The 103160-nt window shown below is 52.4% G+C and overlaps 5 protein-coding genes and 1 long non-coding RNA gene across 19 annotated transcripts in view; 2 read left to right on the top strand and 4 right to left on the bottom strand.

The window, feature by feature from the left end:
* Window positions 1-10847: 10847 nt before the first annotated feature.
* Window positions 10848-39320, bottom strand: Sugp2 (SURP and G-patch domain containing 2). Of its 5 annotated transcripts, none has more exons than XR_002381427.2 (12): window positions 39172-39320; window positions 36888-37010; window positions 31685-33247; window positions 26415-26535; window positions 21433-21914; window positions 19024-19135; window positions 16260-16750; window positions 15009-15070; window positions 14186-14322; window positions 13261-13381; window positions 12509-12595; window positions 10848-11076 (listed from the first exon to the last, which is right to left on the bottom strand). XR_002381427.2 is itself a non-coding variant. In XM_040742049.1 (11 exons), the coding sequence occupies exons 1-10, from the start codon at window positions 38744-38746 to the stop codon at window positions 13261-13263; spliced, it is 3288 nt and encodes a 1095-aa protein (XP_040597983.1). In that variant the 5' UTR covers window positions 38747-39015; the 3' UTR covers window positions 10848-11076. The 5 variants fall into 5 exon arrangements, 1 of the variants encoding a protein (XP_040597983.1); XR_001197485.3 differs by having other exon boundaries at window positions 39131-39232; XR_005875965.1 differs by lacking the exon at window positions 39172-39320 and adding an exon at window positions 38671-39017 and having other exon boundaries at window positions 19024-19132.
* A 249-nt stretch (window positions 39321-39569) lies between these two features.
* On the top strand, window positions 39570-50808 carry Armc6 (armadillo repeat containing 6). 3 transcript variants are annotated; one of them, XR_001197487.3, is made up of 10 exons: window positions 39570-39762; window positions 40606-40898; window positions 42206-42335; window positions 44374-44456; window positions 46214-46787; window positions 47688-47833; window positions 48658-48789; window positions 49085-49222; window positions 50104-50410; window positions 50525-50808. XR_001197487.3 is itself a non-coding variant. In XM_013125313.2 (9 exons), the coding sequence occupies exons 2-9, from the start codon at window positions 40827-40829 to the stop codon at window positions 50314-50316; spliced, it is 1488 nt and encodes a 495-aa protein (XP_012980767.1). In that variant the 5' UTR covers window positions 39570-39762; window positions 40606-40826; the 3' UTR covers window positions 50317-50808. The 3 variants fall into 3 exon arrangements, 2 of the variants coding, with proteins under 2 accessions (XP_012980767.1, XP_005086197.1); XM_013125313.2 differs by having other exon boundaries at window positions 50104-50808; XM_005086140.4 differs by lacking the exon at window positions 40606-40898 and having other exon boundaries at window positions 50104-50808.
* Window positions 50809-57121: 6313 nt separating this feature from the next.
* On the bottom strand, window positions 57122-57824 carry LOC121139117. The gene is made up of 2 exons (XR_005875963.1): window positions 57616-57824; window positions 57122-57303 (listed from the first exon to the last, which is right to left on the bottom strand). It is a non-coding gene; the product is annotated as an uncharacterized LOC121139117 (long non-coding RNA).
* Window positions 57825-57871: 47 nt separating this feature from the next.
* Slc25a42 (solute carrier family 25 member 42) lies at window positions 57872-85339 on the top strand. Of its 2 annotated transcripts, none has more exons than XM_013125307.3 (8): window positions 57872-58002; window positions 76503-76615; window positions 78716-78821; window positions 79776-79801; window positions 80228-80394; window positions 80804-80920; window positions 81318-81469; window positions 83181-85339. In XM_013125307.3, the coding sequence occupies exons 2-8, from the start codon at window positions 76535-76537 to the stop codon at window positions 83486-83488; spliced, it is 957 nt and encodes a 318-aa protein (XP_012980761.1). In that variant the 5' UTR covers window positions 57872-58002; window positions 76503-76534; the 3' UTR covers window positions 83489-85339. The 2 variants fall into 2 exon arrangements, with proteins under 2 accessions (XP_012980761.1, XP_005086198.2); XM_005086141.4 differs by lacking the exon at window positions 57872-58002 and adding an exon at window positions 70354-73625.
* A 568-nt stretch (window positions 85340-85907) lies between these two features.
* Tmem161a (transmembrane protein 161A) lies at window positions 85908-93726 on the bottom strand. 5 transcript variants are annotated; one of them, XM_005086185.4, is made up of 12 exons: window positions 93587-93726; window positions 92268-92371; window positions 91543-91623; window positions 91157-91254; window positions 90904-91060; window positions 90322-90473; window positions 88881-88941; window positions 88633-88776; window positions 88438-88551; window positions 88147-88321; window positions 87942-88038; window positions 85908-87628 (listed from the first exon to the last, which is right to left on the bottom strand). In XM_005086185.4, exons 1-12 carry the CDS (start codon window positions 93587-93589, stop codon window positions 87372-87374), a joined length of 1443 nt encoding a protein of 480 aa, XP_005086242.2. In that variant the 5' UTR covers window positions 93590-93726; the 3' UTR covers window positions 85908-87371. The 5 variants fall into 5 exon arrangements, with proteins under 5 accessions (XP_005086242.2, XP_040597982.1, XP_012980760.1 ...); XM_040742048.1 differs by having other exon boundaries at window positions 88009-88038; XM_013125306.3 differs by lacking the exon at window positions 87942-88038.
* Window positions 93727-103098: 9372 nt separating this feature from the next.
* Window positions 103099-103160, bottom strand: part of LOC101835728 (myocyte-specific enhancer factor 2B) — a 16048-nt gene continuing 15986 nt past the window's right edge. For all 3 annotated transcript variants that reach the window (XM_021223046.2, XM_005086142.4, XM_021223047.2), the window contains one exon: window positions 103099-103160. This exon is cut by the window's right edge. The gene's annotated coding sequence lies outside the window, so the exon portion shown is untranslated.

The following is a 103160-nucleotide window of genomic DNA, read 5'->3' as shown; positions in this document are numbered from 1 at the left end:
AAAAAAAAAAAAAAAGCCCGCCTCTAGTAACACACTTCCTTCAACAAGGCCACAGCTCCTAACAGTGCCATTCTCTTGGGGGACCATTTACTTTCAAACCACCACAGCAAGTCTACAAGTCCACTCACAACCAACCTCCAACAATCTGGTGCTGGGGACCCCCGGTTAGCTTCCATCCACACTGTGAAAGTGAATGGCACCATCTGGACTCTGGCCTGGGAAGCACGGGGTGAAGATGAATGTTGGGCTCCTCCCCTGAAGCAAGAGCCTCCAGCAGAACCTTCCTGAAGCACCAGCTCTGGCACTGGATGGGGCTGAGTGGGTCTGGGCCTGAGGAAGGGCCTCTGTGGTACCCACCTGGCTCTGCTCTCTGAATCCAAATGACTCCTATTCACCCTTCAACAGCTGGTGCAATTGTTCCCTCATGAGAGCCTCTGCACCCATAGCCTGGGATGTCTGTGTTTGGCTCTGATTCCAGTCAGGTAGGGCTCAGGACTGTGGGGTTCTCAAAGCACCTGGAGTTTTCTAGAATGGGAAGTCTCCACATCTGTCAACAGATGAGGACATGGATAGCCTGTAGCTCCCTTCTGCCAGCCCACAGCTCACTCACTCAGTCATGGATCACTCCCCTGCTCCTTGATGTTCTAGGTCAGTGGTTCTCAACCTGTGGTCGCCACCCCCAAACCGTTGGAAAACACAGATATTTACATTAAGATTCCTACCAGTAGCAAAATTACAGTTATGAAGTAGCAATAAAAATAATTTTACAGTTGGGGGTCACCACAACATGGGGAGCTGTATTAAAGGGTCACAGCATTAGGAGGGTTGAAAAATGCTGCTCTAGGCTGTCTAAAGAGGGTTTCAAGTCCTGGGAGGACTCTGCAGGGTCTATGCAGGTGCCTCACCATGTTCTAAGTTGTAAAAGGGACCTAAGCATGGTGGATTTTTGATCCCATCACTTGGGAGGTGGAAACAGGAGGGTCAAGAATTCAAAGTCAACCTCAGCTACCCATTGAGTCTGAGGCCAGTTGGGGCTACATGAGACTCTGTCTTAGAAAACAAACCCACACTAAAATTAAGAGCACTTTGAAGGAGTGTTAACATTGAAGTTCACTCCTAAGTCTCCATCTGCTCACTCATGGGACCCTCATGCCCCAAGGGTGCCATCATAAGGGTGTGCAGGCTCCCGCACAGGTAAGGGGACAGGTGTCACAGGATGCCTATGTGACTGGGTGACTATTGGCTAGGTATAAAAGAGATATAAAGTCTACAATCATACAATCACATGTGTGACCAAGTTCACAGCAGCACAGTGTCAAGAGGATTGTTCAAATGTCGGTCAATGCATACAAACTGTTGTCCATTCATAAGGTAGAAAATTACTCACCCAAGAGCAGGAATGCAGTTCCAACAAAGTGGATACAAACTGTTGTCCATTCATAAGGTAGAAAATTACTCACCCAAGAGCAGGAATGCAGTTCCAACAAAGTGGATACAAACTGCCACTGTCGTCCATTCATAAAGTAGAAAATTACTCACCCAAGAGCAGGAATGCAGTTCCAATAAAGTGGATACAAACTGTTGTCCATTCATAAGGTAGAAAATTACTCACCCAAGAGCAGGAATGCAGTTCCAACAAATGCTACAATGTAGACGAATGGAAAAGCATGACAGTGTCACGGCAGCCAGACACAAAGGCTCTGTGGTGTGTGACCCCAGGGCATCCATGCCCAGAATAGGGAGGTCCAGGGGTAGGGAGTGGCACTTCAGTGTCTGCCAGGGGTTGGGAAGGCATGGGAGAGCCTGCTGCTGGGACGGGGCTGTTCCCAGGGACGGAGATGCACTGACATTGTGGTACACAGCAGTCCTGGGCCTGGGGCCTCCGATGTTCTCCATGGACCTGTATTTGCGTGTGTGGAAGCCAGAGAACAACCTCAGAAGCTGTCCACCTTCTTTTTGAGACAGGATCTCTTGCTAGATCTGGGGCTCAAGAATTAAGATACACTGGCTGGGCAGCAATGGGGGGCGGGTGTCTGCCTGTATGCTTCTCCCAAGCACGGGGATTACAAGTGCGCACAGTCGGCTCTGACTTTGAACTCAGACTCTGACACCCACACAACACTTCACTAGGCTCTCTCCAGCCCATAAACTTGTTTTGGGGCAGGGTCTTATTCATTATGCAGCCCTGGGATTCTATATGTAGACCAGACTGGCCTTGAACTCACAGAGATCCGCCTGCCTCTGCCTCCCAAGTGCTGGGATTAAAGCCGTGGACACAGATGGCTGGCTGTTTTACTGATGTCCCTGAATACCAGGACAGACATGAGCACAGAGTTGGAATCAGAGCTGTCCAGAGATGGTCAGATGCTGTGGAATAACCTGCACACCGGGTAAACTATGCTGAGATTGCTTTGGTAAGGAAGCTGACTGGCCATAGCTGGACAGGATGAGGTTAGGCAGGAAAACACTACAAAGGACACTGGGAAGAAGGGCAGAGTCGGGAATCGCCAATGAGACATGGAGAGGAAACAGGAGGTGCAAGGTGACAGAGAGATGCTATGTGGCAGAGTGTCGATTAATATAAATGGGTTAACTTAAGTTGTAAGAGCTAGTTAGCAATAAGCCTGAGCTATCAGCTGAGCATTCATGATTAATACTGAGAGTCTGTATCAGTTATTTGGGACTGGCAGGCGTGAAAGAAAAGTCCACCTACACCCCAGGCTGCTGAGAGGGCTCAGCATGTCAAGGTGCTTGCTGCCAAGCCTGGAGACTTGGGTTTGATCCCAGGGGGTCACATGGTAGGAGGAGAGTAATCCTGCAAGTTGTCCTCTGACCCCACGACATATGACATCACACACACACACACACACGCACACACGCACGCACGCACGCACGCACATGGAGATCCCTCTTCTCTGCCATAGACAGGCAGAGCATTTGTGTGGACACCTGAAGGGAGAGGACTGTGTGGGTGAAGGTTTGAGGGATGAATAGTTTACCAAGTCAGAAAGTACCCAACCCTGACCTTAGTAAATCCATAGAATTAAGTAAGCCTGTCAAAAAGGACAGGCTGGTTTTTTGGGTACTTGGAGCCAGTCCAAAGGACATGTGGCTCACGAACTTAATTTTTGCCTGAAGCTGTTAATCCTCACGGATAAGACTATGAGAACAGTTCCCCTCTGGCATAGGAAAAAGGCGGACGCAGGCAGCAGGACTCCTTGGGGCTGTTTGTCCAGGCGCACCATCCCTGAGGCTGGTCTTGAACTCCTGATCCTCTTGCCCACACCTTCAGAGTGCTGGGATGACAGGTGTGCAAGCTTAAAAATAGCAAATTTCATATCTTCTGAATCTTTGTTGTTGTTGTTGATTTGTTTTTTGAGACAGGGTTTCTCTGTGCAGACCAGGCTGTCCTGGAACTCACTCTGTAGACCAGGCTGACCTCAGACTTCCAAGTGCTAGGATCAAAGGTGTGCACCACCACTGCCTGGCATCTTCCGAGTCTTACACAACCACACAATGTGCGAAGGGGCTGGGGAGTCCGGAGGTTCAGAGTGTCTGCTGCTCTTGCAGAGGACTAGAGCTTGGTCCCCAGCACCCACAGTCCCTTGTAACTCAACTCTAGGGGGTGTGACACTCCTGTGGCCTCTAAGGGCACCCCTCCACCCCCACCACAGTCACTTGGAAAGTCTGACTTTCCAAGGTTGGGTTTCTGGTGGATTGCCAAGCAACCCCCCAAAACAAAAACAACAAACAAAGCTCTTATTCCACTCTGTCCCAGAAGCCCAGTGTGGCCCCATTTGGAAGCTGCCCCCATTCTTGGTTCCTGACCCTTCCGCTCCTCTGGGGCAGGAAACTCAGTGGTTAGAGAGTTGGCTGATCTCGCAGAGGGCCACATCAGCGGTCACAGCCACCTGTTACTCCAGCTCCAGGGGATCCGCCTCCCTCTTCTCTGCCCTCCTTGGGCACTTGCACTCACCCCCACACAGACACAAATATATTTTTTAAAGATTTATTTATTTATTACATATTCGGTGTTCTGCCTACATGCCAGAAGAGAGCACCAGATTGAATTACAGATGGTTGTGAGCCACCATGTGGTTGCTGGGAACTGAACTCAGGACCCCTGGAAGAGCAGTCAGTGCTCTTAACCTCTGAGCCATCTCTCCAGCCCCACAAATATATTTTAAAAATATCTTTAAAAAGTTCTCTCAGGTGTTGTCACAGTAGTAGGAAGGAATTCATCCTCATTATTCCTGACAGCCACGATTATTTTCACCACAGGACTGTCCCTTCACCAGCCATGCTGAGGGTCCTCCTTCCAGGCTGGGCTCCGGGTCTTATTTTCCACCCTCATCTTATACAGAGGAGAGACATCCTTTAAAGAAAGGCTTCTAAGCCGGGTGTTGGTGGCGTGCCCCTTTAATCCCAGCAGAGGCAGAGGCAGGTGGATCTCTGTGAGTTCGAGACTAGCCTGGTCTACAGAGTGAGTTCCAGGACAGCCTTCAAAGCCACAGAGAAACCGAAAACAAAACGCTTCTAATTTCACTATGGTCCCGGATGTGGCGTGGGAACCAGTGTGCTCCTTGAGTGTCTGCACGGCCGGCACAAGCGGGCCTTTCATTCTTCAGCACAGGAAGACAGCCTTTTTTTTTTTTTTTTTTTTTTTTTTTTGGTTTTTCGAGACAGGGTTTCTCTGTATTGTTTTGGAGGCTGTCCTGGATCTCTCTCTGTAGACCAGGCTGGCCTCGAACTCACAGAGATCCGCCTGCCTCTGCCTCCCGAGTGCTGGGATTAAAGGCGTGCGCCACCAACTCCCGGCTGAAGACAGCCTTTTGGTTCAAATCAGGCTTTTCTCAGTGGACCACAGCAGATTCCCAAAGAAGTATGCTAGCCTGCCATCTAACTTCCTGCTTGCCTTCTTCCCCGGCTCCTTTGGGAGCTGCTTGGGCGGACACTCCCCTTCTGACACGGTCTAGCCTGAGGAGTGACTGGCACCCCACATGCCACACGAGAACCCTGCTCCTCGGTGTGCGTCTTCGGGAAGCTGGGTGTGGTGGTGCAGGCCTGCCATCCCAGCAGAGGCAGGGTTGGGGTTCGAGGGCTGCGCACACAGGAGCCAGTCAAGCCAGGAGGCCTCCGTGGTGGATAGCGCTTCCCTCGTTAGAGATTCGGGCTCTAACCCCAGCCCCCAGCCCGTCCAATCAGAGATCTAGTCCCAGGATATGGGTGTGTTAACGGACCCGGGACTCTGTCAAAACCATCCTAAGACCAAGTATCTCAGCCTTGTTTCCTAGACCCCCTACTTAGTGTCGTCATACTAGCCAAGGGGCAAAGCAGCAAATCCTAGGGAACCACAGGGGGAGGGCTCAAGCACCGGAAAGGAACTTGTGTGGGATTTTCCTCCTCTTCTACTTCCCTCCACTTCTGGGGGGAGGGGCAGGATATCAGTGTGTAGCCCAGGCTGGACTCAGACACTAAGACTGAATGTGTCCAAACCCCAACTCAGCTTTCCAGAGTTGGAGTGTCACCAGAGCTAGCTGAGCTTCTGGCCTTCTGTGGACATGTTGCCTCGGCCTGCTCTTGTTTCTATAGCTGCAATCCTGTCAGATCCAAAAGAAACTCAGGACAAGCAGCTGTCTTGTGGTGGCCATTAGCATACCAAAGTGTCTGCGGGCCTCCAGGCCCACTCAGCTCTTCACCCCAACCCCAACCCTAAACTTCTCCAGCTAACGGGCTTCCCGTTCCCTGCCTTCTCATTCTTAACCCTGCTCCATTTCAGCCACTCCATCTCTTGGCCCCTCTCTGGGTCTCCTTTGTCTTCCCTCTGTCGTGCTCTCAAGGCCCCGTTCAGTCTGTGGGCATGTTTACAGACTGCTTTCTCCCTGTTCTGGACAAATACAATGCTAACATGGGGGCAGGGCCGTCTGCCAGACTGAGGCGGGAGCATCTAGCCAGCCTAGGTCTGAGAGAGTTCTATTTTCACACCAGTCAAAGGCAGGAGCTGGGTATGTGGGAGATCTGGTGGAGTGTGAGCCCTGACAAGGTGGCTGGGGTGCAGGGACCTGCACTGTCCATACTTCAGGTTCACACCCAGAAGGTTCTGACCCCTGGGCCAGGATGTAAACCCACAGACTCAGAAGCATGGCTGCCTGCTGTCACGACCAGAGAGAAAAACATGCTTTGAAGGATTGAGAAACCCAGCTCTTCCTCCTAGGTCAGTTTCCCCACCTGTGAATGTGGACGACAGCTAGCAGGGAGGTGGCCCCCAAGTGAGAAAAGGGGCAGTGACCAGGAGCCCAGTCCTGGTACTCCACAACCTTGGTCAGTCTCTCCACTGGCCAGCTCCCTAGTCCTGGTACTCCACAACCTTGGTCAGTCTCTCCACTGGCCAGCTCCCCAGTCCTGGTACTCCACAACCTTGGTCAGTCTCTCCACTGGCCAGCTCCCTAGTCCTGGTACTCCATAACCTTGGTCAGTCTCTCCACTGGCCAGCTCCCCAGTCCTGGTACTCCACAACCTTGGTCAGTCTCTCCTCTGGCCAGCTCCCCAGTCCTGGTACTCCACAACCTTGGTCAGTCTCTCCACTGGCCAGCTCCCCAGTCCTGGTACTCCACAACCTTGATCAGTCTCTCCACTGGCCAGCTCCCCAGTCCTGGTACTCCACAACCTTGGTCAGTCTCTCCACTGGCCAGCTCCCCAGTCCTGGTACTCCACAACCTTGGTCAGTCTCTCCACTGGCCAGCTCCCTAGTCCTGGTACTCCATAACCTTGGTCAGTCTCTCCACTGGCCAGCTCCCCAGTCCTGGTACTCCACAACCTTGGTCAGTCTCTCCACTGGCCAGCTCCCTAGTCCTGGTACTCCACAACCTTGGTCAGTCTCTCCACTGGCCAGCTCCCCAGTCCTGGTACTCCACAACCTTGGTCAGTCTCTCCACTGGCCAGCTCCCCAGTCCTGGTACTCCACAACCTTGGTCAGTCTCTCCACTGGCCAGCTCCCCAGTCCTGGTACTCCACAACCTTGGTCAGTCTCTCCACTGGCCAGCTCCCTAGTCCTGGTACTCCACAACCTTGGTCAGTCTCTCCACTGGCCAGCTCCCCAGTCCTGGTACTCCACAACCTTGGTCAGTCTCTCCACTGGCCAGCTCCCTAGTCCTGGTACTCCACAACCTTGGTCAGTCTCTCCACTGGCCAGCTCCCCAGTCCTGGTACTCCACAACCTTGGTCAGTCTCTCCACTGGCCAGCTCCCTAGCCACCAACTCTGTGGTCCCTGGTAACTCCACCAGGTCTAAAGATCCGACAGGGACAGGCACTGGTTCCTGGACCACAGTGGTCTCAGCACAGGACTGCATGGACTATAGGAGGGAGCAGGTAGCTTCTGCTCCCCGCCCCAATGCCCCACTCCAGAGTAGTGGGACAGGGAGCTGGACACCAGAGGGGAAGTCCCTGAAGTCAGGGACTTTATTCTAGAGGTCTGTCAAGTGGGGCCAGGCGGATGCAAGAGGTAAGGTTCAAGACATGGCGCGTGCGCATATACTTTCAAGTCACTGTGATGTCTGTGGAGGTTTCAGCAGAGCTGTGCAGTGAAAGCCTGAGTCTAACACCAAGCTAAACAGAGTCTGGATGATCAAGAGCACTGGCTTCTCCTCAGAAGACCAGGGTTTGGTTCCCAGCATTCAATGGTTACGCAACCATTTATAACCCCAGTTCCAGGAGATGACACCCTCTTCTAGCCTCCAAAGGAACCAGGCATGCATGTGGTACACATACTCCCACATATAAAATTAAATATTTAAAAAGCACAGTGTTTTAAGTGGAAACAATGATAGGCCAGTAGGGTAAAGGTGCTAAGCCTGACCACCTTTCAACTCACATGCTAGGAGAGAACCGACTCCCCATCCTCCACAAGGGTGTGGTGGCATATGCAGCCATACGTACCCACGCATACGTACCGACACCAATTATGGATATTTTTGCCTGCTCAAGTCTGTCTGCAGCGAGTGTGCAGTGCCTACTGCATCCAGAAGAGGGGATCAGATCCCCTGGAATTGGAGTTACAGATGGTGTGAGCTGCCATGTAGGTGCTAGGAACTGAACCCTGGTCTCTGCAAGAACAGCCAGTGCTCTTAGCCACTGAGCCATCTCTTCAACCCCATTAAATGTAATTTAAAAAAATATTTTCAAGTGACAACAAAATGGATGTGACACTGTTATCACACTTTCAGATCCAACTGGCTTACACAGAGCAACCCTGGAAGGGGCAGGTCTCTCTTCTGCTCACAGTGGCCACTATTCCTAAGAAACACTCACGAGCTGTTGGCTGTTTCATGTTGCTGGGGTTCCCATGTGCCTGTCATTTGACTGTGCAGATATGGAAGGAGGGGACCCCTCTGCTCTATTCTGATTGTATCTGGTTTGTGTTGAGTAGTCACAGCCAGTACACACAGCTTGCTATCTGGGCTTTCCAAGTTTCTGTTTATTGCTTAGATGCAGCCTCAAGCCTCCCTGGACCATGGAAGCTGAGTGAGGGGAGCAATCTCCTGTATGAACACATTTCTCCGTCACATGATTTCACCATCAAATGGCCCTATATTCCAAGTCACAGGGTGTGCTGGATGGTTATGTCAGCTTATCACAAGCTGGGGTCACCTGAGAGGAGGGAGCCACAATTAAATGCCTCCGTAAGTGGCTTGTGAGGACGATAAGGCATCGTCTTAATTAGTGATCAATGAGGGAGGGCCCAGCCCACTGTGGGAAGAGCCTTCCCAGGCCTGGTGGTCCTGTGTTCTGTAAAACAGCAGCTGAACAAACCATAAGGAACAAGCCAGTAAGCTGCACCCTCCGTGGCCTCTGCATCAGCTCCTGCCTCCAGGTTCCTGCCCTGTATGAGCTCCTCTCTCTTTTTTTTTTTTTTTTGAGACAAGGTTTCTCTGTGTTGTTTTGGAGGCTGTCGGTCCAGCCCAGCCTCAAACACACAGAGATCCGTCTGCCTCTGCCTCCCGAGTGCTGGGATTAAAGGTGTGCGCCACCACCGCCCGGCGAGCTCCTGTCTTGAACAGTGCTGTGGAAGGGTAAGCCAAGTAATCCCCTTTCTCTCCAGCTTGCTTTTTGGTGATGGTGTTTCATCGCAGCAGCAGAAACCCTTAGACAAGTTGGTATCAGAAGTGAGGTGTTGCTGTGACAGACCTGACTATGTTTTTGGGAGGACTGTGAAAAGATTTTGGAACTTTAAGCTAGAAGGGTCATTGAGTTGGGCATGGTGATGCAAACCTTTAACCCCAGTACTCAGGAGGCAGAGACGGCAGGTGGATCTCATCACTGAGTTCAAGGCCAACCTGGTCTACAGAGTGAGTTTCAGAAAACAAACAAACCCAAAGGCCACTGAGTGTTGATAGCTCTGTGGGCTGTTTTGCAGGAGCTTGTAAGAACACTGAGGGCAGCCAGGGTGGTGGTGGCACATTCTATTAACCCCAGCACTCTGGAGGCAGAGGCAGGTGGATCTCTGTGAGTTCAAGGCCAGCCTGGTTTAGAGTGAGCTTCAGGACAGCCAGGGCTTCACATCTGTGTCTCAAAACAAAAATGTAGGAAAAAAGAAGAGAGCAACCGTGTTGAGGTGACAGCTTCTGGGAGTGTTTTCTGACAGCATACTCGGGCGGCTGATGGACCCTTGCACTTGTAGCTGAACTTGGTAGTGTAAGAGGGACCCAGGTTGCTCTAGTTTTGAAGACATGACAGGGTCACTGGAAGAGCTGAGACCTGGCACTGTGACAGCCTGGGAGAGGTTACTGGTGAAGTGCAGTCCAGTAGCAGCAGACCCCAGCATTGTGGAGGTGCCAGCAGCTATGGAGTCAGCTGGAGTCTAAAGGCAAGTTGTATGCACTGCAGATGGTGGAGTAAAAGAAGAGGCCCAAGCCCTTTGAAGGAGCCCAGAAGATCACGAACGGATCCCAGACACAGGACAGCGTGTTAATGCAGCTGGGGTTCAGTTTTTCTTTGATTTGATTTTGACTGTATTCTGGTTCTTCCCTCTTGAATAAAATATTTATTTTACCATTGAGACTAATTTTTTTGATGATTCCCTTTTATTGTTTTGTTTATTGGTTTTTGGCTTGCATGTATGTCTGTCTTGAGGCTGTCGGATCCCCTGGAACTGGGAGTTGTGAGCTGCCATGTGGGTGCTGGGAAATGACCCAGGGTCCTCCAGAGAACCAGCCAGTGCTCTCAATCTCTGAGCCATCTCTCAGGCCCCTGGAGACTTTCAGATTTTAAGAGAGGCCTGTAAAGCACAGTGGGCCTGCGGAGCAGCCATTCCTGGCCTGGGGACTACATCAGCATGCATAAGAAACAGCCTATCCTCAACCTAGGGGCAGATGTTAGAAAGTTCAGGGGATGGGATCACTGAGCTGGAAGACACCTATTTTGGGGACTGCTAACACTGTCATCAGGCCTGGCTGCTTGCTATCTGGGATGGAGACACTCATTAAGTATCTAGGGACACTTGTTACTGGGTCTGGGTTGACAGACTGCTGTCAGGGCCTGGAGATGTGTGTTGTCAGGCCTCTGAATGTCTATAGTGAGGGCTGGACCCAGGGCCACCTGTCATCAGGGTTACAGAGGTCCATTAGTGTCAGGCCTAGGGATGGACTGTCTCCTTTCCTGCCCTCTTGAAAGGACTGACTTTTAGAGACAGTTTCATTTTGTGGCTGAGTATACCCTCCTGTCTCAGTTTCCCCATGCTGAGATTATACAAGAGCCACTATATCCAACTCATTTCCTGTTCCTCCAGTGTGTGCCCTCAGACACCCAATGCCTCCCCCAGGGCCTCAGTGACTGCAGTGCGGGCCGGATGGCGGGTCTGCTCCTCATTTATTCTCAGCACTTGACACGACAACACCATGACATCTCAGATCCTCACAAACACAACGTCCAGGTGTGACATCACCAGTGTTCTGCGTTTTACCAGGGACCAGAACCAACCTTCACCAAGTACTTCCAGGAACAGGAGCACGCCAGAGCCACAGCAGGCCAGGCCAGCATAGCATTTGGAATCCATGGCCCTTGTGGAAATGACCCTGGAACTAGAATGACAGGAGAAACACTGTGACAGGGACAAGGCCACATGAATGTGCATCAGATGTCCTCCACGGCCCTGCCCACAGAGCAGCTTGGCTGGAGAGCAAGGTGCCCTCAGGAGGGCAAGGACGGCAGTGTGTGTGAGGAAGGTCACACAGCTTGCATGCACCAGCGTGAGGTATATGCTCCCTCTCCCCACCAGCTGCCCTGTCCCCAGAAGAGCACCCAAGGTCATTCTCAGCTTGGGGAGTAGCTCCTGATGGGCTCAGCTCCAAGAGTGACAGGAGTCTTGGCACCAGGGCCATGTACCCAGATTTCCTTAAAGCATCTTGAAGACCCAAGGGACCAGAACAAAATGAGACGCCTGGAAAGAAGCTGGAGAGAGTGTGCTTCATTTGCGGAGTCCACCATAGACCAGGGTCCTGTTCCAACCCACAGCCAACATGGAAGTTGCTAGGCAAGTGAAAGAAAAGACCAGAGGATGAAGCTTGACCTGTCGTCTCAACCTGTAGACTGGCTTAAGGGTAAGACTGTGACCCAGCTGCAGTGCAGCATCCCCATAGCCACAAAGACAACAGCAGAGTCAGGTGGGCCTAGGGATGCACCAGCTATGAAGGCGGGCAGTGGGGTAGCAGAAGCTGAACATCACTACACAACATCCTCCAGCTATGCTCATGGCGGACTCCTGGCTACCACGTTCCTGGCCCTGGCATCAAGACTTTCCAGAAGTTTGTAGGCATTGCAAATGCCCACCTGTGGTGGGGAGGCTGGGACCCCAGCGAGAGTCTGTGACAGATCAGGGGCAGCAGGCACAGGCAATGCTGGGCACAAGGCAGGCTCTGAGACAGTCTGTCATCCTTGCAGAGGCCCCAAAAAGACCGTCTACGGGAACAGCGCAGCAGTGTTACGGCAGTACTCTGTGGGAGCCACACTGAGGTCAGAGGTACAAGGGTTGGGGTTTCCCTAAGGACACATTCCCCAGGGACACAGACAGGTATGTGCTGGGCATGTAAGCTCAGCTGTATTAAACTGGGGCTAAGATTTGGAGAAGTCTCCCAAGACAGGGTCCTGCTACACAGCCAGGCTAGACTTTAACTTGCCCTTAGTCCCCTGCCTCAGCCTGCAGAGCTCTCAGAAGTCTGTAGGAGCTGAGATGCCATTGCTCAAAAGCAAGAATCTACACCACTCCCTCCTCAGCAGAGCCTCTGTGTCCCCAGATAAGGTCTGGGGACAGAAGATGGAGCTCAGGAAAGCAGGGCTGTGAGGAGAACTTGCAGGGGAGCCTGGCCCTGGGCAGTAAGGCTGAGGAGCCGCCCTACGAAAGAGGAACAAGATGAAGCAGAGTAGAGGCGGGAAGGCAAGGGTGCCTGAGAGTGGCTGCTGCAAGGCCTCGTGCTGGAACCTGACCCGGGGATGTGGAGCTGGCTGAGTACACACCGAGGCTTAGGCTGCAGGCGTCCGGGGCAGGGTGACGGGAAGGGCAAGGCTGCTTCAAGGCTTATCTCTGTCGCCAGTGGCTCTGATCTAGTCAGGAAGAGAATGGCTGTTCAGAACTGAGCAAGGAGCATTGTGGGAGAGAAGGACAAGAACCAAGAATGAGGGCCATCGATAGGGCTCAGTGGATAAGGGTACTTGCCACCAAATATGAGGACCTGAGTTCAATCCCAGGGTCCCACATGGTTGGAGGAAAACTGACTACTCAAACAAGTTGTCCTCTGCCCTCCACATGGGCACCTCCACACCTCAACACATTACATTACACACACACACACACACACACACACACACACACACACACACACACACACACACACACACACACACACGGTAAATGTAAAAAACATAACCAAGAGTGGGAAGCAAGGCCTCCACAAGAACCAGCACTGGAGGCCCACAGGAAGGAATGTGCAGGCTGGGCAAGGCCACTCATCATCAAGCCTGTCCTGGCTGCCTGGCCCTGCAGGGACTGTCATCTATGAGAGAAACCCTGAGCAAGAGCAGCAGGGCCAAGGGGGGCCTGCTCCCGTGACAGTGCTCAAAGCCTGGCAGGAGGGGGAAGCCTGGGGCCAACGGCGGCCTCCTTTGGGGGGAAGCTTCCTCCTCTGCACGCCTGGACAGGAAGAGGGAGCACATGGCAGGAAAGTCCTCCCTTCGCTGGCTCAGGTGCTGGTCAGGGCCCCGGCACGCACCTATTTGCTGGCCCGCTTGTGTCTGTACATCTGCATCATGCGCTGGCGGAAGACGTCAAACGTGTCTTCTCTCTGCTCTGGCCCGTCAGCCCCCAGGCCCTCTCCTTCTGAGAGTGTCCCCCTGCAGAGCAGACACAACAGTCAAGAGCCAGGGAACACAAGGACACAGGACACAGACATCTGGAGAGGACACAGTCTCAGGGCTGGGGTACAGCTCAACGACAGAGTGCTTCCCATGTGGGAAGGCCCTGTGCTCTCTCCCTAGCACAGCAGAAACCAAGCTCGGAGAAGACAGACACAAGCCACAGTGAAGACAACACAAGGCTGCTAGCTCCTGGGAGCATGGCTTTTGTGGTTGAGACACAGTTCCCCTCTGTGGAAAAGTCCAGGCTGTCCTAGAACTCGCTTTGTACACTATGCTGGCTTCAAACTCACTGAGATCGGCCTGTCTCTGCCTCCCAAGTTCTGGGAGGCACCACTTGGCAAGACATAATCTTTTATGTAGCCCAATTTGGCCTAGAACTCACAATTCTCCTGTCTCAGCCTTCCAAGGTTGGGATCACAGATAAGCACCAGGCCTGACTGGGGCCTTCTGTGAGTCTGCAGCCTGACCACAACAAGATGCCTCACATAGAGATGTGTTGGCACAGCGGGACATGTCCTTTGGATACATGAACACAAGCTGAGGATCTGTGTCCCCACCCTGGCAGCTTCTAATATCACCTGTACTGTAACTACCTACAAATGCTGCTTAGATTCCAGGGCCATGAGCATCAGGACCAAGAAACTATCCAGAGGTCTACACAGGAAGGAGTTGGCCACATCTGTGCACCCAAATGAGTAGCTAATAAAATAATGACCCAGCTATACGCTGTGGTCTAGCCCCAACACAAGGTACCCAAGAGTCCCCCCAGCCATGCCATACACGCTGACAGGCTCGCGGATGCCCTTTCCGAGGGAGCCCAGGCCGTGGCCTTCCTTCCAGCCCATCTTCTGCAACATCTGGAAGCCTAGGTTCTTGTCTGTCAGCTTCTGCTGGGCAAACTCCAGGTCCTTGGGTTTCTGAGGAGAGAGAGGCAGGGGTGGGTGGACCAGGCTGTGCCAGTGTGCATTGGATCCCCAAGTGCTGCCCTAACCCCAGACGCCTGGGGTGGTGAGCCCCACTCACCTCCAGCCTCCCTGTGACATCCCTGGGGTGAGCCCCACTCACCTCCAGCCTCCCTGTGACATCCCTGGGGGTGCGACTTCTTGAGGCCAGGTCCCTTACCCCAGGGTCAGAATGGGGACCTGGCAGTTGGGTGGCATGCTGCTGCCATGTGCTGAGCCTATGATGGAAACCCCGTGTGGACAGTGGGGCCTAGGCCAAAGGATCAGCAGGAATGCTTGAGCAAGAGACCTGTAAGGGGACCAGTGGCCTCTCCTGTGAGTGGACCAATCACTGCTCTCCTGTGCACGGCAGTTTATATTGTAGGGGCTGAATGCAGTCCCCATCATCCTGAAGGCAGGGGCTCAGGTATGCCCATGCCTGGCTACTATCTTGGGGACAGGGCTTGCTGTGATGTCTGGGCCAGCCCGGGATTCCTGTGTGTAAGTAACCATCCTGCCTCAGCTTTCCTGAGCACCTGGGACACAGGTGTGTGCTCTACACCCAACTCTGCAAAGTGCCTGAAGCCTCGTCACAGCAGCAAGTGTACCACTCTGATCTTGCACCCACAGGGGCTAGGGGGTCACTATGCAGTCGCACACACCTTCTTTTTGGCTATGGGACGCCCCCGAGGCCTGTCGTAAGCGATTCGAACTGGTTCATGGACTGCAAGACAAAAGGGAGAGACTGTGCACACTGTACGTTTGCCCCACATCCTCAGAGACAGACAGAACGCTGCCTGGTGAGGACAGCTCACACCTGAAAGCTGCTGGCTCCTTTCCAATATTCTACATCTGCTGAGCTGGGCTGTGAGTGGCTATGATGGAGCCAGCAGCACTGTCTGTGCTAAGGGCACTACTCAGCCTAAGAGCGCTGGCCCGCACAGGAACCTGCTGCTTGGGCTGCTCCCTCTGGCCACAGGAACACTCCCTTGCTGCAGGCAAGCCACAGCAGTCCTGTCCCCTCCTAGTTCCACCAAGAGGACTCCAGAGGGATAGTTCTGGGAACCCTAACTATCAGTCACCAACTCAGAACTCAGCAGAGCACCAAGCACTCATGGAACATGTCACTGAAGACAGTGGCAGGGCTGTCCCACTGATGCCCAAGGCACCAACGTAAGACAGACCTGTGCCTCCCAGCGAGAAGCATGGCTCAGCTTCCCTGTGCCCCAAGATACCGGACACACGGGTCACTGTTGGGCCAACGGCCATCCACTACAGTGCTAAGGCCACATGCCCAAGGACTGGGAGGTGACAGTGTCACAGAGTCTGCAAGGCCCAATGGCTGCTGTCCTCCCACCTTCACTACAGGTATAGAAACCTCTGGGGAATCACAAGCTGGGTGTGCCTCAAAGTCAAGGGTGGGACGTGGTGGGATGAGCTTCTAGCATAGCCCAGTGGTGACAGAGCCCAGCAGAAGAGAAGACGCCCCTTGGAAGGAGGGCAGCTCCCCTTACTGGACATGTGAGTCTTGAGCTAACACTGGGAGTACAGTGGTCAACGGTGAAAAATACATTCAGGTCAAAGCATAGGCCCAGGGCCATCAGGGCTGGCCTGGCTGGGCAGGAGAACCTGGTTGTGGTGGCACACCTGTGGCCTCACCCTGCGGGAGCTGGGCAGGGTTCCTATAGAAGGCCAGCACAGGCACACAGGTGTGTACTGTCTCAGAGAAAACTACCACAGAACGGCACAAGACTCCAGCAGGGAACCCTGTGCACTGTGCCAGGCACGTGGGCCATCTGCACACACAAGGCCAGCAGGTACTGACAGGAGGCAGGGTGACTGGCTGTGGCTAGCACATCTGGAATGGCCACTGAGTGCCACCCCCGCCACCCTCAGGACTCTGGGGTACTCACCCTTTGACTCCTGGATGAGACACACCCTCTTGGGAGCAGGGATCATGCCAACTTTCAGCGACTTGCTGCTGACTCTCTTCCTGGGGAAGCAGCTGCCGGAGGAGGCCTGTGACAGGCCAGGGGTGCCGGCCTGGTCCTCCCTGGACCCCTCTCCAGGGATGCTGTCAGTGGGGGAACTGCCCTCGGAGCCTGGACATTTGGCAGCTCCTGCCTGTGGTCTGAGGGTACAGGTCTCCTCTCTGCCCTCCTCCTCCTCGTCCTCCTCGTCCTCCTCCTCGTCCTCCTCCTCAGGCAGCACCTCAGGGCCCTCCAGTGTAGCCTCCTGCTGGGGATGCCCCTCCTCTGGTTCACTGTCACCCTCCTTTCGGGCTGTGGGGCTCTGCACTGAGTCCCCTGCCTCACCAGAGGACTGGAAGGAGATGGATGGGCACAGTTCCAGCACCTTCTCTCGGTAGAACTTGAAAGCTGAGCTGCTCTGGTCATGCAGGAACCTGAGGGTGAAATGCACGGCTGAGCTGCAGGAACCTGAGGGTGAAATGCACGGCTGAGCTGCAGCACACGACCTCTGCATGGCCCTGCTATGGCTTCACAGCCCAGCTAGAGACACAACGTTCAGAACCAGGACTGGCTCAATCTAATAATCTTCCCTAGATGGGACAAGATGACCCTGAAGTTCATCAAGATAGGATGCTCATGCAACATGCATGAGCCCCGCTCCCATTACATCCCTAGCAACTTAAAAGGAGCCCACGAGGCAGCTCAGCAGTAAAAGCACTTGCTGCACATACCTTGCTGAGAGTTGATTTTGGTCCCCAGAGTCAAATCTGCTCAGACTATTTACACACACATGCACATACTTTAAAAAGATAAATCTTAAAAATCAAACAAAAACTAGGGTAGAAAGGCAATCAGGGAAGGACATCCCACAGTGTTGACCTCCAGCTTCCTTTGTGTCCATAGAGTCAAGTACACCAACATTCATGGACATATACATGTAATACTACACATGCACGTACACACACACATACACACAAGTCCTAGCAAGACAAAGGGATTGATAGTGACAGTGACAAACAGCTGCCTGGGGATGTGAGAGCTGGCAGGCAGCAGTGGGAAGCACACAGGTGATGGACAGCTTGTCTGGTACAAGGGAGCTAGGTGGCTGTGGGGAAGCAGGCAGGGAAAGAGCTGCAGAGTGCATGCACCACCACCCAATGGGGACTCAGATGGAGCAGGGGAAAGGAAGCCACTGGCAGCACACAGGCTGCTCTGCCCCCTAGCCTCCAGACACCTCTGGCCTTGTCTCTAACTGGGAGAAGGGAAGCCAGATTGATCACAAGTGGAGACCTCAGGAGCCAAGAGCTCAAATCAACCATCCCTTCTGCAAGGCTGTTTGTGCAGGTCTCTGATGCGGGGAAGGGGCAGGACCTCAGCGGTCAGTGAACAACACTGATAGAGGAGTATCAGGAGTGTACTGTACCCCGGCAGGAGGACAGATGCACGGGCGGGGAAAGGAGAGGCCTGGGAACACTCTGCAGTGCGGGCTGGGCAAAGCAGACAAGGAGAGGGCAGCTTCCTGCTGCTAAGAGCGTAGGTGGGAAACCCAGACTCCTCTAGGTGGTTTTTACTTTAGAGCAAAATGCATTAAAAATTCCAGCTGGCACGTGGTAGGCAGAGACAGGTGGACTGCTCTAAGTTCAAGGCCAGCCTGGTCTACAGAGTGAGTTCCAAGACAGCCAGGGCTGCACAATAAGACCCTGTCTCAAAAGCGAAACTTAAAACTCCTCCTCCCTACCACTCCCCCCAAATTCAAATATGGGGCCAGCAAGATGGTTCTGTGAGTAGAGGCCCTGCCGCCTCAGCCTCACACTCCGACTGTGATCTCCAGACCTACACGGGGGAAGGAGAGCTGCTGCCAGTCGTCCTCTGACCTTTACGCTTACGCTGTGGCATGACAAACTAAACAAACATGTGCAAATAAAATAAACAAACCCCACTGGGGTCTGGCTCAGCGGGCAGGAGTGTTTGCTGTGCAGGAGCCCAAGTGCCAGAGCAGCAAAGCTTTCTTTTCAAACCATGATCTTTACTCAATACAAAGAGGGCCACGCACAGTCCTCACACAAACCATCTGCCAGTGTAGGCCCAGGAGGCGCATGACAGCAGTCCTGACAGTGCGTGTGGGCAGACGCACCACACAGACACACACACTCGCACATACGCACACACACACAAGCTAGTAGTTCATACACTGTTGGGGACAGACACCAGGGTTATCGGTATACTGGGCAAGAAGTCTACCAACTGGCCCAAACTTGTATATTTCCAACTGTAGCACCAAGGACAGACCCAGGCCTCCTGCACTCAGCAAACAGTCAACTGCATTTTCAGTCAGACCATGATACAGCTCTCCAGCAAGTAGAAGGAAACCCAGGAGTGCCAGACTTGGTCCTGGGAACACCAGTACAGTGGAGATTGGGAGATCTCACATGGCCTCTGCAAGAGTCCAGGAGTACCTCCACCACAGGCTAGAGTTCCCTCAGCAGCTGGTTTCTGGATTTTTCTCAGACAGCTTGTGAGGCACATGCACAAATGCTGCTGTGTACCCAGTCTTTGTATGAGGGCTGAAGGAAAAGAGGGCGAGACCTTTCCAGATGGTCTAGGTGAGGCTGACCCAACAGACACCAGCTCTGGGCAGGCTCAGCTGAAGTGGCACCCATCTCGCCTGCTCAGTGTGTGGCTGTAGGGTGGAGCCCAGGGCACGTACCACAGGTCAGGGTCGTCGGTGCTGCTCTCTATGCTGAACTGCTCGATCTCGGGGCCCACCTGAGCCACCAGTCTGGCCAGCTTCTCAGCCGTCTCCATGGTCTTTGGATCTACTATGGAACAGAAAACAGCACTGTGGCCCTGTTCACTGACTCAAGCCACCTACCCTGCACTGTGTGACTCTGGAGCCCTCTCCTTGTTCCAATTGGTCAATAGGCATCCTATGGCAGAAGCCCCAGCAGCCCCATGGACACCTGGGCTGGCTGCCAGGGGAGCAGGCACAGGGCTGCCACCCTGCTGCTGCTCACTCTCTGAGCTCAGGGCACTGCTGCAGCCAGCCAGGAGCAGAGAAGCATGGCTTGGGCATTGTGCAGGCTGTGCACATCCCACTGCAAGCTAGGTAGGAAGGAGTACTGGCACAGGAAAGGTAAGCTGGTGGTGATCAGACACGTTACATCGTCAGCCTCAAACCTTGGCAGGGGCAGAGTGATACAGAAGGCATCCCAGGAAACACCATGTGGGGCTTGGGCTGCATGGGTGCTGCATCTGTAGATTTGACCAGGCTAGGTTGAAAATACTGACAATGGTTTTGGGTACAGCTGGGGAGTCAGAGTTTGCCTAGCAGGCCTAAGGCCTGCATTCACTGGCCAGTACTGCTGAACCCAGACCAATGAAGACACTTAGAAAGCAACTGCCTCTGTCCTTACTTCGTTCTCAACCCCCCCTTAAATAATATAGGGTAAATATTTCTGCAGACTTATTATTATTATTATTGACAAGGTCTCACTTAGGTAAGGCAGCCTGGGTCCTCCTCCTGCCTCTATCTTCCAAGTGCTGAGATGACAGGTGTACCCCAGGCAGCTTCAGGTAGGAGAGGCCAGGCACAGGGACAAGGACGTAGCAGATCAGTGGTTGTATGTTCCAGCCCAGTCCCAGCTACCTACTATGTGCCAGGGCAACCAGGACTAAAGAGTGAGACCCTATCTCAAACAAAATAAGCTCTTGCAGGCCATGGTGGTACACGCCTCTAATCTCAGCACTTGAAAGCGGAGGCAGACAGACCTCTGTGAGTTCGAAGCCAGTATGGTCTACACAGTGAGGTCCAGACCTATATGGAGAAATCCTGCCTCAACTCTATTACAAACACATTCAAAAAAACAAGCAAAGCTGTGCAGATTCCCTGAAAACTGTGTCCTTTTTCAGAAGAGTTTCACCTCAGTGGACTCTGGCACATGTGAAAGACCTTACCTCAACTGCTGTCAGTGGACACACTGTCCTAACTGGACAAGCAGGACATAAGCGAAGAGACGGTTAAACCTTGCCAAGACAGGGTAGGACAATCTTTTGCATTTTCCTGCTTCTGGTAATGGTCAGATACTCTAGGCCTTAGCCAAAGTTGGTTGCCCTGACACCACTGAGAGATCCTGAGTGACTGTCCAGGCAGCCAGCTGTTTCTGTCATTTCTCGACCCTTTAGGAATCGCCTGCTTACACTTCTTACTCACCCCAGTAATGTTATTTCCTTCTTAGGTCTTTGATGAGGTTGAAGACTAGATAGGCACAGCTAATGCCCTCTCTTATCTTAGCTAGAGCGTGTTAGGTACAAGATTCAGGCTTTCCATATCTCTGTAACATGTCATTTACCCTTGGCCTGGACATTTAGTGTGTGTTTCTTGCTTAATGTTGCTCTTGCTGGTTATAGGTCTAAATTTGTGTAAGTTTTTACCTTTCTTTCTCCTGAACTATACTTGATGTCTGCTACCACTATATATAGTTTTTACATCAGGTTCAAAACCCTCTTTTTTTTTTTTTTTTTGGTTTTTCGAGACAGGGTTTCTCTGTGGCTTTGGAGGCTGTCCTGGAACTAGCTCTTGTAGACCAGGCTGGCCTCGAACTCACAGAGATCCGCCTGCCTCTGCCTCCCAAGTGCTGGGATTAAAGGCGTACGCCACCAACGCCCGGCCAAAACCCTTTTATTTAGAGAAAAATGGAAAGTGTAGTGGTATGTTGTTTTGAGGTACCGGCCTTACTTAGCATGTAGCTTCAATGTGCAGATGTGATCCCTTAGAGGGAAGAGGGGGGCCTCATTCGGTCTCTCTGGGGTGATGGTCTCAGCATCCTGCACCTCCAGGGACAGAAGGTCATGGCTGTTTACCTTCACTGTGTTGAGTGCTACCCAGGTAAGTATCTGTTACTCTTTGTCCAGGCATTCGTGGATTTCCTAAACCCGCCTTCAACAGTGGTGTGATGTAGACCCAGCAAGGCTCAGGACCATGAAGGACAGTGTGATCATGTGCCCATCTTGTCCAACTTTTTTTGTCTATTCCAGCCTGCCACCTGGCTCCCCCACTCCCACCATCCCAAGGGATGCAGATGAGCATGAGGACAGGTGGGGTGGGGTGGGCACCTACCATCAGCAGAGGGGCAGGGAGAAGAGGCCTGCAGGGCTTCCAAGTCATCCCCTATTGGCCGAGACGGGCCCAAGGCTCCAGGGCTGGGGGGCTGAGGGCGGGGTTTGGCAGGCTCTGGTAGGCAGTCCTGGGCAGCATCACTTGAGTCCCGTGGTGGGGGCTTCACCTGCAAGGAGCCTACTGCCTGGCGGCCATGGTGCCTCTGCCGAGCGCCTGAGGACAGGGATGTGTGCTGGGCAGTGGCAGCTTTCTTGGGCTTCAAGCCTCGAGGACCCTGGGAGCGAAGCAGTCGCCTGCGCTGCCATGGGAGGAGTCTGCGCTTGAGGCTGCGCACAGCTTGTGCATACAGCATGGCACGCACAGCGCACTGTGCAGGCGTTGGCCTCCGTTCCACGATGGGCCAGCTGTGGGTCAGCCGCTGTGACTCTGCCAACTTCAGCTTGTAGTACTTATACTCCAGGCTGCTCTCATCAGACAGAAACCTGTCAAGTAGACACAAGGCAGGGCACTGGGTGAGCAGCACCGTGCTCAGAAGGTGTAGCTGCGCTACCAAGTGAGGCGCTTCCTACCCTCTGCTCTCCAGGTGCCTAAGAAAATCGGGAGCTTTGATCCAGCTGGGTACTGAGGCTTATTCTTTTTTTTTTCCCCCTTGGGGGAGAGGGGGAAGGTTTATTCTTAATTCTAACACTGTGGAGGCTGAAGTAGGAGGACCGTAGAGGATTTGAGGCCATTCTCTTTTTGTTTATAGGCCTGGCTGTCCTGGAAACTCACAATGCAGACAATGCTGGCCTCAAACTCACAGAGATCTACCATCCTCTGCCTCCAGAGTGCTGGGATTAAAGGCATGCAAGAAAGAATTGGCTGGATTTCTTGACTTTGGTCAGCTCAGAGCAGGTGCTGCAGGTTCACAGTACCCTGCAGCAAGCATCCTGGCAGACAGAGGGGTGCCCTTCACATGGCTAGGTGTCAAGGGCTTCATGAGCTCTCTCTGTGCCACTGAAGCAGGTGTGGCAAGACAGAGGGGAGTCTGAGACACTTCCAGATGCACTAGGGACAGCTGAACATACCAGGCTGAGGTGGTCACCTCACTGCCTCCCTCAGGTACAGGGGTGTCAAATCTCTGCTGGATGTGAAACAACAGAAGAAATGGGAGCCTGTATCCTCCAGTTTGACCCTGGCATTTGTAGTAAAATTCTAGTAGAATCATTGTGTATCTAGGGTAAACATTAGAATGAAAGAGTTATTTTCTACAAGTACTTACACCTGGAAGAAATCATTGTAGAAAATGGTGACCCTTTTCTGTGCTCTACAGAGCAGTTTTTCTGAAGGAGTTTAACAGCCTTTGCATGACTTTGGTCACAAGACTACCCTGGCACACCTGGAGCATCTTGCATTATTGGGTACTGCAAACAGTGTACAATAAGGACTAAAATTTCAGGGGTGATGTTTTCTTTCAGAAAACATATCAGGGCTTTGATATGAGGAACTGCCATAAAATAACCTTTGTGTAATAATCAGTAAGTATACTTCTGCACAGCTGTTCGAGATTCAGTTCATCGAAATTGTTCCTCCTGTTGCCACAGAGCCTGAATTACATTCTGGAATGACTCTTTTTCTTTGATTGTCCCACACAACAAAGAACACTTGACAGGCATTTACCAGCTCATAAAACAAAAACAAAACAGCAAAAACAAACAACTGTCACAGCTGGCCTTGCCTCCACTCCCAGGTTTGCTGCTTGGGAGTCACCTGAGCCTGGGTGTAACAGAAGGAGAGGGGCCCTGCTGCTTTTGCCCTTATTAATGCAGCCCACCAGTTATGGACACAGTCCCCTTGTCTGCAGTGTTTTGAGGAAGCTGGAAACTATGTGAATTTTCCAAGGCCGAGGGAACGGCTGGCAGTGCCTTACGAGTTAAAAGTGGCGAGAGCAGCAGGAAAGAGAAGCATGATGTAGACACCATGTGCGCTTCTCAGCTGCCACCCCTGCACTAGGGAGCTAAAGCAGGACAGCCAGGGTTCAAGGCCAGCACTGGCTATACTGTAAGTCTGAGCCAGCCTTGGCGAGAGTGGGAGTCCAAAAACAAAACAAAACCCAGCTTGGGGTAGATCATGTGCCCAGCATGTGAGGCCACCATGGGTCCTATCCCAGTGTTACACCACAGAAAGACGATTTGGGCACTGTCATAAGCACTGTGTGGGGCTTGAGCAAGAATAGCTCCAAGCTGGGCAGTGGTGGCGCACCCTTTAATCCCAGCACTCAGGAGGCAGAGGCAGGCGGATCTCTGAGAGTCCGAGGCCAGCCTGGTCTACAGAGTGAGTGCCAGGATAGGCTCCAAAGCTACACAGAGAAACCCTGTCTCAAAACCTCCCCCTCTCCCCCAAAAAAAGAATGGCTCCCAAAGGCTCATAAATTTGAATGCTTAGTCAGCAGGAAGTGACACTGCCTGAGAAGAATCAGGGGGTGTGGCCTTGTTGGAGGAAGTGTGTCACTAGGGGTGAGCTTTGAGATTTCAACATCCCAAGCCAGGTCCAGTGGCTGTCCCCTCCTGCTGCCTGCTGCCATAATGACAATGAACTAAACCCCTGAAACTGTAAACCAGCTCCAATGAAATGTTTCCTTTTATAAGAGGTGACATAGTCATGGTATATCTTCACAATAACACCAAGACAGAAGTTGGTACCAGGTCAAGGGAATGGCTGTGACAGCCTGACCATGCTGCTTGTTGGTGGAACAGGGACTTGGGACTTTGGATTAGAAAAGCAACTGAATGCTTTAAGTGAGACTTAATGAGCCATGCTAATAGAAGTGTAGAAGACAGTGGTGCTGACAACAATGTCGGTTATGATGGTCAGCCCAAGAGGTTTCAGAGAAGAATATTATCGGTAAGGGGCCTATATTTTGGTGAAGAATGTGGCTGCTTTCTGCCCGTGTCAAAAAATCTGCCCGAAGCTGGGCGGTGGTGGCGCACGCCTTTAATCCCAGCACTCGGGAGGCAGAGGCAGGCGGATCTCTGTGAGTTCGAGGCTGGGCTGGACCGATAGCCTCCAAAACAATACAGAGAAACCCTGTCTTGTAAAAACCAAAATCTGCCTGAGGCTAAAATCTGAAGACTGAATTAATGACATTGGCAGAGATTTCAAGACAGCCTATTATTGACTGTGTTGTGTGGTTATTAGTGGTCACTCTTATGCAGACTTGTAATGAAAACAAGCAATCCAAGGAAGGAAAAATGCAAATTGTACAGTTTGAGGAGAAAAGGAACACCAGGAAGTTTAATGGAGCTAAGTCTTGTGCTCAAGAAGATAAAAAGTTTAAAAGAAGTGGTGACCTCAGGATAAGACCCCACCTAGCTATGTTTCCAACTTGTGAAACAGAAACAGTTCAGGGTCAATTGTAATATTGCTCACCTTTAATACCAGCACTTGGGAGGCAGAGGAGAATCCTGAGTTTGAGGCCAGCTCAGTCTACAGATTGAGTTCCAGGACAGCGACATTTAGTCAGTTAAGGAAACCAACTTATGAAAAGAAAAATTTAAACAGCAGAGGATACCTCTGAAAACAGAAAGCTAAGACCTTGGCAGCAGGCTGGAGAGATGGCTCAGAGGTTAAGAGCACTGGTTGCTCTTCCAGAGGACCTGAGTTCAGTTCCCAGCAACCACACGGTGACTCACAACCATCTATAATGAGATATGGTGCCCTCTTCTGCTGTGCAGGGATACACGTAGGCAGAACACTGTATACGTAATAAATAAATAAATCTTAAAAAAAAAAAAACCTTGGCAGTTTCAGTTACATGGTACAAGAAAGGGGTTATGGAATCTCCTCCAAGGCTAGGGAAAGCCACTGAGGCCAGACGTGTCAGGGGTGTCCCTGCATGGAGACCTAGAGAGGTCACTGAGTGACCTGTACTCAACTAGGTTAGGGGCATTAACAGCAGTTTCTATCTTAGGTTCTGGCGCTTTCTCCTCTCTTCTGTTCTGTTTGTTGAGATGGGCACCTCTCCTTCACAGTGGTTCCCCTCAAATCTTAGCTTTCTCAATCAATGCCTATTATTGATCATCCATCTAACCCTGACCTCCACCACACACACCACCACCAACAGCTTCTATCTTACCTCTAGTGGTGACCATCAGCATGCTAGGCTATGCCCAGTGTCCACATGGCAGAAGCAGTCTTCTTAGGACCGTGTCCATCCAGTGAAGTCACGCCCAGGTCTCTACACCTGGGTGACTTCTTACCAAGTGGTCTGACTTCCCTCACCAATCTAAGGCCATTGGCTTCCTCCCTGCTTAGCACTGCCTGAAGCTGGAACACCTCACCCCTATGTGATCTCTGCTCCAGCTCATTTCAGCTGTGCACCCTGCAAGCACAATGCTTCTATGTGTAAACCGAGGTGGCCACAGGCCAGCTCATAGGCAGCCAGTGTGGAGTCAACAGTATGCTCCAAACACCACTGAGCACACAGATAACAGCCAGGCTGGGACAGGAGCAACAAACAACACCAGGGAGGGCTAGACAGAGGGTCAGGAGCACTTGTTGTTATAGCAGATCCAGGATAGACTGGCTCACAACCATCCACGACTCCAATTCTCAGGACTCCACTGTGGCTTTCTGACCTTTCTGACCTTCCCAGGCTGCAGTTCTGACCTCCCAGAGCTGTGACACTGCTTTCAATTACATATGCCCTGGAGCACCTGTCTCTTTGCACCCGAGAATAGTCCAGCAGGGAAGGTGAGTAATGATCAACAGCTCTTGCAAAAAGATAGAGGCTGGAGAGATAGCTCCCAAATGGCCGTTGGAAAAAAAAAAAACTGTCTCAAACTCCACTTCCCAGGTACCTGACACCCTCTCTGGCTTTTCAGACACTTCGTGAACATGGTATACAGATATACATGTAGGCAAAACACTCATACACATAACAATTATTTCTAAGATAAGAACATGCCATTAAAAAAAGAAAAAGACAAAATAAGCATGCCTACCAGTAAGCAGGGTCCTGCAGGAGTAGTGTTCTCTCTCTGGGAGACAGCCTGCCTTGGATGACACGCATGACAAGCTGGTCAATGGTGTCCACCACCCTGTGATCTGCCCGCTGGGGGACTGCTGCAATACACAGAATGATGTTGTGAAAACAATGGACCAAAAAGGCCTGGAGACCAGGACAGTGAACTGGAGGGTAGCATAACCCCACAGCCATCAGCAACTGGAAACATCCATCACAGAACACTGGTGTTGAAGAGGGAAACCTGGCTGGAAGAGAAAATGTCTGTCTGAAAGATGTCCCGCCTCAGCTGTGAGCAATGAGTCACTCAGCTGCACAGAGCAGGGTGTGGGCTCTGGAAAGAAGCTGGTAAGCATCACCCACTACCACTGCAAACACTGCTTTAGGCCTGAGTGCTAATCCAGAAACAGATGCATGTGAAACGCAGTTAGAGGCACAGGCGCAGTTAGAAGCTGGCACCACAGCTTCTCAGGAGGTCAAGCAAGAGGACTGTCTGACCCCAAGAGTTCCAAACAGCCTAGGCAACAAACAAACAAACAAAAACCCTGGGGTCAGAGAGATGGCTCAATGACTGTGTATGCATGAGGACTCAAGTTCAAATCCCCAACACACAATTAAAAAAGCTGGGTATGACAGCGAGTGCCTGTAAGCCCAGTGCTGTGGAAAGTGGTGATTGGAGGATGTTTGGAGCTTGCTGGCCACCAACCTAATTCCAGGTTCAGTGAAAGATGCTGTCTCAAGGTAGTAAGGCGGAGAGGATAGACAGGGTACCTGATTTCTTCCTCTGGCCTGCACATACCGCACACTCATGCATATATAAACACACACACAAAACACCAAACCCTGCAAAAAATGCATCAAAATACCCCGAACGTAAAATATAAAAGCATTATTGATGGGGCTGAAGAGATGGCTTAGTTGGAGAGCGCTTCCTGCACAGCCATGAGGGTTCCCGCACCCACAGATAAGCTGAGTGTGCTCTTGGGTGAATCTAGGCTAGGCAAGGTCCCCAGAGCCTCGGCCCCGGATGCTTTTTGCTACTACTCTGTCTCTGCATGTTTGCCACTGCCATTCTTATCTGGCATCTGGCATGTGTGAAGAGTATGGGAAGATGCCCACTGCCCTTAATGCAGTATGATCATCTCTTGGAAATATCCCCATCTACTGGGCATTTTTACCTGTAAATTATTATGAAGATTCCTCTTAAGCTATACTGTTTAACTGACACACTGATTTTATACAATCACAGTGTTAAAAGGATTTTGATGATTGGGGGTTTTAAATAAATATAGGACAACAGAGGCTGCAGAGGATAAAACATAAAGAAGCATCACACAGTTAGAACACATGAGTTTCTATTGAGGAGCCGTATAGACTACAGCTTAGGTTAATGATAAGAAAAACAACTGAATGATATTCCTCAGGCTCTCTGGAGGAAGCTTTAACCAAGGCTGCTGTAAGATGGATGGATCCGGAATATACGGTATGTAATTTCTGAGAAATTGTAATTTCTTCTAATCATCTGAACAGGCTAGAAATTTTTGTGTTTTTTTTTTCTTGTTATAATTTACCCAATAAAACGAAAATGCTCAAAAAAAAAAAAAAAAGAAAAGAAAGAAAGAAAAACAATTGAGGGCCTGGAGAGACGGTTAAGAGCTCTGGCTGCTCTTCCAGAGGACCCAGGTTCAGTTCCCAGCACCCACATGGCAGTTCACAATTGCCTATAACTCCAGTCCAGGGTATCTGATGCTCTCACACAGACATACATGCAGGTAAAACACCAATGCAAATGAAATAAAAATAAGTATTAAAAAGAAAAAAAGAGCTTTCGGGCAGTGATGACCTCCCTACGAGAACATGCCTCTCGCAAAGGATCTCCTTCATCCCTCTCCAGAAGAGGAAAAGAAACACAAGAAAAAGTGCCCGGTGCAGAGCCCAATTCCTAGTTATGGATATGAAGTGCCCTAAACCTAACCCTATAAAACTTCACGGTCTTCAGCCATGCACAAACCGTGGGCTTGTGTGCTGCTGCTCCACTGTCCTCTGTCAGCCCACAGGCGGAAAAGCAAGGCTGACAGAAGGACGCCCCTTCAGGAGGAAGCAGCACTGAGAAGCACCTGAGTCAAGACCAGTGGGAGCCACCACAATAAACACATTTTGGATTGAAAGAAAGAAAGAAAGAAAGACAGACAGACAGACAGACAGACAGACAGACAGACTGACTTTAAGTCCTAGTAGCTCAGCTAGTTTAAACTCTTTCAATCTTAACACTGGGAGATGTGTTCACAGGTTTCAGAGTGCATCAAAACTGAAACAAAGCCTTAGAATGACTTCAGGTTGGATTAACATGTTTGGGTAAAAGCTTTGAGATGAAAAACCCTAGAAAACAATCCAAAGTTCACAAGGACACACAGCTGAGGGACACCCTCTTCTGGCTTCTGATCTCATATACTCATATACATGGAGACACACAGATAAAAAATTAAATCTTTCTGGGTGGGGTTGTGCACATTACTGAACCCAGCACAGAGGCTCAGGCAGGTGGTTCTCTGTAATTTTGAGATTAGCCCGCTTACACAGAAAGTTTCAGGTCAGTTGGGGCCACATAAAAGGATTTAAAAACAAAAACAAAAACAAAAAACTGCCTTTAATCGGAGGGAGGCAGAGGCAAGTGCATGTCTGAGTTCCAGGCCAGCCTGGTTTACAAAGAGAATTCTAGGACAGCCAAGGCTACACAGAGAAACAAATAACAAAAACAACAGAACAAAAAAACCAACCTAAAATGAGAGCCAAGCAGGCACTGTACCCTCAGGTCAGTGTGTCTGCTCCTGCAAGGTCTAGATCCCACCTGGGGAGGGGAGTCCAAGGCCTTAGGCCCTTCCTCCTCTACCCACAGCCCCTGGTACTTGCTACCCTTATTTCCCCTCCAGCACTAGGGAATGGGGAGGGAAATGCATTCAATCTGCTTCTGGAAGAACCTCTTCTCAGAAGGAGTCATAGCAACTCATCTGTGTTGGGACATCTGCTGCCTGGTGCAATAAGGGCTCCAGGAAGGAGAGGGCAGGGAAATGACATCCACAGGCCTAGAGGTAATGTCACAGGAGAGGAAAGATGAGTACTATGTCCTCTGGTGCCTGGGAAGGCTGAGTGTGACAGCATGCATGCTGGGATCACAGGAGGAAGGGAGAGGGAGACCAAGCAGCTCCCCATCCCTACTCTGGCCAGTGCCAGAGCTGCTGCTGACTGTGAGCCAGGTGAAAGGCACCAGCACCTCCTGGAATGACTCCGCTGGTCCTTGACACCCCTCAGTTCTCTAACCATCCCCCACCCACTGGGCACGGGATTGACCAGGGTAAGTGTCCAGTTTTCTCAGCCTTTGGTGATACGTAATAACAAGATACTTCAGAACATGGCATCCTAACCTTGATCCTATGGTGAAAGGGATCATGTATTATTACAGTGAGAGCCAGCCAGTTTTCCATCTGATTCCCAAGTGGGTCCCTTCCCAAAGAACCTTAAGGCTGCAGAGCTGGGGCTCAGTGGGCACAGCACTCATCTAGCATGCACAAACCCCTAGGTTCCATCCCCAGGACCACAGAAAGCAGGAGAAGCAGTACACTCCAACCATCTCGGCACTCAAAAGCGGAGGCAGAAAGAGAAGCTCAAGGCCAGCCTGGGCTACATGAGACTGCTTCAAAATCAAGAGTTAAAAAGAATTGGGTCCTTGAGTTCTACTCTGAGAGTTTTTTGTTTTTTGTTTGTTTTTGAGACAGGGTTTCTCTGTGGCTTTGGAGGCTGGCCTGGAACTTGCTCTTGTAGATCAGGTTGATCTCAAACTCAACCTGCCTCTGCCTCCCGAGTGCTGGGATTAAAGGCGTACGCCGCCGCCGCCACCACCTGGCTACTCTGAGCGTTTTTTAAAAAAGTGTATAAAAACCTCAAAGAGAGGGGCTAAATCGATGGCTCAGCAGTTAAGAACACATGGCACCTTCTTCTGCCTTCTACAAGTTCCTGCACACATGTATACAGTGGACACGCTCAGGCACACATGCATAGTGGACATGCTCAGGCACACATGTGTACAGTGGACACATTCAGGCATACATGTGTACAGTGGACACGCTCAGGCACACATGTATACAGTGTACACGCTCAGACACATATATAGACAAATATTAAAATATGTATGTATATATAATTACACTTTTTACATCTCAAAGAGGGTCTAGGGCAACCTCTGCTACCTTACAACAGTGAGAACTTGTGTTTGATCTCAGGTCTGATATTAAGTGTCCTGAGCAGTGATGCATGCATGCACCAGAACCAGGAAGGTAGCCAGCCTATCTAAGCCTGCCAATGAGCTTCAGATTCAGTGAGAGAGAGGCCCTGTCTCAAAGGTGGTGGATAGTCTTTTTGAACAACAACACTTGAGAGATGCTGTCTTCTAGTTTCATACATACACACATGTATCGGCACACACATATTTTTTTTTTTTTGGTTTTTCGAGACAGGGTTTCTCTGTGGCTTTGGAGGCTGTCCTGGAACTCACTTGGTAGTCCAGGCTGGTCTCGAACTCACAGAGATCCGCCTGCCTCTGCCTCCCGAGTGCTGGGATTAAAGGCGTGCGCCACCAAAGCCCGGCTACACACATATTTTTAAAAACCTCAGGACAGGCCGGGCGTTGGTGGCACACGCCTTTAATCCCAGCACTCGGGAGGCAGAGGCAGGAGGATCTCTGTGAGTTCGAGGCCAGCCTGGTCTACAAGAGCTAGTTCCAGGACAGCCTCCAAAGCCACAGAGAAACCCTGTCTCGAAAAACCAAAAAAAAAAAAAAAAAAAAAAAAAAACCTCAGGACAGGAAGATGGTTCAGTGGGCCAGGCCTGGTGACTGAAGTTCTATCCCTGGGACCCATGTGGAAGAAGAAAAGAACTGATTCCCACAAGCTGTCCTCTGATGACCTCTTAACATGTGCCCTGGCCCTTGTGTATCCCCACCCCCCCCAATAAAATACTATAACACTGGACCAGTGGTGGCACATGCCTTTAATCCCAGCACTCGGGAGGCAGAGGCAGGCGGATCTCTGTGAGTTCGAGGCCAGGCTGGACTGACAGCCTCCAAAACAATACAGAGAAACCCTGTCTCGTAAAACCAAAAAAAAAAAAAAAAAGAAAAAAGAAAACCAACCAACAAAACAAAAATCCTGTAACATTGGTAGTGATGACATTGTCTAAGAAAAAAGAACTTTTTACCTTGGTTCGCAGTGCTTGCAGCCCAGGGCTGAGATGTGGCTCTCTGCTCTCGGGGCTCTGCAGGCACAGCCCTCCTGACCTGGAGGGGATAGCCGCTGGCCGTGAGCCAGGCCTTCAGGTGGTCTATGTATTCTCTTCCAAACAAAGTGGAGTCCTCAAAGTTTGGGAAGGAAGCAGGAGATGGAGCGATGTCCTGGAGGCCCACAGCCTCTAGGATCTTCTCCTGCCTGAAGGAGGAGGCCAAGGAGAAGGTCTGGCCTAAGAGTGCCAGGGACTTCCTACACAAGGAGTTAGTGGTCTCCAGGGCCACGGCCAGGTCCAGAGGGCTAGTGAGGGTCTTCATCTTGACACTCAGCTCATAGGCATTACAGGCCATGAGCAGGGGTGTGACACCCTTCAGCAGCCTGTCTTGGAGCCGCATGATGTACTTGTCAAAGGGCTTGATGATCTCAAAGAAACAGTTTTTGGTCTTCACAGCACCTTTGTCTAAAAGCATGTTTAAAAACTCATTATCAACTCGGGGTGTTTTCAGAGCAGAGTGCTTTAAAAACTTGATAGTAAAAAAGCAGAAATCTCTGTGCTCCGGTTTTAAGGAGCATTTGAAGGAGGCCAACATCTTGGCACAGGTCTCAGTTTCCAGTTCAAAAAGAGTCTGGAAAAGTTGGGAGAACTTGAGGTCATCCTTGACGGTGTGGAACCCAGCCCACTTGATGATCTCTATGCCAAACCTTGAAAACACATCTGCTTTGTCCATGGCATCCAAGCCCAGCTTCCTTCTGGGGAAGCCAAGGGTCCTCAGGTCCAGCCCCAAGGGTGTCTTCAGAGCAGCGAACTGGATCTCATCCAGCCCTGGGTTTGTCCCGAGGGTCACATCAGGACTTGGAGTGGCTTTTTGGATTTGGTTAGTGCCCTGAGTTTTGGAAGTAATACGACCAACAACAGGCATTTTCTTTGTGGTCATACTTTTCAGTGTGATAAGCTTCCCGACACCCTTTGCTGTGAGCAGGCCCTGAGTGTCCTTTCCTAGGAGAGTGCCTTCCTGGTCACCCATGTTTAGAGACCAGCCTCTGGCCAGGACTTGCGCACTGCCTCTAGACACAGAGTCCACATCCCCATGATGGTCCAGGTCATAATCTCGACTCTCCTTCTCCAATCGCCTAGAGGAGGCCAAGTCCCCCAACACTGAAGACCCAAAACCATACTCTTGTGACCAGGAGGATTCTTGAGAAACTGAGTGGCCCAAGTCTTGCTCCCAAGAGCCACGGAGCATAAGCTTCCAGTCCCGAGAAGGAAAATGTCCCAGTTTCCGGTGGCCAAAACTCTGGTCCCGGGAGTCAGTGTGGGTTGCTTCCAGATCCCGGCCACATTCTTTGCGAAGATAGCTGTCCTCACTGATGGACTGATTGCTGGATCTGAAGGAGGGTCCCGCAAACATGTCAGCTCTCAGGCCCTCTCTCCCCAAGTTTAGTGAGTACACTCCAGGTCCACTGTCAGAGTACCTGCTGTCACCACGAACATCCTCACAGACATCTGCTCTGGCTCTTGAGCCTGTCCTTAAGAGATCTGAAATAGGTGGCCACAGACAGACAGAAGACACTTTAGAGCGTGGGCTGCAAGGGAGTGGCCTGCACACTAGCCAACACAAGTTCTTTATACCCCAAGTGTGAGGAGTATATGAGACTAGATCCCCAGAACCCACAGTAAAACCAAGCAGGTGTGGTTACCCGTAATCCCCATGCTCACGAGGTGGAAACATGGTTCTCAGCAAAAGACCCAGTTTCAATAAAGGAAGTGGACAGTGAGTGCCTGGGGAAGGCGCGCGAGCGTGCGCGCGCACACACACACACACACACACACACACACACACACACACACACACACACGCACGCACACACACACGCACACACGCATGCACTAAAGAAAATGTGTGGTGTCATCTCCAGCTAGCTCTCTACTGACCAGTGTGCACAGACCCACTGAGAACTGCAGTCAGAGTAAAAGTACCTGGAAACAGCACCTGCACCCCCCGCTGACTTTTCAGCATTCTCCCTCTGTGGCCACAAGGAGCAGTGCTGCCACAGTGCTCACAGTGCCTAGCTGCATTGGGGGAATTCGAAATGCAAGGAAGAGGTGCACATCTCCATGCTGTGCAGACACCACCACACTGTCACATTCATGGTGGGAAGCATCTTTCGAGCTTGCACCATATAGGGCTGGGGACCCCATGTCCTATAGGCACTGAGGGGCAATGACACTCACCAAGTCAGGTCTGTAAGCACCAGGCTTGTGCTTGCCCTTGTGGCCATCACCCACAGGCACACACAGCGTCAGACAGAGGCTCTCAAAGTCACCACCACCTCCACGTCACCCCACCTGCCTTCAGAGAAGGGGCTTGCTTCCATGCAGTCGGCATCTTTTGCCACACCAAGCCCACTTCAGGGTTCCACTTCCATCCCAGAAGCTTTATAGAGGCGGCCACTCTCACTGCCTCCGGGAGGACATCATGTCCCACACTGCCACTGGAGGCAGCAGCCTTGGCCCATGCCACACCCATGACAGCTGAGCAGGTGACAACTTGGCATCTGACCCCAGTGTGTAGAAAGGTCATTAACCCTGCTCTGGGGATGAGCCAGAGGCAGAGCAGGTAGGAGCAGAAGGAGCCATGCTAAGGGAGGCCATGACCGTGAGAGGAGCACCAAGCAGGACAGGAGGGGTGCACAGGTACTGTTGCAGTTGCCCACAGAAGCCATCTATGGCAGTAGCAGGCCTCAGACAGCTTGAATTTTTACACAGAATCCACAATAAAGGCCAAAAAAAAAAAAAAATCTGACAAAATGGGACCCAGGTCTGGTAGCAAATACCTGAAGACCAGCACTCAGGAGACAAGGGAGGAGGACTGAGAGAGTTCAGGGCTAGCTGGGCTACACAGTGAGCTTGAGGCAGTCTGAGACTTCGGTGGAGAGGAGCTAAGGACAAACAATAACTGAATCACAGTCCAGGACCGAGGAAGCAGAGACAGGCGGATCTCTGTGAGTTTGAGGCCAGCCTGTCTACAGAGTGAGGTCCTGGACAGCCAGGGCTACACAGAGAGACCCTGTCTCAAACAAACAAACAAACAAACAAACAAACAACCCCTCCACCCCAAAGAAAGAAAGCTGAAGCCCTCTTCTGGCACTCAGAGCACCAGCTGCCCCTCAGGTGCACACACCACACACAGACACACAAGCAGGTAATCTGAAAATAAGTATTTTAAAAGCAAAACAAAATGGAAAGTGATTAAGGAAAACACCGGTGTCAACTTTTGGTCACCACACGAAGGCCTGTGCACCCCCCACACAAACACACACAAACATAAACACATGTATCCAACCCCCCACCAAAAAAACAAGAAAAGTGTACCAAGAAGCAGGAAAATGGAAGAAAACACAAAAATCCACGCTCCTGGGGAAATGCAAGTTTCCCTCTTTAGCAAGCACTTACTGAGCACCTACTATGCACACACTAGGCTCTGCCATTACTGAAGGGAAGGAGATGGATCAGTGGAAGAGCCCTTGTTTCTGGCCCTGGGTTTCAGCCTAAGTGAAAAACACTACACACATACCCACCCGCCACCACCTCACTGCCACACACACACACTCTCTCTCTCTCTGGGGGAAGGTGGGAGCTAAGAGAGCACCCCATGGGGAGGGACACTGGCAGCGCCTGTGTTAAGGGCTGCTGGGGAGGAAGGAGTGCTTGGCACACACATGAAGGTTCACCAGCAAGAAATAAACTGAAAAAGCCCTCAGGCCCTGACTGTGGTCTTGGTGCAGTCAAGGTAGCAGAGCTAAGAGGCAGGAACAGTGGCTGCATCATACATTTCCCATACCCTGGCTTACAGAAAGAAAAATGTTCAGTATAGAGCAGAAGCCTAAAGAAAGGAAGGATGAGAGACCACACAGCTTTGTTCCAGAACCATCCAGCTCACTCTAAGGTTACTGTTTCTCCGCCAATCAATTTTTCTTTCTCTCTGTTTCTTTTGAAGCAGGGTCTCACTTAGCCTGAGCTGGCCTCCAACTCACAGGAATCCTTCTGCCTCAGGCTCCTCAGTGTGTAGCACAACACAATGCTCCAATAGGTCTTCCTGAGGAAATTAAGAAGCGATGTATGGAGGCTGGGGAGATGGTTCAATGGGTAAGAGTGCTTGCTGTGCAAGCAAGAGGCCCCAAGTTCAAGATCTTTCATCAATAAAAAGCCAGGTGTGGCCGGGCGGTGGTGGCACACGCCTTTAATCCTAGCACTCGGGAGTCAGAGGCAGGCGGATCTCTGTGAGTTCGAGGCCAGCATGGTCTACAGAGTGAGTTCCAGGACAGCCTCCAAAACAATACAGAGAAACCCTGTCTCGAAAAACCAAAAAAAAAAAAAAAAAAAAAAAAAAAAAGCCAGGCGTGGCTGTACATGACTGCAACTCCAGCACTGACAGGCAGTTATAATATGAAGACAGTCTTAAAATCTACAAAGTTTACACTACAGAACTAATCAAGCTAAAAAAAAAAAAAAACCCTTTTTGTAACAATAACAACAAATCTTAAAACGTTTTCAGTAAGTTTATTACTTTGTGTTGGGTATATCTATAGCAATCCACAAGCAGTGGTTCAGACATGACTGCAAGAACTGATTTCAGTCCCAGCCAGTCTTTTTTTTTTTTGGTTTTACGAGACAGGGTTTCTCTGTTTTGGAGGCTGTCGGTCCAGCCTGGCCTCGAACTCACAGAGATCCGCCTGCCTCTGCCTCCCGAGTGCTGGGATTAAAGGCATGCGCCACCAACGCCCGGCAGTCCCAGCCAGTCTTAAAGGGCTGCTCTTCAGTGACTCAGTGAGTAAAGGCACTTGCCACAAGCCTGGCTGAAGCTGAGTTCAAGCCCTGGAGCCCACATAGTGGCAGGAGAGTCAATTTCTGCAAGCTGTCCTCTGACCTCTGTGTGCGACTGCATACATGCACACACACAGGAGCCTTCTGTAGAGGCTGAGTGTTTGCTTTAGCATGAGTAAGGACACCCTCAAATTCTTCTTTTGTGGGAGGGTGTCCGACTGACACTCTCTGAATACTGACAACAGCACTTTCTGCACACTGATTTAGCTGGCAAGTAGGCCACAAGAAAATGTGATCTGCTCCTGACAAATCCATCAGAGGGGCTCGGCTGGCGTCCTCCTGCGAATCTTACCTTGAGCTTTGAGCTGGAGAGCTTCACCGACAGCCTCAGAATCCCCATACCGTTTACATTTCTCCTGTAATACTGTGTCCAAAGAGTCCTGTACCATCCGCCTTGCTGCCATGTTTCCCTCTCCTACAGTGAGAGAAGCCACACTAATCAAGACAGATTGCCCCAGGGTAAAAACCACTACCAAAACCAAGGTAATGGAAATGGAAGAATAACCTAGAAAAAGGTATTTGACTTCAGTTTGGAGAAGGGCTTCCCAGAATTCGCTTCACAGAGAGAACACTCTGGACAAGTGAATGCTATTCTCACAAGCTAGCTAGCAATTGTACAGTCTGAGCTGGTCTCAGTGGAAGAGCTCTTTTGCTTCTTTCAACAACACACCAAAAAGCTGCATCCTTCCAGCACAGACCTGAGACATTACAGGGGCTGGGTGTGGTGCTGCAGGCAGTGATGCCAGCACTCAGGAAGCTGAGACAACGGGATTTCCAGTTCCGGCTCAACCAAGACTACAGGATGAGAACCCAGAGATGGCTCAGTAGTTAAGTGTTTGCTGCTCTTGAAAAGAACCTGGGGGGCTGAAGAGATGGCTCGAAGGTTAAGCTGACTGCTCTTCTAGAGGTCCTGAGTTCAATTCCCAGCAACCACAGGGTGGCTCACAACCATCTATCATGAGATCTGGTGCCCTCTTCTGGTATGTAGGCACACATGCAGACAGAACACTGTATATGTAATAAAATTAAAAAAAAAAAAAAAAAAGAACCTGAAAGCCAGGTGTTAGTGGTGCACACCTTTAATCCCAGTACTCGGGAGGCAGGGCAGGTGGATCTCTGTGAGTTCGAGGCCTGCCTGGTCTACAGATCGAGTTCCAGGACAGCCTCCAAAACAATACAGAGAAACCCTGTCTCAAAAAACAAAACAAAACAAAAACAACAACAAAAGATCCCGACTTCAGTTCCCAGCACCTACATCGGGCAGCTAACAACGACATACAACTCCAGTTCCAGGGGATCCGACCACCTCTTTTGGCTTCCAATGGTACCTGCACCTACCCACCTGTCCCTACCCAGCCCTATAAATAAAATCCTTAAAGGGGTGTGGCTCCAATGACCTGAGTGCAATCTGGCACCTGACAAATTGTCTCCCAATTTCTACCCATGTGCTCTGGCAAACATGTACCCAGAAATACGCAAAATTAAGACAAAAGCGGGGTACGAGGACACATGTGCCTTAGTCTCAGTGCTGAGGAAGAGGATCCCTGGAGTCGGAGGCCAGCCAAACTAGCCAATCCATAACCAGACATCAATTTCTGCCACTCTCCAAGATAGGGCCTGGTGGTATGCACATATAGCCACTGCTATTTAGGGGGCTGAGCAGCACTTAAAGCCTGTTCCAGGCCAGCCTACACTATACAGCAAAACCCATGTTTGTGTGTGCATGGTTTTGGTTTTTCTGCTACTACATGAGAGTAGTCCGTGCCGGCACAGCACTGAACTGTGATCCTCCTGCCTCTGCCTCAAAGTGCTAGGATTCCTGGTGTGCACTGCTATGGAGACCCTGTCCTTTTGCTTTTACTTATTTATTTTTTACTGTTTTTTTGGTGGCCTCAAACTTAGCATGTAGACTAGGCTGGCATCGAAAATGCAGCGCTCCCCTTGTCTCTGCCTCCCGAGCACTGGAAGCACAGGTGTGAACCGTCACACTCAGTTTGCCTGTTTTAGAAACGGAAGAAAGAAAAGGACATTGGGAGAAAAAGCAGACTTGAAGCGAAGCAACAAAGGTCAGGCACCTTGGTCTTGAACCTGGCCAACTGGGCACTCACTGGGCACGAGGGCACACTCTGCAGGGAAAAAGGCAGGCGGCATGTCTATCGGCGACAGCCTGCCTCCTGACACGTCCCACCTTGAGAGACAGACCTGCCTTCTGTCATTTCTATAACCATCACCCAGTTTCCCACGCCTCAGGAAGCCGAGAGGGCGGCCCTTCTCTCGGTCGCTGAAGAAGGGCAGGGTGTCCGGGTCGGGCGGCCCTGAGCTCTAGCCAGGGTCCTAACCTGCCTGCACCTCCGCTCTCGGGGCTGCAGGGCCCCCAGCGCAGCGGGCCTGACGCGCAGCCCGCCCGGCCGGCCGTGAGCTCGAGCGGAATGAGCGGACGCGAGCCCGGGCCGAGGAACGCGCTCGCCCCGGGCCACCCGCGGTCCTCCCCGCCCCGGGGCCCGCCCTCCCTGGTCGCCGGGGCCCAGGCCTCACCCCGAGCGGTGCCGCCCCCGCCGCCGCCTCAGGCTCCTTACCCGCCACCTCGCGAGGCGGGGAGATGCAAATGAGCCAACGGTTTCCGCAGCGCTGAGCTGCGCAGGCGCAGGCCGCCGCCTCGCCTTGGTGCGCAAGCGCCGGCTGCCACCGCCTAGACCCTCATACGCAGGCGTCGCCGGCAGCCATCTTGGCTCTCTCGCGCAGGCGCGCTGCTCGCTTCTCGGGGCGTGTTCGGCCGAGGTGGAAACTCTGTCTTTTGAGGGGAAGCGACAACTGGAAGAAGCGCGGAAAAGACCGCGAGGGCTCCAGAGACACGCGGGCTCTGTGGCTCCCTTGGCTTTACCTGTGCTCGCGGCCTCGCCTGTTGCCCCGGCACGGAGCTGCTCGGCTGAGGGAGGGACGCCGAGGCCAAGCGGCGTCTCTGCGCCTGCGCGCAGACGGTGACCGGAAGGAGCCAAAGGCGGGGCCTCGGGCGGCGACTGCGAACCCCGCCCTTTCCCCCGCGTGGACCGGCGGGCGCGGGCTGGTGTGTCTGCGCGGCCCCCTGGAGAGTCGTGCCGCCTCGGGGTGCGGTCTCGCCGGCGCGCGGTTGCCTCTAGGCAGTGGGGCGAGGACGCCCGTGCGGGACGGTGAGCCTGGCCCTGGGTTCTGGGGACGCCCGTCCTGCTGTGCATGGAGAGGGAACGGAGCAGGCGTGGTTGCTGCGTCTGTCATGTTCCCTCTCGGGAGGCAGAGGCGGAAGGATTGCTGTGGGTTCGAGACCGTAGCCAGCCCGTGTTTCAGAATAAAAACCACCGAACAAAACAGCAAGAATAGGCGTTGTGAGCCCGAGAATCGGAGGCAGGAAGATTGTTGCGCGTTCCATACCAGTTTGGGCTACCTAGCCAAACCCTGGCTCAAAAACAAGTAACCAGGGGTTTGTTGGAAGAGTCTGGAGGGTCAGGTCTACAAGAGGTCCTAGCTTTCAGAAAATAAAAACGGAGGAAATAATTGAATGGGAGAGCAGGGCTGCTTGAACGAGGCTGTTTTTAATTAGATTTTTTTTTTGATACGGGGTCTGGAACTCACAGCAGCCCACCACTGTGTCTCTAGTGTGTCTGGGTTTGTTTTTTGTTGTTGCTTTTCAAGACAGGGTTTCTCTGTAGCTCTGTCTGTCCTGGAACTTGCTTTGTAGACCAGGCTGGTCTTGAACTCAAAAAGTAGCCTGCTTCTGGTTTACTCGTGCTTTTTTTGGTTTTTCGAGACAGGGTTTCTCTGTGGCTTTGGAGGCTGTCCTGGAACTCACTTGGTAGTCCAGGCTGGTCTAGAACTCACAGAGATCCGCCTGCCTCTGCCTCCCGAGTGCTGGGATTAAAGGCGTGTGCCACCAACGCCCGGCTTACTCGTGCTTTTTAATTGTAATAATAGTAACAGTAATTAGTTACTAATTAGTAACAATTTTTAAAATTGCTTTTAATATTATAATTTCCCAGGAAAGCTAGAAGAGGGTGTCAGATGCCTGTTCTGGAGTTGCAGGTGTCTGAACTGCCAGATGTGTGTGCTGGAAGCTGAGCCCTAGCCCTCATGATGCCTTCTCAGCCCTCATGATGGAGCAGCATGCCTTCTCAGCCCTGAGGCTTCTCCAGCACAGTTTCCACACTCTTTCTTCTAGACAGAGTCTCACTGTGTTACCCAAACTGGCCTGGAGCTTGTGATGCCCCTGCCTCAGCCTCCTCTGCTTGGTCGCAGCTTGTACCATGAGGCCCAGCTAAGCACACATACCAGAGTGAGTGTGTGGAACTTAGATCTTATTTTCAGATTTTTATTTACTGTGTGTCATACACCTCGTGACCCACACGTAGAGCTCAGAGCACTTGTGGAATCAGCTCTCTCTTTTCACTGTGGGGTGTGGGATGGGCTGTTGTTTGATACAGCCTGAACCTTTGCAGTGCTGAGATGGCAGGGGAAGGGGCAGGTATCAGTCGTTACCAAGAACTACATCCAGAGAGCTTGATAACATAAGTTATGGAAAGAGCGGCATTCGGGCCAGTGAGGTGGCTATCCGGTTAAAGCGCTTAACTGCCAAACCTAATGACCCGAGTTCAATTCCCAGGACCCTCATGTTGGAGAGAACTGACAATTACAAGTTGTTCTCTGGCCCCTGTGTGTGCACACAGCAAATGTAAGTCAACACTTACACATGGATAAAGTGCAGTTTTAAAATGTAAGTGGACGAGTATTAGAGAAAAGTCAGGCTTGGTGGGGGACATGTTACCATGCATGAGACCCTGGTCACTCTCCCTGCCCTGCCAATGGCATTGTCGTCTGTAGTACTTTGTTTATGCACTGGTATATGAGAGAATGCCTTTCCCCCATCCCCATCTTGGGTGGATTGTTTATTGACACCAGGTTTTGTGTAACCTAGGTTAGCCGGGAACTTCCTGTATAGCCCAGGCTGTTTCTTGAACTCCAGATCCTCCTGCCTCAGCAACTTATTCATGTAAAGCCTCCTTAATGTAAGCTACTGTACTATGCTGTCTTTGTATAGTTACATAGAAAACTGTATCTAACTATGAGATAAGGTGAGATTCGGGGCCGGTGCGATGGCTCAGTCTGATGACCTGAGTTCAATCCCCAAAGCCCACTTGGTGGAGGGAGAGAACTGACAGCTGAATGCTGTTCTGCATTCCCCACACCTGTGCCAGGGGTTGTGCGTGCACATCCTCCCCACACACATAATAAGGAAATATGTCAGAAGAGAGAAACATAATAGTTGTCTTCTGGGGGTGTTTAATTTAGCTGAAAGCCAAGCTTGTTTTAAGGTAGGGTCTCACTGTAAAGCCCTGGCAGGCCTGCACCTCTGTATGTGGACAGAGCCGTCTCGCCAGCAGCCCTCTTTTTCCGTCTGGCTTTTGAGATAGGGTCTCGCTGTGTAGCCAGCTTGGCCTCCCACTGGCAGGGAGGGACCCTTGAGTGTCTGCATCCCTAGTGCAGTGCTGCCATCACAAGTGTGCTCAAGTGGCATTGTCACCACTGGGGTAGCAGACCCTCAGTTGCCTGCTGTCTCCTGACCAAATACTGGTTTCCATTCAGCATGCAGAGATGGCTTCCAAGCGCATCACGCAGGAAACCTTTGATGCTGCAGTGAAGGAGAATATTGAGGAGTTTGAGATGGGTGCTGAGGAGGCTGTTCGAGAGGCTGTGGAGCAGTTTGAATCACAAGGTAGGCGGGGGCTCAGTACTGGCTCTTAGAGGCCATCGCCCTCAGTCTGACATAACTGACCCCATCCCTGCCTGTCTCCATGTCCTGGAGTCAGTGTGAGGCGCGGGAGAGAGAGGGTGGCAGTCGTGCTGCTGGTAGGGTTGGGAGACCGTGTGCCACATGGCAAGGAGCGGTGTGGCCAAGTGTGCTCCAGGCCAGTGCTAAGCAGGAGTACACTTACCGTCTCGGTCTAGCACTCTATTGGACCCGGAAAGTCAGCTGGACGGTAAGAGAGGTAGGTCTGCCTCTAGGGCACAGAAATGGGGTGCCCTAGTGGGCAATCAGGTAAGCATTGGGAGCATGACTGGAGCGGTAACTCACCGCTAAAATACTGGCTCAGTTTGCCTTGAGTTTGTCCCCAGAACCCACATTAAAAGCCAGCCATGCTGGCGTGTGTTTGTTTTTGTTTCTTGGGGGGTAGGTTTTTTTGTTTGTTTGGGTTTTTGTTGGTTTGGTTTGGGGTTGGGGGGCAAGTGTTTAAGACAGGGTTTCTCTGTGTATCCCTGACTGTTCTTGAACTCTCTCTGTAGACCAGGCTGGCCTCGAACTCACAGAGATCCGCCTGCCTCTGCCTCCCAAATGCTGGGATTTAGTCATGCACACCACACCCACACCCCCACCATGGGGTATGTTTGTGATCCCAGCACTGAGAGGTGGAGACAGGTAGATTGCTAGGCCTTGCTAGCCAGCAAGTTAGCCTGATTAGTGAGCTCCAAGTTCCAATGAGACCCTGTCTCCAAAAGGATTACAGCTCCTAAGACATGATACCTGACTTTGAGTATACACACACATGAACACTCTCACATGACCATACACACACATCAACACCCCACATGAACATACACGCACATCAACACCTGCGTGTACCAGCAAATGCACACACACAAGCATCCTTGTGTATACTGTGTCTAACAAAACACACATGGTGATACATGCCTGTGATCCCAGCTCTGCTTCTTTAGTATTGTTTTGCTTTGTTTTTTAAGACGAGTTCATATAGTCTAGGCTAGCTTCGTTCTGTAGCTGAGGCTAGCTTGAACATGATCCTCCCACCTCCACTTCTCAATGTTGGGATAACAATGCAGCTGACCTTACTCCTTGGGAAGCTGAGACAGGAAGATTACTTTCAATTTGAGGTTAGCCTGGGCTACATAACAAGACACTACCTCAAAAAAACTTAACCCCTAGTTGATGTATGTGGTGACACATTCTCTTAATTCCAGCATTTGGGAGATATAAGAATGGAGACCTCTAGCCAGGCGTTGGTGGCGCATGCCTTTAATCCCATCACTCGGGAGGCAGAGGCAGGTGGATCTCTGTGAGTTCGAGGCCAGCCTGGTCTACAGAGTGAGTTCCAGGACAGCCTCCAAAGCCACAGAGAAACCCTGTCTTGAAAAACCAAAAAAAAAAAGGAGACCTGCCAGGCGATGGTGGTGCACACCTTTACTCTGTGAGTTCGAGGCCAGCCTGGTCTACAGAGTTCTAGGACACCCAAAGCTACACAGAGAAACCCAATCTCAAAAAAAAGAATGTAGACCTCTATGAGTTTGAGGCTAGCCTAGTCTACATAGTGGTTCAAATCCAGCCTGGTCTGCATAGTGAGACTATGAAAAACAAGCAAATAATAAACCTTCTAAACAGCACACACGCAAGAAGTGGTTACCACAGCAGGGATACCTTTGGGGTTTCAGAAGGCGGAGATGTAGATAGGACCAGTAGGGGTTCAAGTTCAAAGGGAGAGGCTCTGTGGGTTCCCCTCCTCATCTGTCTGCCAAGCAGAGTCTGCCATCTCACTACCCAGAGATAGCATGTGTGGCACGGCCTGACTTAGCAGTGGTGGCACACTCATGCTGTGTGTGCAGCCTGTGGCTGGCCTGGGCACCTGGAGGGACCGTTGGGAAAAGCCCTGGAAGCGGGCCTTTGTCAGGGACCTCCTAACCTGAGGGATTTGAGGGACAGGTGTCACTTGTCTCCAGCAGCCCCATCTTCCCCTCTGCAGGGGTTGATCTGAGTAACATCGTGAAGACAGCACCCAAAGTGTCCTTGGATAGCCTCCAGGAGCCCACACATGATGTCCTGCAGGTAGGAGCAGCTATCTTCTCATCACTGGAACAAACCGTCTGAAGGGTCTCTTCCCCATGTCCCATGTGGCCAAAATCAGGATCTGAGTATCAGTGGTCTGCACATCTTGTGAGCAGTAGAGGTCTACAGTCATGTGTCCCAAGTCCAGTGTGAGAGCAAGCGAGCACCAGCCTCTGGGGACAGCTGAGCTACTTGGAGGACATGTTGGAGACACGCAGACATGCGGGCTCTCACTTCCCAAATTCTGGGGGTCAAGCGCACACAATGTAGCAAGGGTCTCTGGGCAGCTTTATGTGGGCTCTGGAGATCTGAAGTCATGCCCTTGTGCATACACGGCGAGTGTCATTTCCTTCCCCCACCCCAGTCCTTGAGTTTTACTTAGAAAAAACAACAACTGGTCCAGGTGTGGCAGTACACACCGTAATGCCCCTGCTGGGGAGGCATAGTCAATCCAAGCTAGTCAATAACAGCAGAAAAATTCTTTTTTGTTTTTTCAAGACAGGGTTTCTCTGTTGTCCTAGAACTTGCTCTGTAGACCAGGCTGGCCTCGAACTCACAGAGCTCCGCCTGCCTCTGCCTTCCGAGGGCTACACCACCACACATAGACTGAGATGTTCATGAGAGCTCCAGAGAACAGCTTTGAGCAGTTTGTTCTTTCCTTCCCCTTGTGTCCTTGCATAGGAAGCACCTTTGCCCACTGAGCTACTGGCTCCTTGCCTTACTGCTTTAATCTCTGTTCCTTGTAACTTGCTCTGCCAAGGTTCCTAAGGCGGGCTTGGGCAAGGCTGCCAACAGACTTGGTAGCTGAGTTGAGACCAAATCGCCTAGGCTGCTTGTTTCTGCTGAGCCTCCCTTTCATGGGTGTGCTGCCAGCAACCTCAGGGGCACTGGGCACATTGACTTAGCCTTGGCTCACATTGTGGTACATCCTGAGGTCATGCCAATTGCCACCCAAACTGGCTAGCTCGGTTTATTTTTTCATAATTCTCCAGATAGCTTAGAGCTGCCTCTGGGAAATACGTGTGTGATGCGGCTTCGCTGGGCTGGGTAAATTATCTGGAGAACAATCGAGAGGGAGCTGTCCAGATGGGGTCAGTTACCCTCTACTTCAGCCCTTGCAGCAGCCACTGCAGTGATTCTAATGACTTTCATCTGCTGCTCTTGTCGGGCACTACTTGGTGCCATTAGCGTTAGACTCGGTGTTTTTACTCACATGCAGCTGCTGAGCAGGGTAGCTGAGGTGGCTGACACTTCTCTGTGTGCCCCTGGTGCACAGGGTTCTGGAGAAATGATAGAGCACAAGTCTGGCATGCAGGCCCTGGCTTCTATCCTCAGTTCTGTTGCAAAAGGAAGAAAGGTGCTGTCGAGAGGGCTCAGCAGGAAAAGTGTGTCGTCAAGTCTGATGACCTGAGTTTGATCCCTGGGACTCACATGGTGGAGGAGAGCCCTGATTCCCATGAGTCCTCTGCTCTCTGTATGCATGTTGTAGGGTGTGGCTGTATATGAGATATACATCTTTAATCCCAGCACTCGGGAGGCAGAGGCAGGCGGAGCTCTGTGAGTTCAAGGCCAGCCTGGTCTATAGAGGGAGTTCCAGGACAGGCTCCAAAGCAATACAGAGAAACCCTGTCTTGAAAAACAAACAATAGAAATTTCCAGATGGATCTAGCCATCCTGGGCCCAAATTCTGGGGTGAGGCTTCTGGTGCACAGTTGAGAGCCTAGCAGCCCTGGCTAACACACTGATATTCTTCACAGGCTCTTAATGATCTGCAGGAGTCCCTGACTGGGTCTCGGCCCCAGGAGGTGTCGGTCCACCTTGCCCGCTTCTGTGACCAGTGCAGGCAGCAGAAGGCCAGCCGGTACCTGGCAGCCCAGAAGGGGGCCTACCCCATCCTCCTGGCTGCCTGGCAACTCGCTGCCACAAGCGACCAGGGCCTTTTGCTCCAGGCTCTCAATGCCTTGGCTGTGCTGACAGACGGCCAGCCTGACCTCCTGGATGCCCAGGGCCTGCAGCTGCTCGTGGCCACACTGGCACAGAATGCTGCCAACACTGACCTCACCTGCTGTGGGATCCGCTGTGTGCGCCATGCCTGCCTGAAGCATGAAGAGAACCGGCAGGGCCTGGTGAAAGCCGGGGTGCTGCCCCTGCTAACTGCTGCTATCACACAGCATGGCCAGCACGCCGATGTGGTTAGGGAGGCCTGCTGGGCCTTGCGTGTCATGACCTTTGATGATGACATCCGAGTGCCCTTTGGCCATGCCCATGAGCATGCCAAGATGATTGTTCAGGAGAACAGAGGTCTGAAGGTGCTCATTGAGGCCGCCAGAGGTAGGAGCAGCATTGGTAAGAGTGTGGTGGGTGGGCTGGCAGGGTGACCCAACAATACAGCCCCTGCCTAGAACTCCCCCAAGAGGGACTTGGGCGTGGCCCAGAGCACCTGCCTAGAATCTCCCAGTAAGGGACCGGGGTATGGCTCAGAGACCTGCCTGGATACAGGATGTCCTGGGTTCATTCTAGAACTAAATCTAACAAAGCAGCCAGCCCTACACTTTTGTCATGTAAAAGTACTTTGGCACCTGCGTGTGTCTAGCTTCAGGTGGCTGCTGTGAGTCAGCTGTGGGCAGTCATTCATACTTAAATCTTCTATCTTCCAACCTGTTCCTTTCATCCATTTGAAATGTCTGAAAGAGCTGCCTGGAGTGGCATCGTGGTGACGCACACCTTTAGTCCCAGCACTCGAGAGGCAGAGGCAAGTGGATTTCTGTGTTGAGGCCAGCCTGGTCTACAGAGTGAGTGTCATTCCTAGCTAGGAACCTCAAGGTCACGTTGGAAAACTTGTTCTAGTGGTTTGATTTCCTTCCTTCCTTCCTTCAAGACCATTTCACTATGAAGCCCTGGTACTTGCCATGTAGACCAGGCTATCCTGGAACTCACAGAGATCCCTCTGCTTCTGCCTCAAGTGCTGGGGTTCTTGTGTGTGCCAAGCCCAGCCTAGACTTCTTTGCTTAGGGGATGCCGGCAGCAGCTGTGCAGTTACTTGCCTCACTGTGATGGAGCAGTTTCTGTAGCTGTCACCAGGGGGCATGGCCGTCCCAGCCATGGGCTAACTCTCCCTTGGGCCTGTTGGATGGCCTCAGCCAGCTTGTGAATTGGGGAGTTTGCCCAAGATTAACATTCATTTGTCCCTGGGCCCTCCAGACTCCAACTCTCGTTTCTGCCTCTGCACAGCGTTCCCTGACAACCCGGGAGTCCTGAGTGAACTCTGCAGCACCCTGTCCCGCCTGACTGTGCGAAATGAGTTCTGCCAGGAGGTCATTGATCTTGGAGGCCTTGGCATCCTTGTGACCCTGCTGGCTGACTGCAGTGACCACCAGGTGGAGCCCAAAGTCTTCCTCCTGCCCCTAAGGCCACAGCTGGCCAGACCCCACTGAGGAGAAAGCAAGGGTGACATTTTGGGTTCGGAAGGCCCACTCATACTCTCAGGTTCTGGTTCCACTCTGCCTTTTTTTTTTTTTTTTTTCCTGTTTCTCTAAACTGGTGACAACTTAGTCCCCTGCACGCTAGCCCTCTGCCACCAAGTCACACTGCAGTCCTTTTTTACTGTCTTTTGAGACTGGTCTTGGTCTGCAAAGCCCAGGATGGTTTGATATTGTAATCCTCCTACTTCCAAGAACTGGGATGACACGCAGTGTGTGCGCGCGCATGAGCACGTTTGCATGTGAGAGACTGAGGCAGAGTCACAAGGTCTCCTGTACTCCCAGCTGGCCTTGAAGTGGTCTGTGTGTGCTGCCTTGCCCAGGCTCAATGTGGTTGGTGTGGGTGCTAGAACCCAGCCGTGGGAGGGGCAACCACACAGGCAGCTGAGCCACTTGCCCATTCTCGTCAGTGAGCAGGAATGAGGAAATGGAGGCACCGTCCTCAGCTCAGGCGCTCCCTCTCACTGGGCCGCATCCCATGCCCTCCCCATGTCAGGTGCATTAGGCAGATCACCCACAGGACCCAGCCTGTTGTCCTCCAGTCTGCCCTTTCTCCGTATGGTGGATAACGATCCTGTTGTCACAGCCTGTGACCCTGGTCACATGTGTTCAAACACAAACAGCCAAAGAGATCTTTTCAAAACCTCCTCCCACTGTGTAGCAAGCAGGAGGCTTGCAGCTGGCGCCCAAGCCAGGGTGCTCTCGCCTTACCCTCCACACAGGACCTCGTGAAACAAGTGCTCAGCGCCCTGAGAGCCATTGCAGGCAACGACGACGTGAAGGACGCCATTGTCCGGGCAGGCGGTACGGAATCCATTGTGGCTGCCATGACCCGACACTTGGCCAGCCCCCAGGTACCTACCTCAGACACAAGGGCAGGACCGTGGCAGGGTCTACAGGGATTGCCACCTCACTGTCAGCAAGACTAGGTGAAGGCCTGCGGTGCTCCTGGTCGGCTGCACCCCATCGGGTCCTCGAGGGACCAGTGCCTTCACCACCCTCACACACCCAGCCACCACTGCTGTGACACACCAGCCAGCAGAGGCCCACGGAGGGGAGTTGCAGGATGTCCTGGGTGGGGTGGGCAGTCATGCTGGCACACAGGGAGGTGGGAGTCTGTCCGTCAGTCTCAGGTGTCTATCCATACAGGTTTGTGAGCAGAGCTGCGCGGCACTCTGTGTTCTCGCCTTACGCAAGCCTGAGAACAGCCGGGTCATCGTGGAGGCCGGTGGCGCGCTGGCCGCACTGCAGGCCATGAAAGCCCACCCGCAGGAGGCCGGTGTCCAGGTGAGTGAGGGGTCCTGCTCGCCACAGCCTGACCTTCTCATCGTCTAAGTGTTGAGCCAAGTCCTCAAGAGGCGGGGTTGCCACAATTCCAGACCTGCCTGCCTTCCAGCGTGAGTTCCAGGACAGCCCGGGCACGTTGGCACACACCACCTCTGCCTGAAGTTTATATTTGTTTTGTTTTGTTTTGTTTTGTTTTGTTTTTGAGACAAGGTCTAATGTAGCCCAGGCTGGCCTCCAACTTTTTTGGCTGCAAGAACGACCTTCAACTCCTGATCTTCCTGCTTTCCCCTGCTGAGTGCTGTAGTGACGGGCCTCTGCCACCACACTCATGATGGGGACAGACCCCAGGGCCTATTCTATGCTAGGCAAGCACTCTACCAACTGACCACACCCTGCTTTTCCTTTGAAATAGGCTCTGTAGCTACTTTGGGCCTGGCTGTCAGGATTCTATGTCCTCAGCCTCCCAGGCACTGGATCAGTCTGTGCCATCATGTCTGGCTGTCACTCCTAAACTGTCACCATGCACGTGGCATCCCCCCAGATGGTACCTGTACATCAGGGATTTTAAGATCCATGAAGGTGTCTGAAACCAACCCTGATGTGACTCATTGAGAAATGAACTTTGACACTCAGTGGCCTCACTGTAGAGTATCCAGGGCCTGCCTCGGAGGACTATGGGTAGCTTTCTGGCCTGAAGTCATAGACTCCGTCCAGACACTTTCCTGAGTGCTCACCTAGATGTGGTAGATGGGCCTGAGAAGGTCAGGTGAGAACGTGGGGCTGGCCTGGACCAGCATAGCTATGTACTGAGTGTCTGTCTCATGTTGTAAGGAGGACCTGAGGCAAGCCCGGCACCCTGCATTCACTCCCGTCTCTTCCAGAAACAGGCTTGCATGCTGATCCGGAACTTGGTGTCCCGCAGCCAGGCCTTCTCCAAGCCCATCCTAGACCTGGGGGCAGAGGAGCTCATTTCACAAGCCCGAGCTGCCCACCCGGACTGCGAGGATGTGGCCAAGGCCGCACTGCGAGACCTGGGCTGCCGCGTGGAGCTTCGAGAACTGTGGACGGGAAAGCGGGGTGACCTGGCACCGTGACCCTAGCTCAGCGAGCCCTGACTCCAGAGCATGGGAGCTCTGTGCCCTGCACTCTGTCCCCACCCATGCGACCCAGAGCAGAAGTGTTGAGCAGGTCAGTGGTGGGAAGGGCAGGCGCAGCCCTTGGGGCCTGAGTCCCACAGGCAGCAGTGGTGACCCAGTGGCCCACCCCTTCCAATGCCCTTTCCCGCCCACTTTTTCTTGGCAGTTCTAGGGCAAAGGGCGTGTGGAGCTGCAGCACTATGTTGGAGTTTGGGGCTCCTGTAAGCCAATGTCCCGACAGGGCCGGCCACTGGGCTGCAGTCCAGGCACCACTAAGCTGTCGGTAACCCTGCTCCTTAGGCAGGCACCATGGGAGAGATTCTTCCACCAAAGTTGGTTCCCCAAGATCCACATGAATCCATATGGGGGCAGGGGAGAGACTCCTGCAAATTGTCTTCTGAACTCCATGCGTACACACACAAGTATAATAAATAAATGTAATTTTAAAAACCTGCTCCTCATTTTTCTTACCTGTAAAATGGGCCCAGAACTCTTGGCACAGTGAGGGATTTCAGACTCGCCCATCGGAGTCTGCCCAGGTTCCTGATACTGCAGAAGCAGGCTTGGAGGGGCTCCATAACTCTGGGACAGTGACTACGACTTAAGAGAACGGCACTGGGCCCCTCAGGTTGCTGCAGGCACTAGAGCTGTTTGGGGCATAGCCTGGACTACATAGGCTATTGAGGCTGGGATCAGGGTAACTCTGTCTGTGCTGGGGGAGCAGAGACAGCACAGCCCCCGCTGAGCTCTGTGGCTGTGAGCAGATAGTCTGGCTTGTGAGAGTTACTGTGTTTCTACACTTTGGGGAGTGAGGAGGGGGACAGGTATCATTGGCTCCAGTACCTGTCACCCCAAGAAGGGTGACACACCAGCCTCACCCTGTCATCCCTCACTGAGTGTCTTAGGCAGCCCACTTCTCTCTGAGCCTCAGTTTCCCCATAATGAAGTGCACAGTTATCACCATCTCAAATGTCCACACCACCTCCCCAACATCCTGCAGGTCATAGGCTTCCCCTTCCCCCCTCATAGCTCTGGACCTAGTGTGCTTTTCCCAGAAGGTTCTTGGTTTCCATGGGAACCAGTCATTGCTCCTGGCTGTTTTGACGTGTTGGGGAGGGGGTTGTTCTAACTCAGCCACTCAGATGCCCAAGCCTACCCCACTGGACAGGGAGAGGCCCTGCCAGCATAGACATGAACCTTGGACCAGGTCACCCCGCCCCCCACACTCGGGACCTGCCAGGATGTAGGTGAAGGGCCTTCTTAGTCCCATGCTGCCTAGATTGGATGACTTCTGTCTGGGTCAGTGATGTGTGTGACCATGGGCAGCCTTCAAACCCAGGGACACTTAAGGGCTGGCCCTGTGATTCTCACCCCATCACACTCCCAGTCTCCCTTCGCTGTCCATTCACAGACCACGCCCCAACCTCCTACCATTTCCCTACAGCTTTTTGCTTATTTTCCAGTCGCCACAACCTCCTTTTGTTGTATGTGTTTGTTTTAATATCTATGTCTATGTGTGTCAGGAGGCATGGAGGCCAGAAAAAGACATGGAATCCCTGGAGCTGGAGTTAGCAGATCAGCTACACGGTGCAGAGGTCGCCTTGCCTGTGGCCTCACATCTGTCTCTGCCACCATTTGTGCACGCCTTGTGGGTGGCTCCTATCCCCAAGAGCCCCAGCCTCACACATTCAGCACACTGGAAGTCAGGAATCCACCCTCAGCTGTCCCACCCCTGGGCCGCCAGCTGCGTGGAACACTTACCCTGGAGTGGAGCTGGGAACTGTAACTCTAGGCCTAGTGGGGCCCCATAAGGGCTGAAGACACCCCCTCCCCATCTCAGGGGGCCACCTCAGGACTGTCACCTCCCCTAAGAGGATGCCCCCTCCTTTGAGGAGGGTCCCCTCTGCTCCTTAGCTCTTGATGTCCTTTGTAATAGCATTGGAGAAGTGTGCTGAGGGAGAATCTGCTGCAGGAGCCTGTGTGTGTGTGTCTGGCCCATCTGCTGCTGTGTGTTCCTGGGTTAGTGGACTGACTTCTCTGGGACTCATAGAATGAGTGAAATCACCTCTGGATCAGACAGTGTTCAGGATGCCTGCAACCAGGGATCCACCTAGGGTCCAGGGAATAGAATAGCATTGCCAAATTTGTATGGTTTTATTTTATTTCTTTGTTTGTATATTGAGACAGTCACACCATGTAGCCCTGAGATTGCTATGTTGTCCAGGATAACCCAAAATCACAGTGTCCACCTGCCACTGCCCCCCTAGCGCTGGATTAAATGTGTGTGCCATCATGCCCAGTTATTTTTGTTTTGATTTTAAAGCATTTATTATTTTTAATAATGTCATTTGTGTAGGTATGTACTTGTGTGTGCAGATGCCTGTGGAGGTCAAGGCATCAGAGCCTCTGTAGCTGGAGATAGTTGGGTGTGAGTCACCTGATTGGGTCCTTTGGAAGAATTGAATGTGCCTTTGTTTTTGTTTTTTAATTATTTGTATTTTATTTACATTGATGTTTCGCCTACATGCATGTCTGGGTGAGGGTGTCAGGTTCCCTAGAATAGGAGTTGTAGCTGCCATGTGGGTGCTGGAGTTGAACCAGGGACCTCTCGAGAAGCCAGTGCTCTTAACCACTGAGCCATCTCTCCAGAACCCCTGCTTTTGTTTTTTAAGACAAAGTTTCCCACATAGCAGAGAATGGCCATGAACTACTGATCCTTCTGCCTCTGCCTCCCCAGTGCTGGAATCCCAGGCCTTCCCCTCTATGTTCTGCCATTAATGCCTTCTCATTGTTTACAAATCTCTGAGATGCCAAAACACTGAACCCCATCGATACATAGACTTGCACCCATTCCAGAAGGCACATTGCATTAAGGCCCTGGGTCCCCCTCCTGCCCTACTCCTCTCCTTTTATTAATTTCTTTTCGAGACAGGGTTTTTCTGTATTGTTTTGGAGCCTGTCTTGGAACTCGGCTCTTGTAAGCCAGGCTGGCCGTGAACTCACAGCCTCCTGAGTGCTGGGACTAAAGGCGTGTGCCACCAATGTCCAGCTTCTTTTATTAATTTTAAATTCCACCACAGTTTCCCCTTCCTCCTCTCCTCCTCTTCCCTCCCCCACCTCCTTTCTACCCCATCCACTCCTCAGGAAGGGTAAGGGCTCCCATAGGGAGTCAACAAAGCCTGGAATATCAAGTTGAGGCAGGACCAAGCTGTCAGTCTGGAGTTCCTCCAGGAGCTCCCACCAGCTCGGGTCAACTGACTCCTCTTCTTTAGCAACCTTGCCTTCCCTAATCTTGGGCAGGTGACTTTTTGGTGTTAGTTGACCCTGGACCCTGGCCAATAGTGAACTGAAGACATGTCCCTGGGATTCCCAGAGGGAGAGGAAACAGGGAGAAGTAGAGACAGTGTCTTGCCTGAGGACAAGCATTCAGAGAGGCTGCAGTCCCTGCCAAGTGCTCTCCACTGTGGGGCTACAATGGAGTGTCAGCTGCTGCCGCTGCCAAACCCGGCCCAGCCAGTATCTCTGGCACCATTGGCAGAGGCAGCTCAGTGCTGGACCACTGCCTGACCCTTGCCTCAGTTGGCATTGCCGGTAGGGAGCCATGAGGCCTTCCAGGAGCCTGCCTGCCTGCCTGCGTCCCTCCCTCCGTCTCTCCCTCCTCCCTCCCTCCCTCCATCCCTCTTAAAGCCCTGGTAGGACCACAGGGAGGCTCTCTATTGTCTGGATGGGGACACCATTCTTTTGCTTGGCCATCTATTGTTGCTGAAGCTGTTAAGGTTGAAGCCTGGGCTCTGGTGGACCTACCAATTCAAGCTGAGTCATTCATCCTCAAAGGTCCAATTAAATACCTAAGTAGGTCTTAGGCCAGGGCTCTGTTGGACAGTGCTCAGCTAGTAAGCCTGAGGTCCTGGGTTCCATCCCCAGCACCACATAAACTAGGCATGGTGACACACACTTGTCATTCCAGCACTCAGGATGTTGAGGTAGAAGAATCAGAAGTTCAAGGTCATCCTTGGCTACAGAACAAGTCTGAGTACAGTGTATGCTACAGAAGACCCTGTGTCAAACAAACACTCGAGGCATGGCATTGTGGTGCAGCCTTTACATCTGAGCACTCGGGAGGCAGAGGCAGGTGGGTCTCTGAATTTCTGACAACCTGATTTACATGGTGAGCTCTCGGCCAGCCAGGGCTACATAGTGACACACTGTTACATCAAAGGGTATGGCACTGAGACAGATGGTTTGGTGGCTAAGAGACAGCTTGCTCTGCTATGCAAACACAAGGTTTGCATTAAAAAAATTGGGCATGGCCACACGCTTGTCAGCCCAAGGCAGAGCTAAGTGGGCAGAAGCAGGAGGATGTACAGGGCTGGCTATCGGCCCAGTCTGGAGAGCCAGGTTAAGAGAGAGTGGAGAGCGAGCGTCCAGCCAGGGTACAAGACGCTGGCTTCCTGCACAGGGCTGCACACACTCACAAACAGGCAGCAGTGCACGACCACACTGCAGAGGGGCACGCCAAGACCCCAAGTCCAGTTTTAGCTTCAGGGTTAATTTTCATTACATTGACTTAGTTGATGTCTTGTGAGTGCTGCTATCTCACATGACCCCTCGCGTGTGGAGGTCAGAGAACAGCTTTCAGGGGTCACTTCTCTCCCTCCACTGAGTGAGGGAACTGAACTCACGTGAGCCGTCAGTCCTTGAGGAAAGGGTTGTGTTTAGGTAGAAGGCAAGAGGTCTGCATAGCTAAATGGTCCTGTTCAGGCAACAGTCCTTTGCCTGTGATTGACCCATGGTTGTCTCAGCTCCAGTGGTCCCCGCAAGGTGGTCTGACAGGAAGTTGGAACTGTGGGATCTTTGCCAGAGGTAAAGTGAAGTTCCAGTTTGGCTGCTCCAGGGATTCAGCCTTCTCCTTGCAGCATGAGAACCCGGGGAAGTTCTGATGTGTTGGGGTCCCTTGATTAAATATTCTGATAGACAAGGGAGAGGGACAAGTGCCTCCCTCGTGTGTGTGTGTGTGTGTGTGTGTGTGTGTGTGAGTGTGTGAGTGAGTGTGTGTGTGTGTGTGTGCCCACATGAATTTGTGTGCTTTGTGTGTGCACACATCTTGGAGTCCAGAAGAGGGCATCAGGTCCCCTGGAACTGGAGATACAGACAGTTGTGCAGTGCCATATGGGGGCGGGAACTGAACCAGGGTCCTCTGCAGGAGCAGATAGTGCTCTTGACCTCTGAGCCATCTCGCGGGCACCACAAGTGTCTCTTTAGAATGTCTTCATTCCTAACAGGAAGGATGCAGTGAATGAATCTGTGGGGCCTCCCACGGTGGCAGGCAGACAGTTACTTCCACAAATGTGAGTCTGCCTATTTGAACTTTGGGGATGAAGATTTGGGGGATTTACATAGTTCTGAAACCTGAGCCCTTAGTGTTAAACTTAGCCCTGCCTTCTCCCAAGATCCTCTGGTGCTGAGCTTGATCCCCACTGGCCCTGCCCAAATCTATGAGAAATAAGAGTTCATTTCTGGAGCTGGGCAGTGGTGGCACACACCTTTAATCCCAGCACTTGGGGGGGGGCAGAGACAGACAGATCTCTATGAGTTCAAAACCAGGCTGGTCTATAGAGTGAATTCCAGGGCAGCCAGGGCCACACAGAGAAACCCTGTCTCGAGGAGAAAAAGGAAGGAAAAGAAATGCTCCCAGGAAGTCAGAGAACAGAGTGGGTTTGCAGACGGTCCTGGCCACAAGGAGCATAGCTTAGTGCACGTCCCTCAGTCGTGAGCACCACCAAAGCCTGCCTATGACCCTCCGCTTCACAGGGAGGCAGGCAGGGTCTTGCGCATGTTACATGCCATGGCACAGGTGTGTGGAGTTCAAAAATCAACTTTTGAGGGTCTGTTCTCTACACCATGCCGGTCAGCATGTTAAATTCAGGTCATTAGGCCTGGTGGCCAGGCCAGTGCCTTTATTAGGAACCAGTCTGCCTCCATCTTAGGCTTAAAAGTCATCTGACAGTAAAGACAAACTAGGCTCATTCTTGTTTATGAATAAATTGTTCTCAAGGATTGCCCTATGCCCCACCTGTAACCTTAACTACAAATGGTTCTTCACTGCCTGCTCCAGGAAATGGCAATCACGTCTTCGTTTCAAAAGTTGTTATGTCCACCTTGGTATGACCACCTCAGAACCACGTCTTTGTGGTTCTTATAACTAGCCTGTTATGCTTATATTCTGCTTCGGTAGCCCGCCTATTTGCCTGCCAAATCCCCTATTTGGAAACCCCCTACTGAGCTATAAAACCTTACCTTACCCATGCCCAATGTTGATCTCTTGAACCCCACCTTAAGGAGAGACTGTACACACACACACACACACACACACACACACACACACACACACACACACACTTCTCTAGTTAATTGTTTGCTTTAATTCGGCCATGATTTGGGTTGGTGTTCTTTCTCCTCAAATCTGTGGAATTGACATTTACCCACTGAGCCATCTTGATGGCTTCCTTATGCTGTTTTCATACCGGGAGGTCAGGAACAGGACTGAGCCTCAGGATTGCTCTGCCTAAAGCTTGAACAGAGTCGCTCAGATCACTCTGTTCCCTACTGCCTTACTCCCTTTCCAATAAGCTCGGTTTCAGTTATAAATTGAACAACTAAAGTGCTGTATAACCTCGGGCAAAGAGCTTGAGCTCTCTGTTTAGTTTCTGTGTTCCCTTTGACCTGTGATTTGTGTTTATTGTTCGGCTAATTCACTTAAGGCTTAGCAGGGATAGGTCCCACAGGGATGTCATAAGAGCTTGGACTCTGAGATGTCACTTTCAGAAAGTCAGGCAGATTGCGTCAGCAGGATTCCACTTTTGATTTTCACGTTTGCACACGAGCTCGAGTTCAGAGGGAGACTGAGTGATCTGGAGTTTCTGCCCTTTGTGTCATGCAGTGGAGCTGTAGGGGAAGGAGTGGCTGAGAATTAGCAAAACGTCCTTCAACTGTCAAATTCAGGGAGGAGTAAGGCTTCTGCGCTGTGCGGGAACCTGAGGAGTCTGCGCCCAACTCAGGCAGAGACAATCGCTACGGTCACGGTCTGCACCTGGCGCGCCCCGTCCCCCGGAGGATGCACCGCCCACGACGGCTGCGATTGGTCAAGGGACGTGTACGTCTTTGGAATAGCATCCAGTCATTGTCGCCCTCCGGGCTACACCCTTCATTCGTCGAGCCTCGCCCTCGCCCCGCGCCCCCGCTTACTCAAGTCCCGACCTTGCTCTTCAGCGACTGGCCGAAAGCGCTGCCCGTTTGATGCTAGGCTTCCATCCTCGCGCGCCTCTAGGCCCCGCCTCTTCCCTTCAGTTATTGGTCAAAAGCACAGTCCGTTTTCTGTAGGCTCCAATCCTTGCTTCTGTCGAACTCTCAGCGAACAAGGGCCGCCTCTCCACGTAGCCTCGCCCCTTCCGCCAGCGATTGGTTAAAAAGCTTGTCCATTCGCGTCATGCCTCCCGAGTCTCGCCGTCTGCGGAGCTGATTGGTCAGGGCCTGGCCAATGACGGCACGGCCTGGGCCCCTCCCGGGCCGCGAGCTTCGGGCAGCGCGAGGTGGGGCTGCGGCGACTGAGGCGGCGGTGGCGGTGGCGGCGACGCGTCCGGGCAGGTGAGCGCGACCCGAGGAGCGCAGGCGCCACGGGGCGACGCGGGGTGGCGGGGTCCGCGCTGCCCTGGCCGGGAGGAAGCGCGGCACGGGGCGTTTCGTTGTGACAGCCGCGTCGTGAGCGCGGAGGGTGACAGATCCCTTCACACACTCTGTGCCGCGCGTCCTCGGGGTCCCCACGGCCAGGCCGAACCGTGATCTCACACCGAGCTGCGCTGCGGGTGACAACCCCGCAGAGGCCGAGGTGGCAGCTCACGCACCCCACACCCGAGCCTCCGTGACCCACCCCCTCACCGATCTTCCCCAGCCCCGCTGTCCCTCTCCGGAACCCGGGTGCCACCGGGCTGCGGCTGCCCTCTGCTGCACACACACGTGCACCTGCGAGCCTTTCCCGGGCCCCGTTGCTCAACCATCGCTTCGCTTCCAAAGCAAAGCCCACCTAACCTTTCCCTTGCAATTAAAAAAAAAGATATTTCTTTCCTGTGCAGTTGTGTGTGGGGTGCTTTGTTTTTGGAGGCAGGATTGCACTGTGTACAGCCTGCTGGTCCCGAACTCAAAGCTCTTCCTGCCTCTGCCTCCCAAGTGCTAGGATTAAAGGTGTGCGCCACTACACCTGGCATGTTATTCACAGTGCTTTTTTATTTATTTCTACTTTTTCATTTTATTGTATTTATTGATTGATTACTTTGAGGGTCAAGGTCTTGCTCTGTAGGCCAGGAAGTCCTTGAACTCTTAGGAAGAGTGCTTGAGGGCATGTGAGATGGCTCAGCTATTCAACCGATGAAAAGGGAGAGCCAACTTCTTAAAGTTGTCCTCTGTTGTCTACATGGCACACACACACTCACACACTCACATACACTCTCACACACACTCACACACTCACACACACTCACACACCACTTAATGTATTTTTTAAAAGACAGCTTAACACAGCGTGATGGCACTTATCTGTCATCCCAGAACTAGACAGGTAGACATAGTGAATTTGAGCTAGCCTGGGACCTTTGAGACCTTGTCTCAAAAAAGAAAGGAGAGAGAGGGACAGAGACAGACAGACAGACAGACAGACAGACAGACAGAGACAGACAGACAGACAGAGATCTGGGCTGAGTCTGTAGAGTGCTAGCTCTATAAGCCAGCAATGGTGGTACATCTGTCATCTCAGCACTTGGCAGCGGAAGCAGAGGTTTTGAGAGTTCATGTGTAGCCTGTGCTCCATAGAGACCCTGTCTCAAAAACAGAAGACCCAGGGCTTGACAGCTTTCAAGTCACTTCTGGCCTTAGAGTAATGCCATTACCCAGAGTAGTCCCCATTTTATCAGGTTCTGACTGTCCCCCTTGAGCCCTGAACCTACTCTTCGAGCCCACTCCCTGGCAGTAGCTTGTTGCTTGTGTTTATCTCTCTGGAGCTGGTGGAGGGGAGGAACCCCTACCATACACTACTCCATTCCCAGGCATTTCCCCCAGGTTGTGACTGATTGGATCCAGAAATGCTTCGCTGGAAGGCATAGCCCCTAGGGGGCTGCCTGAGCTTGTGTTTCCAGGCCTTGGCGGGGGTGGGGGGGTTGAAATCTGGGGTGATGTTGGTTGTGGTCTGTAACTTACCCAAGCTTCTTGACTGTCCCACAGTGAGGAAACACTTCTCAGAGTTGAGAGGGTTGGGTTTCAAATACAACTTCTAGTGAAAAGGGTGGGGGCTTGAATCAGGGAAGAAAGGTTTTTCTGGAAGTTTTGTAGTTCTGCGTCCAATACATGTGTCCAGCATAGAAGGAGGATGGTGGAAAATCAGTAGAGGTCCCATTTCCTGTAAAGGCTTCCCGGTGCTGGTCACTCTCAGTGGCCTTTCCCTTCACTGAGGATAGTGCCAGCAGGCTCCTCCTGGTCATGTCACCTTCAGGTTCTCCTGTGGAAACTCTAGCCTTTGGGACTTCTATTCGATTTCAAGCAAGGTCATGAGGTGCAGCTCAGTAGTAGATACTGCCTCAGTATTTTCAGGGTCTTCAGGCTTCATCCGAAGCCTCACAGAAAGTTACAGTAAGAACATGTGTGTGGTGTGTGTACTTCTACATAAGGTTGCTTATATCGTTATGTCTGTATGTTTATGTGTGTATACAGATGTTCTTTTGAGTATGGCATTTGTGAGATGTGTGCAGGAGTGCTCAAACACACAGACACCAGGAGGGATATGTGGTCTTGCTTCAGCAGCCATGCCTGGCTCTTCACGTAGGTGCTGGGCATTTGGACTTGGGTCTTTATGTTTGCCTGTTACCGCAGCTCAGCCTCTGTGTGCATTCTCTTTGTTGTTGGTGGTGGTTTTGGTGTTTGTTTGAGACAGGGTTTCTCTGTGTACCCTTGGCTGTCCTGGAACTTGCTCTGTCAACCAGGCTGGCCCTCAAACTCACAGAGATCTGCCTGCCTCTGCCTCCCAAGTGCTGGGATCAAAGGTGTGCGCCACCAATGCTCGGCTCATTCTTTTATACATACACATGTAGAGTGTGTATATAAAATTAAATTTTGATGGTGTAAGTGATATATGTAGCTAAAAAATAAGTACATGCTATTAATGGTGTACTTAATCCTAGCCCTTGGAAGGCAGAGGCAGGTGGATCTTTGCGAGTTTGAGGCCAGCCTGGTCTACAGAGTTTCAGAGTGCCAGGACTACATAGTGAGACTCTGTTTCCAATAAATCAGCATCATCAGGTATACACAGCATGCTTGTGATCCTGGTTCCAGGGAGGTTGAAGCCAGAGGGTAGAGAGTTCAAGGTCAGCATGAGACAATATGGAGGCCAGCTTGGACTACATAGTAAGACTTTGTTTCAAAAGAACCAAACAACTAAAAACCGCAGAAGTGCCGTTTGGTGCCCATAACCGCCACTTAAGCATTTAGGAGGTGCAGACAGGAGTAGTAGGGGTTCAAGATCCCTTGGGATACTTGAGACACTGTGTCCAGTAAAGCAAAACCAAATGTCAAACAGCAAGATTATAGCTGGCTCCCCAGGGCCAGTGGGGAATGAGCATGCGTGGTCAGCAGCCCACTCCCCAGAGTACCCCTCAGAGTGCCCGACACTGTGTTTAGGTGCAGCTGTGGCTGCCAGCCCTTCCACCTTCTCCTGGTAAGAAGGGCTGAGTCCTCTGGAGCCAGCTCAGACAGAGTCGCTTTAAGGGCTCAGGCCTGCCCCTGTGGCAGGTTAGCAGCAGTGCAGGAGAGCTTTCTCCCTGTACGGTCCTGGCCCAGGAAGCAGGTCTCACACTGAACTTTGGATCATCCTCCATGGTGAGGTGAAAGGTCAGGTTACATCCCAGTCTCCTCTCTGCAGAGCAGAGGAGACAAGATGGGACCTGCCGTCCTGGGGTCGGTGTGGAGACTAACATGGAGGATGGAACCTCTGACCCTGAACAGCACCCCAACTTGGGTCTTGATAGTTTAGGATAAGGCACCCCAAGAAAAAGAGTTGTGAGGCAGGGGAGATGGCTGAGTGTTGCTTGTTGTGCATCCATGAGGACCTGAGTCCCAGAGCCTATCTGACAGAAGCATGGGTCACAGAGCAGGAAGATGGGGACCAGTGAAACCCTGGCGCCTGCAGGTGTAGCTTCACATGTCAAGCCCTCGGCCAACAATAGGGGCGAGGCTCCAGAAACAAGCCCAGAGCAGTGGTCCTCAACCTTCTGGGGCCTTTAATACAGAAACAAGCCTAGAGCAGTGGTCCTCAACCTTCCGGGGCCTTTAATACGGTTCTCATGTTGTGGGGACCCCAGCCATAAAGTCATTTCACTGCTATTCACGACTGTAATTTTGCTAATGTTATGAATCATTATGTAAATATCTGATATGGAACTCCCCGAGGTGTCAAGACCCCACAGGTTAAGAACCACTGGGCTTGACTGTTAAGAGGAACCTGATAGGGGCTGGAGAGATGGCTCAGAGGTTAAGAGCATAGACTGCTCTTCCAGAGGTCTTGAGTTCAATTCCCAGCAACCACATGGTGGCTGACAACCATCTACAATTCAATCTGGTGTATATGTAATAAATAAATAAATATTTAAAAAAGAAGAGGAACCTGATAAGGACATACATATCTAAGTGCATACATGTATACACACAGACACACACATACACACACACACACACACACACACACACACACACACACACACAGGAAGAACTAGTCACCTGTTGTTTTGGTATTGAAATGAAGGTCAAGGGTTCATGGCTGCTAGGCAAGTATTTTACCAGTGAGCTTTGCTAACAGGCCCATTTCTTCTCTGTCTCTCTGTCTCTCTGTCTCTGTCTCTGTCTCTCTCTGTCTCTGTCTCTCTCTGTCTCTGTCTCTCTCTCTGTCTCTCTGTCTCTGTCTCTCTCTGTCTCTCTCTGTCTCTCTCTGTCTCTCTCTGTCTCTCTCTCTCTCTCTTTCTCGTTTGTGAAACAGGGTTTCTCTGTGGGGCCCTGCCTGTCCTGGAACTCATTCTATAGAGACTTGACTGCCTCTGCCTCCTAAGTGCTGGATTAAGGGCCTGCACTACCGTACCCAGCTATAAAATATTTATTTCTTTGAAATCTGGTGAAGTGAATCAGCAAATGAAGGCGCCTGCAGAAAACCTGGAGACCTGGTGTCATCTCAGGACTCATGTGGTACCACAAGTTGTCCTCTGACTCCCTCCCTAAATAAATGCCTTTTGGTTTTGTTTTTTTAAGACAGTATTTGTTTGTGTAGCCCTAGTTGACCTGGAATTAGCTCTGTTGACCAGGCTGGCCTTGAACTCACAGAGATCTGCCTGACTCTTCCTCCCGAGTGCTGGGGTTAAAGTTATGTGCCACCACGCCTGGCTATAAATGGCTTTTTAAAAAATGCATTTGTCCAGCACTCGGGAGGCAGAGGCAGGCGGATCTCTGTGAGTTCGAGGCCAGCCTGGTCTACAAAGTGAGTTCCAGGACAGCCTCCAAAGCCACAGAGAAACCCTGTCTCAAAAAAACAAAAAAACAAAAAAAAAAGCATTTGTAAAGGACCAGAGAGCTGGCTAGGTAGTTAAACATGTGGTAGCTCTTGCAGAGGATCCAGCTTAGTTCCCAGCACCTGAGTAGAAGCTCGTAGCCATCTGTGACTCTAGTTCCAGATGATCCGATGTCTTCTTCTGGCCTCCTCATGTACCTGTGTATGCATGTATATACATTTTTTAAAAGCTGAAAATAAATATTAAATATTTAAAGAGATATGTAATATTTAAACATTAAAAAGAGAAGTTATTTTAAAAACTGTGTCTCTGGCCAGATGTGGCAGATAGTGCATGCCTGTTATACCAGAGCTGGGCAGGTGGAGGCAGGAGAAGGGAGGGGGCAGGAGGAGAAGGGAGGGGGCAGGAGGAGAAGGGAGGGGGCAGGAGGAGGCAGGAGGGAGCAGGAGGGGGCAGGAGTAGAAGGGAGGAGGCAGGAGGAGAAGGGAGGAGGAAGGAGGGGTCAGGAGGGGAAGGGAGGGGCACGAGGAGAAGGGAGGGGGCAGGAGGGGAAGGGAGGGGGAAGGCTTTAGAGCCAGTTTCAGCCACACAGGTGTTTTGAGACCAGCCTGAGCTACATAAAACCCTGTCTCAGGCATCTCAAAAGTAAGTCAATCAGCCAGGTGGTGGCGCACAACTTTAATCCCAGCACTTGGGAGGCAGAGGCAGGCGGATCTCTGTGAGTTTTGAGGCCAGTCAGGGCAACACAGTGAGGCTCTGTCTCCAAAGTAATAGATAATGTCTAGAGAGTATGCTCAGCAGTTAAAAGCACTGGCTGCATTTTCAGAAGGCCAGCTTTAGAATGCCAGAACTAACTCATGTGGTCGCTCACTCCAGCTCCAGGTGAACCCATTACCCTCTCCTGCCCACTGTAGGCGCTGCACATACGTGGGTACTCAGATGTACCTGCAGGCAAACACCCGTATTCATAAAGTAAAAATCAATAAACCTTGTAAAAATGAGTAAACGAACGCATTACTTTTTAAAATTCATTTTGTACTCAGGCATGGTGGTCCAGGCCTGCAATCCCAGCTCTCTGGGGCTGAAGCAGGATAACTGGGCTCAACAACACTCTGAGCCACAAATTGAAACTGGTGTGTTTTTGATTTGGGGGTATTTTTATTTTAGTCTTTTGGTGGGGAGGGGCCAAGCGTTGGAGGGTGGACCTGGGAGGAATGGGAATTGAGAGTGATTGGGGTATATAACTAATACAAGTATTATGTTGGGAAAAAAAAACAAGGGAAGCCGGGCGGTGGTGGCGCACGCCTTTAATCTCAGCACTCGGGAGGCAGAGGCAGGAGGATCTCTGTGAGTTCGAGGCCGGGCTGGACCGACAGCCTCCAAAACAATACAGAGAAACCCTGTCTCGTAAAAACCAAAAAAAAAAAAAAAAAAAAAAAAAAGAACAAGGGAAAGATAACCATTTTGCTTTTGGCTAGGTGCATGGCACGGGTGTAGGGCAGTGACCTAGGAAGCCATGGTTTCATTCTCAGCGTTTTATTTACTTATTTTTTCTTTATCTTTTCTTTGTGTGAGTGCATGGATACAGGTCATGGTGTATGTCTGGAGATCAGAGGACAATCTTGAATGTTCGTCCACAGACGGGGTCCCTTGTTCTCAGCTGTGTGGGCCAAGCTAACTGTCTGTGCCTCCCCTGTCACCACTGGGACTACAAATGCACTCACCACTACACATGGCTCCAAGGGTCCTCAGTGCTGTGTGCCAGATTCTCAGGTTGTCAGGCTTGTGTGGAAGCTTTTTCTCTGCTGAGCCGTCTCCCCAGCGCCAGAACTGCATTTGTGTTTGTGTGGTGATGGTGGTCCATGTGTGTCCGCACATACCTGTGCATGTGTGTGGTGCACATGTTTGGTGTCTTCTTCCATCACGTCTCACCCTGCTCCCTTGAGACAAGGTCTCTTACTAACCCTGAAGTGGTCATTTTGACTAGGCCAGTTAGGTGGCCAGCAAACTGTCTTTACAACCCAGTATTGGAGTTACGTACATACATGCCTGGATTTTCTGTGGATGCTTGGGATTTGAACTCAGGTCCTCTTTGAAACGTTTTAAAGTACAAAATTTTACATTTGTTTGTGGGAGGATTGGGGAAGAAGTGAGTGGGATGCATGGGAAGCGGAGCAGGTGTTGGTGGAGGTCAGAGGACTTGTGGAAGTTGGTTCCTTCTTTGTACCATGTGAGCCCAGAGGTGGAGCTTGGGATCAAGATTGGCAGCACACCCCCGATCCTATGAGACCCCCTCACACCCGGAACTCCAGTCCTGTTGATTTTACAGAAGTACCCACCAAAGCATCTCCCAGGGTCAGAAATGCAGCTGAAAGGTTTTTAAAAACATATTTTTATCTTATGTGTATGAGTTCTTTGCCTGCATGTATGTCTGTGTGCCCACATCAAGCCCAGTGCCTGTGGAGTCAGAAGAGGGGGTCAGATCTCCTGGAACTGGAGTTACAGATGTTTGTGAGCATCGTGTGGGTTCTGGGAACTGAACCTGGGCCCTCTAAAAGAGCAGCTAGTGCTCTTAAACACTGGGACAGCTCCCCAGCCCCAGAAATGCATTTTTAATTTTAAGTATTAAATGCCTACAAAGTAAGATTCTCTGGCAGTGGTGTTGCATGTCTGTAATTCCATAATGCTGTGGGGCAGGAAAATAGGGCAGTCCCGGCTTCCTGGGCTAATAGTAAGATCCTGCCAAAAAAAAAAAAAACCAAACAAACCCCCAAAAAAATAGTTAGGTGGGTAGGTAGATAGATAGATAGATAGATAGATAGATAGATAGATAGATAGATTGATTGATTGATTAAAAAAGAAAAGAATTGTGTGGTATGAAAAGAAAGTATGTGTAAAATAAGTGACACGTAGCAGGGCTGGAGAAGTAGAATGTTGTCCCCTGTGGATCCTCCTGGGTCACTGTGCTATTTTTAAATGTGCCTGTTGGACATCTGTTCTGTACTGAGGAACCGGTTGCTGTGACCATCTTGTAGCATGCTCACATCCAAGGGACTTTCGTTCTGAGAAGGGAGCGCAGGAAAACACAACTTTTACTGCAGTCCACTGTTTTGTTGTTTCATTATCGGCTACTAAGCTGTCACTGCAAGTCCAGGAAGGTGCCACAAGCTAGCACTTGGGAGGCTGAGACTAGAGGATCCCTGAGTTCAAGGCCAGCCTGGGCTACTATATATTGGGATCTTGTCTCAAAAGTAATTCCTGTGGGCAGTGGTGGGCACACCTTTGATCCCAGCACTCGGGCAGCAGAGGCAGGCAGATCTCTGTGAGTCCAAGGCCAGCCTGGTCTACAGAACTAGTGCCAGAACAGGTTTCAAAGCTACATAGAGAAACCCTGGCTCAACACCCCCCCCAAAAAAAAAGTATTTCCAGGGATGTCCAGAAGCTGACATCTGGAATCCTCATGAGCAGGAGAGATGACACAAAGAAACCTGTCAGGGGGAGGGCCAGCAGGGTGTGTGAAAGGAGCTCCTGGAGTGATGGGACCACAAGCCAAAACCCTTCAGGGCTGTTGGCAGCCAGCAGACCTGGGATAGATTATCCCCGGAGCCTCCAGAGGAACTGGTCCGGTCAACACCGCCACCAGGCCTTCCAGCCAACAGAGTGCTCTTCTCTGCAGTCCCAGGCACCTGTGACAGCAGCTACAGGGGATGAGTACTGTGTGTGTGTGTGTGTGTGTGTGTGTGCGTGTGTGTGGTTACTGTCCTGCTGACAGAAAGATGGCTCAGCCAGGCAAGGGGAACAAACACGGGTGACTCCAGCACTGGGGAAGGTAGGCAGGAGAAGGCAGAGATTCAAGGTCAGCTTGGCCCACTCTGGCTCAAACATTATGGAAAACAGCTGGGCATGGTGCTGCCTGCCTGTGGCCCCCCCACCTAGCACCCCAGCACTGGGAGGGAAGCAGGAGGGTCAGAACTCAAGGTCAGCCTCTACTATGTGCCTGGCTGGAAGCCAGCCTGGCTACTTGATGCCCTGTCTCAGACACACACACACACTCAGAGGTGAATCCAGTCAGATAATGAGCTAGTCATGTCATGCTGGTTCCTATATCCTTGTGTTTAAGTCCCTCACCTCTCTGTCTTCCTTTCTCCTTCCCCACACTTTCTTCTTTCCTTTCTGACAAGGTTCCCACCACGTAGGCCAGGCTAGCCTTGAGCTTGTTCTCCTATTTCAGCTTTCCCAATGCTAGAATCACAGATGTGTGCTGCCATGACGGGCTTCTCCCATAAACATCTTTCATTTGGGTTTGTGTTCTGGGGGTAGGACCTGGGACATTGTACATATTAGGCAAGTTCTCTCCTGTTGAGCTATGAGCTATATTCCCTGGCCATTTTTATCTTTAATTTTGATACAGGGTCTCACACTGTAGCCCAGGCTGGCCTGGAACTCTTTTGTGTTTTTTGTGTTGGATGTTTTGCTTACATGTGTGCTTGTACACCACCCTCTTGCCTGGTGACAGCAGAGATCGTGGCATCATCTCTCCTGGAACTGCAGTTACAGATTGTTGTGAGGCACCATGTGGGTGCTGGGAGCCAAGCCCCTCACTACAAGGACAGCCAGTGCTCTTACCTCAGAGCTGTCCCTCCAGCCCTTGGCCTTGATCCTCCTCCCTTAGCCTTCTGAGTAGCTGCAGTGTCAGGCCAGAGCTCACTAGGTCCTGAGACTACTGGTCATCTTAGGTCATTTAGAAGCCGCAACAGTGTAAATGCTGTGCATACAGTTGTAACAAGGTATTGTTTAGGGACCTAGAACAGGAAAAACGGCACAGATGACAGAGCTCACGGTTTGCTCAGATGTGGCTTTCTTCTCCATAGAATGGGTGGGTGCAGCACTCTGTGGCAGCTCTCGGTAGGAGTCTAGGACCCCTATGACCACTGCATCCACCTCTGCCATGTGTGGCCAGCCCCTCATCCTGTCCTAGGGGAAAAGTCCTGGTGCCAGCTCCCAGCATGGCAGGAGGATGGTTTGCTGCCTCTCAGGCCTTTCCCTAGAGCAAATGGCACTTAAACATGGCAGAAAACCACTAAAAGTGTCTTCCTAGCACTCAGGACTTGGCGGCAGAAGGATCAGGAGTTCAAGGTCATTCTTGGTTATATAGTTGAGTTCAAGGTCATGCATAAGACCCTTTCTCAAATAAGAGTTCAGGTGTGATGGCACACTCCTTTAGTCCCAGCACTGGAGAGACAGAGGCAGGAGGATTTCTGAGTTCAAGGCCAGTCTGGACTACACAGTATGACCCGTCCCACAAACTAACAGAAAGATGGGAGGGGAATGCTGGGCTGGGGGAGTGATGGCCCATCTGGTCCGTTGATTGTAAAGGGGTCTGTCTTAGCCTAGCCTGCTTCCTAGTTAGGAAGCATACAGGCCAGCACACACCACTTGCCCAGGAATATAGTGACGGACGGAGGGACAGGTATACAGAGGTCACACATGACCTCTGTTTTGTCCCAGCAGCAATATGATGTGTCTCCATTCGGGGAAGCGTCAGCATGATAAAGAGCTGCACTGGGTAGCAATGGGAATGTGCACAGGGGCAGGAACATCTTCGAAGGTAAAGCACCAATCAGGTGTTGCACATCTGGCCCTTGCTAGGCCCTGGCTTTCCATGACCCCCAGCCTAAGTGGAACTCAGGTGGAAAGGGTTAGGGGAGCCATTTCTTGAACACTCAGGGCACAGGTAATGCTGGGAACAGTGAGGATGGGATTTTTAGGATGGGTTTCAAAGAATGCAGAAATATTTTCTAGCAGAGCAAAGCATAAACGTGTGGAGTTCCGTATGTGCAGGTAATTTACCTACCTGTCCATCAGTCAACTGTGAGTGACCAGGTTCATAGCACTGTGTGTGAGAACCAGGGCTTTTGCAGGCGAGAAGCAGTGGCTGGAGGGGCTAGAGTGCCCTTCCGGGGCACTGGTGGCAGTGCCGCTGGCAAGAAGGGAGGACAGGGACTTCCTGTACCTCACGCATTGCTGTGGGAGAAGCTGTGCGTGTGCTGCAGCATGGGTGCTGAGGCCAGAGGCCACCGGCAGGACTGTTCTCTCGGCTCATCAAGCAGTTCCAGACATGGAGTCTGCCTGCTGAGGCGGCTCACTGGCCCCTCCCTCCCTCTCCTTTCTCCTTTCTTCCTTTCAGCACCGGGATGGAACCCAGAGACAAGCGATCTCCCACTGAGCAATACTTACCGCCTCTCATCTGTGTACCTTCCGCCTTTGAGACAGAGTCCCGTTAGGTTGCCTAAGCTGGCCTGGGACTTCCCGTGTATCCCACCCAGATCCCATGTGCTGGGTTAGCAGGTGTGGCCTGGGGCCAGAGTTGTCTGGGTCTTTTGAGATCTGAATGACTGTGAGACATGCAGAGAGCTCCCTGCCAGGGTGACAGTCACAGTCCCCAGAACACAGAGTGAGGAGCTTCTGTCTCTCTTTGAGGCCGGCAGGCAGTCAGGGTTAGCAGTCAACAACCACTATGCCAGACACACCAAGCTCTATGAACTAGAGAAGAAAACAGCCTTTATCTTTGGCAGACAGATGGTATTGGCTTCTGATGGCTGTCATTATGTGATCCACTGTAGGCTTGGAAGCCCTCTCCAGGCACAGGGTGGGACTGGCTGCAGCCCTGAGGCAGTGGTGCAGGTGGTGGGCCTCCCTGTTAGCCAGGGGTCTGATCAAGGATGCTGCGGATGGACCCCAAGTCACCACAAGCTAAGTGTGCTCTCCCCTGGCCTGCCCCCCCATGCTGTGTGCTCTCCCCTGACCTGTCCCCCCATGCTAAGTGCTCTCCCCTGACCTGCCCCCCTTGTGTCCTTGGGAGTTGTGGCTGCATCCTCCCCCACTCACCCAACTTGGGCAGTGGAGTGCTGGCCAGAATAAAACAGTGGTAGAGTGCTTGCTGACACCCGTGAGGTCTGGGTTCCATCCCCAGTGCTGAGAGGAGTTCATTTGACCAGGTATGGTGCTATCATCAGGAGGTAGCGGCACAAGGGTCAGGGGTTTACTGTTGTGTTCAGCTACAGGGCTTGGTTTTGGCCAGCTTCCAGGGGTAGCACAAGACCCTGTCTGAAAGAGAAAAAGAAATGAGTAGAACAGGACTATGGATACAGCTCAGTGCTTTAGCGGTTGTGAGGACGCAGGAAGCCTTGGTTGGATCCCCACACAAACAAAATTGGCTTTGAGCTAGGCATGGTGTAGCTCATCTGTAACCCAGCATTTCAGAGGTTGAGTCAGGAAGATCAGGAGTTCAAGTCAGCCTAAACTACGAGAGACCCTGGCTCAAAAACAAATCCCGGCACCCAGGAGGCAGAGGCAGGCGGATCTGTGAGTTCTAGACCAGCCTGGTCTACAGAGTGAGTGCCAGGACAGCCAGGGCCACACAGAGAAGCCCCGTCTCAAAAAATAATAATAATAAGAAAAGCAGGATAGGAAACGTATCTATTCCTATAAAACAGACCAGTCTGGGTCGTACCGATCAATGTTTTCTCCCACTCCATAGTTGACACTTCGTCTAGCTTTCCAGTACACCCCACCCCTGGAGCAGGGTGACAGCAGAGAGGAGAGCACAGGGGTGGCAAATGGCCATGAGCAGGAGACACCTCGTGACCTCACCTTAGCTAAGAAGTCCAGGCCTGAGCACTGGGAGAAACTGAGAGCACGGCTGACCTGTTCCCATGGCTGTCCCATCTTGAACAACAGAGGCTGGAGAGAGGAGACAGGGGGAGCACAAATCAGAAAGACATGATGGGGAGCATGGTTGAGCAGTGTGTAGCTGTAACACTCAACACTGGGGAAGGACATGAAGGAATAGACCCCAGACAAAGCCTGGCGCCTGCAGCTGTAGTGACAGGGTAACACACCGCCATCTGCTGTCATGTGTGAGGCTTGACTCTAGTGTCGTCATCTGTGTCCTTCCTCACTGTGTTCTGACCCCCAGCCCCTTCAGCTCTGGTCCCTCTGTACAGTGGTGCATTGCTTGCCTAGACCCTGAGTGTGTCCTCCCCAGATGTCAGAATACAGTACAGAGTACAAATAATAAGCTGGCCCACTCTGTTGTCTAGGAAACTGAGCATGCTCAGTGCGGATGCTTTGCAAGCTGCCTACACCCTCAGCTCGTGCAGACAGTTCCCGTGATCGCTTTTCAAGTCATCATGTGTCACTGTCCGCTTGACCTAACTGGCTGCTTCCAGGAAGCAGAGCCTCACAGATGGCCAGAGCCCTCACATTCCCACTGTCTGTGGGTACAGGAACCACAGACGTCCTCTTGAGCTGCCAAACCCCACCTAGCTCTGTCTGGGGACAAGCACTCCAGAGCACAGCTGGCTCATCTGCTTCTCGTCCTTGCCTCACCGAGGCCAGGGTGACCATTGCTACCTGAGAAAAGTCTTAGTATATAGAGCCCTGGCCTTGAATTTGACCCTCCTGCGACAGCCTCGCAGTGCAGGGCGACAGGCTGTTTGGCAGTGCCGGAGATGGAGACCAGCATATTGCACTGGCCAGGAAATCACCTCCCCACTAAGCACCATTACCTGCCCCAAAGTTTTAAACACGCAGGCCTAATCTCTTAGCCTCTCTCTGACATGCCTTCTACTGTTTTTTCCAGGCTTGTGAAAGGCTGAGTGAGGTAGTCTCATGCCAAGGCTAGGTGTCCTAGCTGCCGTCCCTCTTCTGTCAGGCTGCCTGAAGCCTTCACCCAAAGCCCTGTGCTCCAGACACTGACTTCTGTCCTCATCCTGGGAGCTTGGAGAGGGGCTCCCCGGGTGCTGGAGCCAGGTTCCTGGGCACTGGGCTGCTCAAGACATTGCCTGTGACAGGGAATGATGTGCAACCTCCCCACTCCCACCCTGAGCCTGTTCCTCTGGGATACGAGAAGGCTTAATTAAGGAACAGGTGGTTTTCTAGGACAGCTTTGAGGTCTGGGCTCCCTAGGGAAAGGATCTCCTGCAGCTTGGAAGTCCTGTGCTAGTCTTGCCTGAGCATCTCCAAAAAGTAAGGGAGGTCCCCAGGAGAGTGAGGTCGGGTGAGCAACCATGCATACACACGAGCAACCACTTGGAGTCACTGTCACCTTTGTAGAACAACAGGCCACAGCCTCCCTACCTACAGAAAATGGTTTGTTTCGTAGATTTTAGAGTGCTGGCAGTGGGGGTAGAGATCAAGGAGCAGGCTTCCATGGGTTAGGATGTTACCCATCACTCCCTCTGCCCTTCATTGGAGAACTCTAGGTAGATGTTCCTCACTGGAGGATTTTAGGCATATGCTCTGTCAGACTTTTTCTCCCCAATTCCCCATCTGTAAAGCAGACCTAGCCACCTTCAGCTCAGGCAGACTAGAGAAGAGCAGGTCAGACATGTAACACCCAGTAGCTGCCCTGTGTCGTTTGTGATGTGTGTCTCAACCGCTTCCTTGCCCCTTGGGTGAAGAGTTCACCCACGGTCTCAGGAACCCAGTTTGAGGAGAGGGGTTGTGAGAATGAGTGTGCACTCTTCCATGGTCTCCTAGGAGAGCAGCTCGCACCAAGTCCTGCAGAAGAAGCCTCCCTTGCTGCTCTTCATGTGCCCTGATGTGACCATCCTGCCCCAAGGCACCACTGTCAAGGTGCTGCAAGCGTAGCCAGGTCACCAGACCAGTCACTGATAGCCAGACATCTGAAACTTAGCCACAACGTTCTTGGCCTGGCTCAGAAACAGTCGGTCTTTACTCTGCATTGTTTCTTAGCCTTCATTTCACCCATTCATATCAGGCAGTGCCCTACTCTGTTGCCTATGGCTGTCCTTGAACCTGTGATGAACCCCATGTCTGAGCCTTCTGAGTGCTGGGGTGACAGGTAAGCCTCACAGCACCTGTTTTTATGAGATGTGGTGCTGGGATCGGAAACCATGGCTTCCTGACTTCTGGATAAGCACTTCACCAGCTGAGGTGCAGCTGAGGCCCTAGCTTTAGTCTCCTCTTGATCTTTTTTTTTTTTGAGGCAGGGTTTCTTTGTGTAGCTTTGGAGCCTATTCTGGAACAGGCTGGCCTCAGACTCAGAGCTTCACCTGCCTCTGCTTCCTGCGTGTTGGGATTAAAGGCGTGTGCCACCATGTCCCTGCTAGTTTTAGTCTCTTTACAACCCTACATACTGCTTACTCACGGTAATTTCATGGTTTTTTATGTGTATGGGTGTTTTTCCTGCATGTATGTCTGTGCATCACGTGTGCAGTGCCTATCGGGCCAGAAATGGGTGCCCAGTGCCGTCAAACAGATGTTTGTGAGCTGCCATGTGGTGCTGGAAATTGAACCCAGGTCCTCTGCAGGAGCAGCCAGCACTCTCGGCCGCTGAGCCCTCTCTCCAGCCCCTTGGTAATTGTTTTGAAGGTGCTGCAGGTGGAGCTCAGCAGGCATTGCCCACTGATCTGCAGCAGCCCCTCATCCTCGTGGGACCCCCTTCCACCCTGGCCCCTCACATAAGCCCACCCTGCATGGAGGTTGGCTGCTTCATGAGCACGGCATTCTGACAAAAGGCAGAGCCTGACAGGTGTCTCAGCTCCATACTGATTCGGAGGAACACAGAACCGAACTTGCAAGTCAACTGTTCTGGAATGAGTCCCGGGTCGCTGGGCTGTGCTGAGCTTTGGCCTGGCCATCCTCAGGGTAAATATTGACAGAAATAGCTTTCTCTCACTTGTTTTGTTTTTCTGCTTTTGAGACAAGGTCTTACTGCAGCACAGACTTCCCTGGAGCTTGTGTGAGTCTCCTGTCTCATCCTCTGGAGTGTATTGGAAGTGACTCTTAGTCTGCTGCCATTCCTCCTGGGATACCTATGAGCTGAAGAAAGAGGCCCTGAGAGGAAGTGCTGGTATCCCCAGGGGCTGGGGACCCAGGGTGTGGGAGCGATAGGTGCCTAGGCTAGGTACCATAGACCTGCAGGGTGGGTGATACCACCACCACATGGAGCTGGTAGTGTCATTGGAGTTGGTGAGATACTGCTAAGTTTTCAGGATCCTCCTGGCTTTATAAGCAGCATAACTTCCTAACACATCAACTGTGTCTGCCGGGAGCCATCCCCAGCAATAGATAGGTCCCAGCAGAGGATGTAAGGATTTGGTGAGGGAAGGCAGTGAGCCAGGCCATGGCGGTCGGGAGAGTCTTGCAGCCCGACTGAGTAGCAGCCAGAGTGCTTCTCTATTTCTACAGAATTCAGTCAGCAGGGAACATCCATGTTGTTCCAAAACATAGGTCATATCATTTTTGTTTTTGGACACCAGCATTTTTTTCTTATTCATCTTTTAGTCATCATTATTAAACTGTGGTGACACAACAAAGTTATCATATCCAATCATTTTCCTTCAAGTTTGGACAACATTGATAAACAGTTATCTTTCATAACCATTTTTCCTCATCAACTCCATAACCCAATTTTTAAGGGTCCAGAGGTGCCGGGCATTGGTGGCGCACACCTTTAATCCCAGCACTTGGGAGGCAGAAGCCGGTGGATCTCTGTGAGTTCGAGGCCAACCTGTTCTACAGAGCTTGTTCCAGGACAGGCTCCAAAGCCACAGAGAAACCCTGCCTAGAAAAACCAAAAAAAAAAAAAAAAAAAAAAAAAAAAGGCATATGGTGGCCTGTTTCCAGGCTGGTAGCTTTTGTAGGAACAAGGACACTAAACCAAAACGATCTTCAAGCCATCCTGGGCATACTGTCATGTTCCAGGCAGTATATTATTGACTCTTAATGGTCAGAGTATCCAGGAAATCTCCTCAGACAAAGCTGCTGCAGTTTTTCAAACCCTGGCACAATTCAATGTTTACATTTATATCTTTTTAAAGATTTATTATGTGTACAGTACACTAAACCAAAACGATCTTCAAGCCATCCTGGGCATACTGTCATGTTATTGACTCTTAATGGTCAGAGTATCCAGGAAATCTCCTCAGACAAAGCTGCTGCAGTTTTTCAAACCCTGGCACAATTCAATGTTTACATTTATATCTTTTTTAAGATTTATTATGTGTACAGTATTCTGCCTGCATATATTCCTGCAGGTTAGAAGTGGGCACCAGATTTCATTATAGATGGTTGTGAGCCACCATGTGGCTGCTGGGAATTGAACTCAGGACCTCTGGAAGAGCAGCCAGTGCTCTTAGCCTCTGAGCCATCTCTCCAGACCATACATTTATATCTTTATAGAATACTTTTATCATCCTTCCACATCATTCTCTGTCCGTCAGTATGGGTCTGTGTAAGACAGAGGTGACTTCAGCTAATCTAATCTTTTTTTGTTTGTTTGTTTGTTTTTGGTTTTTACGAGACAGGGTTTCTCTGTATTGTTTTGGAGGCTGTCGGTCCAGCCTGGCCTCGAACTCACAGAGTGCTGGGATTAAAGGCGTGCGCCGCCACCACCGCCCGGCTTATTTCATTTTTTTAGTATTGCTATTTGCTGGTCCTGAGATGGTGCCCAGGACCTCCCACACGAACTCTGGCACTCGGTTGTATCCCCATCCTCTTGATTCAGTGTTTTCCACAATGAGGATTAAGCTTGCAGCCTCAAGTATGCAAAGCCAGTGATATCCCACTGAGCCATCTAAGCAGGGCCTCCACTCTGAGCCACGCCCCCAGCCCCTCACTGGGCGGGTTCTAGGCAGGGTCTCCACCCTGAGCCACGCCCCCAGCCCCTCACTGGGTGGGTTCTAGGCAGGGTCTCCACCCTGAGCCACGCCCCCAGCCCCTCACTGGGTGGGTTCTAGGCCAGTGTTCTCCCACTGAGGCAGCTTCCTTTACTTTTGACTGTTGCCATTCTGACCTTAAGCTCATTGACCTTGGACTCAGGTCCTCCTACCTCAGCCTCCCAAATGGCAGGGTGACAGGCCTGCACCACCAAGTCTGGTGATTAGATCATACAGATCCATGAAGTCTGAGACCTCAAAACACAATGCGCAGTGTTAGCCCTGCTTTCCCCTAAGGTCCAGTGGCCTGAGACGAAAGGACCTGAACAGGCGTCTGCACTGGGCTGGGTCTTGAGGAGAGCGTGCAGGCAACGCCCTTCCCTCTCACAACTCCTTTCTGCAGGAATGGGCAGCCCACGCTGGAGAGAGCCCTTGGGTCTACACTCACACTGGAAGAGCGCCCTGGACTGGTGACGGGGCTGGTGCCAGGTGGTTCTGGGTGCTAGGTCCCCTGACCTCCATTCCCTGCCACACTGGTGATGCTTTTTCCTCCCTGCTGTGTGGCCTCAGCCAGCCTCTTACCCTCTCTGATCTGCTGCCCCTAGTTCAGAAAAACAGGCTGTTTGTGGGGGCCATGTGCGAGTAACGAAAGAAAGGTGTTTGTTATGGTGAAGCCGTCAACCCAGGGCACAGTGACCTCAGCATTTGAGCAAAGTCAAGGGCACGGAGAGTCAAGTGAGGTAATGGCCACTGGAGCTGACCATGGTGAGCCTCAGAGGGCAACAGCTGAGCTACCGGTGCTTGCACAGTCACCATCCCGCTGAGTCCAGCTCACTCATCTCAACCAGCCCTTCTCATTCCTCAGGACTGAGTCTCCCACTGGCCAGCACGCCTGGGATGGGTAATGGTGTGCAGGAAGGCTCTGTGCGTCTGCGCGAAGATGCTGAAACTGTTCTGTCCGGGGCTGTCTCCTCAAAGGCAAGTACTGCCATCACCTCCCTGTGGGACAGTGTTTTTCAGCCTTCCTAATGCTGCAGTCCTTTAACAAAGTTCCTCATATTGTGGTGACCCCCAACCATAAAATTGTTTTCATTGCTACTTCGTAACTGTAATTGCACTACTGTTATGAATCTAAATATCGGTGGTGTTTGATGTTCTTAGGTGACCCTCGTGAAAGACTATTTTGACCCAAAGGGGTCTTGACCACAGGTTGAGAATCATGCTGTAGGACCGTCTCTGGAGTCCTCACTGGGTCAGCAGGGCACAGTGCGGTCCATGCCATCCTCACTCCCCCCGCATAACATGTTTCATTTCTGTCTGTGCTTTCTGTGAGCAAGGGCCAGGAGGCATCACAAAAGGATGCCTGCTGCCCGAGGCATCATCAAAGCCTAGCTGATGCATGAATCCAGAGACCCAACATGTGGCGAGAGGCCAAGTCCTCGCCCATACTTGCGGGAGGCACTGGAGAGCAGGGATGACAGGTCTTGCTGCAGTTGAAGGGACTCCCTCTGGAAGCGAGTGGGGGTAGGCACGATAGAGTGCGTCTGTCCTCCCAACACTCAGGACTCCAAGGCCAGACAGTCATGACTGAAGCAAAGACCCATCTCAAAAGCCTTGACAACAGCAAAACAGTGAGCTTGGGCCACCCTTGTTCCCTGCGGATGGATGTCATACTGAGCCCAAAACACAGATTGACACAGCCCGCAGACCTCACTAGGCCTGGCAGTCCATGGGCCCAGTGGCTGGTCTGGCAGTGCCCTGTGGTCCTCCTGACCTTTCCCTGGGTTACAGAAGGCACTTGGCACTACCAGGGGGATAAGAGGATGCACTTACCAGAGCCAGCTGGGAAGTCACTAGTGGGGCACTTAGTCCTTCAGAGGCTAGCTGATGGCCTGACGGAATGTAAAGCATTCCAGAGAACCTCCAGGTCAGCTCCTGCCCTCCTACCAGGGACCCACTGAGGGTACCACTACAGTAAACCCCCTCAGTCACCACTCACCACTACCCCCTGCCAGTGGCCCCCAGCATCACCCCCTGCTGGCCACTGGACCCCCAGCATCACCCCCCTGATAGCCACTGGACCCCAGCATTATCCCCTGCTGGTCACTGGACCCCAGCATTGTCCTCTGCTGGCCACTGGACCCCAGCATTTCCTGCTAGCCATTGCTTGGGTGCTGTTCTGCCCTTATGGAGGGCTAATTACCAGCTGGGCATAGTGTGCACATCTGTGATCTCAGCTCCAAATTTTGTCTCCAGTGCTGGCCAGTGATGGCATATACCTTTAATCCCAGCACTCAGGAAGCAAAGGCAGGGAGGCCAGCAGATCTCTTGTGTTCAAGGCCATCCTGGTCTGCAGAACTAGTTCAGGGACATAGAGAAACCCTCTCTCAAAAAAGGGGGGGCTTCAAAATACCACTCTGCAGATATACAAACCAGGGTGGGAATGGGGAGCCAGAGATTGCACAGGGGGCTTGTGAAAACCAGGAAGTTGGAAGGATAGCTCAGGACAGTTTGCAGGGTTATCCCCAAGGGGCTAACTGCACAAGGCCAAGCAGGGTTTCAAATGACACTGAGACTGAATGGGGAACGTAAGAGAGGGGCCCAGGGATGGCAATGCACACTTGGGTGGTTGAGGCGGAGGATTGCAAGCTGGACAGTCTGGGCTATGGGACAAGATCCTGTCTCAAAGTGGGGAGGAGATGATCACACGCCCTCAATCCCAGTGCCCAGGAGGCAGAAGCAGGAGGATCTCTGTCAGGTTGAAGCCAGCCTGGCCTACATAAGCAGGTTCCTGGGCAGCTGTGATTGCACAGTCTCAAAGTAAACAAAACAAAACAAAAAAGAAGAAAAAAGGGCTGGGGGAGGCAGCTCAGTCAGTGAAGAGGTGTTTGTCAAGCATGAAAACCTGCCTTCAGGCCCCCAAGACCCGGGGCAACCACGATGGCATGTGTCTGTGACCAGACTGAGGCAGGCGTTGGTCCTCCTCCCAGTTTTGGTCCTTCAGTGAGCAGCCCCTCTAGCCCTGTGAGGCCTTAACCACTTTGCTTTCTGAGCCCACGACCTGGTGCTCTGTTTTAGAGAGACCACAGACAAGTGCTCAGCTCCCTGCTGTCCGGAGCCCTGGCTGGTGCACTTGCCAAGACAGCAGTAGCCCCCCTGGACCGAACCAAGATCATCTTCCAAGGTAAGTGTGTCTGCCTTTGTGCAGTATGGAAGCGGCCAACTGGCTACCCACCCCCTTCTCCCCACGGCCTCAAGTAGCATACTTAGTCTCACACTGTAGCCCAGACTGGCTTCAAATTCACTTTGTAGTCCAAGTTGGCCTTGAACTTGCAGCAATCCTTCTGCCTCAGCCTAAATGCTGGGGTCACATGTGTTCGCTACCACACTCAGCCACCCTCCCCCATATCCTTCAGAGGTACATGTCACTACTCAGGGCTAGCTTCCTACACCTTGAGTTTGTTTCCAAACACAGTCATCTTTCCAGGGACCTGGCTGAGGATGTGGATGTAACTTTTGGGGACACAGTCATCCCAGAGCCCATGTCCCTCCCTGCGTACTAAACTGGCTAAGCCTCCTGCTGATAGGCAAATGATGACAGCCTCCCTCAGCTGTTGGGGAAGGCTGTCTACTGCTACCGTGCCTCAGTGGTGCCGATCCTCCCTAGGGCAGCCCATGGAGGGGATGGCCAGAGACGGGCAAGCCTCTGCGAGACTATGGGGAGCATGGCTGGGGCCCCAGGCAGGGGTTTCCTGCTGAGGGTGGGAGACATTCTCGGGCTTTCCACAGAGGCCTATACTTCTGGATCTCCCCCACAAGTCCTTGCGAGGCAGGCCTGTGGGGCCGTGGGGAGGCAAGGTAGTGCTGCTGCATTGGAGTGGGCACTTGTTCTGAGGAGACCCAGGCTCAGGGCTGGCATCAGGGACAGAGATCGGGGCCCCTCCCCAGTGTACATCCCCCAACATAGCCTCACAGCTTCAGCCCAAGCCCCTCGCCACTCTTAGGCACCTGCATGGGCTCCTTTGCCCTTCCTGGGGCCTAGGCAGAGCCCTCATCCTAGTCCATGAAGTGAAGCTCAGTGTGGGGCTGTAGACCCGGAGCCTGAGTTACATCTCTCTTGTGCTTTCCTTTGTTCCAGTGTCTTCAAAAAGATTTTCCGCCAAGGTGAGCGCCAGAGGGACTCGGTGGTCTAGGAGGGCAGGTTCCCAAGGAGCCCCGTGTGCACAGTCTCCCGGGAAGGGTGGAGGCTGCTGTCCTGCCCCCCCTGACACACCTGTGGGGTGGAGCTTCGAAGCCCGCTTCCTGTGTGACTTACCTTAACCTGGAGAGCTTTTGAAAGGGTCACTGCAGGACCAACAACCATGGTGTGCCGGGCTCCCAGCCAGCCTTGCAACCCCATTTCTGCTGATCACCAGTGTCCAGCAATTGAGGGGGTCTGAGAGCAGGGTTCTGGGAAAACAGGTGATCACTGCTTAGACTGCTCTAGCTGGGCAGGCCTGGCAAGGGGTGCCATCACCCACCCTCTGCGTTTGAGGGTGCCCAGGCCCGGTGATGGCAAAAGTGTGCTGACTCCCTGTCTGTCTTCTCCAGGAGGCCTTCCGGCTCCTCTACTTCACCTACCTCAATGAGGGCTTCCTCAGCCTATGGCGTGGGAACTCGGCCACCATGGTACGAGTGATCCCATACGCCGCCATCCAGTTCAGCGCTCACGAGGAGTACAAGCGCATCCTGGGCCGATACTATGGCTTCCGTGGAGAGTGAGGCCCCTGCCCACCGGGACCCGCCCCTCCTCACCTGGCTCCTCTTTGCCCGGGCTCCGCCCCTCACTAACCCCTCCTATAGGGCCCCAGCCCCCCCTTCCTCATCTTTCACCCCCCCCCCCCCCCCGTTCCTTTCCCTGTGCTGTCTCTCAACCCTCATTCACTTACGCCTCTGCCCAGGGATCCCCAAGGGTACCAGGCACCATGTAGCCCCCGCCTTAGGGAAGAGACCCCTTCCTGCAGTCGGGAATGGAGGCAGGAGGTTGCATTAGAGCTGGCCTAAGTGACCCCATCAGCTCAGCCACTTGGAACCCTCCTGGGTCTCCTGTTCCTTCGTACCCTGGAGGCTGAGGTGTGGGCAACCCCTGTCCCGACCCAGGTCTCAACTTATTCTGCTTGTCCACAGAGCCCTGCCCCCGTGGCCCCGCCTCCTGGCTGGTGCCCTGGCAGGAACCACGGCTGCCTCCCTCACTTACCCTCTGGACCTGGTCAGAGCAAGGATGGCCGTGACACCCAAGGAAATGTGAGTCCTGCCACAGGAGCTATGCTGGTGCTGCTGCTACCAGCAGAGGCATATGTGGGGGTGCTCCACCATCAGAGCGTATATGGGGTACTCATTGAGGATGCTTCAGAAAGCATCATTTATTCTAAAAAAAAAATACCTAAGGGTAGCTGGTGTGGTGTGCACACACTTTTAATCACAGCATTTGGGAGGCAGAGGCAGGCGGATCTCTGTGGGTTTGAGGCCAGCCTGGTCTACTTAGCAGCTCAGGGGCTAGGACACTTGCCTAGCACATGCACAGGGCATTGGTACCAGCCCCGTGTCTGGCAGAGTGGGTAGTTCCATCTCTATGGAGTGCCCTCACTGTCCAGGACATGGTGGGGTGCGGGCTGTAAGCTCTGTCACGTGGTCCTGACAGGTACAGCAACATCTTTCACGTCTTCATCCGCATCTCGAGAGAGGAAGGGCTGAGGACCCTCTACTTCGGGTTCATGCCCACCGTGCTGGGCGTCATTCCCTATGCGGGACTCAGCTTCTTCACGTACGAGTCACTGAAGAGCCTGCACCAAGGTAAGCAGGCATGGAGAAGAGGTGGGGCTTCGGGGAGCTGCCCCTGTGGACCCCACCTTTGGATAAGAACCCCACAGGAGGATAGGCAGGGACCCAGAGCCCAGTTTAAAGACACCCTGTGTCTGGTGGAACCCAGGAGCTTGGATTGTAACCTTTAATGTGTCCATTCATCTGTATTCAGTTCTTTACAAAGGGTCTCACTGTGTAACCCAAGGTGGCTGCGTTACAGCCTTATCCTCCTCCCTCACATCTCCGGCACGGGGTCATGTCCCCACACTTACCCTGTGAGGTGCTAGGAATAAAACCACAACCTGGAGCCTCTTGCATTTGAGGGAAACACCCTGCAAACAGGCAGCAACCACAGTCCCCTGCGTATCTTTGTTAACATGTGAGTGTCTGGGTATGTTGAGGCCTATCACTGGGCCTGGGTGGCTCTCCTGGGATGGCTTCAGAGTCCAGGAGGGTAGGCGCACACGTGATTTGAGCTTTCAGGAGAATGACACAGAATTGCTGGAGGCTCAGGGCCAGCCTGTGCTACATAACCAGACCCTGTGTAAAAAACTCAATTGGCTAGAAAGATAGTGGCCTATCTGTGGGGCGGTTCTTGGCACCTCAAGGTCCCCAGTCCAAGGCCCCTGTGCCTTTCTGTGCAGTGGTACAGTGTTCGTGTACAGCCTGCACCTCCCTCCCACAGCTCACCCACGGCAGCAGGGCAGGCCGCCTGGATGGGGAGATGCTGTGTATGCAGGGCAGGCCGCCTGGGTGCGGAGATGCTGTGTGTGCAGGGCAGGCCGCCTGGGTGCGGAGATGCTGTGTGTGCAGGGCAGGCCGCCTGGGTGCGGAGATGCTGTGTGTGCAGGGCAGGCCGCCTGGGTGCGGAGATGCTGTGTGCAGGCAGGCCGCCTGGATGGGGAGATGCTGTGTGTGCAGGCAGGCCACCTGGATACGGAGATGCTGTGTGTGCAGCTGTCACACCGCGTTCAGCTGGCAACAATGACAAGAAGAAAGTCTACACACAGCACAAATACAGGATGCTAAAACCCTTTCAGTCCAGCTGGGTGTGGTGGCTCATGCCTGCCCTCCACTCAAGAGGCTGAGGCAGGAGGACGGCATGAGGTGGAGGCCATCCTGGGCTACCCAGTGGGACTGTCACAGTACACCTGCTGACAGTAGGCCTGTCCACCCGAGGTCACTTGAGCCTGTGCTGTGCCTGCTGCAGGGTGACCCCTGGCCCCATGACCTGTGTGCCCTTCCCGGCAGTGTGGGCTGTGCTGGGCGCTTGCTCTGTGGAGCGGTGCCTGCAGCCCCCAGCAGGACACTGGGATGGACACCACCTTCTCACTGCTGTCCGGCACATGGCTACAGCCCTCATTAGTTTGTTGACGTCAGGCAGAGGACTGTCCTCAGGAGGACGTTGTCTATGCACCCTTCAGGGTCCAGGCGTCATGGAGAATCTTGGGACGCTCCCACAGATGAAAGGGCACTGCAGGACTGAGGGGGAACTATTGTACATGGAACCTGGGTGACCTTGTGAGCCTCACCGTTGCAAAACGCGTCTTAGTTAGGCTGGGGCGGGGTGCATTGGCAGAACACTGATCTGGGGTACATGAAGCCCCGGGTCCCACTCCCCATACTAATCCTGAGGAAAGGTGACCGGGAAGCCGGGCCTTAGGCTCTGCAAGTGTGGCCTCATGTGCCCTCTGCCCCGCAGAGTACAGTGGCCGCCTGCAGCCCTACCCCTTTGAGCGCATGGTCTTCGGGGCCTGTGCCGGCCTTATCGGGCAGTCAGCCTCCTACCCTCTGGACGTGGTGCGGCGGCGCATGCAGACAGCAGGCGTCACAGGCCACCAGCACGGCTCCATCCTGAGCACGCTGCGCTCCATCGTGCGTGAGGAGGGCGCGGTGCGGGGCCTCTACAAGGGCCTGAGCATGAACTGGCTGAAGGGCCCGATCGCCGTGGGCATCAGCTTCACCACTTTCGACCTCATGCAGATCCTGCTGCGCCGGCTGCAGAGCTAGGCCCACAACGGACGGTGAGCTTGCGGATGGATGGAGGGCATGCAGCTGTGCATTGGCAGCCCCGATGGCACCTTGAGGATGGCCAGGAGGGTGGGACCTGGCTTGGGGCTGCAGGGCCCATAGCAAAGTGCTGGCCCTCGGGGTGTGACATGTAATGGTGGGTCATGGTTGTGCCCCTCCCTGCAGCTCAGTGAGCCGCTGGTGAGTCTTGGGGGGGGGCGTTACCCCAAGGCCCCTAAGGGGTCAGCTGCACTTCCTGGCCCCACCTCTCCTGACCTGCTGCTGATTCTAGTGCCCACTGGCACCCTGGGCTCAGAGCCCACCCCTCTTGCTAAGACCGTGCCTGGCCTGCAGATTTGACAGCCTTCCCTCAATGCCACACCCTGGAGGGTTGCAGCTTGCTCAGTGGTGGCTGTACCTGTGTCCCTCAGTCCTCCACCATGCCTGCCCACCCTCTCCCAGGTGACAGACGGCTGCTCTTGCCCGCAAAGCTTTCTCCCCAGAACACTATACCCATCCCGTTCCTGAGGGCTGCATCTGACCTTGTCAACTACCTGGCTTTTAACCTTCCCAGGAGGTACCCCAGCAGAAGGGGCAGGTACAGACCCCACTGGAAATGCCCATGTGGGTCTCCCTAACCTGGGACGTCTTCCAAAGCATGTCACCCGGGCCACTGTGCAGCCCCAAGGCTTTTGTTTGCACAGCACCCTTGGAGATGGGGTGCCTAACCATGAACTCTGGGCCTTCTGTGGGCCACTGGTCCCCACTGAGGCCGTCATAAGCCAGGCCAAATGACGGCCCAAAATTGGCCTGTGTGAATGTGTGCAAAAGTGTCTTGGGCACCTGGGTCCACCAGCCAGCTAATCTCAAAAACTCTCCTGGGGTCCCCAAGGTGTCACAGAAACTTCATGCTTTCCTGAGGTGTGGGGTTCTTGATTTGGGGTCTTTGAGACAGCCTCCCCCAAGAAGCCCTGGCTAACATGTCCCTCTGTGTGTCACCTGGGCTAGCCTCCAACTTGCAGCAATCCTCCTGCACCTAGTTTCCAGTTTCCCCTTATCGTAGCCCAGGTGACACACACAAAACCTGTGCTGTGTCAGCCAGTCCTGGCTCAGAGGTGGGCCAGCTGTTTCTCACAGCTGGGCGGCAGCTGTCTCACGTGGAGCCTGAGCAGGGCAGCTTGACCCCCGGCCTTTCCAGTGCAGACCACAGTCCTCCTCCTTATTGTATTTCTTTTTTCCAAGACAGGGTTTCTCTGTAACTTTTGGAGGCTGTCATGGAACTCACTCTGTAGACCAGGCTGGTCTCGAACTCAGAGATCTGCCTGCCTCTGCCTCCCGAGTGCTGGGATTAAAGGCGTGCGCCACCACCAACGGCCGGCATGTTATTGTATTTCTTACCTTGTGCCTGTGATGCTCGGCCATCTCCGTCTCCTTTGCAGATGGTGACAGGCCATCCCCAACATGTCCCCAGGCACCCCAGCAGCCTGTGGTGGCTGTGAGGGACCATCCCCATCCCCTTGTGAGTGTGCTGCCCACTCTGTTCCTTGCCTGGCCTGCATACTGGAGTGGAGAGGCTGGGCACCCCACACCAGGGAGTCAGAGGACAGAGCCCTGCATTGGGCAGCCAGCTGGGTGGGAGAGGTGAGGGTGTTGGGGTCCCTATCTGCTTCCCCATAGCCTCCCAGTAGTTCTGGCCTGGGGGCTCTCCACCTCTGTGGCTACCCTTTCCCATAGCCACTGTCCAGTCTGGAGTTCTATTTTGATGCCATGAAAACACTTTGTTTATATATATTGTTTATATATTTTAAAGATTCGTGCCAAAAGAGTATATTTAATAAACATTTAAATAACTTCTGCTTCCCTGCTTCTTCAAGCCTGGCCCTTCCCTACGCTGTGAACTTCAGCCCTGAGACGGGTCTGGGGCTGGCTGACACTCTTACATATTTTGTGTATGGGGGCTTTGCCTGCATGTATGTCTGCCTATGCATGCCTGGTGTCTGAGGCCAGAAGAGGACATCAGATTCTCTGAGACTAGAGTCAGATGGCCATGAGCCACCACGTGGGTCCTCAGCACTGAACCTGGGTCCTCAGTAAGAGCAGCCATGCTCTTACCTGCTGAGCCACCTGTCCAGCCCACTGGTCATCCTTGTTAAGAGTTGATGCTTCCAAGTGTGTTGTCCGAGCACTCTGCTTCTTTCTCACAGATGTGTGTGTGTGTGTGTGTGTGTGACACAGGCTACTGGGAATGAGACCTGGACTGCAGTGCAGCTCTGCAGCAGAGCCCCTGCCTCGACCCCCCGTGAGGGCGGGAGGTGCGCTCAGTGGAGCACTCACTATCACATAAAAGGCTCTGGGATCATTTGCCAACACACACGAAGATTCAAAAACATAGTAACCACATAGCTGAATCTGCCACTGATAAAATGCTTCCTATATTTATTTAAGTATCAGAGATATATAATCCAGGCTGACTTCAAATTCTTGCATAGTGCTGGTGGCTAGCCTGCCTCTAGTCAGTCATCAGCTGTGCTCCCCATGCTGGCAACAGAGACATCAGCCACAGGACATCAGCCAAGTGTCTGGTGTGTGCCCTCCACTCTGAAGTCCTGCAGAGCACAGCCCTGGTTCCCAGTGTTGTCTCTCTCTGCACCCCTGCAGGCAGACCCCTTTACTTGCCCACTTCTGATTCCCATGCAACTTCACAAGCTCTCACAGCCCTTGTCAGGGTCAGTCTGGGAATCTGCCCCAAGAGGCAGGAAATCCCATGATCCGTGCCACACACACCTCAGCCATGCTTGCGTAAGTCATCAAGACCTCAGTTCAGATTCCCAGAACCCGCAGAGCAGCACAAGCGTCACACCGGCACTCCCGTGGCAAGAGGGGAGGTGGGCGCCAGAGCCCCTGAAGCTTGTTGAGCAGCTAACCTGAGGGCTTGGGGTGAGCAAGAGACCCTGTCTCAAGGCAGACGATAAGGCCTGAGTGCTAAGCCGGTCTGGACCCTATCGTCATGGCAACTGTGGGCCTGTGCACAGCCACTTTCCTAACCCTTCCCAACAGACACCTGGTGCCTTCTTGCCAGAGGGAGACCTCAGGGCTCTGCCTGAGCGCTGGCTCCGGAACATGGCCATTCTCCATACCACTGGCCGTGTCCCCAGGCAGCACCCCAGGAGCCCTCGTCTTTATTCTCAGTACACATTATGTAGGAGGTCACGAAACACACTAGCACACACACAAGCCCATGCACACCTCATAAAACACGCACACACACTAGCTCTGGAGCTGGTGGTAACCCTCAGTCACCAAGGCCCTCAAGTCATCACAGCAGTCACCTCAGCTCCCAAGACGGCGACGATCCCTCCTTCCCCCCACACTTCACTTTCTCTCGTTTAGAGACATGGTCTTGTTACTAGTCTAAGCTAACCCTCCTGCCTCAGTCTCCCAGTATGCTGGGGAGATGGACATGGGACTCTTGTCTTTCCCTCTGGGTGGACAGTGACAGGCCCCAGGGGACGTGGGTGCGGGGCCTGAGCCCCCCCACCTTTCTCCTAGCCACCCCCAACCTCCTCCATTTCTCCAATCCTACCTAACAGCACTCTCCTAACCCTTACCACACAAGCCTGCCCTACTCGGCTCCCCAGCCTTCGGTATAGTCTGTGAAAGCCGCCGCCCCTTTTCTGAGAGCAGCCTCCCACTGAAATCCTGATCACACGCACACACACTTGAGGACCATGGCCTCCAGGTCCAGGGGACCCGATTCAACCGGCCCACAATCTAGGCACTGGGGTGAGATTATCCCCGGGTCATCTCGGGACTGAGGTACACACACGGGACAGTGCCAGTCCTGGTGGACAGGGATCGGATGCCAGCGCCCAGTGGCATCTCATTAGGCAGCTGCGAGGTGCCGGTGGAAATAGAGGCCGAAGAGGCTGGAGAGCAGCTGGCAGGCAGCGGTCCACCAGATGAGGTAGGCCAGCACGCCACGGAGGAACAGGGGCGTCAGCAGGCTGCCCAGGACCCCTGCCACCTGGGCCGCAGTCCGCTGGGCTTCGTCCTCGGCAGGGTCCACAGACACCAGAGTGTCTGAGGACTGGGGTGGCGCCAGTGGGGTTGGAGCAGGGCCCAGGGCCCAAGAGTAGCCGCCTGCAAGAGGGAAGAAGGGAATTATGGGTGGAGACAGAACGGTGTGAGTCTAGAGACTCTCACATCAACCCCCCACACGAGGTTATACCCCACTGACCTTTGGGGGCCTCCATCCTCCCCAGTCTACCTGCTGGTCCCACATCTGCGATCTTACCCAAATGCTGCCCTCACTTTTACAGCTGGTCCCACCCTTACCAAGTCCTTACTCAGCCCTACTAGCGGCTTTTATCTGGAGACCCCACCTTTCCAGGCCCAGCCCCGCCCTCCCCGCTGGCCCCGCCCCTGCTGGCCCCGCCCACCCCACAGCCCGCACCCAGGGTCTTGAGCAGCAGTGTGCAGTGCAGGGTGAGGATGAGCGGTGTCAGGTACTGGAGGCTCACCACGGTCACATAGCAGTAGACCCGGACCACCTGGGGGGAAGCAGTAGAAGCTGCAGAGGGGGTGGTCTTCCTAGGACAGGGACCCCATGAGCAGGCCAGGCCCCTTAGCCCACGGACTGCGCCCCCCGGGGTGCATACCCGCTGCTGAATCTCCCGGGCCTCGATGCGGCCAGCCTCCTTGCGAAGCTGCTCCACTCGAGCCTTAGCCAGGCACAGGTAGGCCTGTAGGTGTGGCCGGGTCACAGCCAGCCGCAGCAGGCACAGCACCACCAGCGCCCAGAGGCGCAGGGAGTCGAAGGCCCCTTCCGATGGTCTGCAACAAGAGCCAAGCAGACAGGGAGTTTGGGTGAGCCCTCCCCCAGGCCACAATCTTTCCAGCTCATCCCCGTCTCAGACACCCCGGGTCCCTCAGCACCCCGACACACGCACAGAGAAGTGGTCGCGTTCTTCATGGGTGCCTGGTACAGTAAGTCACGGGCGACAGGCTTTGTCCAGAGCCACAGGGTGCACAGGGGTGACAGGAAGCTGGTGTGCAGGAGCAGCCTGGGGGGAGCACCACGGTGGGGCCAGGCTGACCCCAGCCTTCACCCCAACCCCCACCTTACCCCAGGAGCCACGCTTAACTGCAGCAGGGGCCGGTCTGCATTTAGGGTGAGCGCGTCCTGGTGGGTCTGGGCCAGCCTGAGGCCCGGGAATATGAGGAAGGCGCCCAGCAAGGAGCCTAGCACCGCCAGCCCAAGGCGGACAGCCAGCTTGACCCCGGGGAGTCTGGGGAGAAGAGAAGGCCTCAGGGAACCCATTCAGCCTGGAGGGTAGCTCCAGATGCTCCCTCTACCTGTGCCTTCCCCCAAGATCCAGTGCCCAGGACTCACGCCCAGTCCCACCCTTCCTTCTTCAGAACAGGCTCCAGGTTTTGGATCACGCTGGCCAGACCTAGGGAAAGATCACGTGTGTGGATTGTTACAGCTTCCAAGGCTGACTGGTCTTCCAGCTCCCAGAATCCACCCATCTCCGGCAGTCAGTTGCTACCCTTGACAAACTCAGGTCCTCATGCTTGCAGAGCAAGCGCTGTCCCAAGCCCCAGCTCAGACAATCTGTTTTACTTTATCTAATTTTTCTATATACGAATGTTTGCCTGTATGTGTATCTGTTTGCCACATGTGTGCCTGGTGCCTGTGCAGGCCAGAGGAGTTACAGGTGGTGTGAGCCTCCATGTAGATGTAGGAATTGAACCTTGGTCCTTTGTGAGAGCAGCCAATGCTCTTAACCACCGAGCCATCTCTCCAGCCCCAGACAATCTATCCATGCTGGGATGCAATCCAGAGCCTCCACACGCTGTGCTGTGCCTGTCCCTGAGCCACAGAGACCTGCACGCCCAGACTGTGCGGGACTCTTCGAGAAACAAAACCTAAGGAGGGGAGACAGCTCAGAAGGCACAGGCTGCTCTTCCAGAGTCCTGAGTTTATTCCCAGCACCCACATGGTGGCTCACAGCCATCTTTAAGGTACCTGATTCCTTCTGGTGTGTATGAAGACAGCGCACTCATATACATAAGTAAATAAATCTTAGAAATAAACAAAAGCAGGGCCAGGTACATGGCTCAGCAGTTACCGTCCCACACAGGCTCACAGCCTAAATAACTCCAGTTCTGTGGGTCCAGTGCCCTCTTCTGGCCTTCGCAGGTACTTCACAATCCCCATACACACACATAGGATGGCAAAGCACCCATACATATGAAATAAAAGTAAATCTTTTGTTTTGTTTTGTTTTGTTTTTTGGTTTTTTCGAGACAGGGTTTCTCTGTGGCTTTGGAGGCTGTCCTGGAACTCGCTCTGTAGACCAGGCTGGCCTCGAACTCACAGAGATCCGCCTGCCTCTGCCTCCCGAGTGCTGGGATTAAAGGCGTGCGCCACCAATGCCCGGCTTAAAAATAAATCTTTAGAATAGTAATAACATAAATCTTTTTAAATTTTATGTGCATTGGTGTTTTGCCTGCATGAAGGTGTTGGGTCCTCTGGAACTGGAGTTACAGACAGTTGTGAGCCACCATGTGGGTGCTGGGAATTGAACCCAGGTCCTCTGGAAGAGCAACCAACCAGTGGCTGCTCTCAACTGCTGAGCCACCTTTCCAAACCCCTGTAACAACATAAATCTTAATCCCGTTATGTAGGTGGCAGAGTCTGAAGGGTCTCTGTAAGGCCAGAGCCACAGAGTGAGACCCAGTCTCAAGCGAGGAGAAACCCCAGAGTGAGACCCAGTCTCAAGCGAGGAGAACCCCCAGAAGTGCAGCCCCAAGCAGGGGGGCGCACCCACCTGGCTCCAGACCCAGCTCCAGGGTCTCCTCCCGCACCACCTGCACCAGCATGGCCAGCAGGAGGACGAGGAAGGCAAAGGTGAGACACACGGAGCGCTCGCCGCCCTCCCTGGCGCTGAAGTACAGCCGAGTCACCATGAGGAACACTTTGCTGAGGGTGGGGTTAAGAAAGCAGGGACATCACATGGGAGGCAGAGACAAGAGGGTCCCTGAGTTCGAAACCAGCCTGGTCTACAAAGCGAGTTCCAGGACAGCCAGAGCTACACAGAGAAACCCTGTCTCAAAAACCCAAGCCAACCAAACAAAAAAGATGGGCCAACTCCCAGCAAGCTGTCCCCTGGTCTCCCCAATTCTATAGAGCTGGAGGGACAGGAACGCACCCCGTGGGGCCAATCCAAGAAAACCAGAGTGTGTGTAGAGTATGATAACACACACCTGTAACTCCAGCACTCAGAACGGCGAGCCAGGAGGTTGACGCCACATTGGCCTGTATACCTCTGACTCTGGGACAGGTTTGTGGCACAGGGGGTGACCCAGCAGACAACAAGTTAGAGGGACAGGGAAACGCAGAGGAAGGATACAGGGAGAAGGCCAGTGTGAGCAGACACCAGAACACAGCGATGTTGGCCTCCTGAACCGGGCCCAGCACAGCATAGTAGGCCTCGGTGAAGAGGTACACACCAACGGAGTACACGGCGAAATCCACGAACCACTGGTACTCCAGAAAGAAGCGCAGCACTGCGGGGACAGGGCTCAGCACGCTCCAGGCTTGCCTTGCCAACCCCACCCCACCCTCACCCCTGGGCGAGACCTCAGCAGCCGGGCTGGCGTTACCTAGGACATCCACAGCAGTGAGCGGACAGGTAGCCAGCTGGAAAGGGGCGTCTCGAGGCACTAACAATGGCTTCTCATCACGAAGGCCATTTGCCCACCTGAGCACGAGTGAAAGGGAGGTCGTAAACCCTGCCAGAGGACTCGGTGGTGCTGTTTGAGAAAGACCTTCCGCCACATTCAGGGTGGGGCAGCCTAGGCACAGGGCCAACCCAGAGCTAACAGCCAGGAACACAAGAGGCTAGCCCAGTCACCTGTATCCAGCACCATGGCGGGAGGGAGGGCCACGCCCCCCAGCCTGGAGTCCTTGGGCAGGCATGAGGCCTGTCCCTGGACAGGAGGGGACAGGCCTGCCTGGGCCTTGTGGAGTCCAAATGGGGGCCACTCACCGTTCCTTCCTGCCTCTGGGCCTTGGTTTCCCTGCCAGCACCCAAAGATCCTCCTCTGAGGGGTGTACGTATCGGAACAGGCTGAGGAGGAAAAGTCAGAAAAGCTTGGCCTGGGGGCAAAGACGTGACTCTGGTCTTGAGAGAGCACTGGGCAGTGGCAGAGCTGCCACAGGGGGCGGCCCTGTAGGAAGGTGGCCCAGAAACAGCCACAGCCAGCGGAATTCTGGGGACATGAGATGGGGGAGCTGCTCCGGCCACAGGGGATACCCTTAAACGTGTGGGCCGACTCTCCTGGGGCCCATGCATTCTTCTAAGAGGGGAAACCACTCCCACAGAACCCTCAGAAGGGGCCAGACACCAAAACAGCGAAAACCGGAGAGAGCCGGATTACTAAGGGCCAGGATGGGGCGGTGGAGGTGTGTGGCTCTGTTGTCAAGACAGATCCAAGGTGTTCTTTAAAGACACCCAAGGACACTGGGAAGCGTGGTGGTGCAGGGTTTACACCCCAGCGCCCGGAAGTTAGAGGCGGGCTCTCTCCTGCCTGTACCTCCAACTGCGATGCCGCTGGTCTCCCCAGGCACCCGCACGCATGAGCACAACCCCACGTGTGAAGACACACACCTACGCATAGTTAAACGCAGTACAAGTCTTTACAAACGAGGGCAGAGGAGGGAGCATAAGCAGGAGGGCTGGGCGGGAGGGAGGGCGGCCGGGCTGGGGCTTACCTGCCGTTACAGAGCAGCCAGCGGGCGAAGGAGCAGTGTGGGGCCAGCCTGTGCATGAGGGTGGCGGTGAACAGGGTCACCACCAGCTGCACTCCGAGGACAGCCTGAGGAAGCATCACTAGTCAGAAAGTCAACAGCTGCCAAGCTATTTGTAGGGAAGATGGGTGGACGGGGGTCCCCCGGCTCTGGTGGCATCTCTCAGAAGACAACTGGGGTGACACAGACATCCCACCCACCCTCAGATGACTAGGTCTAGCCTGTTATACAGAGTGAGTTTCAGGTCACACAAGGCTGCATAGTAAGACCCTTTCTAAATAACAAGACAGGGTTTCTCTGTGTAGCCCTGGCTGTCCTGGAACTCACTCTGTAGACCAGGCTGGCCTCTGCCTCCTGAATGCTAGAATTAGAGGCGTGTGCCACCATTGCCCATTTAAATAAGCTTTTAAAAAAAGGGGCTTAAAGGGGGCTGGAGAGATGGCTCAGAGGTTAAGAGCACTGAGTGGTCTTCCAGAGGTCCTGAGTTCGATTCCCAGCAACCACATGGTGGCTGACAACCATCTACAATTCAATCTGGTGTCTATGTAATAAATAAATAAATCTTAAAAAATAAATAATAAAAAGGGGTTTTAAAAATGGAGGGAGAGGCTGGAGAGATGACTCAGTGGTTAAGAGCACTGGTTGCTCTTCCAGAGGACACAGGTTCAATTCCCAATACCCAATTGGCAGCTCATAGCCCTAACTCCAGCCCCCAGGGAATCCTACATCCTTCTCTGGTCTCTAAGGACAGCTGATACTCAAGTGGTGCACGGACACACATACAAAACATCCACATACATAAATAAAAGAAAAAATATATTTCAGCCGGGCGTTGGTGGCGCACGCCTTCAGTCCCAGCGCTCGGGAGGCAGAAACAGGCGGATCTCCGTGAGTTCAAGACCAGCCTGGTCTACAGAGTGAGTTCCAGGACAGCCTCCAAAACAATACAGAGAAACCCTGTCTCGAAAAACAGAAAAACAAAAATCTTTTAAAAAGAAAAAAGGAAAGCCGTGCATGGTGACACACGCCTGTCCTCCCAGCACTCCGGAAGCTGAGGCAGGGGAATCAGAAGTTCGAGGTCACCCGAGGCTACGAAGTTCTAGTACAGCCTGGGCTACACGGGCCGATGTCAGGAAGCAAAGCCCGCTGCGATCCTGGCTCTCTGACTCCTGACGAGAGCCCTGGCTTCACCTCCCCCGCGTCGTCCACCCCCGCAGTCCCGGAGCTCCCTCCGCACCGCAGGACCCCACACTCCCTGGACGGACCCCTCGGGGCCTGCTCACCATGTCGGCTCCCGGGGCGCACCCACGCACGAGGCTGGAGGCGAGGTCAATTAGAGACGGGAGCTTGAGAAGCCGAGCTGCTCGAGAAGCCAGTCATCGGGCTAGGAACCGGGTTCGTGATGCATGCTGGGAATTGTAGTTCTAGCGGGAACTTTCATATCTGCTTTCTCTGTGGGGTGTAGGGTAAAGGGCCACCCAAATGCATGTTGGGAATTGTAGTTCTAGCAGGAGCAGGACCTTTTATGTCTGGTGTGCGTGCGTGCGTGTGCGTGTTGTAGGGTAAAAGGGCAGCCAAAACCCTGAAACCGGTGCCAGTGAAAGAAACATGCCCTGAACCTGAAATTAGACCAAAGTGCCAGTGAAAGAAACACACTTTGACCGGTAAAACCAAACCTGCCCATCAACCAAGCAGGAAACCAGCCAATCCCTGAGCAGGAAAACGAACCCACCCCTAAGCAGGAAAATAACCAATCACGAGATCTAGCCAGTCTCAGCTCAAGGGACTGAAACCTGACTAATCCCCACCCTGAAAATCTTCTGGGGGGGGGGGGGGGAGACGTACCCCTAAGCCCTGCTCCTGTTTAGTTTGCTGCTGTCTCCTTGCCAGAGGCAGCCACTTTCCTGGATTCTTCCCTCCCGATAAATCTTTTTGTTTGTTTTGGTTTTTGTAGGGAAAAGGGACCAGTCAAAGAAACACACTTTGGCCCTGCAACCAGAACTAAAGAAATGTACCCTGACCCTGAAACCACTGTCAAAAGAACACAGTTTGTCCCTGGAATCAGAGTCAGTGAAAGAAATGCACCCTGGCCCTAAAATTGGAGCCAAAAGGCTAAAAAGGGCCAGAGAAAGAAACACACTTTGGCCCTGAAACCAGAGTCAAATCTGACCCTAATCCTGTGCAGAAAACTAACCAATCCTTGAGCAGAGCTCTAGCCAATCTGAACTCAGCATTAAAATCTGACCAATCCCCACCCTGGAAGCCCTATATAAACCCTGTGTCTGCTCAGTTTGCGATTGTTCATGCTACCAGCCGTCCTCTGCCAGTCTGGCAGAGGGCAGCCACTCTCCTGGATTCTTCCTTCCAATAAATCCCTTCAATGAGCTTTGGCTGAAGATCTTCTTTTGCGGTGGGCGGCGGAGCAGAGGCGACCCTGGGCAGAGCAGAGCGAGCAGACAGAGCAGAGAGCAGGGCTATAACACTCTTGCCAGGGAAACCTTCCCTTGGCAGAGCAGAGTTGTTACACTCAGCTCTCCATTCTCCAGGAGCAGAGCTGAACTGTAGCAACTTCCCCGGAGAAACCTCCTGCAGAGCAAAACTGCTACACTGGGCGAACATCCCCAGCAGGAAGACCCTGTCCTGCTGGAGCGGAGCCGATGAACAGGGGAAGCCTTTCCCTGAGGCTGGGCTGTGAGCAGCTAAGTTTACTGCAACTGTGGTGGTCCTTTGCTCCCGAGCTCCAGGATACCTTTCCACCTGAGCTGTGTAACACTGTGACTCCCGAGTGCCAGAATACCTGACCCATTCCCATACAGCCTGAAATGCTAACAGTTTTGTTTTTTGTTTTTGTTTTTTTTTTGTTTGTTTGTTTCTCGAGACAGGGTTTCTCTGTGGCTTTGGAGGCTGTCCTGGAACTCGCTCTGTAGACCAGGCTGGTCTCAAACTCACAGAGATCCGCCTGCCTCTGCCTCCTGAGTGCTGGGATTAAAGGCGCGTGCCACCAACGCCCCGCTCAGTTTTGTTTTTTCAAGACAGGGTTTCTCTGTAGCTTTGGAGCCTGTCCTGGCACTTGCTCTGGAGACCAGGATGGCCTCGAACTCACATAGGCATGCGCCACCACCACCAGGCTCCATCCTTTGCCCAAGCAGAAGCCAAGCCTGGGCAGAGCGAAGCAGGGAGGGCAGAGTGAAGCATGGAGGTAAAGCTTTCGCCAGGGAAACTTTTCCTTAGAGGAGTTGTTACATCCCACCGGACCTGAGTGGAGCTGTAACAACTTGTCAGGGAAACCCTCCCCTGTCAGAGCAGAGCTGTTCCGTTGAGGAAACCTTTCCTTGAAGCAGGACTGTAAGCTACTATGCTTACTGTGACCTGTGGTATTCCTTGGCTCCAGATTACCAGAATACTTTTCCATCCAAGCTGTAACACATGTGTGTGAGGTAGAGTCCCTGTGTAACTCTGGTTGTCCTAGAACTCCCTGTGTAGAGCAGGCTGGTCTAAAACTCACACAAGTCCACGACCTCTGCTTCCCTAGGGTGGAGAGTAAGGTGCACGATACAATGTTGGACACACCCCCTTTTTATTGACTTTTTAAAAAAGCTTCATAGCCCTAGATGATGGCTGGTTACCCAATAAACCTCGATATTTTGGTGTTTGAACAGGAGCAGAAATATAATTTTTGGAAACTGCCCTAGCACAAACAGCTTTTCCTGGGGAAATTTGATGTCTCCCTAATCAGTCAGCAACAGCAAGATCTCACCAAAAAGGTTGCTACAGAACCCGAGGAGCCAGAGCCTCATGAGTAGTCAGTAAAGAGAAAATCCCTATCCCCCACTGCCCAGGGCACCCCAAAAGGTCCCTTCAGCAAGTCTTCCAGAGCCACTTCCAAATCGGAGAGTCCTCACCAGCAGAATGCTGCTGGCTCTAAGGATGTGTGGGCTTTCCTCCCAGACCTCTTTGTGTGCTCCCTTTATATAATTTTTCTCTCACTAGAGGGCAGACTAAGTCTACAGTACAACAGTGGCTGTTCAGATTAACAGCTCAAAGGATGACAGTGACAAATCAGACATAAAAACTGCACCTCAAAAACCAACCTTGGGATCACACTCAAGGGGAGACAAGGACGGACTGGGGGTGTCTGCCCCTCCCTTAAAGGACGGCCCCGCTGCTCTCTCACCTGGGGGTGTTGAGCCAGGTTCACAGAGCGAGACTAACGCAAGGAGTCGACACTCTGCTGCAAATGCCAAAGGTTTCCTTTATTCAAGCTGTTTTTTGTTTGTTTCTTTCTTTCTTTTTTTTTTTTTGGTTTTTTGAGACAGGGTTTCTCTGTGGCTTTGGAGGCTGTCCTGGAACTAGCTCTTGTAGACCAGGCTGGCCTCGAACTCACAGAGATCCTCCTGCCTCTGCCTCCCAAGTGCTGGGATTAAAGGCGTGCGCCACCAACGCCTGGCTTGCCTCTGCCTCTTGAGTGCTGGGATTAAAGGCGTGCGCCACCAATGCCCAGCTCTTTTATTCAAGCTGGCCAGCTCAGATGTCCTTCCATGGTGGAGGAAATGAGTTGCCTACCAGCCAAAAAGAGGAGCTTTTAAAGGGAAAAGGGGGAAGGGGAGTCCCAAGACCACAAGTCTCAGTTTCCAAGGTTCCCATGATTACAGAGATTCCTTAGCACACAGGGTTTCCACACAGGGTTGTCATGAGAGGAAGGTGGTAACTGTCACTGGTTAGGTAGAACTAACTGGCACATTGGTGGTCTGGGGGTTCATGGCCAGAGCACAGGGTCTAACAAAGAAACAACAAAACACTACAATTCTAATTGGTGTTTTTGCTACATCTAACTAGTCATTCAACGAGGGTCAATGAAGTTTGCCAGGCTCTCGCCTAGTTTTACCGGTTGGCAGTTCAGATCACTGCCTGGTCCGAATGGTTTTCTTGAGAAGCAAATGGTTAACTCAGAGTACTCATTTAAATGTCAAAGCTGGCTGATGACTGACAGACAGCCTGCAGGCTGTCAAACTCCTCCCTGATTTACAAGTTCAAATAGTGATTCCCCAAGAGTCACACTCTATTTCTTCACCTGCTTCCCCTATTGTAGCTAAAAATATGTCTCTCGACCCCTTTATCTATATGAATGAGGCCTCTAGACTTCTGGTTTGTTTACAAAAATTCAAGGTCACGTAATGCAACTGGGAAATTCCAGTTAGACAATCTGAAACTGAACCACTGGAGACAAGGACCCTCTCCATGGTCTGTTAAATGCCCTACACGATTTTCCAGTTTGATTGGGACATCCAAGGCAACTAGATGAGTGCTGCTTTACAGCTCTCATCTCTTAACTCTCGACATCCCTGCCCCAGCACCTCTGGGGTGCTGTCTGTGTCTCTGCCCCCAAAAATCCTTAGATTACATCCCTAAAGCTAGCCACCAAGGTCTAGTCCTTATTTGGCCCCTCCTGAGACTGACTACCAAGGCCCTAATTAACATATCCAATTAAAATTAAACCGGCATCCTAACATGGGGCTTCCCTTCCCCATTTATCTTCATAAACCACTATTTTCCTATGGGCCATGTCTGTCTCCGCTCTATCCAGAGGCCGTCCTTTGTCCCTCTGGGACAAATACCCTTTCCCCTTGAAATATAAAAACAAATAAATAAAAGTCTAATAAGTTAGCCGGGCAGTGGTGGCACACACCATCAATCCCAGCACTTGGGAGGCAGAGGCAGGTGGATCTCTGTGACTTTGAGGCCAGCCTGCTCTACAAGAGCTAGTTCCAGGACAGCCTCCAAAGCCACAGAGAAGGTCTGTCTCAAAAAACCAAAAGAAAAAAGAAAAAAACAGTCTAATAAACTCCAAAAGCCCACATAAAAAAGAAAAACTCTTGCCTCTCTGAGTTCCCAGAAAGGCAGCCTGACAAAGAACTGGTAGAGGCCTGGGAGCAGATAACAACCCGCCCAGCTTGTCAACATTTCTGTGTCCTAAAGAGCCACAGCTGTCACTTCCTAGTTGTAAAAGTCCCTGTCTAGGAGATAATTAACAAACTTGTTTCCTCTACAGCATCCTGTTTAATTGCATCCTGCCTAAACATAGTTATTGTTTCATCCTATGTAACCAGAAAAGCTTTGTGATCTCAACACATCCAGTCTTTGGAAATTTCCACTTTAAAAACCTTAGCCAAAAAGAAGGATTCCCCAATGGGCAGGGTCCGGAGCTGCAACAAAGAAACCTTTGTCTTTACATTCTGTGTGTCGCTTCCTCGGCGGTGGATTTTTGGGGTTTCCTCATCTGGGCATAACACCCTATCCCTTGTCCTCCCTCCCATCTCCCTCCCACAGCACCCTCGCCCGTTCTAACACAGGCCTCGCCACCTCTTCCTCCGCTTTAGAATCACACTGTCAGCTCATCTGCTGCTGCTTTCACCTGAGTCAGGAAGCAGCCACTTTATAAAGGAGGTCTCTGCGGAAACAGATGTTTGGAAGTGGTTTGTGTCTACTTCGGGGTCCTTCAGGCTGGCCTCAAACTCACAGAGATCTGCCTGTCTCTCCCTTCTGAGAGCTGGATTAAAGGCGTGCGCCACCACCGCCTGGCCGTTTTTTGTTTTGTTTTGTTTTCTGGTTTTATCACATTTATTTGTGTGTTGACGCCAGAGAACAAATTGCCGGAACTGGGTCTCTCCTTTCACCCTTGTGGGCCCCAGGGATCTAACTCGGGTTGTCTGGTTTCACGGAAAAGGCCTTCCTTGGCTCGGGGCCTGTTTGTTTTTAGATGGGGTCTGGACTCTGTTCTGCATTATGTGGACAAGAATGACCTTGAAGTTCTGATCCTCCTACCTCCAGTGACAGAAGCTTGTGCTAGGTCAGTTTTCTCGGTGTTGGGGGAGGAGTCCAGACGGGCATGGACCAGCCCTGTTCTGTACGTGACCGCCCCAGCTCAATCTGGCCTGGCCTGGATATCTCTGAGCGCTCTTCTCACCAGCCATCCACGTGTGGTGGATCCCACGGAGGGCTGAGGCAGGAGGATGTTAGGTTCAAAGAGAGTCTGGCTGGGTAGCCAGTTTGAGGCTGCTAGGGTTTCGTGTAATGAGACTGTCCCAAAAGACAAATTTTTTTGGTTTTTTTCGAGACAGGGTTTCTCTGTATTGTTTTGGAGGCTGGCCTGGAACTCGCTCTGTAGACCAGGCTGGCCTCGAACTCACAGAGATCCACCCGCTTCTGCCTCCCTATTGCTGGGATTAAAGGCTTGTGCCACCAACGCCCGGCCAAAAGACAAAATTTTAAAACCAGGAATAGCTAGTCAAAGGAACTTCTCATCCAGCTGAGGGCCTGGGTTCTAATCCTGGCACAAACATGCTGAAAGAGAGAACCAACTCCTGCAAGTTGACCTCTGACACCATACTAGTCATAAATTTTTAAAAAGGGGTGGCTGCCTGAACTAGGCAGCTCACATCTTTAATTCCTGAACTAGCAAGACAGAGGGGGCCCATTTTTGTGAGTTTGGAACTAGCCTGGTCAGTCAGGGAGATGTGTGGCTCTGGCTCACAAAATAAATCTTAAAACACACGCAACAGGAACAGGAAATGACCGAGAGGCAGATGCTGGGGTTCAAACTACAAGATCAGAAAAGCAAAGCAATCGGCCACTAGCTCTCACCTCTAGCTCAGGCTGAAAGGGATGATCCGTGAATAAGCTCTTCACCACGTCTCAAACTGCTGCCTCCCCTCAGAGTGGCTGGAGAATGAATGCCTCTCTGAGACCTTACTCCTGTCCTATATACTTCCCTAATGGGACTAAAGGTGTGAGCTATAGTTCTCTTTTAGACTGATTCACTCTTGTGTAGATCTGGGTGGCCTTGGACTCACAGAGATCTGTCCACCTCTTAATTCTGAGTCCTAGGATTAAAGTTGTGAACCACCATCTCCTAGCTTCTGACTGCTGGAATTAAAGGTGTGTGCCTGGCGTCTATGGCTTGTGGCTTACTTTGCTTTCTGAATCCTCAGGCAAGCATTAATAAATCATTAATCTTATGTCACCACAGACACAAATTCCAAAAGGATCAAACAACGAAGGGGAAATTTTGGTTCATGTAACAGAAAATGCCAGATGCAGTGGTGCACACCTGTAAACCTGTGCGTGGGAGGCTGAGGCTGGAGGATCATGTCCCTCAGACCATCTGGTGGTCCCAGGCCGTGAGGAGACCCCACCTCACAAACAAAAGCCATCACATGCAACAACCTCGGGTTCAGACATGGCTTGCTCAAGAACTCAGTGTGGACGTTGGAACCCTGTGGCATTTCCCAGGTGGCGTGGAAGGAGGGCTTCTGGCTGAGTGTGAAATCCTGTACATGCCCATAGTCAAGATGTCCACACAGCTGACTGTGTTGTCTCTGTGGGTGATCCTGTCATTGTTTATGAATCTATGTGGATGTCTGTGTGAGGCAATTCACAGTGTCTTTGGTGCTCTGGGTGGGTGTCCCTGCTTCCCACCACTGGGATTACAGACATGCAATCCCGGTCTTTTTATGAGTGTGGGATTCAAACTCACACCATCATGTTCTCAGAGCAGCTGCATTGTTGTTTGAGCCGTCTGAGTCTAACCTGCGGTCTGGTCCAGTCAGCTCCAGTGTGCTGCGTTCATGTCAGCTTGACACAAGCTAAAGTCATCTGAGGAGGGAGCCTCAACTAGGAAAGCCTCCATAAGGTCAGCTGTAGGCAAGTCTGTGGGACACTTTCTTAATCAGTGACTGATGGGGGAGGGCCCAGCACATGGCGGGTGGTTCCATCTCTGGGCTGGCAGGTCTGGGTTCTATAAGAAAGCAGGCTGAACAAGCCACTTCCCCGTGGCTGCTGCATCAGCTCAGCTCTGGCCTCCAGGTTCCTGGTCTGGTTTGGTCCAGACCAGTTTGGCTGTGTTGTCTTTTTCAGACATGGTCTCACTATGTAGTTCTGGCTATCCTGGAGATTCCAATAACACCAGGCTGCCCTCTAACCCTGAAATCCTCCACCTGCGCCTCCCAAGTTCTGGGACTAAACAAAGTTTAGGATTTCACTCCCAGCCTCTCAAGCCTATTTATTTCTTAAAGCCTCCCTAACCCCTCCTGGCTCAAGGTCTGGGCTGTGGAGCTCTGAGACTCTTTCCAGAATCTGCTGGGCTGCACAACACGGCTCCCGTCTTGCTCACGTGCCGGCCATGCTCACTGACTCTGATGCATGGTGTGTGGACCTGAGTGGCCTAGACCAGTTAGCCAACCCCCTGCCTCCTGCCCCGACATATCCCAGGAGCTAAGCTGGAGGAGGGCAGAGGCTAGAAGGGAAGGTCAGAGGGTCACAAAAGGTCCCAAGGTTGGCACAACCTTCCTCCCTCTTGCTCCAGGACACGGTGTCATTAGTGGACTGTGGTGCTTGAGTGGAAGGGGAGGGCTGAGCTTAGGAACCCATTTGTAAAACTTTGTTTTCACAATGACTTGTTAGTGGTTCTCAATCTTCCTAATACTGTAACCCTTATGGTGGCCCCCATCATAAAATAATTTTCATTGCTACTTCATATCTATAATTTTGCTGTTATGAATTTAATATAAATACCTGTTTTATTTTGTTTTTTGGTTTTTTGAGACAGGGTTTCCCTGTGGCTTTGGAGGCTGTCCTGGAACTCGCTCTGTAGACCAGGCTGGTCTCGAACTCACAGAGATCCGCCTGCCTCTGCCTCCGAGTGCTAGGATTAAAGGCGTGTGCCACCAACGCCCGGCTAAATACCTGTTTTTAATTAATCTTAGGTGACCTCTGTGAAAGGGCTGTTTGACCCCCAAAGGGGTCATCACAGGTTGAAAACTACTGACTTATGTATTGGGGGGGCGTGGTGGTGCTGCAGTGGGGGACAGCTTGTGGGGTCAGTTTCCTATTTCACCACGTGAGTGGTGAGCACCCTTACTCACTGCCTAAGCCATCGTGCCTGCCCTAGGGGAACCCCCCTTTAAAAACTAAAAGTTGTAAAAACAACAAAAAAAATTGCATTGGGTGGTAATGGCGAGTGCCTTTAGTCCCAGCACTCAGGAGGCAAACGGTGAGTTTGAGGCCAGTCTGATCTACAGTGTGAGTTCCAGGGCTACCAGGGAAACCCTGCCTGCCTCAAAAAAACCAACAAAATAACAAAACTAAAAGTTGTGTGTGTAATATAGGTGCACTTGCCTGTCCCCTTGAAAAAGCCACGAGGACATTAGGCATCCCCTTTGAGGCTGGGCAGACTGCCAGGTAGCCTCTACCAGAGCTGGGTGAGTGGGTGCTCAGGACACATGCTTGCTGCAGGACGCTGGCAGCTGATCTAGTCACAGCACCCACAGCCATCACTGACAGTACCCACAGCCATCCCTGTGATCTGAGCCCAGAACACTGGTGACGGAGGGTGCAGACCCTGCCTTCCCAACTTCCACTCTCTCCCCCTTAATTGTTTTACACATTTTGTGTCTGTGTACTTGTAAGATGGTGCCAGCCCAGCCAAGGAAGCCAGAGAATGGGGGCGTGTCCTGTGCCGGCCTTCCCCACTCTCCGCCGCCCAGCAAGCCTGTCTCAGTCTTGCTGGCACCCAGACCACATCGGGTCTTTTTATATGCGTGCTGAATATTCTAACTCAGATCATAATGCTTGCACAGTAGGCTGAACCTTTTCCATCCCGTCCCCCATTTACACATGTGTTCGTTCATCTTTTGAGTGCCTTGGGAATCTGTGTGTGCCCTCAATGGACAACTTGCAGGAGGTTGGTTCTTTCCTTCCACCAATGGAACTCATGTTGAAAAGATTGGCAGCAAACGTCTTTACCTCCTGAGCCATTTGGGGGAGGCTCCTGTTTACTTTTTTAAAGCATTGTTTTTCTTG

The sequence above is a fragment of the Mesocricetus auratus genome, unplaced genomic scaffold (assembly GCF_017639785.1).
Source record: "Mesocricetus auratus isolate SY011 unplaced genomic scaffold, BCM_Maur_2.0 Super-Scaffold_6731, whole genome shotgun sequence".
In the NCBI taxonomy this organism is placed as follows: domain Eukaryota; kingdom Metazoa; phylum Chordata; class Mammalia; order Rodentia; family Cricetidae; genus Mesocricetus; species Mesocricetus auratus.
Note: the sequence above shows the minus strand (reverse complement) of the source record. Positions and strands in the feature narration are given on the sequence as shown.

Excerpts from the sequence above, each read along its gene's own strand:
- Sugp2 (XM_040742049.1), bottom strand. The coding sequence starts at position 38,746 with ATGCCGCCTGCCTTTTTCCCTGCAGAGTGTGCCCTCGTGCCCAGTGAG. Across the intron at positions 19,136-21,432 it reads TCCCTGCCCCTCTGCTGATG|TAGATCCAAAGACCATGGAG; the intron begins GTAGGTGCCCAC and ends TCTGTTCCATAG. Across the intron at positions 16,751-19,023 it reads ACCGACGACCCTGACCTGTG|GTTCCTGCATGACCAGAGCA; the intron begins GTACGTGCCCTG and ends TTTCACCCTCAG.
- Slc25a42 (XM_005086141.4), top strand. The coding sequence starts at position 73,574 with ATGAGTCCCGGGTCGCTGGGCTGTGCTGAGCTTTGGCCTGGCCATCCT. Across the intron at positions 80,395-80,803 it reads TACTATGGCTTCCGTGGAGA|AGCCCTGCCCCCGTGGCCCC; the intron begins GTGAGGCCCCTG and ends GCTTGTCCACAG. Across the intron at positions 81,470-83,180 it reads ACTGAAGAGCCTGCACCAAG|AGTACAGTGGCCGCCTGCAG; the intron begins GTAAGCAGGCAT and ends TCTGCCCCGCAG.
- Tmem161a (XM_005086185.4), bottom strand. Across the intron at positions 88,942-90,321 it reads GGAGCTGGGTCTGGAGCCAG|GTCTGGCCAGCGTGATCCAA; the intron begins GTGGGTGCGCCC and ends ATCTTTCCCTAG. Across the intron at positions 88,039-88,146 it reads CCCGGGAGATTCAGCAGCGG|GTGGTCCGGGTCTACTGCTA; the intron begins GTATGCACCCCG and ends GCTTCCCCCCAG.
- Armc6 (XM_013125313.2), top strand. The coding sequence starts at position 40,827 with ATGCCCCTGCCTCAGCCTCCTCTGCTTGGTCGCAGCTTGTACCATGAG. Across the intron at positions 42,336-44,373 it reads GGAGCAGTTTGAATCACAAG|GGGTTGATCTGAGTAACATC; the intron begins GTAGGCGGGGGC and ends TCCCCTCTGCAG. Across the intron at positions 46,788-47,687 it reads GCTCATTGAGGCCGCCAGAG|CGTTCCCTGACAACCCGGGA; the intron begins GTAGGAGCAGCA and ends GCCTCTGCACAG.